Source organism: Epinephelus fuscoguttatus, linkage group LG2, assembly GCF_011397635.1.
Source record: "Epinephelus fuscoguttatus linkage group LG2, E.fuscoguttatus.final_Chr_v1".
Taxonomy (NCBI): Eukaryota; Metazoa; Chordata; class Actinopteri; order Perciformes; family Serranidae; genus Epinephelus; species Epinephelus fuscoguttatus.
In genome coordinates this window covers 3331673-3475851 of record NC_064753.1, presented here as the reverse complement: position 1 = coordinate 3475851, position 144179 = coordinate 3331673, and the positions used below count along the sequence as shown (strand labels likewise).

General features: G+C 41.7%; 2 protein-coding genes across 3 annotated transcripts in view; one reads left to right on the top strand and one right to left on the bottom strand.

Moving 5' to 3' along the window:
- Positions 1-36845: 36845 nt before the first annotated feature.
- fah (fumarylacetoacetate hydrolase (fumarylacetoacetase)) lies at positions 36846-118304 on the bottom strand. 2 transcript variants are annotated; one of them, XM_049603222.1, is made up of 14 exons: positions 118147-118304; positions 117828-117938; positions 113683-113804; positions 92592-92641; positions 91717-91807; positions 90333-90430; positions 88094-88146; positions 87781-87880; positions 78087-78217; positions 57584-57659; positions 55371-55417; positions 53096-53197; positions 50193-50310; positions 36846-37409 (listed from the first exon to the last, which is right to left on the bottom strand). In XM_049603222.1, the coding sequence occupies exons 1-14, from the start codon at positions 118225-118227 to the stop codon at positions 37333-37335; spliced, it is 1257 nt and encodes a 418-aa protein (XP_049459179.1). In that variant the 5' UTR covers positions 118228-118304; the 3' UTR covers positions 36846-37332. The 2 variants fall into 2 exon arrangements, with proteins under 2 accessions (XP_049459179.1, XP_049459188.1); XM_049603231.1 differs by having other exon boundaries at positions 117828-117865; positions 118147-118270.
- A 22322-nt stretch (positions 118305-140626) lies between these two features.
- The window catches only part of efl1 (elongation factor like GTPase 1), a 310425-nt gene continuing 306872 nt past the window's right edge, over positions 140627-144179 (top strand). Inside the window, exon 1 of the mRNA XM_049602819.1 lies at positions 140627-141265. Coding sequence (XP_049458776.1) covers positions 141175-141265 — 91 coding nt within the window. The 5' untranslated portion in view covers positions 140627-141174. The remainder of the gene's footprint in view (positions 141266-144179) is intronic.

The following is a 144179-nucleotide window of genomic DNA, read 5'->3' as shown; positions in this document are numbered from 1 at the left end:
ACACACACACACACACACACACACACACACACACACACACACACACACACACACACACACACACACACACTAGGGATTGAGTTGGGCAATACTTTAAAAGTTTACGCCCAACCCTATTAGGGATGCTTTCACTATCATTTTATCACCCCAGTGTAGTGGCCGTTTGTTCGATTGATTTGGATTACTCAAACTCGTGTCAAACAAAACAAAGGACCACTGCTGCACTATGGGCATGTAGTGTACGCAGGCAAAAGAAAGTCATTGTCCATGCAAAGTTTCTGCGTTTCCAGTGGTTTATTCAACCAAAAACAAGCAAGCAAACAAAGAACAAAGAAATCCCTGCATGCCTCTCCCGCTCTGGTAAAAAACCATATGCCCACCCAGGTGCATCTGGTCGCCTACCTGCTTTCCTACATATAAACTTTGGTGCCCACAGTATGCCCAAAACGAAATGAAATAGTGAACAAATACTAAACAAGAAACAACTAAACTAAATGAATAATTAACAAAACATAATACTAGCAAACATAATCATAATGAAATCAAATATCTAGAATAATCAAATAATATTAATTATTAGCAAAACAACTAAATACTATCAACAAATAAATAGCTCCAACACTCCGGCCCCTAATTGTGCATTAAGTCACAATTACTTTAATTTCTCAAAGAAGCTACTCCCTCAACCCAACCTATGACTAGACAAAGTTCATGCATTAGCTTCGGTTCACTTTCTTCCTTGTGATGAACCTGCAACAACAAAGAGAGAGAGAGAGAAAAAGAAAGAGAGAGAGTGAGTAAGAGAGAGAAAGAGAGTCCATGATGTCACGCTCCAGCCTCCAGCAGCAGGCAGAGCTCCGTCACAGGCCTCTCCAGAATGCTGGTCCTGGTTCGAAGGCGCACAGAGCGCACCAGGCCCTTTGCATCTGCTCTCACATCCAAGATTTTCCCCATCAGCCAAGATCCTCTTGGAGCTGCAGCATCTGCAATGAGGACGATGTCTCCAGGAATCAGACTTCTCCTTGGTCTTGTCCATTTCTGTCTCTCTTGCATCATTGGTAGGTATTCAGAAATCCATCTCTTCCAAAAGAGTTCTGCCATGTATTGTATTTGCTTCCACCTTTTCCTGATGTACAGGTCACTGTGATCAAACAGTCCTGGTGGCATGATTGGCTTGCCCTTTAACATCAGAATGTGATTAGGTGTGAGCACCTCCAGGTCATCCGGGTCATCAGAAACTTTTGTGATGGGTCTGTCATTCAATATGGCCTCAGCCTCACAGAAAACAGTTTGGAGCCCTTCATCATCCAGAATTTGCTGTTTGAGAACTGAAGTGAGAACACTTTTCACTGAGCGAATCAGGCGCTCCCAAACACCACCATGATGGGAAGCTGCTGGTGTGTTAAAGCTCCATTTTATGCCATCCTGCAATCCATGATTCAAACCAGCCAGACTTTCTTTCAGCTCCCGGTTGGCTCCAACAAAGTTTGTGCCGTTATCAGACCTGACAGTGGAGACTGGGCCTCATCTACAGATGAACCTCCGAACAGCATTTATACAGGAATCTGTATCCAGCGTGTATGCCACCTCCAAATGCACAGCACGGCTGGTCAGACAGGTGAAAAGCACTCGATACCTTTTAAGAAGACTTCTGCCTCTTAACATTGATGGGCCCGAAATAGTCGACTCCAACATCTGTAAAAGGGGCTCTATCCGGCAACACTCTTTCCTCAGGCAAGTCTGCCATCTTTTGTTCAATAAGTTTCCCTCTGTTGCGTCTGCAAACAACACAGTCAGATATGACTTTCCTTGCAGCAGAGTTTGCACTGATGATCCAGTACTTCTGCCGCAGCCTGGACAACATGTGATTTCTTCCTGCATGTCCCAGTTGATAATGAATATGGCGCAGAATCAGTACAGATACATGCAGATCTTTGGACAAAATGACTGGATGTTTGGACTCTGCTGGCAGTGCTGCTTTATCCAGCCGACCACCTACTCTGAGGATTCCATTATCCATCACCGGATCCAGTCTGTACAGCGGACTCCTCTTGGAAACATTTTTACAGCCATTCTTCAGTGAGGCAATTTCAGCTTTAAACTTGTGTTCTTGTACATACTGAATTATTGACTGTTTTGCTTTCTCAAGATCTTCAGGAGTTAAGCTCTTTCCTTTGAGTGTAGCTTTAAAGCTCTGAATTTTTCTTTCCACTGCATGTTCTTGAGTCTCCAGCTTGTCTGCAGAGGCACACAACTCCTTTCTCTTCTGTCCCAATAACACAAGAGTTCTCTTGACCCTCAGAAACCAAGCAACAGATGTTTTTAGTCTTGTCCAAGATGAAAAGTAACAGAGCAGGCGATCTGTGGCACTTTCAAAATCCATGTTGCGGCTCACTGACGATCACTATAAAACCGACACGCCGCAGGAGGCTAAGCACGGGAGATAACTTTGACGCGCCCATAAACTGATTCACACTCTCTCCTTTACTCGGTTCATTTCTCTTTAATGCCATATCACAAAGTCATGCATTTGACACATTCGCTAGTGCAAGGTAAAATAATGATACAAGTAACAGGACTCATAACGTGATGATTTATGTGTTATTGTTAGCGTTAGCGGTCAACAAAGAGTTTCCCTCCCGACTCACCCTCCTTCGTGGACAAACACAGAACTGACAACAGGTGAGCATAATCATCTGCAATCACAGAGGGCACCACACAGTGACACGCCCACCACCCAAGTGTGGCGATCAGCATACGAGTGGGAGGTTTAAGTATTAGGGAATGACCAACCAAACCAGACAACGCCACCTTGGGAATTTCACCCAAGGAAATAGTATTGGAGCTAATACCAAGGCACTCAGGTTCGTTTTACTTAAAGAGCAGGAGACGTGGTTCCAGTTATAAAAATATATATATTTTTTTTTATTACAAAATTTCATAAAACCAACATATATTAAAAGAAGCTTTGCGTGTGGCTCTTTAATAGAAAGAAATGCACAAACAGGGCTGGAGCTTACCAGTGGGGGAGACTAGGAGAACAGGGAGGTGAAGGAACCCAGGGAGAAAAGCACCCCACTCGCTTGTGTCACTCAAACACCAAAACCAAATAACTGAGGAGGGGTCGCACCGCACACACACACACCTAAAGAAAAGGGGGAACCCCACCACCAGGACACCAGGACTGCCACCGTAAGCTTCCAGCACCTGAAAAAAAAACAAGAAAAAGAAAATATTAAAGAAGGGGATAACTCCAAAACAAGCAAGCAAAGCAAACAAAACAACCCAATAAGCAAAATAACCAAATAAATAAATGAGACTTAAAGATAGGCAGCAACCAAGGTTACAAATTAACCAACTTAACAAAATAGTCACTGTAGCTGCCAAAAATAACTCAATTTAATAGTTAACAAAATAAGCTAACAAAAGTGAATAAACAAAAGAAAAACAAATGATTTACTAGGAATAACATTTATACACAAAATAAATCAAATGATGAAAGTCCAGCTACCAGAATTTACAAAACTCAGGCACCTTGACCAAACAAATCACAAAGTAATCTGAATGTAAGAGAGAAAAAAATGAGCTACAGTCAATCAAAGGTAATTAATTACTAATCTGAAAAGAAAATAAGATCTGATTAAACAAAACCAAAACAACAAAAATTAATCCAACATAAGAAAATCAAAACCAACACATGCTGCATCAGGGCTGAGGCAAAAGAAAGAGGAGCTAATAGGGGTGAAGAAGTTCTGTCGGTGGGCACAGAACATCCCATCCAGCCCAGCCATACGCATACAGCAAGCACGTGCAGAGCCCAGCAAATTAAAGCCAGCACAGGAGTGATGCGAGCAGCGCACTAAGCAAAACATGCAGGAAGCAGCAGCAGGTCTTCAGACAGCGTCACACCGCATATCAATTAACATCTACAATGAAAATATAAAATAGACTAGATTAATATTAAAAGGATTAATGCTGAGGCGGAGAGGCTGGGCAACATGGGCCCTACATACCGATCAGGCAGCGTTGATGACGCACACACACTGGAGAGGGTCGGAGCACTTCAGGTCTGCCAGCGGCAGTGGCAAACGCGGCTGACCAATAGCGCATTGAATGGCAGATTACCGGCGAGCCAGCCCCACAGGCGCAGCGTCCGCCCGTCGGACGTCTGCACACAGACAAACCATAACTGTGACAACCGCAAAATCCAATGCAGACAACAAAACCAGGCAGCTACCGCTACCTCACCTGCACAGGCGATGGCGAAGAGGAGGAAGTGAGGCGACCTGGAAGTGGGTGGGCCTCAGAGCCAAAGAGCAAGAGGAAGGCGAGATGGACACTGTCCCCCTAAATAAGGTGGTCTCAGGTGCGGATTGGCTAATAAGGTAGGGGAGAGCAACGCAGCACACTCACCCATGGGAGAGCACTTCATCCTGCTACACAAGCACCAATAGCGTGTACTCACCCACATCACATAGACATCCAGACTTACCAACACACACACACATATGGCTCCTACAATCCACAACAACAGAATTTACTGTCAGATCCCTTTTGACCTCTGGGTCATCTGCAGGAATCACATCAAGATCAGCATCCAATTTAGGCCAAAACTCCTTTGGCTCACAGAGAAGCTTTGGCCCATTTATCCATCTCCTGCCTTTCAGGAAATTTTCTGCCCTCATTCCTCTTGATGCATCATCTGCTGGATTCTCCTTCAAACCAAAGTATCTCCACTGATCAGCATCTGCTGCTTCTCTGATGATGGAGACTCTGTTTGCCACAAAAGTTTGGAATCGCCTGGTTTCATTACAGATGTATTTTAGAACAGTTGTGCTGTCAGTCCAGAAAACTGACTTCTCCAGCTTAAGTTGCAACTCCTTCTGAAGCATTTTATCAACTCTAACTGCAAGAACTGCTGCTGTGAGTTCCATTCGAGGAATTGTTGTCTGCTTCAATGGAGCAACTCTGGCCTTTCCCAACAGAAATGCAACCTGAACCCTGTCATCCTTTTCCAGCCTCAAATAAGACACTGTTCCATATCCAACTTGGCTGGCGTCAGAGAAGTGGTGAAGCTGTGCAGTGGCAGGGTCTCCAAAGTCTCTGGGTTTAACACAGCGATCCACGTTGAATTCAGCCACCTTCTGGAGATCCTCCAACCACTCAAACCACTTCTTAGAGAGGGAGTGGGGGATAACTTCATCCCACCCCAATCTTCTCCTACAAAGCTCCTGTAGCAACAGCTTGGCTGGCATGGTGAATGGGGCCAAAAATCCTAAAGGGTCATAAAGTGAGCTGACCACTGACAAAATGCCTCTTCTAGTCTGTGGCTGTTCCTGTGCTGAGGTCCTAAACTTGAATTTGTCAGTTTCAATGCACCACTGTAGCCCCAAGGCTCGCTCCACTGGAAGTTGGTCCACATCCAAATCCAGCTCCATCACTTCTTTTGCTCTGCAATCTTCAGCAATTGACAGCAGCACTGTTCGGCTGTTGCTGATCCACTTGAAAAGATTAAATCCTCCTTTGTGACAAAGTGCAGTCACATCTTTGACCATTTGCACTGCCTCCTCCTCTGAGGCCACTGATTTCAAACAATCATTGACATAAAAATTACATTTGACTGTATTAACCACTTCATGAGGGAAATGTCGGGCATTGTCATCTGCAGCTCTCCTCAATGCATAATTTGCACAGCTTGGTGACGACACAGCTCCAAACAAATGTACTTTCATGCGATGTTCCAGTGGAGACTGTGAGGTGTCTCCACCAGGCCACCAGAGAAAACGGAGAAAGTTGATGTGCTTTTCAGAAACATGAACTTGGTGATACATTACTTGGATATCGGCCATGACTGCAACAGGCTCTTGTCTAAATCGAACAAGGACTCCAATTAGAGAGGGCCCTGCAACAGCTGGCAGTTCAGTGACGTCCCTTTGTATGCTGCTCCACAGTCAAAAACAACTCGCAGCTTGCCTTTTCTGGGATGATAAACCCAGTGATGAGGGATATACCACACTTTTCCATCATTCTGCTTAAGTTGATCAGAAGGCACAAGCTCAGCATATCCTTGAGCCACCATGTTGTTTAAAAATGTGATGTATTCTTCCTTAAATTGACCATTCTTGACAAATTTTCTTTTCAGGCTCTGGAGGCGCTGTTCTGCAACATGGCGATTATTTGGCAAGTGAGGGTTTTCCTGCCTGAAAGGTAAGTCAATGCAGTAATGGCTTCCAATTAACTTCAAACTGTTCATCTGATGACCTCTCATTAAAGTCATGATTAAACTGTTTAACCAGCATTTCCTGAAGATGTTCAACAGAGATCCGGTTGGATGTCACAGCAGAGCAGTCACTCTTATTCCTGTTGCTCCCACCACGAAGTGGACCATTGATGACCCAACCGACCCTGGTTCTGACAGCATAAGGTCCCTCATCCTGGCTGTTTATCAGCTCCCAAGGCTCCATCACTTTTGGTGCATCAGTTCCAATGAGCAGATCAACACCTTCGTCAGTGTCATGAAGTTGAACATCCTTGAGATAAGACCACTGATCAACGTCCTCTTGTTGTGGGATATTGAGTGTTGAGACAGGCATGTCCTTCTGAGTCAAAACATCAGGTAACTCTATGAAGTCATTCAACTCCATACCAGACACTTCAAGGCCTGACAGCACATGAGCATTCACAATCTTCTTTTGACCCATTGTTCTCAACAGAATACTTGTTCTTTTACCCCTCAAGTTTAATTTTCTTGCTAAGTTCTCTGTACAAAATGTTCCTGAACTCCCAGGGTCCAAAAAGGCATATGTCTACACAGTTTTGTTACTCCTCTGACTCTTGACTTTGACTGCAACAATAGAAAAAATGGAGGCATCTTCATGACTGGCCCCAATATGGCCACAGGTCTGAAACACTGCAGGTGAAACATTTGAAGAGCTCACAGGCTGTTGATCAGAGGATGTTCCTTTATCCTGCCGCTCTATATGAAGGACACTTGGGTGCTTTTGGTGACACACGTTGCAATCCAAACGACTCCTGCAGTCTTTGCTTGTGTAGCCTACTTTCAGGCAACCAAAACAGATTGCTTTTTCTTTGATGAAATTAATCTTGTCCCTGTGTACTTTCATTTTAAACTGTAAACACTGATCCATTGAATGATTACTTTGTGAACAGAACAGGCAGTTGAGAGTGGAGGACTTGGTCCTGTTTCCTGTATGTTGAGTTATGACTCCTTCCTTTACTGCAGTGACATTGGTGGCAAAGCTGCTTCCCTTTTTCCTTTGTTTGAAGTGACTAACAGTGGACGCTTTGGAGTTGGTGAGCTGTGAGTCTTGAATGTTGCCAAAAACTGGATCTGAAGCAATTTTGACTTGTCTTTCAATAAAACCAACAAGATCAGTGAACATCGCTCTCTCACCCCTTCATTCTTGCAGATCACAAGCAACATTTCTCCATTTTTCCCTTAACTTGTAAGGAAGTTTCAAAATGATGCTCCTCATGTTGGATGGTAAGTCCAGTTCTTTCATGTGCATCAGTTGCTCTGTTAAATTTGAGCATCCATGAAGAAAGAAGGAGAATGATTGCAACCCTTTAATGTCCTTGCTTTTAACAGGTGTCCAGTTAAGTATTTTTTCCATATATGCAGCAGCAATTTTGTGTTCATTTCCAAAGTGCTCCGCAAGAAGACTTTTGGCTCGGTGGTATCCCTGCTCTGAAGGTAAGTGCTGACAACTGTGCACCAGGTCTTTTGGCTGCCCCCTGGTGTACTGTTCAAGAAAATGTAAACAGTCACTCCAATTGTCTGTTTTCTCCTCCACTCCATTTTCAAAAGCTCTGATGAAAGACCTGTATTGAAGTGGATCTCCATCAAACACTGGGATATTCCTAGATGGGAGGACAGAGCACAGATTTTGTTGGACAAGCAAAGCAGCGATGTCATTTTGTCTTTGCATGATGTTTACAATGTCATTTTGATAAGTGTCAGTCAGAGCTTGGGTTTGATGATGAGCATGTCCCATTTGAGTTCCATTTACATTTTGTATCACATGAACTGGAGCATCAACCTTTAATGTCATTTCATCCATTTGTTTCATCTGTCTTTGTTTAGGCTTAACCACTGGTGGTTTGGGTACAGGAGCAGACAAACCAAGAGCACAATCTTTTTTGTCCATTTTATCTGGAACAAAGATGTTGGCATTGGGATTTAATTCACTTGCACCACGAGAGTTGTTCCTTTCAAAATAAGAGTTCATGCCGTTTGAATGTTTTGAGCCACACTGTGACGAACTGTTTTCCAAGACTTGAAGCTTTGCCTTTGTTGCTGCCAGTTCCGTTTCAAGCTCAAGTTGCTCCATTCTCTCCTTAGTTTTTCCTGTTGCGCTTCTATTTGATGTTTCCTTTTTTGCGCAGTGATGCGCTCCTCAAGCGCTGCCTTATCGGCCTCAGCTTTAATGCGTGCAGATGATGTCGAGGAAATCCGTGATAGCTGAGAGTGTGCTTTTATAGAGCTTGCTTTTACACTTGAAACATTGGAGGCACTATCTTCAGGATTTATTCCATCAGCAACACATCGATCATCAGGATCATCTTTATTTGGCTCAGCAACATATGGATGACCCGCGTCAGAGAGCCAGCTTTTTATCTTTTCAGTGAAATCACAGTACATTGTCATTTTTTCCGTGAAGTATTTACTTTGCCTTTCAACTTCATCTTTAGGCAAAGGTAGGCTCATAAAGGATTTATGGGTGTCATTTGCGTCTTGGTAACACTTCATGAACACAGCAAGCTCATTCTTTATTGAATCAACATTTTCCTTTGCTGCCATCAACGCATTCATATGTTCCATGCACCTTTTGGCTTGTTTGCACTTTGCACTCCTTTTTTCCTGGTATGTTGTCACATTGTATTCCAGACCTTTAGAAGACATTTTAACTATTCTTTTCGATGACGGCTTTTCAGCGTCCTTCGCAGCAACATCAGACATTTTCCGTTTCTTTTAAACTGTTTTTGTTACACACCAATCACAGTCCACAATCGCACAAAAGAGCAGGTTGCAAACACACGATGATTATTGATCAACAGATCCTCTTCATCCAAGAAACACACACACAGGCTTTTTATGAATGAATGAAGACGCCATGGCTGTGCGTAAAAGTAGACATACAGCAACTCAAGCCATCCTCTCATTGAATTCCATGAAACTTGCATTGTGAACTACTGTCTGTCAAACTCCACTCGTTTGGCCGTTTTCCATTACAGCTCTTTACAGTTATATCACATACCAATTTTTTGAGAAGGTTGAACGTCTTGTCGATCTGGGCCAGAAGCAGCATGTGCGCCGACGATGAATCCAAAGAGGGATCAAACAATCTCAGCTGTCCATTCGTCCATAATCCAAACGATCCAACAAGTCCAGTAGTGAAGCGTATTTCCTTGGAGTCCAAGGGCAGGTTTTTTACTTGCTGTAGTGGCCATTTGTTCGATTGAGTAATCCAAATCAAACTCGTGTCAAACAAAACAAAGGACCACTGCTGCACTATGGGCATGTAGTGTACGCAGGCAAAAGAAAGTCATTGTCCATGCAAAGTTTCTGCGTTTCCAGTGGTTTATTCAACCAAAAACAAGCAGGCAAACAAAGAACAAAGAAATCCCTGCATGCCTCTCCCGCTCTGGTAAAAAAAAAAACATATGCCCACCCAGGTGCATCTGGTCGCCTACCTGCTTTCCTACATATAAACTTTGGTGCCCACAGTATGCCCAAAACGAAATGAAATAGTGAACAAATAAACAAGAAACAACTAAACTAAATGAATAATTAACAAAACATAATACTAGCAAACATAATCATAATGAAATCAAATATCTAGAACAATCAAATAATATTAATTATTAGCAAAACAACTAAATACTATCAACAAATAAATAGCTCCAACACCCCAGTGTAGTTTCTTTCCTGTGTCACTGTTTCGGCATTTACGTATTTGTTGTATTATCCTGTCATGTTTGTTTTTTAACTATATAGGTTGCTGGTTTGCTGTTTCATAAAAGCTAACGACACAATAACACAGGGCTTTCATTGTGAAGAATTTATTGGAAGTTCAGTGTTTGTTTGCTGTTTTACAGCTGCTCCACTCAAGCTAAGTTACTCGTCTTTAGTTAGACACACCTTCAAGCAAGTAGGGCTATTGTAATGGAAATGCAAATCCCTGTCGTGCTTGGTCATGCTGAGTCAAACTGAGTCAAGCCAAACTGGCTCATGGTTATAGAAAGGGGTAGAACATACATAATAAGGTAATTGTTAGTATATTGATTTATTGTTAAAGGTGATATATAATGCTCATTTTCAGGTTCATTCTTTTACTTTAGGTGTCTACTAGAATAGGTTTACATGCTTTGTAACTTTACAGACCTTGTACATGCACAAAAAAGCCACACACACTACACACACTAAAAATAAGGGGGGAAAAAACCAAAGCACATTATGTCCCATTTAAATTCATTGATGATTAAGCTAGTTCTTACTTGATGTAGAAAATCTGTTTTTCCCAGAGGAACTTCAGTTACAATTGTCAGTGTGAAATAGCATATCCACTGTGTAGCAAAATATATTATGTATACATGAACTAAAGCTAAATGTAAATTTTGGGGGTTATATGAGTCATCAGTGCTGGCCTTGTCTGGGCCCAGTGGGGACAGCCCACACTGCATTTGGGCTCATTGAGGGCCAACAGTGCAGGGCCAGTACTGAGGGGCCAATGTTTTGCCAATGAGCAAATTCTGAGGGGCCCTGTGTGGGCAGCCCACTTGGGGCCCTCAGGCCAGCCCTAAGTGGGCCTGCGCAGGACCAGTTCAGGCTTGTTTGCTGGGAGGGCTGGTTACGCAGATCATTGTACCAACTGACCGTCCAAGACACCAGTGCTCCAGTTTATCGGTAAGTGACATTCTGTTATCATTGTTTTTAAATGTTAGTGCTACTTAGCATGTTCGTTGTTTGTCTGGCTTGTTAGCTTAGCTTGTTATCTATATTAGCTATCTAGCCGCTAATCTGCAAGCACTGAAGTCCAAATGTAACACAGAAGTGTTAGAATTTAAGGTGATAACACTTTACAACAAAGGGCATCTGTTTGAGGTTGGAAAATAATTTTTACTGTCTATGAGTGTAACGCAAGCAACTCTATTTGCCCAGGATATTTGCTAAGCACTTTTTATTGTAAATGTACCACACTTCAAATGTCAGTGTTTGGTTCTGTGTGTGTGTTTGTGTGTGTGTGTGTGTGGGGTCCCCAAATAAAAGGAGATTCCATTTAGGCTACTGTAAGCTAGTAAGCCAGGCATGCTAACTTTGTTGGCAAACTTCACCTTCCAAACTCATTGTTTGTATGCTTAAAATTGTTCTTCCTCTGGTCATTTTCTGGTGCTTTCTGTGGTGCTTGTGCAACAAATTTAATTCTGCCACTTAAAACATCCTTTCAGGATATCCATAGCTCCTTTGTAGCTAGATATCTTAAATAAGATAGAATAATCCCTTATTTGTCCCACAGCACAAATTTGGATTTAAATAGAACTCGTTAAGTTCTTATAACCCCAGTTTCATGTATTTACAATTGGTAATAATAAAGCCGATGTCTAATATTAAAAGTCAAAAAATATAATTGAAATATCTTGAAATTTTAAGTAAAAATCTGACAAAACAGAATTGTTGCAGATATCTTGAATTTGAGTTTCCCATGAGTCATAATTGAGCATGCGCAAGATGGCAGCCACCACATCTGCCACATCTTTTATTCATTTTAACCCACTGTTTTAAATGGGATTTTAATTGTTCTTGTTGTTTTAAGTTTGTTTTTATCAACACAGAGACTGAATGGTAGCTTTCACCACGGCACCACCCACCTCTCCATCTGCTCCCTGCGAGAGCTGCCTTCGGCTGAACCAGAAAGTCACTGAACTGGAGGGAAAAATCTCTCTCCTTCACCAGTTTGGTGATAATAGCTAATTAACACCATGCTAGCGCAGTGTCACAGCACCAGGCAGCTGAGGGTGATGCCGCTGGGTGAGAACTGGAGGTCACAATACCGTGGCTCAATACGGCCCAGCTCCTGACTGAAGACCAGTGGGCTCGGACTGGAGCCAGACCCAAGACTCTGCTGTGCTCCACCCCGAGGCAGTCAGCACAGTAGATCCACACAGCGTAGCTCCGGACACAGACTGGCTGCTCCCAGCACCATCTGCACAGACACGACGGACTCCATGCTGGGTGCTCGCCCTCCTGCCCGCCGTAGGGCTGCGGCTCTCTCCTTCACTCCCTGCACTAATCCTCCTACTGCTGGTTCACCTGCTTGCCATGACTCAAACCCCCGGCATCTCCTCTGTCCAGCAGGATCTCCACCACCTTCACCCGTTCAGGCCCCGTGGCTGCTGTGACCGGAGATCCACAGCATTGTCAGAGCCCTCGGCGGCCCCCACGGAATCCTGGTCCAGCTTCATACTCATAAGCATTAGAATTTTTAAATTTACTTAACTGTATGAATTTTATCCAACATGTTACCCAGACACACAACAGAGGTCACACAGACATAGACATGGTAGTAACCGATGGCTTCTTTGCACATATTTTTTCAGTTGTGGATGCAGGCATTTCTGATCATTTCTGTGTCTTTTTTTACTGTATACTGTAATACTGCTTTATACAAGAGGATATTCCAGAACGCACTGTAAGGAAACGCTATCTTAAAGCTGAAGTAGCTGCAAATTTTATTAAGCTTTTAAGGGAGAATTCTGCAGAGTTTTTGCCCTTGTCTTGTGATTTTATTGTAGGTAGTTTTAACAGTAAACTCAGATCTACTGTTGAGTTGAGTGGCCCCTGTGCTGCCTTTAAAAAGTGTCAGAGTGAGCGCTCTGTTTTTTGGTTTCAGAATAGCGTCAGAGTGAGAGCTCTGTTATTTGGTTTCAGAAGTAGCGTCAGAGTGAGCGCTCTTACTTTCATTTTCAGCTCTGCTACTCTTTGTAGTAATGCCGCATTCGTTTGGCAATCCAGGCCGGTCATTCCTTGTCGGATGTTTATGACCGTATGACATGTCTGATCTGAAAGCGTTTCATTGCAACAGTCTGGAAAACATGGCGGCGCGCCGTAAGTTTGTTTTTGTTTGTATGGTTGCTGAGCACCGGAGAGGGACACTGATGACCTAATCAAATATTTGAGTGCAAGGGATGACGAAAGACGTCGCATCATGCTGTCAGGCCAAAGTTTTCCAATAACCACTCAGCTAAAAAGTGTGTAGGCTGTCAGATAGGTGTTGAGATAGCCTTATCAGTGTTTTGCATGACATGCATAAAGCACTTTGAATGACCATGTATGATATTATTATGGCAAGCCGTTTGAGCATTTAGAACAGATATTCATAGATCCTTTGTGCTAGCACATACAGTAGAGCTAAATAGAAAAGCATTGTTTAACACATTCACGGGAAAGATGTTAGAGTCCTTGCGCTGTAGGTTACAATATATGGCAAGCCGTTTGAGCATTTAGTCCATATCCTTGATATCAGGTGTCAGTGTCGTTCATTTCATTTTGTCCAACTAGTTGAACAAAGAGTCTTAATAGTGACACTTTTGTCAAACTAGTAACAACTTAAGCCTGACTAGTGAAGCCACAGAGCCATACTAGTGGCACCAAAATCCAAACTAGTCAGCTTTTTGACAGACTAGTGGCCCACTGGGCTGAACTAGTAATGCTTGAAGTCTTACTAGTGAACTAGTGAGCTGCAAAAGCTCTGACTTGTTAACTAGTAGCAGCTATTCGCCTCACTAGTTTGCTAGTAACCTCAAGTTTTTTTACACTAGTTACACATGTAAGAGCCAAAATCATCACTAGTGTGACTAGTAAGGATTTACACCTTACTAGTTAAACTAGAAAAAGTCTCATTGACCTTACTAGTTAACTAGTGGGGCTTAAAATGTTTACTAGTTGAACTAGTGGAAGCTGAAATACTCACTAGTTATACTAGTAACACCTTATTGAGCTCACTAGTTAACTAGTGAGTTCTAAAATGTTTACTAGTTGAACTAGTGACGCTGACATGCTTACTAGTTGAAGTGTATTTTGACTTTTCTAGTTAACTAGTGAGGCAAAACACGTTACTAGTTGTACTAGTGGAAGCCAAAAATGGCACTAGTCACACTAGTGACACCAAATGCTAATGAGGAGGTGGGTAAAAACATAAATTGAGGCTTCCTATTTGCTCTCCAGTTCAAAATAAAAGATACCTACGAATCAGGACACAGGATTTTGTCGTTACTCCACCCACTTCTTTTAACTAGTTAACATGTTGACCTGAGGGATGCAACTAGTTAACTAGTGGCAGCATGCTTCATCTTACATGTTAACTTGTCAAGGCAAAACTGTGACTAGTCAACTAGCTGAGGTCTCGTTAGACTCTACTAGCAAACTAGTGATGCTAAAAGTGCTCACTAGGTGACTAGTAGAATCCAAAATGTTTTCTAGTTACACAAGTAGAAGACAATTTGACCTTACTAGTCGACTAGTGAGGTTCAAAACCTGCCATTAGTCAACTAGTGAATCTTTTTTGGATCTAACATGTTAACTAGTAAGAGGACATGTGTAACTAGTTGACTAGTGAAGTCGAAAAGACACCAACTAGTGTTACTAGTGGCCAGTTTGGGTCTTACTAGTCGACTAGTGGCAGTTCTTGAACTTCACTAGTTGACAAATTAGGAAAATGACACCCACTAGCATAATTCCTCAAATAATAGCCGGTATTCAATTAATAGCCGGGTCTCATATAATGGCCGGGGGTGTTAAAGGCCGGCCCCAAATAGCCGGGTCAAAAAAAAAAACCCTCTGCCGCCTGGAACAAACTCACGACGATATGATCAGAAACTCTTTCAACTTGTGTGGACTGTGTGTGAAGACTGACGGGAGTGAAGCCGACCTCATCCTCTGCTTCAGAGAGGGACAGCCTTGCACTGTCGGAGAATGGGAGCGAAGCACTACAGCATGCGCAACAGAGACAGAGACCTGACCCAGGTCCGACAGTGCAGTGAGGAGAACAGCACGTGAGGAAGATGAAGATGAACTAATGAAGGATGAGCTTGGTCGCTAATGTGTAAAAATAAACGGAGGGATTTAGAAATAAAGGCCTCCCTCAAATAAAACCCTGCCTCCAATAAGGCCGTCGGCCGTAGCCTTTGTCACACTGAGCTGTCAGATGCAGCCTGACTCCATACTATGCCAGATGCCTAGGCCGCTGTAGGCAGGCTGCATATCACATCAAAGCATATATCTATGTATTATATGAGATAAATGTAAGTCAGACAAATTGAGTTTAAATTCAGATTTGGGGGGGGGGTGATGGGAGTTCCGATGTGGTACCATGGAAAAAATGCACCTCATGTTTATTGTGGAAATAATAAACAAATAATAAACGATATTGATCAATAATAACTTAGTATAAAAACAAATTCAACAGCATATGAAAAATCACTTATTTTCAGTGTATAGTTATAGCAATATCTGTGTATAGATAGCAATATCTGTTAAAAAATACTGCGGTCAAGTGAGCTGTCGTTCGTCTTCGTGGAGTCAAGCCAGCCGCACCAACATTTTAAGTGCGCCCATATCATCAAGCTTACGGCGAATGCTCGATGATATGGTCCACTGAGAAAGCTAGCGCTAGTTTAGAACCGAGCGAGATAACTTCCTGTTTTCAAAATACAACGATGGTAATACATAAGTGTGTTTGTTTCACACCGAAAAAGGTCTAATACTCCATTTTTACTGTACTGTAACATCACTTTGGCCCATAAGTTCTGACAATGGTTGGTACAGTTGACTTCAGGAGCATCCTGACTACTCCCTCAATCATTATCAAACATTTTTACTGTATCATTTTTGAGAAATTAAGCCTCAAAGTTGTATCTTTTCTTTTTTTTTTTTGCACCAAAAAAGGTCTAATACTCCATTTTTACTGTACAGTAACATCACTTTGGCCCATATGTTCTGACAGTGGTTGGTACAGTTGACCTCAGGAGCATCCTGACTACTCCCTCAATCATTATCAAACATTTTTACTGTATCATTTTTGAGAAATTAAGCCTCAAAGTTGTCTTTTTTGCTCAGAATAAAAGGTCTAATACTCCATTTTTACTGTACAGTAATGAGACTTTGGCCCATAAGTTCTGACAATGGCTGTTACAGTTGACCTCAGGAATACCCTGACTACTCACCCATGCAGTATCAAGCATTTTTACTGTATCATTTTAGAGAAATTTATGTTTAAAGTTCCCTTTTTTTGATTATGAAAGGGCCGTATGCTCAACATTTACTCTACTGTAAACACACTTTGATCCATAATTTCTGACAATGGTTGATACAGTTGACATAAGGACCATCCTGACTACTCACTCACTTGTATCAAGCATTTTTACTGTACTACTGTGAAGACACTTTGATCCATAATTTCTGACAGTGGTTGATAGATTTGTCCTCAGCACTGTCCCGACTTATCACTCACTCAGTATCAAGCATTTGTACTATATAATTTCCAAAAAAAAAGCTTTAAGGTTCCCCCCTTTTTTCTTCTTCTTCTTTTTTTTTTTTTTTTAAGAAAAAATGCTTATGCTTGATATTTACTCTACTGTAAAATCGCTTTGGTCCATAATTTCTGACAGTTGTTGATAGATTTGTCCTCTCCTGACTAATTATCAAGCATTTTTACCGTATCATTTTAGAGAAATTCATCTTTAAAAATACATTTGTTACATGGAAAAAAGGCTTATGCTCAATATTTACTCAACTTTCTGGCCATGGTTGATAGAATTGTTCTCAGGACGATCCTGACTACTCACTGACTCAGTATCAAGCAATTTTACCTTATTATTTTGGAGAAATGTACATTTAGAGTTCCCTTTTTTTTTTTGCCAAGCAAAAGGTCTTATGCTCAATATTTACGCTACTGTAAAAGCGCTTTGATCAATAATTTCTGACATTCACAATAGGAAACAAAGACATACGTCTGGGGTTTCACTGTTTTGATTTCATTGTCCCTGATAGTTCGCTTTACTCTGCATTTATAGTTACCAAGGAGCTGGCAATTACACTTAAAAGTTCCCCAGGCTTTAAAGGGTTAAGTTCCCCTGGGTGATATTCTTGTAGGAGAACCAATAAGATGAATCCATTTATAATCCTATTCTGCCCCCTAATTAGCATTTGGTGTCACTAGTGTGACTAGTGCACATTTTGGCTTCCACTAGTACAACTAGTAACATGTTTTGCCTCACTAGTTAACTAGAAAAGTCAAAATACACTTCAACTAGTAAGCATGTCAGCGTCACTAGTTCAACTAGTAAACATTTTAGAACTCACTAGTTAACTAGTGAGCTCAATAAGGTGTTACTAGTATAACTAGTGAGTATTTCAGCTTCCACTAGTTCAACTAGTAAACATTTTAAGCCCCACTAGTTAACTAGTAAGGTCAATGAGACTTTTTCTAGTTTAACTAGTAAGGTGTAAATCCTTACTAGTCACACTAGTGATGATTTTGGCTCTTACATGTGTAACTAGTGTAAAAAACTTGAGGTTACTAGCAAACTAGTGAGGCGAATAGCTGCTACTAGTTAACAAGTCAGAGCTTTTGCAGCTCACTAGTTCACTAGTAAGACTTCAAGCATTACTAGTTCAGCCCAGTGGGCCACTAGTCTGTCAAAAAGCTGACTAGTTTGGATTTTGGTGCCACTAGTATGGCTCTGTGGCTTCACTAGTCAGGCTTAAGTTGTTACTAGTTTGACAAAAGCGCCACTAGTTGCTGAAAAAGAGTGACTAGTAAGACTCTTTGTTCAACAAGTTGGACAAAATGTCTAACTAGTGTGACCAGATGTCCAACTAGTGCTGACAATGATCGAACTAGTGAACGACACTGACACCTGATATCAAGGATATGGAATAAATGCTCAAACGGCTTGCCATAATAATATCATACATGGTCATTCAAAGTGCTTTATGCGTGTCATGCAAAACACTGATAAGGCTATCTCAACACCTATCTGACAGCCTACACACTTTTTAGCTGAGTGGTTATTGGAAAACTTTGGCCTGACAGCATGATGCGACGTCTTTCGTCATCCCTTGCACTCAAATATTTGATTAGGTCATCAGTGTCCCTCTCCGGTGCTCAGCAACCATACAAACAAAAACAAACTTACGGCGCGCCGCCATGTTTTCCAGACTGTTGCAATGAAACGCTTTCAGATCAGACATGTCATACGGTCATAAACATCCGACAAGGAATGACCGGCCTGGATTGCCAAACGAATGCGGCATTACTACAAAGAGTAGCAGAGCTGAAAATGAAAGTAAGAGCGCTCACTCTGACGCTACTTCTGAAACCAAATAACAGAGCTCTCACTCTGACGCTATTCTGAAACCAAAAAACAGAGCGCTCACTCTGACACTTTTAAAGGCAGCACAGGGGCCACTCAACTCAACAGTAGATCTGAGTTTACTGTTAAAACTACCTACAATAAAATCACAAGACAAGGGCAAAAACTCTGCAGAATTCTCCCTTAAAAGCTTAATAAAATTTGCAGCTACTTCAGCTTTAAGATAGCGTTTCCTTACAGTGCGTTCTGGAATATCCTCTTGTATAAAGCAGTATTACAGTATACAGTAAAAAAAGACACAGAAATGATCAGAAATGCCTGCATCCACAACTGAAAAAATATGTGCAAAGAAGCCATCGGTTACTACCATGTCTATGTCTGTGTGACCTCTGTTGTGTGTCTGGGTAACATGTTGGATAAAATTCATACAGTTAAGTAAATTTAAAAATTCTAATGCTTATGAGTATGAAGCTGGACCAGGATTCCGTGGGGGCCGCCGAGGGCTCTGACAATGCTGTGGATCTCCGGTCACAGCAGCCACGGGGCCTGAACGGGTGAAGGTGGTGGAGATCCTGCTGGACAGAGGAGATGCCGGGGGTTTGAGTCATGGCAAGCAGGTGAACCAGCAGTAGGAGGATTAGTGCAGGGAGTGAAGGAGAGAGCCGCAGCCCTACGGCGGGCAGGAGGGCGAGCACCCAGCATGGAGTCCGTCGTGTCTGTGCAGATGGTGCAGGGAGCAGCCCGTCTGTGTCCGGAGCTACGCTGCGTGGATCCTGCAAGTGGAGGAAACTTGGAGAGGTTGAGATCCTGAGCTGAAAGAGGAGAAGGGGGAGATGATTTCCTCAGTTTACCACCATGTTTTGTGCAGTGGTGAACCACCGTCTACCGTGCTGACTGCCTCGGGGTGGAGCACAGCAGAGTCTAGCCCCCCTAGTTAACTAGTATGGTCAATGAGACTTTTTCTAGTTTAACTAGTAAGGTGTAAATCCTTACTAGTCACACTAGTGATGATTTTGGCTCTTACATGTGTAACTAGTGTAAAAAACTTGAGCAAACTAGAAAGGCGAATAGCTGCTACTAGTTAACAAGTCAGAGCTTTTGCAGCTCACTAGTTCACTAGTAAGACTTTAAGCATTACTAGTTCAGCCCAGTGGGCCACTAGTCTGTCACAAAGCTGACTAGTTTGGATTTTGGTTTCACTAGTATGTTGTTACTAGTTTGACAAAAGCGCCACTAGTTGCTGAAAAAGAGTGACTAGTAAGACTCTTTGTTCAACAAGTTGGACAAAATGTCTAACTAGTGTGACCAGCTGTCCAACTAGTGCTGACAATGATCGAACTAGTGAACGACACTGACACCTGATATCAAGGATATGGAATAAATGCTCAAACGGCTTGCCATATATTGTAACCTACAGCGCAAGGACTCTAACATCTTTCCCGTGAATGTGTTAAACAATGCATTCCTATTTAGCTCTACTGTATGTGCTAGCACAAAGGATCTATGAATATCTGTTCCTGTGTATTGAAACCTGTGCTTAATGAACTGACTTTGGTCTGCACTTTCCCTTTCATTACGAAAAGACCTCCAAACTGCACTTTTAATAAAGACAGTAAGTGCAAAAATATTAGCCCTATTATTATTATTATTATTATTATTATTATTATTAAAAAGTAGCCCTATTATTATTATTATTATTATTAAAAAGTAGCCCTATTATTATTATTAGTAGTAGTAGTAGTAGTAGTAGAAGTAGAAGTAGGAGAGAGAGAGAGAGCATTACTTTTCTCATGAACATCTTTGTTGCCTTGCAGGTATGTGCTGTCCCAGTTATCCATCAGGCACTCTGTGTTAAAGATGGGTAGAGAATGGGAAATCTTTCTGGAAATGCATGAACATTCATTCTGCCGGCATCTTAGGGTGATCTGGGCCCAATTTGATTTCCTACTGGACCAGCTACACCAACAACAACAACAACAACAACAACAACAACAACAGAGTCAACAACAACACCAGGCCCCTCATTTTGGAGGCCGACCTGCAGTTCCCATTCACCACAGACTTATAATGTTTTTGTGGTATATGGGGAACCAAAATTCATTCAGAGAAATCTCTGATAAGTTTAATGTGTCACAGAGAAAAGCTCATCAGTGCATTGTTGAGCTACTCAGCACACTCTGTTCCCTTCCCTTCATCTCCTGGCCCAGTGAGTGTGAGAAGAAATTGTCTGCTGCTGCATTTTCCAGGGTCTGTGGCATCCCTGGCATTATTGGTGCCATCGATGGGTGCCACATTAAAATACAGAGGCCCTTGGGGCGTCAGTGGCTTAGTGGTAGAGCAGGCGCCCCATGTACAAGGCTGTTGCCGCAGCGGCCCGGGTTCGAATCCAGCCTGTGGCCCTTTGCTGCATGTCACTCCCTCTCTCTCTCCCCCTTTCACGCTTGTCTGTCCTATCAAATAAAGGCTAAAAAGTGCCCAAAAAATATCTTTGAGGAAAAAAAAAAAAAAAAAAATACAGAGGCCCATCCTCCAGGGCAGCGACTACTTCAACAGGAAAGGGTTTTACTCGGTCCTCCTACAGGGGATTGTGAATGAAAGGGGAAGGTTTGTAGACATATTTGTCGGACCACCAGGTAGGGTGCATGATGCACGAATGCTGCGCTCTTCCACCATTTATACAACTTGGGAGGAGAAGATGGGAGAGTACCAGCTGCTGGGGGATAGTGCTTACTGCGGGAATGCCTCCTTTGTTTGTTCACCTCAAAGAGATAATGGGCCTCTGTCAGCCGTGGACATAGCAAGGAACTTTCAAATCAGCAGGGGCAGAATGATTGTGGAGCAGACCTTTGGTAGGATGAAGTGTCGGTGGAGAAGAGTCCGAGAACTCCAGAATTACCGCCTTGACATAATTATAATGATAATTATGTCAGCCTGCATCCTCCACAATCTCTGCGCAGACCCTACAGAAGTGTGTGAAGACCATCCACACGGCTGCCCAAGAGATGGCGATGATAATGAATAGCTAAATTATGATTTTCGTTATTAAATTTTTGTATTTATGAATTGTTTTGTCACAATGAGCCAGCAATATGTTGTGGTTGTGTGATTTATGTTGCCCAAAATTATGTTGCCTTTTGAAAAAACAGGAAAACAGAGTACTCCTGATAAATATATAAAAAGTCATTTATATTGTTTTGAAAAGCACCCTGTATTTTTGGATCAAAAGAATTGTTCCTTCATTTTCTTCTCACAAAAAATGGAATAAAAGATTGTCTGATGAATGTTGACTGAAGTATTTTATTAAGTAAAAAACAGCACACGTGGTTAGAAATAAGATAGTTCTTGAAAAAAGCAGAGTAAAAAGTAAAATATCTTAAATAAATTAGGATGATTAACACACTGCGTACCAGACAAATACTGTTTATAATGAGGATTCTTCCTGGGTTCAGTCTTTGTCAAGAAAACGACCCATGAGATTTTCAAATGATTCATTGGAGCACGTCAACAGGGCCATGAGCTCCAAATGTCTTTGTTGGCTTGCAGCCTCCACTTCTCGAATGACTCCAGCGAGGGGAATTTCCTCTGGCCGGCGACGTCTATAGGGGTGACGGCTGGAGGAGCCTGGCAGGCTGGTGGAAGAGCCTGGCAGAGTGGTGGAGGAGCCTGGGGGGCAGCTGAAGAAGACTGGCAGAGTGGTGGAGGCGCCTGGCAAAGTGGTGGAGGAGCCTGGCAGAGTGGTGGAGGAGCCTGGGGGACGGCTGGACGGGTCTGGGGGACGCAGATCTTCAGGTCTCCTGATTTCTGATCCTTGAGCTGTACCCACAGCAGGATAAGTAACGTCATGGTGGCCGCCCAACAGTTCCTCCATCTGCGCGTAAAACTGGAACCACATCGTCCCCTGGCCCGTTGTGCGGTTGTTGTCTTTGATCCGTTTATAGCTCTCCCCCAAGGTCCCCCATTTTCTGGCAACCTTGTCAGGCCCAAAAACAACACTGAAATGGCTGGTAAGTTTGGCAGCCATTTCTTGCCACATTTGCTTCTTGGACCCTTTTCCCAGCCTCACCCTGGCATTGAGCTCCTTCAAGGACCTCGGTAAGTCCCCCCCATCCTCTTCCATCCTGTGCCTCATCAAATCTATGAGGAACAAAGTTTGGACCCTAGTGAACACTTCATTCACGTGCATGGGTACATTTGGAACCTCTGTGGACAGGTCACTTTGCTTCTCCATTACCTCCTTATTGGACTCTTTATTGTTCTGCATTGTTTCATTTGGAGGCTCTGTGGGACTTGTCGGGTCACTTTGCGCTTCCATTGCCTCCCCCCTGGCACCGTCAGCAGCATTTTGCAGCCCTAAACATGTAACATTTGATCAGATGACAGTGATGGTACCATAGCCTTCTACAGTATACAATGACAAATATGCCTATGATTAATATGTGTGTTTACACATGATGATACATGAATGACAGCATTACATTACAAGAAGTGAAAAGGGATTGTCAATATTTCCATGGACCGCGGAACGCATCTGAACAAGGGGGGGGCGAGATTTAGATTTAATATTTAGATTTAACATTTATATTTATATTTATATTTAGCATTTAGATTTAACATTTAGATTTAGATTTAGATTTAATATTTAGATTTAGATTTAGCATTTAGATTTAGATTTAATATTTAGATTTAGATTTAGATTTAATATTTAGATTTAGATTTAGCATTTAGATTTAGATTTAACATTTAGATTTAGATTTAGATTTAGCATTTAGATTTAGATTTAATATTTAGATTTAACATTTAACATTTAGGTGCCACATTTAATATTTAGATTTAACTATTTAATATATTTCTAAGTTAACAAATATTGCTGTAAATGTGGTAAAAGGTGACGTTAAAAAAATCACAATACTTTTTTAAACATTGTTTGAAGCTAAATGTGGCAAAATGTTGATGTTATTTTCAGCGTGAGACACTTTACAAACGGCACCCCATACATATGCATTGAAACAGACGATATTACTGACGTTGCGGAGCACTTTTTTTATTCCGACGCCACACAGTCACATCAACAGTACACGCATGAACACGTCACGAACACATGCTTGCTCAGATTAACCCCTCTGATCCCACTCTAACATTCACACACAACAGGCCAAGCCTATTTATCGCTACATAAACGCACAGATGAGGCCACAGTGGAAGCTGGAGTAATTTGATCAGTTTGTTTTTTCTGTTTACTTGAAGAAAATCAGATATCGACTTCTGTCTCTTCATTTTCCCAGATGCAGCCAGCGCAGGCGCCCGCCGTTAGCTCACGACGCTCATGCATGACGTATTGATAAACAATGCACTTGATAGGCACACTAATATCAAATCAATATGCAGCAGTCAGTGGGAGTTTTTTTTTATTGGCAGCAGTTGGTGAGAGTGAGTGAAGGTGTGTGGTGACTTGGCTCATAAAAACACAGATAGGCTACAACTTAGGCTTTTATTCATATAAAATAGTTTGTCAGAATAGAGCCCTGCGCGGGACTGTTTTCTTCATCCCGCTCCTGCCCGCTCCGCTGAATTTCTGACCATTACCGCCCGCAACCGCAACGTGTGTATGTCCACTCCCGCCCGCTCCTCTGAGAATTTATGCCCGCACAATAATAGAGATGCATTGATTTTGTGTCTTCTCCCATCCCACAGGAGAAAACACGTCATTTTATAGGCTATTAATAAAGAGATTCATGGGGCTGTTTGTTTCGTTCCCCTGGCCTGCATGTCTTTTGACGCACTGGTCAAGAATAGCGCTCCTATTTCGTTGTTTTCATTTAGTTTTTAATGAAATAAAGGCTGTTTCATATTCTCTTCTCCTCCTCTGTATTTATTTAGGCTATTTTTCTACCTTTATATAATCACGCAGTGATTGAGGTTAAGGCAAGCCCGGCACCAGGATGAAGTTACTGAGGGAGCGGTTAAAAATTACGAGGGGGGCAAACCTTTATTATGCAACATAGGTTCACACAGTGAGTTATAAAGGGCGCGCAGACGTGCGTAATAGTCGCTCGTAATGAGAGCTCGTCGCCGGTGAAACACAACAAACTGCACGTCTTCTTTCATGTTTGTCTCATGACAGATGGAGCTGACAGACAGACAGAGGTGGAGCAAGCGGCAAATTGGTATGAAAGCTGGTTCAGGGCATATTCGTCCATTTATGAATAAATATGGAGTGGAAACGCTCATGCATGTGCACCAAGTTCTTGTGTTGACGTCCCGTCGCTAGGCTACATCTTCTTCTTCTTCTTATTACGATGATGATGATGATGATGATGATGATGATGTTTCTTCTTCTTCTACTGTTTAATGGCGGTTGGCAAACAGCGAATTGGCCCATTACCGCCACCAAGTGGTGGAGTGTGGATAAACATGACTATTACTATTTGCGTTGGGTCCCGCCGGGTCCCAATGCAGCCCTTTATGTCAGAGTACAAAAGTTACCCGGGCCATGGCCCCACTGGCCCCCCTGGTTCCGCGGTCTATGAATATTTCACTCACCAGGTAAATGTATTTCAAGCCGAACAGTCATTTGTTCGTCCAGAAAGAGGGTATGGGGGTCTGAAGCTGTTCGATAAAGGAGGCAGTTCAGGGGCTTGCTCAGCGCTCAATCAAGAAATAGAGTACAGTTTTCATCTGCGTATACTGTAACAACAGAGGTAAAGAAAGACACATTCCATTTTAGCCTGGTCCTTGCATGTATATCTATCCACCTCATCCATTTTACACTTGTTTCAACCTACTAGGCTGACTTTACAAGACATGTACACAAGCTCTCGAAACGAACACTGGTGATAAACACCTGAACATGCATTTTAAATGCTTAAGATGATCATAGGTGCAATGAAAAATGAAGCTATTCTACATAGGAGCAGAAAGAGAATAGCCTACAATGTAGTCTAGCCATAGACTTTGCTGGTTCAAACAACTTTAGGCTACAACGGGCTTGCACAGACTTTTTTTCCAACACAAATCAACAGTGGAAATAGAAATGCCATTGCAAAGTACTTGTATGATTTTTACAACACAAACGCTTAATTAAACAGAATATACGAGGACAAATTGAGGACAAATAACTTTGTTTACCATTCACAATGTGCGCAGCCATCTTCGTCGTGACGTCAATTCTACCGACTCGGTCTACCTGGACCTTTGCCCGAGTTTGATGATGAGACCTCCGGGTAGAACAGGTGTTCTTTTGTACCTTTCCGGACTGGAAACCGTATCAATCCCGGTTCCGGCTACCAAACGAATGCGGCATTAGTTTGGCCTGCATCTTGCTGGAGCTCACACAGGCCAGGCAGACAGCCAGATTCATGTTATGCTGAGAGTTTTCTGCGCTTCAGCCTTGGAGAATATTTATCTGCAAGTATTCTGTGAATTATTCTGTAATACTCTGTACATTAGTAGACGTTTGTGTTTTTAATTTTAAATAGCAGAGTGGAGATTAATGTGATTTGTTTTTGTAGAACATGTGCTCTGCTAGCTAGCAACAGGCTGTAGCTCTGTTCAGTTATTGATTGATGACTCATAGTGATGTGTTTATGTCATGCAAATTTATGTTCTTGTTTCTGCTATGTTCCTCAGTTTTAAAAAGCAAATAAACAAAGAAGACTGGTAAAACACAAGAAAAGTCAAGCCTTGTAGTTTTTATTGGTGGACTGGCTGTCTAGCAGGCAGGGTCAGAACACAGGTTAGTAGGAATCTTGGCAGAGGGTTACCAGGGTTAATCCTGGCAAAACAGGGTTACCGTGAGAGCAGGCAGGATCATACACAGGCTGAACAGGGAACTGCCGACAGTACCGACAGGGAACAGGCAGGTCTCAGGAAATGGGTCACAAACAGATCTCTCACAAGAAGGCAGGCAGAAAACGCTGGTAAGTATCTTTCTCTCTGGAATTGATAACAAACTGGCAATAGAGACAGGGGAACACAGGGTATATATACTACAGGGAGGCAGGTTAACGAGACACAGGTGAAACACATTAGGGAGGAGGGAGGCAATCACACAGGAGGAAGTAAAGACACCAGACATGACACAGGAGGGATAATACTAAAATAAAACCGGAAATGACGAAGACAAACACAAAACACTAACATCTGGAGGCAGTTGTGACAACTACCAAATCTTCTAAGATCAACTCACTATAAAATAAAGCAGTTAAATATGCAAGGCAGGCACATTTCTCGAAACTGATCAGAACTGGAACAACCCAAAAAATTTTTTTCAACCATTGCTTAATTAACCCAGTTTTCATGTCCAGCAGTATGTCAACCAACTTAAAATGTGAAGAATTTGCAGTTCACTTCAGTAATAAAATAGAAACTATTAGATTTAATTTATGTCAGTCTCGGCCAATGAATTTTAACACCCCTGAGCCTTTGTTTTTATGTGAGGAAACACTGGAGAAGTTTGTCCTGGTTGATGCTGAAATGCTTGGGAAAATTAACTTCTCATTTAAAACTAGCAACCTGCCTTTTAGATCCCATTCCCACAATTATTTGCTTCAGATGGATGGTTTCCCTGCTGCTTTTTAAACTGCCATGGTTAAGCCTCTTTTGAAACAAAATAATTCAGACGCCTCGGTATTTAGCAACTATAGACTAGTGTCTAAACAGCCATTTTTAAGTACAATTTTAGACAAGCTTGTTTTTAATCAGTTAAATGATTTTATGGTCTCTAACAAGAGTTTTGAAAAATACCAGTCTGACATTCAAGCCAATCAAAGCACAGAGATGGCACTGGTCAGGGTTGTTAATGACCTGAGGTCAACTATGGACATGAAAAAACCCTCTGGATTACTACTATTTGATCTTACTGCAGTCTTTGATACAGTCCACTCAGTCCTTTAAGCTAGACATCACAATCTGGTTGGTTCAATTTTAGGTCCAAAACTTTTTAATCTTTACATACTGCCACTTGGGAACATCAGGAGGCATGGCATCAGTTTCCATAGTTATACTGATGATACACAGCTGTACACTGCTGTGTCTCCTAAGGACTCAGGTCCACTGATGCCCCTTTTAACTGTATTTTAGATATCAAGTCCTGAAGCTCAGAGAGAGAGAGAAACTCAACTCGAAACTTCAAGAACTGGCATGAAAACCCTGTCAACAAGTGAAAAACCTTTTAATTATCTTTGATTTGAATATTAGTAGTGAACCACATATTAGAAGTATAATCAAAAAAAATTGGATTTTATTACCTCAAGAACAATGCCGAGTGCAACCGTTTCCCTCCCAAGCCAACACAGAGATACTAATGCATGGTTTTATCACCTATAAAATTGATTACTGTAATGCTGTACTTGCTGTTCTTTCCAAGAAAACATTGCTCAGTTACAGTTATTACAAAACTCAGCTGCACGTGTGCTGATGAGGACCAGAAAGAGAGCTCACGTTACACCAAGTCTCTGCATTGGCTTCCTGTGTACTTCAGAATTGATTTGGGGGTATTTTTTGTGTGAGGCACTTTGTGTTGCATTCTGTTTGTATGAAAAGTGCTATAAATAAAGACTGATAGACAATTTAAATGGAGATATCCAAAATAAAGTCACAAAATACTTTGGGTATCTTTAGATAAATTCTCCATGGTACTTTATAGTTTATTCATACCAGAATTTAATCATAAGTATCTCAAATTTGAATTGAAATCTAATTAGATGTACAGTACAGGCCAAAAGTTTGGACACACCTTCTCATTCAATGCGTTTTCTTTATTTTCATGACTATTTACATTGTAGATTCTCACTGAAGGCATCAAAACTATGAATGAACACATGTGGAGTTATGTACTTAACAAAAAAAGGTGAAATAACTGAAAACATGTTTTATATTCTACACTGAACAAAAATATAAACGCACCACTTTTGTTTTTGCTCTCATTTTTCATGAGCTGAACTCAAAGATCTTAAACATTTTCTATACACACAAAAGACCATTTCCTCACAAATATTGTTCACAAATCTGTCTAAATCTGTGTTAGTGAGCACTTCTCCTTTGCCGCAATAATCCATCCCACCTCACAGGTGTGGCATATCAAGATGCTGATTAGACAGCATGAATATTGCACAGGTGTGCCTTAGGCTGGCCACAATAAAAGGCCACTCTGAAATGTGCAGTTTTATCACACCGCACAATGCCACAGATGTCGCAAGTTTTGAGGGAGCGTGCAATTGGCATGTTGACTGCAGGAATGTCCACCAGAGCTGTTGCCTGTGAATTGAATGTTCATTTCTCTACCATAAGCCATCTCCAAAGGCGTTTCAGACAGTTTGGCAGTACATCCAACCGGCCTCACAACCACAGACCACGTGTAACCACACGAGCCCAGGACCTCCACATCCAGCATGTTCACCTCCAAGATCGTCTGAGACCAGCCACCCGGACAGCTGCTGCAACAATCGGTTTGCATAACCAAAGAATTTCTGCACCAACTGTCAGAAACCGTCTCAGAGAAGCTCATCTGCATGCTCGTCGTCCTCATCGGGGTCTCGACCTGACTGCAGTTCGTTGTCGTAACCAACTTGAGTGGGCAAATGCTCACATTCGATGGCGTCTGGCACGTTGGAGAGGTGTTCTCTTCATGGATGAATCCCAGTTTTCACTGTTCAGGGCAGATGGCAGATGGCGTCGTGTGGGGGGGCGGTTTGCTGATGTCAACGCTGTGGATCGAGTGGCCCATGGTGGCGGTGGGGTTATGGTATGGGCAGGCGTATGTTATGGACAACGAACACAGGTGCATTTTATTGATGGCATTTTGAATGCACAGAGGTACCGTGACGAGATCCTGAGGCCCATTGTTGTGCCATTCATCCACAACCATCACCTCATGTTGCAGCATGATAATGCACGGCCCCATGTTGCAAGGATCTGTACACAATTCCTGGAAGCTGAAAACATCCCAGTTCTTGCATGGCCAGCATACTCACTGGACATGTCACCCATTGAGCATGTTTGGGATGCTCTGGATCGGCGTATACGACAACGTTCCAGTTCCTGCCAATATCCAGCAACTTTGCACAGCCATTGAAGAGGAGTGGACCAACATTCCACAGGCCACAATCAACAACCTGATCAACTCTATGCGAAGGAGATGCGTTGCACTGCGTGAGGCAAATGGTGGTCACACCAGATACTGACTGGTTTTCTGACCCCCCCCAGTAAAGCAAAACTGCACATTTCAGAGTGACCTTTTATTGTAGCCAGCCTAAGGCACACCTGTGCAATATTCATGCTGTCTAATCAGCATCTTGATATGCCACACCTGTGAGGTGGGATGGATTATCTCGGTAAAGGAGAAGTGCTCACTAACACAGATTTAGACAGATTTGTGAACAATATTTGTGAGGAAATGGTCTTTAGTGTGGATAGAAAATGTTTTAGATCTTTGAGTTCAGCTCATGAAAAATGGGAGCAAAAACAAAAGTGGTGCGTTTATATTTTTGTTCAGTGTAGTTTCTTCAAAATAGCCACCCTTTGCTCTGATTACTGCTTTGCACACTCTTGGCATTCTCTCCATGAGCTTCAAGAGGTAGTCACCTGAAATGGTTTCCACTTCACAGGTGTGCCTTATCAGGGTTAATTAGTGGAATTTCTTGCTTTATCAATGGGGTTGGGACCATCAGTTGTGTTGTGCAGAAGTCAGGTTAATACACAGCCGACAGCCCTATTGGACAACTGTTAAAATTCATATTATGGCAAGAACCAATCAGCTAACTAAAGAAAAACGAGTGGCCATCATTACTTTAAGAAATGAAGGTCAGTCAGTCCGGAAAATTACAAAAACTTTAAATGTGTCCCCAAGTGGAGTCACAAAACCATCAAGCGCTACAACGAAACTGGCACACATGAGGACCGACCCAAGAAAGGAAGACCAAGAGTTACCTCTACTTCTGAGGATAAGTTCATCCGAGTCACCAGCCTCAGAAATCGCAAGTTAACAGCAGCTCAGATCAGAGACCAGATGAATGCCACACAGAGTTCTAGCAGCCGACCCATCTCTAGAACAACTGTTAAGAGGAGACTGCGTGAATCAGGCCTTCATGGTCAAATAGCTGCTAGCTTTGTTTGGGCCAAGAAACACAAGGAATGGACATTAGACCAGTGGAAATCTGTGCTTTGGTCTGATGAGTCCAAATTTGAGATCTTTGGTTCCAACCGCCGTGTCTTTGTGAGACGCAGAAAAGGTTTAGTTGGACGATCATTTATTTTTCAACAGGACAATGACCCCAAACACACCTCCAGGCTGTGTAAGGGCTATTTGACCAAGAAGGAGAGTGATGGAGTGCTGCGGCAGATGACCTGGCCTCCACAGTCACCGGACCTGAACCCAATCGAGATGGTTTGGGGAGTGAAGGCAAAGGGGCCAACAAGTGCTAAACACCTCTGGGAACTCCTTCAAGACTGTTGGAAAACCATTTCAGGTGACTACCTCTTGAAGCTCATGGAGAGAATGCCAAGAGTGTGCAAAGCAGTAATCAGAGCAAAGGGTGGCTATTTTGAAGAAACTAGAATATAAAACATGTTTTCAGTTATTTCACCTTTTTTTGTTAAGTACATAACTCCACATGTGTTCATTCATAGTTTTGATGCCTTCAGTGAGAATCTACAATGTAAATAGTCATGAAAATAAAGAAAACGCATTGAATAAGAAGGTGTGTCCAAACTTTTGGCCTGTACTGTATTTCAACTTAATGTGTTAACTATGCATAAATAAACTGCAGATCATATAAACCCTGTCAATCTGCTTGCCATGTGTTGTGTGGCCTAAAGTTAATTTAGGCTTTTTAAAAAAAGATTATAACAACTGCCAATTAGGAACAATTTAAAAAATAAATTTTAAAAATAATTTAAGTATTTAAAGAGAGTATAAAAACCAACAACGCCACCTAGAGATTTATAGTGCTCTGGAACTCTTAGAAGGCTTACAGGTTCTTTGTAACCAGGGGTGAGCAGAGTTTAAAAAAAAAAAAAAAAACAAGCCAAGGGTAAATACTGGCGGGTTTATTACAATAAAAGCAATGTTTTACAAAATAAAATAGATGATGCCTAAAACAAGTCCATTAAAGTCCATGCAATACCCTCTGCCCCAGAGTCACTTGCACGTGGGAACGCCAGCAGCCGCCGCTCAGACGTCAACTCGTTCCTAGCCCAGATCGACTCCCGATGCTCCTCTTCCCGCAGCGCCTCCTCTGCTGCTCCGGTCGTCCTGGGAAAGATGAACAGACTAGAACCAGTATCGGACGGACACACACACACACACACACACACACACACACACACACACACACACACACACACACACACACCAAGCCCAGATTACATCCCTTGCCTGGCCCCGCAGCCGGCCTTCCAGTACCCGCCACAACAAAGTTGAAAGGTACTCACGATCTTCCCGGGCGGCAGTTAAACTACCGACCCAGGCTGGAGTATCCTCGCCAAACGGGTACAGGTTGCTGCGCTTCAGGCTCTGGCGTCTCCGTCGGTCGCTGATGGCTGCACGTGGCTGCACGTGGCCGCTCCGTCGCTCGTGTCTCCGGCTCGTGTCCCCGTCTCCTCTGCTCTGCCGAGTGCTTCTGCTTTTATTTCCTTTTCATCCAGCGTGCTGCACCTGTTGCTTATCTGCTGATTGCTTCTCTGGTTTTGGTCAGTGTCTGTTGCGTTCAGGGGCAATCGGACAAAAAACACTCCATGTAAAAATAAGAATCACCCACTAAAAACACAAGCCAATAAATCTCTACTAAAAACCCAAACACAGCAACTTGAAACAAGTAAAACATGCAGCAAAATATATTAACACATGCATAAAAACCCCCTCTCAACACCGACCCCATCACATCATGTCCCTATACTGTCTGATAATCTGTATATAAAGCAGTAAAATAAAAACTCCCACTTCAGCCCACTTGAAAACACAGAAACATACTCAGTTTTTTTTGTTGCAGGTGCCTTTTGTGATCGCCTACACCAGGTCAACATGTTTCCTCTCTGCGTCAGCCTCAGCGTATCCAGGTTTTTCTGGAGCAACTAATGTAGGAAACAAATGGGAAATCCAGCAGCAGTAAAGTACGAAAGGGCAAGAATAATGGAGGGCAGAAGTATCTCCTTAAGTTTGCTTGGTGACATCACTGAGTCACATGTTACTGTGAAAGTAGTGCCCAGTCAAGTAAAACAGAAATCCATCCCCTTCAGCCAGCAGCCAGCAACTGTGATATATATAGTCTTCTGACCATAATATCAATAAGTGCCTGTGCCTCCTAACTACTCCATGTCTGCCCACGAGACATTTTCCAGTGTTTTCTTTTTTTACCTCTGCTTCGTCTTTTTTCTACCCAAAATGCACTGCGCTCTCTTTGGTTCACTTCCTCTCTTTGGTTCACTTCCTCTCTTTGGTTTGGTGGATTGTCCATTTGCATTTCTCACTGTAAGCCAACCGCACCAGGGTTCACTTGCAAGTGAACCGAGACCCCCAGTTTTCAGGCAGACCAGGGTTTGCTCGTTTGGTCTGCGCCAGAGTTCGAATGAGCGTTCACACCACTCCAAACGAACCGAACTATCCGTGGAAGCGGACCAGGGTTTGTTTAAAGGAGACCAAATGGCACCAGTGTGAATGCGTTCTTAGGAAAAGACAGCCGCTGTGCTTAGAGAATCCGACTGCATTTACACTAGGCTCCATAATTATGCTACGGTGAATGTTATTGGAATTCCCAAAGCAAACCTTTGGTAAACAAATGATGCCCACAATATGGACTATTAGAAGTGCAGGTTTTAAAGGTTAGATTAAGGGAAAAGATGTGATAATCAGCCTTATACATATAATAGCTCAAGAACTACCATACAACTCAGTAAATACCTTTCATGTTGACATGATTGTGGTTTGAAGATGTAATGGCTGATACAGGCTGTGGATGTGTAGTGTATCAAAATAGATTGCCCAAAGAATGGTTGATATGGCATGTCACTTTAAATGTTGCTGCCACAAGGAATTTTGGGATGGCATGATCCTCTTTCCTTTCATAAAGGATGGTCCAGGGTATCCTATGCTAAAAGAGATTATAAAGGAAGCATTGTGAAGCACCTTTTCCTAATGTTAAAAGAATTCAAACAGCTCTTATCATGGCAGCTACTTAGATACTACCTTTCACACAGTTTGGATCCTTCTCAAGCAAAAAGGACTATTTGAGCACAGCCATTATTTAATAGTACCTACCTATTCTGGTTTAACCCTATGGGCCCGAACGACGCATAGTGCGTCCAAATCCACACCTGTTCTTCTCTATTGATTTTCTCCGTGACCGTGCGTCATAGCGAGAAGCCACGCACGTCACATGAAACAGCGGAATTGTAGCTTTCCAACAAGACCACTTGTCGGTAGTCCAATGTTTTCACAGCGAAAAAAAAAATGATAAAGTTACACTAAAATTATGTATAACAGAGCTTTCATACAGCTTTGCACACACATTACTCTTGGTTGGATTACTCGCGAATGCAGGCTCGCACAGAAATGCCACACTTATCACATGAAAGTGCAGGAGCAGAGCTTTCCAGTGATACCACACACATCACTGTGCTGTCATCCTATCATGCTATAAATACAGATCAAGTGTCTACAAAATAAAAACCTGACAAATTTCTTTACAATCCATTATACAGATCTTGTTATCAGTCACTTCATATAGTGAGGAATATCGTATCTTAGGCTTGCATGTGTTTCTCCCTGTCTATCCACATTTGTAGTCCGGCTTTCAAGATGCAAATATCTCCATATTGTCCAGTTGACACTCCATCAAACTTTGTATGACAAGACAAGCCAACAAGACAACTTCACCATTGCGCACCCAGACAACTGTAGCCTAATTATGCATGCATGACAGGGCCGTAGTCACCATATACATTGAAGGGGACATGTGTCCCCCCAGGCGGCACGGTGGTGTGGTGGTTAGCACTCTCGCCTCACAGCAAGAGGGTTGCCGGTTCGATCCCGGGCGTGGGAGCCCTTCTGTGCGGAGTTTGCATGTTCTCCCTGTGTCAGCGTGGGTTCTCTCCGGGCACTCCGGCTTCCTCCGACAGTCCAAAGACATGCAGATTGGGGACTAGGTTAATTGATAACTCTAAATTGTCCGTAGGTGTGAATGTGAGCGTGAATGGTTGTCTGTCTCTATGTGCCAGCCCTGCGATAGTCTGGCGACCTGTCCAGGGTGTACCCTGCCTCCGATGTCAGGGATAGGCTCCAGCCCCCCCGCGACCCTCAAGAGGATGAAGCGGTTAGAAGAATGAATGTGTCCCCCCCAGTGCCCAAAATGCCCCCCCAATATATAACTGAAACTGAAAAACAACAACAAATTTTGTTTACTGCAAACAAAGTGGCAAATATTATCTTGGAGGACATCATTGCACTTAGTTGACTATTTTGCATGTTTCTTTCAGATAAAACACATTTTTGACTTGTGAATGAGTCAATGGAATTTCTTGCAATAATGAAAAAATACTGGCAAACATGTCCGCCTGGCACAAACCACATGTTTTGGACAACTGTGAAGTGACAGAATGTCCCAGCATCATGGTTTTTATATTGCCAGATTCCAGAGTGTTTCCCCTCTTCATATACAGCAGAATATGTCATTTTCCAACTTGCTATGGTGAGATACATGTAAAAATGTAAGAATTTAGTAACACTCACATTGTCCTTAAAAAAAACAAAACAAGATATAGCATGTGTATGTAGCCTTTATAATGACTGTGATATGACCTTAAAAGTAAAGGCAGTAAAAATACCCCAAAAACGCCTCGGGCCTTTTTGGAGTGTTGCAGAGTTGTGAAATGTGTTTTCTGAAATGTGGTGTTTTGTGAAATGTAATGTTTTGTTAAATGTTGTAGTATTTTGTGATATGTTATGTAAAATGTTGTAGTGTTATCTAAAATGTTGTCATGCTTTGTGAAATGTTGTATTTTGTGAAATACTGTAGTGTTTTCTGAAGTGTTTTTGAAAATGTTGTGTTTTGTGAAATGTCGTAGTCTTGTCTGAAAAGTTGTGATTTGACCCTCAGGGTCACCGTATAGTTCTGTCATCTTTGAAATTATCAATAGGAATATTAAAATCATCCACTATAATAACACAATCAAAGGCAATAAACACTTCAGACCACAGTTTGGAAAAGTCAAACTTCCGAATGATTTTTTTTGCACTAGAATATTATCTTACACTGGAATGGTTGCATTTTCTGAGGAAAAGGTATGAAAGCCGGAAGCTGTTAGCTTCTGCTGCTGCTTCCAGCTGCTGTTAGAACAACAATTTTTCACGTCTTTTAGCGCCACCTACAGGTAAGAGTGTATAAAGTGCTACAGACTTTTTCAGCATCCCCATCTGTACAACTTTGCTACATTTACAGTAGTTAACCATGGAAAATTACACTTAGGAGATGTGGTGGTTACTAAGTAGTATGGTGGCGTTTTATTAATGGCCACAGGGTGGGGCTATTGCTGCAATTATTAAATATGTCAAGCATATACTCATGGAGTAGTTGTTTACCAAGTTTCATTTTATTGAAGTCAATGGAATTTAGCATTTAAGAGTTTTTGCCCATTAGGTGCATGAGGCCACCCCTTTCAAAGGTTTGCTAACCAATTACAGAAAACAGGATGTGATACCCAAAGTGAACTTGTGATTGTGTTGCCGGTCATCTTAAAATGATTTGTACTAAGTTTGGTGAAGATAAGGTGAAATATGTGCCAAAAGAAGCCAAAAATGTGTATACCAAAAAATCCAAAATGTCGGAAATTTTTTTTTGCGCAAATGGCCATGGCCTATATCAGCCAAATTGCCACACACTGTTCAAATACTGTTTCGTTTTAACTCTCACGGTTCATGAGTTAGCCAACTGTGGATTAATCCACATGTTGTCCTGCAGCAGACTGAGTCAAAATAAAGTACACTGTGTGTGTGTTTGTGGTAATGGAGGAACAGGTCACCCAGTGCAACAGTGTGACTCACTGATGTGTTTTAATAGTTTTTGGAATCCAGCAGCGTTCTATGGCATAAATGAATGGGCGGCTGTGGCTCAGAGGTAGAGCGGGTCATCCACCAATTGGAAGATCAGCTGTTCAATCCCCCGCTCCTCCTGTCTACATGTAGAAGTATCCTTGAGAAAGATACTGAACCCCAAATTGCTCCCAATAATGCTTCCATCAGTGTGTGAGTGAGTTAAGAACTGAGTAGCAGGTGACACCATGTATGGAAGTCTCGGCCACCTATGTCTGAATGTGTGTGTGAATGGGTGAATGTGACTCCCAGTGTAAAAAGCGCTTTGAGTGGTCAAATGACTAGAAAGGCACTATACAAATGCAGGTTCATTTACCATTTACCATGAATAATATATATCATGCTTGATACACACACAACTGTGTGACACAACTTGTCAGTAGAATCAATTTATTGTTTGTTTGGGTCTGCACAAAATTTGCTGATAAGAAAAGACAGAAAATGACTTTAAATTAATAACAAATACTGTATGTCTGACTAAATGAGTTTGTCATTTCTGGAAGAAATTCCCAATGCAGGTGTGCAATAACACTGATCCTGGTATAGCAATAACACAGTGACATAATGTAGGAGCATCACTGTTAGATGAATATTGCAGAGGAATTCTTTAACAAGGACACAGCTCTACAGAGCTCTAAGACTGTCCACTACATCTGAAAAAACTCAACAATTATTAAATTACACTGTATACGTCATTTTAAGCTAAAGATGTGTGTCTCTGTGGAGTTTTGGTTGTGGTTGTCTCCATTCATCGTCAGTAAATGTCAAAGCCGTGTGAGACACCGTAAGTGTTTAAGTTTGTGTCTTTCAGTATTTATGTTCTACGAAAGGATGTCCACTCCAGTAACAGTAAGCGTGTTTCAATGTTGCAGGGCAGGGAGGATGACTCCTGTACAGAGTCCGAAGCCCACTCTATATCCATCTCCTTGACAGTAACCTAGAAAAAGAAAAAGATGGGTGACTACTATAAACAGAAACATGTGAATACAGTCATAATAATCAGTATGTGAGCCTGTTGAAATCACAGAGGTCATGCCCTTTTGCAGTCAAACATTTTGTCAGATGTACAGCACGGTGGTGCAGAAAAAGAGGGCTTGGGGTTTGAACCCTGCCAGCTGACCGGCTGGTTGATAGGCTCCAGCACCTCCACAGCCCTTAACAGCATAAGCAGTTGGGGATAATGAATGAATTAATAAAGTTTAAATGTATAGCTGATATGGTTATTTAGGGGTGACCCCAAATAGTCGATGATTCGGTGATTCGATTCGGAGAAGTCTGATTCGACTGCCAGTCTTGCCATCGAATTGTCGCAAAATGTGGTTATGAAACAAGACCGTACCATTCTGACTATATGGGGATGCTCACTGCTGCTGAACATCTTGATTAGACATAGAATATATTTGTTTTCTAGTAATTCATGATATATAGCTTATTTTGATACAAACATCAGCCTAATTTCTGTTAATAAAAAATTGAAAATGATGCGTGTGTGTAATCAGTAGGCATAATCATTACTATGCATGAATAAATCACCCAGTTGCTTGATCCAAATAAGACGAGGTGAGTGAGTGCGCTGCAGGACCATCAGAGCAGCATCGAGGCCTACGGTGATTTAAAGTTAAAGTTAAAGTCCCACTGATTGTCACACACCTCAGTGTGTGAAATTTGTTCTCCGCATTTGACCAATCCCCTGAGGGAGCAGTGAGCAGCAGCGGTGCCGCACTCGGGAATCATGTGGTGATGATTTACGGTGGCGAAGCGCATAAACAAACACTTAGGAGGAGGTATGTGCTCTCAGATCAAACTTTTTTGAAGGATTATTCGTTTACCTGAAGTGTCTTGAAACAAATTTCACCACTGATTGTTTTCTTGATAGACTCTGATTTTTTATTTGGCTACTTTTTGTCCGACGATTGAGAGCGGTGACGCACGATCCGTGTAATCTCTCAAGACAGATTCTGCAATTTACATTGTATAATCTGTCGGCAGCCCTGTGTGAAAGACGACTAGAGAGGGAGGGAGGGCAGGATTTGAGTTTGAACGGCGCTGCGCTTTAGCCAATCACAATGGAGGGGGCGTGGCCAAGACGTGCAGGTGTCCCCAGGAAATGTGTACCTACAGAAACAGCAAGCTCCGCATCCATAGCGACCGCTCCACCCAAAATGACATCTCATCAACGTGAATTTTTTTTTTTTTTCCAGCGGATGAGTTACAACATGATTGAGCTAACTGGAGTACTTTCATGTCATATCCAACAACAGGAGGCTTTTAACAGATGACGTCTGTAATTGTAATTTCATTATTCTTTGTGTATTCTTTGTGTTTTCAAATACACAGTCTAGACCTCTTAACCTCCCACCTAGATACAAAATCCTGCAGGATATGCCAGGTGTAAAACACACCCCAGGGGGTCAGAGTCAATACTTGCAGCAGACGAAAGAGTGTTAAAACAATGGGTAGGGGCGCCGCTCCCTGACGCAGACAGAAGGGTGTGAAATACACCTTAAGAGGTGGTCCTCAGGTATAAATGTTTAAGCTTCCCCATGCTTGGGGTCTTTCTTCATTCTGACCGCTTGTGTGCTGATTGACCTTTTCTTTGCAAAGAAAATAAAAAAACCTTGTCGGCCAGCAGAAGTCTCTATTTCATTATTCACCAGCAGCAGAGAATTTCCACAACAATTTGGTGTCAGAAGTGGGAACCCTCGAGCGATCGTCTGGGACGGAGTGCGGACAGTGACATCCTGGAAGGAAAAAGATTTCCAGCCTTCAACCTCAAATTCTCTTCTGAGCAGGGAGGACTGACCGCAGACGTCCCAGATCGTTGCCACTGGGATTCCACGAACGCAATTCAGCAAAGTTCATCTGGTGAGCACTGAAGTATTTACATTTAAACTATTATTATTATTATTTAATTTGTTTTGTTTTTTTTTAAATTTGGCATAACATTTCCATTTCCACATTATCTACAATTGGCCGGCTTTTGTCGCTTGTAGCCTAAACGAAGCGACCTGCTTTTGTCTATTGTAGCATAAACGAAGTGACCTGTTTTTTTTATATCACTTGTGGCCATAACAAAGTGATCCTTACAGAGACGTCTGTATTGTAATAGTCGTGCACGACCTCCACATTTGGAATGGGGAGATTTCCGTCGAGGTTGGCCCTCCGGAGGGGCCTGTTGTGGATGTTATGAGAATGAGAAGGAAATATGGGGATAAAAGTCTAAAATATTTAAATGTCTGGACAGCTGAGTTTTGGATTCCCAATAGGGGGATCCCTCAGTTTAAAAAAACATATCAATATTAGAAGAAAACCTGAAGGGAAAAGAACAAGAAATGAGAAGGAAAACGAGAGTTTCTGTTAAAAAAAAAAATAATTGAAATTATAGAATGTCAAAAAGAATGTTTACAGATGTGGAAAGGAGACACAAAATGGGAAAACAATGCAGAAACAACTACCCTTTTCTTGTGAAAAGTTGAAACCAATGAAAAGCAAAATTCACACACGCAAAGAACACCAGACTCGCAGATCGCCTCTTCTTTGTTTCCACAGTTGGTGGCTTTGAAGCTGGATCCATTCAACACCTACAGTGGCCTTCAACTACCTGATGAGTCAAGCAATTCTCCAGATGTGTGGGAAATTCATCTCTGCAATTGTTTCTTAAACGGACTGAAACTGGACATTGCCTCAGCTGTTAAAAGTTCCTGCATTGGTTGGAATGATGCATGCCCGTCCGAACTTCGCAGACACGCCATACATGCCCATGACCAAATACTCTCTAAGATTAAAAAAAAAAAAAAAAAAAAAAAAGAAGAGACAACACAGAAGGAGCTTCACATGGCAGCAATAACCATGTTTAACACAGTCCGAGAACATGGACAACCAGGTCATGAACATAGAGGAAAAGAACACGACCGACACAGGAACTGGGAAAGAAAACCTCCAAGTGATGTCTGTTTCCTCTGTGGCCAATGTGGACATTGGAGACGTGATTGTCACAGAAATACCTCATCAAACCTCAGTAGACAAGTCAGGCTGAAAATGCCTGGGGGTTGTCAGAGAGAGATGGACTCCGCCTGACAAGCCAAACCAACCTGTGAGACCAGAAGAAGGTACTGCACCACACTCACCCACACACACACACACACACACACACACACACACACACACACACACACACACACACACACTAAGCAGATTAATACACAAGCTATTGAGAGTTCAGACAAAAAATATGCAATTGCTCAAACATATGTTCACTACACATCTGATCATTTCAAAAAGTTTCCACAACACTGACCATCGCAGAACAAAATGTTATATTCTTAGTTGACTCAGGAGCCACATATTCTGTGATAAAAGCTTTAGAATTCACTAAGAAACCAAAATTAAATGGAGATTATGTGTACTCTGTTGGTTCATCGGGTCAAACAATTAGGGAGAACATAACTGTCCCACTCAAATGTGCGGATGAGTCAAATACAAGCTTCAAACATGCATTCTTGCTCTCTGAAGTCTGTCCCATTAACCTGATGGGCAGGGACATGATGTGCAAATTAGGCCTTTGTCTGATCTCAACCCCAGAAGGTGTCAAAGTTCACAGACTATCTGATCTGGAACCAAATTTTTCACACTCTTTTGTCCACCACACCCCAAACCTGAGGTATGCATATCAGTGGAAATTGCAACCATCAACAACCTCTTCTGAGCTTGTTACAGAAGCTAGGAAAACAGTTTTAACAGCTTCAACAGATTTCATGACACCAGAGGACCTACATTGCACCTCTCATGTGTCACCAGGACCTGATGATCCATATGAGGAAGGTTGGTTGAGGGAGAGATTTGACAAACTCACATTGACACACATTTATTGGACACAACACAAATGTGCTATATCAGTCTCTCTCACACCAGCTCAATGTAATGTAGAAACATCTGATCGATCTATTTTATTTTCACCAACACTGCAGTGCTACTCTAAAACTTTAACATCTGTTGTGCACACTCAAAGAAAAAATCCAGCTGGTATCTAAAAGCACTTCTAAATCTTTTTCTTTTTTGTCTGAAGAACAAGCTACAGCTATTACAGCCCTACAGGAGGTCCCTAAGACACTGTGGACTGTCCATAAGTATGATGTTGGCCTCATCAAAGACTGTGAACCTGTTGTCATCACTCCAAAATCAGACTTTAGACCTTGCAAGGCTCAATATCAACTTAAACAAGAAGCCATCGATGGCATAACACCAGTCTTTGAGTCTCTTAAAGCAGCAGGAGTAATTGTTCCCTGTGATGACTCTCCAGTGTGCATACCTTTGTTCCATTTTGCTCCCAAACTCAATTGCTGTTTGTAAATGCCTTGCTCATACTAACAACTCAGATTCTGTCTCTCTAGGAAAAGCAAGAGGTGATGCCGCTGCAAAAAGAGCTGCACTCCAACCCACTATCCTTGATCCTTTGTTTGTTTCAACTCCAGTCTCTAGTCCCAGCTCCCTTACAGCAATACAGTCCTTTGCCACACCACAAGAAAAGACAATGTGGCAACACTGCGGTGCCACACAGGAAGAAGCAGTGTGGCGGGACCCGATAACAAACCTTGCCTGCCCAAACATTTCTTTCCTCACTTTGCAAAACTGACACATGGATTGGACCATGTGTCAAAAGGGGGGATGTTGGATGCCATAACTCAACACAGGTTCACCAAAGGGTTTTCAGTTCATGCGCAGAAGTTTTGTCAATCATGTATGGTTTGTGCAACAGATAACGCAGGTAAAACCAAAACAATCACACACGCTGCTCACCCACCACCAGACAGGCCATTTGAACATTTGAATACCAACTAAACTGAGCAGCGATAATGGCTCACACTTTGTCAATTCTGCAATAACCCAAATCAGTGAATTTCTTGCCATTGACCTCAGACAACATTGTGCATACCACCCTGCCAGTGGAGGTGCTGTTGCACAAGAAAATGGCACTCTGAAATCAAAACTGGCTAAGTGTTGTGAGGAAATGGGACTGCCATGGACAAAAGCTCTGCCTATTGTTCTAATGCATATGAGAATGAGAAAAAGGTCCAGAGTGAACATGAGTCCCTTTGAAATTCTTTTTGGCAGACATCCATCCCTAGGAGTGGAACCTGTAACCAGGCCGCTCCCCTCCACTGGCCTATGTAAGGATGACATGTTACAATATTGCAAAAACTTATCTTCCACTATCTCTCAAATCTCTCAGCAGGTGAAATCAGCCCTTCCACCACCAGCTTCCACATCACTCCATGATTTCCAACCTGGCGACTGGGTGGTGATAAAGGACCTAAGAAGGAAACACTGGCACTCCAAACGCTGGCGAGGTCCATTCCAGGTGCTCCTGACAACGCATACTGCTGTGAAGATCGCTGAGAGAGCAACGTGGGTTCACGCCAACCACTGCAGGAAGGTCCCTGAGCCAATGGAGGAACTCAGTTGTCGACGCAAGGACAGACATCGCGAGGACGAACAACACAAGGACGAACAATGCGAGGACGAATGAGCTCAACAGAGGACGACACGGAAAATAAACCCGTGAATTCAACAGACACCAACTAGATGTGCAGGACTAACAACGCAAACCTTTTCCCACCAGACTACACCATGTACCACCTGATCCTGACCCTATCATGTTCAGCTATGCTGATAGAGGCCTACACCTACGAACCTGCCGAGACTGTCACTCTGACAGAAGGACAAAGTGCAACATTCACCTGTACTGTTTGGTAATCAGGTCAAATTCACGCATATTATGCCAAATATGAGAAGTACCTATGCAGAGACCCCTGCGGCCCACACGATTGGCACTTGATCGTGGCTGCTACTGACAAAACCCTTGCTCCAAACAGAGATCCCCGCTTCATAATAACAAAAATTCCAAATTCCAACGGAGCCCAGATCACCATCTCTGATGTCAAATCCACTGATGCAGGCACATATTGGTGTGGAATTGAATATCCAAGCTCTGATATGTACAGACAACTCAGAGTCATAGTGAATGGGCCAGCAGACCCATATGACGCCCCACTTAACATGCTGTCAGATGTTAAGACTGCCTCGCCGACCTCTGAGATAGGAGACAACCACCTCGACAACTTAAACATCACTGATCAGTGCATGTGCTCTAGGTCTTTTACACAAAAAAGAGTTGAAGATTCCTGGTGACTGTTGGGTGTGTCATGCTTTAGCAGCTAGATGGCAAGCAAAACCTCTCACAGCAAATGCTGTGTTACAAGGGCACATGAAAGAATCTTAGGGCAGAAAAGATCATGGTAAATGCACTGTCGTCCTGGGAATGATGATGTTACTGATTGCTGGCCAACAAATCAGGAGTAATGTCTCAGTTGCTCCACATCCCAATATTACCTGCATTGATTCCCATTCAACCCCTACTAACATGGCATTTGAAGTTCCTCTACAGCATGCAGAGACTTGTGTTTGTTCAACATCATCATCAGGTCCTTACCTAGGCCGGTCAAGTTGTCACACTAGAGTATTTGTGAATACTACAACATCAACCAACTGTTCTCACAGATGGCCTAATAACACCCTGACAAGATTTGCCTGCCCACTTAGACAACTTTCATCCCAACCAGGAATAATGTGGTCTTGCAGTAGAAAGGCCTATCATGATTTGCCACCTCTATTTCAGTGGTCCAGTTGTTGCCATCCATCGATTGTCACAACTGATACTAAAGTCTTCCATAAGAAGGCTCCTACCACCAACATCCAATCTACCATGCATTTTCGAGTTCACAGAAATATTACTGGTGTTCCCTCCAAATATGATGGTTATGTACTAGCTGACCCCTGGACTTCTCCCAACGCCAATGTTGGTTGGTCCCTATTTCTAAGAGGTGGAACGGCTGCAGCCCTGAACAAGATTAATGGACTGGTTTGGTCTGTTCTTTCCTTAGCAAACCAAACTGAAGTGGCTCTTACCTTAATCAACACTGAAATGTTTGCAATTAGAACAGCAGTTATCCAACACAGACTTGCTCTCGACATTATTTTAGCTGAAAAAGGGGGTATTTGCAAAATACTTAATGTTTCTTGTTGTTTTTATATCCCTGATGAATACGAGAACATCACCGACATCATCAAACATATACAAGATGCCATTCGACCCCCACCAGTAGCAAATGACTCATGGCCCTCTTGGCTAAAGTTTTGGGGCCAACAATGGTCATCGTGGTTTGTAACAATGATAATCCCAATTGTAATTATTTTCTTTTTGCTCAGCACCTTAATTCCATGTGTGTTGAAATGGCTGTCCAAAGTGCTCACAAAGAAGATAATCCAATCCTCCACATATGTTCATGTGAATGTTAACAATGCCGATAAAAATTCAGCCTCATTTCACATTCCTGATCCCCATCATTACCCCAGCGCAGACTCTGACTCTGATGATGACATTTTGTAAATATTGTTGTTTTTTTGCTTTTTTTGTCTTTTCTCTCTCTCTCTCTCTCTCTCTCTCTCCCTTTCCTTCAATTTTTACATACATATTTTTTTTGTTTTTGTTTTTTTTGTTTTGTTTTGTTTTAGTGATTAATCAACAATCACAAGGGAGAATTGTAATTGTAATTTCATTATTCTTTGTGTAATCTTTGTGTTTTCAAATACACAGATGTCTAGACCTCTTAACCTCCCACCTAGATACAAAATCTTGCAGGATACGGCAGGTGTAAAACACACCCTAGGGGGTCGGAGCCAATACCTGCAGCAGACGAAAGAGTGTGAAAACAATGGGTAGGGGCGCCGCTCCCTGACGCAGACAGAAGGGTGTGAAACACACCGTAAGAGGTGGTCCTAAGGTATAAATCTTTAAGCTTTCCCCATGCTCGGGGTCTTTCTTCATTCTGACCGCTTGTGTGCTGATTGACCTTTTCTTTGCAAAGAAAATAAAAAAACCTTGTCGGCCGGCAGAAGTCTCTATTTCATTATTCACCAGCAGCAGAGAATTTCCACAACACGTCCTGATGTTAGCTTTGCTAACTGTCCCGTCAGCTGCAGCCACTGATGCTTTCTAGACATCGTGATTTCCCATAACTGAATAAATACCACACATAGCAACACAAAACTGCTTTGCTAGCTCAATCATGTTGTAACTAAGCTATCCGCTGGAAAAAATATTTTATTCATGGACTGTTTATTGAGTTATTACCTTATTTTTATACAGTCTGTGGTTATTACAGACACCGCTAACGGCTAACATTAACAGCTAACGGTTAGCCCAGCTAATCTACGATAACAATGTTATTAATTACAAAACGTGCACACACAAATAGTAACGTTTGTTCAATCATTGTGTTTATAGACTTAACAAACATCAGATTATCTACACGGTGATATAGTGACGTGAAAAATGTGACATGTAGCTAAACTCTGCTGGGTTTCCACCAGAAGCATTTGTAAACAACACGCCGATTCCCTGGGGGCACCACCGGAAGTGAAGGGTTTGAGTGATTGCCGAGGCCCCTGTACTTCCGTTAGTCGAAAAACTCTGGGCTGAGCCTCCAGAGGTAAAGGAAGAAAAAAAAAAAAGTTTTTTTTGTTTTTTGTTTTTTTTTACCAGTGGATTTCCAGATTGCGGTCCGTGTGGATGAACTTGTATGAACCTGAGTTGATTAATGAAGTAACTTGAAGTCAAAAAGAAGGAAAACTGTTTTATGGTTACTTTTACTTTTATTATTATTATTATCTTATTATGCCAACTGAAGAATTAAATTTGTTTATTTGGGTGTTTTAGTGCTTTTCTCTGGAGCGGAAACTGATGCAAATGAGCTTATTAATCAATGAGGGGGAAAACAACATGATTCGACGATTAGTCGGCTAAAGGAAAAATCTGTCAAATCAGATTTGACTATGAAAATTCTTAGTCAGGGACACCCCTATTGTTATTATTAAAAGACAGAAAAAATCCTTTAAAAGGTTGTAAGAAATGTTACTTCACTCCAAGCCTCTGAGTGGGTGGGCCAGTGTTTGATTGACAACTAACAAACAATATCAGTTATTTGTAGCTTACAGTCAAAAACGTGTTTAGTTAGTTGTGGTATTGAAGAATATCCACACCATAAAATTTAGAGAAAAAAAATTAAATGAAACCTAAGCCATCATTATATCATAAGTATATTTGGACATTATATGATTTTATTCTTGAGTCCACAGAACAGAGATAACAGAAGATGACAAACATTTCTGTTGTCGTCTTCAATTTGGCGTGTGTTTTCATTTTTGGGGAGCGTTCAGCTTCTTGTCTGTGTTGTGAGCATTTGCATCGCGTTATCTCGTTTGCTTGTGTTGTTGGGATTTACAGCGTTTTCTTATTTGCTTGTGTTGTGAGGATTTGCAGCCTATGTGTTGTGAAATCGATGAATGTGTTTTCTGAATTTGAGGGTGTTTTCTTAATGTGTGTTGTGTGGATTTGCGGGTGTTGTGGAGTTTGCGTGTGTTGTGACTTCTCTCGGCCACCGTACTTTCTTCATATTGTCTGTAGGTGGCACAATGACTATGATACCTAATTGGCATGCCGGTGTCTTCAGGCCTGGAATCTGATTGAACATTAAATTTTGTTCAGATTGGACAATGTACACTTAAGGTATTACAACTTTCTGTTTCATTGCAAATAATGCATCATAATCGCAATTGCATTCAAAACAAAAACTCTCGAATTTTCATATGAAAGCATCATCGTGGTCTTTGGCTTTGTCTGACAACATCTGAGGTGGATCTGGTCATCCCGCGAGACAGAGTACATTAAAATATAAAACATATCATTTCCTGTTGCCAGTAAGGGCCGCTATAACCACAACTCAATATTGGCATGTATATGTCCTGAGACTGGGACTGTTATAAAGTATGAGAAATCTGGGGCAGACTGGACAATGTCAGCTGTAGTTACAACAACTTCCTGTTTTATGGTGAAACTTTCAAAACAGCATACACACCACGGCAAGGCCATTCAGCAAACTCATCAGCATCATTAAGGTCTTACAGCTTTTTGAAACAAGCTTTGGGTGGATCTTGTCATCTTGCTAGGAGTAGTACATCAAAGTGTAAAATGTGTCATTTCCGGTTGTCAGTAGGTGCTATAACTAAATATTGGCATGTAGTTGTATTCAGGCAGGGACTCCTACCTTAGGCCTAGTCCACACGGACCCGTGTACTTCTGAAACCGAAGTTTTTCGGGCTCCGGTTCCAAAAAAATTCGTCCACACGAGTGGTGTGATAAAAAATATGATATCCACATGAAACTGCAAAACCCATTACCAAGTGATGTAATACACATGCCAAAGCAGTAGGTGGCGATGTAACTGCTAACGGAAAGGCCATTTTAACCAATCAGAAGTCAGAGTCAATACCGGAATAGGCAAGTACGGAAAATAAAAACAACCCGATCCACAAAAATAGTGCGACCTAATTCAACAGCAGAGGTGCCTGAATGACCAACTACACTACCACAAAAGCAGCGATGGGCCTGCCAACAGAGAACAGCCAAATTGCACAGAATAATACACGGTTTCAGAAGTACACAGGTCAGTGTGGACTAGGCTTTATTGGACCATGTACAGTGGAGTTACAAACTAGGGCTGGGCGGTATGACAAAATTTTCATATCACGGTTTTAAGAAAAACTCATATCGGTTTCACGGTATTTCATGGTATTTTGCTCAGGTTCGGCCAACTTGACATGCTGCTGTGTTGTGCTATGGCCTATTCAAGTGCCGCAATTTGTTATTTACCTGACAATGTCTGAACACAACACACGCTCCGCTCCATTCATCTGGGCTCCACTGATTGCGTACTGAAACACGTAGAGAAGCCAGCGGGGTTGTTTACCGTTTGCCGAGCCGAGAGGCTGCATGTAGGCTTCATGAAATGTTAAAGCATTTTCCACCTAAGTTATTACATATATTTGAGTCATCTACAAGTTTACTGTACTGTTTGTCATCTACTTGCTTTCAAATGTCCGCCACGGACATTTACACAATGTCACGGATAAACATGGGTAAATGCATGAAAAAAAATCATCACATATCACCTCTGATAATGGTTTATTCATTTAAAAACACATTGTGCTCATTTAGCACACTATTTCATGTAGTTTTTATCTGCTGGAGGGTCGCGTATAGGGAGCGTAGCCCGACAAAAATAGAAGAGCATCCTAAAATAGAGAGTTGTCGCGCCGCTCCCGTTGCCGGTGGAGCCGCTGTAATTGATTAACAGGGGGGCGAGCTGCTACGAGACTCGCGCTGCAGACGTGTCGCGCCGCTGACGTGCCCGGTGGATCTCGGCCGTAACTGTCTCATACTCGGGACGGGTCGTCTTCGGTCAGGAAAATGCGGTCCGAGTTGTGCTCTAGTGTGCTTACCTGTGTGTGTGTGCTTTGTCTCTGTGTGTGCGCTTTGTGTGTGTGTGTGTGTGTGTCTGTGTCTGTGTGTGTGTGTGTGTGTGTGTGTGTGTGTGCGCATCGGGGCGAAACTCCGCCGTGCGTGATACCGAGGGCAGAGGAGAATTGTAAACAGCGGTGCGCCGCTGCTAGTTGCATATAGGGGAAACACTGCTCTTTTTGGTATGAGTTCTTCTGGGTCATTGTGTACAGTTGCTTTGCTTTCAGGACACTCTCCGGCAGCCATTCTCGCCTCTAAAATTTTCTATGCTCCCATGCTCACCCGCTCAAGCGTGCCTGTGGTGTGCAGTGGTGAAATGGTTCCCCGCTGAAACACTTTCCTGCCGCACATGTTTCGGACATTGTTTGGGCTATTCACTGGTATTGTGGTATATGAAAAATTCATATGATAACGAAAATAAATACCGGTTTTCGGTACAAACCGGTATACCGCCTAGCCCTATTACAAACCACTTCCTGTCTTGTGACAAAACACAGACTTTTAAGACCTTGCCACAACCACATGGTTTCGACCAAACTCAAGCGTTTAACAACTTTTCATCTCTAAGGTCTTTAGATAGAACATACAAACTTTGAAGTTGATTGGATTACACTTACAGGAGGAGTTTGTTTAAATACAGCACCTGGAAATGGCCAAAAATACACTGCATATATCACCTCAACTGTGATACCTTGATAATGGGAGCACACCCTCCAGTTCCCTTTTTTAAAAATGGGAATCACTACCCCAGTCTGACATTCCACATGCACTGTACCTGACTTCCATGCAACACTGAACAGGCGTGTCAGCCAAGATAGCCCAACAATGTCGAGAGCCTTCAGCATCTCAGGGCCAGTCTCATCAACACCTGACACCTTGCGTGGAGGAGCTTTTTTAACTACCTCAGCAACCTCTGCAAGGGATATGGAATCGGCTTCCCCTGAGTCTTCAAACTCTGCCTCCTCCACAGAAGACATGTTGGCCAGACTCAAGAGATCCTTAAAGTGTTCTTTCCATGGGTTAATGATATTCATGCTAGCACAGAGGTCCAATAACAAAATACCATTTCAGTTCAGATAAGGCAGTCAGTTCCTCCCAGTCAACCCATTACATGTTTTTCCATTGTTGCTCATATGAGTGTTGAAGTCCTCCAGAAGAACCACAGAGTCTCAGGTCAATAACCTTTCCAGGACACCCCCCCAGAAACTCCAGGCATGGGCTCTAATTCCAAAAATAAAATAAAAACTACATGTTTCCAGTGAACTATCCAGTTATCTAGCTGCTGTGTCAAGGGTTTGGTCTAACCTGTGATGGTGACTTCATCTCCATCTTTGAGGAAAGTTCTGGTTTCTCCTCCTCCCAGGTCAATGCTCTTAGATCCCCTCCATGACAGCTCTAGCATGGAGCCAAAACTTCCTGGATCCTGTTGGGATACAGCACACACAGTACAGTAGAGTACAGATTTTAATCACTGTACAATCTAAATGTACTGCACATGTAAAAAACAAGACAGAGAGGTAAATTTGTGGAGTTCTCTCTCCTGATAGAATTGAGTGGGAATGGCAAGAAATGTAGAAAACACATGTATTAAGTCAATTTTAATGAGCCATTCATATTTCTAAGAAACCTAATCTGAAGCTTCACTCTGCTAAATGCCAAATAATTCAAATAAATGTGTTGTATTTCTAATCTTTTGTCATGTTTAGCTTACATGTTTCAAAAGCAACTTCATACTGTGAACATAACATAGCACAATACAATTTTATATCATTAAAACTGTAATTTATAATAATGACAAGAAATATGTACAGTACAGGCCAAAAGTTTGGACACACCTTCTCATTCAATGCGTTTTCTTTATTTTCATGACTATTTACATTGTAGATTCTCACTGAAGGCATCAAAACTATGAATGAACACATGTGGAGTTATGTACTTAACAAAAAAAGGTGAAATAACTGAAAACATGTTTTATATTCTAGTTTCTTCAAAATAGCCACCCTTTGCTCTGATTACTGCTTTGCACACTCTTGGCATTCTCTCCATGAGCTTCAAGAGGTAGTCACCTGAAATGGTTTTCCAACAGTCTTGAAGGAGTTCCCAGAGGTGTTTAGCACTTGTTGGCCCCTTTGCCTTCACTCTGCAGTCCAGCTCACCCCAAACCATCTCGACTGGGTTCAGGTCCGGTGACTGTGGAGGCCAGGTCATCTGCCGCAGCACTCCATCACTCTCCTTCTTGGTCAAATAGCCCTTACACAGCCTGGAGGTGTGTTTGGGGTCATTGTCCTGTTGAAAAATAAATGATCGTCCAACTAAACGCAAACCGGATGGGATGGCATGTCGCTGCAGGATGCTGTGGTAGCCATGCTGGTTCAGTGTGCCTTCAATTTTGAATAAATCCCCAACAGTGTCACCAGCAAAACACCCCCACACCATCACACCTCCTCCTCCATGCTTCACAGTGGGAACCAGGCATGTGGAATCCATCCGTTCACCTTTTCTGCGTCTCACAAAGACACGGCGGTTGGAACCAAAGATCTCAAATTTGGACTCATCAGACCAAAGCACAGATTTCCACTGGTCTGATGTCCATTCCTTGTGTTTCTTGGCCCAAACAAATCTCTTCTGCTTGTTGCCTCTCCTTAGCAGTGGTTTCCTAGCAGCTATTTGACCATGAAGGCCTGATTCACGCAGTCTCCTCTTAACAGTTGTTCTAGAGATGGGTCTGCTGCTAGAACTCTGTGTGGCATTCATCTGGTCTCTGATCTGAGCTGCTGTTAACTTGCCATTTCTGAGGCTGGTGACTTGGATGAACTTATCCTCAGAAGCAGAGGTGACTCTTGGTCTTCCTTTCCTGGGTCGGTCCTCATGTGTGCCAGTTTCGTTGTAGCGCTTGATGGTTTTTGCGACTCCACTTGGGGACACATTTAAAGTTTTTGCAATTTTCTGGACTGACTGACCTTCATTTCTTAAAGTAATGATGGCCACTCGTTTTTCTTTAGTTAGCTGATTGGTTCTTGCCATAATATGAATTTTAACAGTTGTCCAATAGGGCTGTCGGCTGTGTATTAACCTGACTTCTGCACAACACAAGTGATGGTCCCAACCCCATTGATAAAGCAAGAAATTCCACTAATTAACCCTGATAAGGCACACCTGTGAAGTGGAAACCATTTCAGGTGACTACCTCTTGAAGCTCATGGAGAGAATGCCAAGAGTGTGCAAAGCAGTAATCAGAGCAAAGGGTGGCTATTTTGAAGAAACTAGAATATAAAACATGTTTTCAGTTATTTCACCTTCTTTTGTTAAGTACATAACTCCACATGTGTTCATTCATAGTTTTGATGCCTTCAGTGAGAATCTACAATGTAAATAGTCATGAAAATAAAGAAAACGCATTGAATGAGAAGGTGTGTCCAAACTTTTGGCCTGTGCTGTATGTGCATTCCTAATTTATACAAGCACTATGAGCAGGTGTAGATTTTGTTAGTAACTACAGAAAAGCTACTAACATACTGATCAATGCCAAAATACATGTACATTTCTTCTGCGAACAGTTCTTCCGGTTTCATGAATGAGAACCAATGAATTCACTTACAAATCAGGACTTGACCACTAAAAATTGGCCACGGCTAAACATGTGGACACCAGTGGATGCCAAAATTGGACAGAGAGATGTGAATGTCTGGCTGTTCTTTTTTCTTTTTAATAAAAGAGTTACAAAAGTTTCCTTCTGCTGTACTTTTGTTGTTTAAAGTGTATCAGAACATTTTAAGGAAGAAAACATGTTTTTCCCATATTTGATTGAATACACATCTATATTTTACACATCTGGATACTTGTCTCTATGTGTCTTTACTAACTGTATGAAAAAACTTAATTACAAACTGCTGTTCCCTGCACACAAAAGAAGCAACAGCTACAAGTGTTTCTCACTTACTGTATACTAACTAATTTGAATGATGGTATGTGTACTGGACTGACACAAAACACATTTTTAAAATTGTTTGCTTTTGCAAAACATGTATAATGTCTTGCTTGTTTGGTGTAAGCTTTTGTGTGTGTGTGTGTGTGTGTGTGTGTGTGTGTGTGTGTGTGTGTGTGTGTGTGTGTGTTGAGTTTTGCAAAACTTTGGAAATGGGAACTTCAGCATCCATTTTAAGTAGTATTTATCAGGTATTGAGCATACTGTACATGCAGGCACTCACAGGTCCACTAATGGTACCAGAAGCCAGCAGGTCTCCCGGTCTGACATTACAACCGTTGACTGTGTGATGGGTGAGCTGCTGCTTCATGGTCCAGTACATGTACTAGAGAGGGAGAGAGAGAGAGAGAGAGAGAGAGAGAGAGAGAGAGAGAGAGAGGGGGACATAGTTAAAAACTGTAGAACCTAACAAGTGAGGGGAGGCAGACTGTCAGACTTCATACTGGCTCACCATTTGCATAAAGGACACATATCTGTCTCTGTAGGCTGGTGATGGTTTCGTGTTATAACTGCACAAAGTATGTTTTTACAGTTAACTGCAAACTGAATGAAGGTGGTGAGTGTCAAACAGAGATTGTGCATTTAGTTTGACACACTTGGTGTGTGTTAATGGTTTCAGAGATTAGTACTTCAAGAATCACTGATAGTGTGTAGGCATTCAGAAAAAATATTATATTGAGAGCATGTGTTTTCTGAATGAACACAGAGTTATGCCACTTTTTTGTAAGGTTTTGCAAAAAGAGTTTTGAATATTGAAATGTGTGGAAACAGGTGGATAGTGTTTATAGTTTTGGGAAATGTGTCTGTCTTTTGGTAGATGGCGCCATTGTTTAGGATGTTTAGTTTAAAGGTCAAGGTATAGTGTGTAAGTGATCAAGAAAAACTGTATTTGGAAAAGTGATCAACTGGGCCCAGTATTTCAAAGTGATCTGATAGAATTATTCTGGCCGGATTGGATTAAATCCTGATCTGATCTGAAAACTGGGTATTTCAACACAGATCAAGAGGATCCTGATCCAGAGGATCAGGATTCAGATCTGGTAATCCAATCCTCCCTTTAATCCAGATAAAGGTTGCATTTGGGTATTTCAAAAGTTAAGGCAGAGATCTGGAACAATTTGATACCAAATTTCAGGATTATTTGGATCCCACCTCAGAGGTGGATTTGACAAAGCCTCAGCTCCACTTCTCCTAGATATTGTTACACAAGATGTTCATTACACTTAATCTATTAGTGTTTTAGTTGTAAGTAATTTCAAGCATAGAAAAATATTGTTTGGCCATATTTCCTGAAACTGCTGTTAATAAGAGTAACAAATACAGACCTATTTCTCAACATCTAGTTTCACCCAATCTGGAAATCCATCGGTTAAAAAAAAAAAAAAAAAAGGATTTTTTTTCTCTCTTTTTTTCTTCCTTTATTCTACAGTGTAAATTATACAACAGTTCCGGCCCTGCAATCTGATTGGTCGAGAGACAGTAAAACCGTGATGATATTGGAGTACAACATCACGGTTATTTCACTGTGTATGTATCACTCCACCTCACAGCTGATTGCAATCAACAATCAAATCAAAACTGACGGTTAGTGTCAGTTAGGTCAGCAGTTGCGTTGTAGGCTAATTAATTCATCCACTGTCAAACAGCCAAAAATATGGATTTATTTCCTAAAATAAGTTTTGAATTGAACTATGAATGGTCATCAGAGGAAGATGAGGGAGAGGAGAAGCTGAATCCATCTGAGCACACATCCAGGTTTGTCAGTGTTTCATCAGCGGAGCTCAATGACTTGGAGAAAAGCAACATACTGTCAGATCAGAAGGCAGAGTCGGCTGTGCCTGTGAAGCGACAGTCCACCATACAGTCACCAGAGACTTATTGCACAATTAATGTGCAGCCGGTGAACAATTAATGGAAACGTGCAGATAAATGTGTGTCTGGCGCAACATGTCTGCGTTACATAGCAACGGTGACAGCGGAGTCCTGAGGGAACTATTTTTGTTGGCGGAAGACAAATAAAATGCTTAAATTATCTATTTTGTCCTCATTTTCAACATTTCTTAATCAGCCTTGCTTATTTAACTGTTGAACTGCTGTATAAAAGCAGTATCACACTCGAGCTCGTGATGTTGTACTGTGATATCGTCACGGCTGTGATTCAGTCGTAGGCACGAGGCCGCAGGCCACTAACCTAATTGCTTGGCAACCTTAGATGTAACATGCAGCCGCGGTCTTGAAAGCTGGCACAGAAAAGACACAAGAATAGCACTCAGCGCCTGACCTTGTGTTTTACAGGCAGTTAAAAGCGCAGCACGTGTACGACCCCCAGAGACTTGAAGACCATTATCACAAAGTCCAAGTCAGATGATGACACGATACTAAACACTATGTGACTGACCTATAGAATACCAGAAACAGCCTATATGCTGGAATATTTACTATAAACATAATGCAGCAGAGTGTTACAGTGGATCTGGTTCAGCAAACTAGGTTGTTACCTTAAAGTTTGACTTGCAGATGGTTGCTGCCTCTGCCATGTCCTGTCCTTAAAGGGCAAAGAGCAAAACGTTGTATTGAAAACAGACATTCACTCCATGACATATTACAGTAGTCCTGACTCACAGCTGTGGGTTAGAGCAAAAGTTGAGATAAGGCTTTGAAAACAATGACAATGGTATGTATCCTTCAGCCATGGTAAAATCAAGCCCCCTGCTCTGACATCTCTCCATACATTACTGTCTGTGTAGATCCTGTTTGTGCATGGTGTGGATTTCAGTGAGGGGAAACAACTCCTTACCAAGTTCTTTGAGAAGAAAGGTGAGCAACAGTTTTGTTCTGGAGTTAGATGCAGCTATTAAATTTAGTGGGAACTGACAGTGGCATAAGCCAGACGTGGATAACCGCTGACAGTTATCCACGTCTGAGAGAGTAAAACAAAGAAAAGGACACCCAAGCAAAGGGAAATACTTGATTCGATTTCATAGATGAGTCGTCAGCATTAAGCCTTAACATAACTCATTGATAAATCAGCTAAAAGTAGAAAAATATGAACTTCAGTTTCAGCATAAAACAGAGGAACAAAATCAAAATTTAAAAAAAAAAAAAAAAAAAAAAAAGGATTTAGCTCAACCCGTGACTGTAGACTCTGCGTGAGAACCAGGAAGTTTTTTTTTCCTTTGAGTAAGTCAAATGCTAAGGGTAGGCCTAATTCTTTCATTTTATTCAAGTAAATATAGGCAAGCAGGATTCGGACTAAAGGAAAGAGGTATGATGGTGGTGCTACAATCTGCTTTTCAAAACTGAAGAACACTTTAGTACATAAATCATGTTAACAAATTAATCATGGTATTGTAATGCTATGTGCAGAAAATAAGTCATTGCAAATAATAATGCAATGATGGAAGGAGCTGCTGTAATTAATAGGCTAACACAATGATCAATAAGACAAAATGAGTATAGGAATAGTCTATAAGGTTGTTAGGGCTGATGCCTCAGATACCCCTTTTTGACAGTCATGGGCTGGCTTGGTTTGGCTTGGTTTGGGCTATCAGCCCAACACAGCAGGGATTTGCATTCCCATTACAACAGGGCTACCTGCTTGAAGATGTGTTTTAAACTGATGACGGCTTGTCTTTAGTGATGACGTTTAAAAGCACTGGGCTGATTCAAGGCTTAAGTCCCCTGTTATTTTTGCTGCCTGTGTTTCTCCATCACACAGCAGGGCAGGTAAAAGAAGTTTAACCTGTTGGAGGTGAGCTGTTTACAGAGGTGCAATTAGAGCCTGTTGTCTGCAGCTCTCCATCAACATCTCACTGTGGCTGTTTCTGCTTTAACTTTCCTCTCTGCGGTATTATTACACTTGCCCTTATTGAAGAAAAGCCGTTAACAAAGTTCCACTAATTTAGTGATAAACATATTTAATTTCCTAGAGATTCTTCACAGTAAAAAAACTTTAATTGTGACACAGCAAAATAAGGAAATGCAACTTCGAGCAGCAACGTCACACAACTTCTAATATAGCTGATAGTGAACATGAAGCAGCAAAATACAGCAGAGTAAAACAGGACAAACTAAACTCCAAACCGCAGAGATTCAGTAATAAGCTACAAAGGTACTGAGAGCTGAACACACAGAGACTTTAAAAATGCCTTTCTCTCTGGTCTCCTGCAGACAGAGGTGAGTTGACTCTGAGCAACACACACAGCTTGTTTGAGGAGGAGAAGCGGGGTCATTGAGGGTTGGCTACGGTCAGCGAGGCGTCAATGCTACCTGCTTGGAGGCAAACGGCCCGGCTGTTGGACCTACTCTGGAGAAAGTCCATCTCTGGTGCAGCTATTAACCAATAGGGGAAACACACCATGTGAGTCATTAGGGTCAGGTGGGGCCAGGGGTGAATGGGTGTGAAGTCGTTTGGGGAGAGATCCCAAGACTGCTGGGGTAGCCACAGGTTTGAAGTGCTTCCCAACTGGGCCTTTGCAAAAACCTCAGTACCAGTCATTTAGAACTGAAGAAGCTTCTTGGATGAGAAGCAAAACGTCTTCAAGAAACACAAGCAAGTCCAGTTGCATAAGATATAGCACTTACGATCAACAGCTACTTATTACAATTGATCACCTCAGGGCTTTATCTGCTGAGCAGTGTGTGTGGGAATGCACAAATACACAGAGAACCCTTACAGTTGATTGGCTGATAGTGACTTTGGGTACAATACCTTTAAGGGACACAAACAGATTAATGTTGAAAGTGTAAGCATCATGGTGTTGCAGGTAGGGGAGGGGATCTGGATCCTGCAGAAAGGGGAGAAACAGAAACAACATTAAGTAGAAAAAATGGGAAGGAGGCTCTAATGTCTTCTACATACACCAAAACTAGAGTGGAGAGAGACCAGACACCTTTTCTATCCTTAACTCCTTATCACTGTTGAGATAACAATGTAATATTGGTTCCTCGGGTGGCACCAGAGTTGGATGGTTTTGTGACTTGCATGTAATAGCCAATTGTTATGGCACATAATTAGGAGGCCTAGGTGTACTGTTAGGGGTGGAGTTAGGAAGCAGGGAGAGGCTGATGTTCCACTTGGGGTATTAGGTAATTCCCCTTCCTAGGAGCTCACACACCTGAGAGACGCCAACAGACTGCCATGCCACATTTCTGCAGAAGATTCCGACAGACATTCAGAAATCCGGAGACAAAATCCACCGATCTGGGAACACCACTACACACCTCACCTGATCTGGGTTTGCGATCAACCCCCCCATGAACAAAAATCACAACAACGCTGCTTTTGCTGCTCAAATGTAAAAGTCTGTCAACCCATTCTAAGAATACGAAGTAAGGCCTGCAAGAAGTTTGGATCAACAGTTATCTTAAAGTGGTTCTACATCATGGTCCGGTGACTCCATATAGAATTTAATCCACTATTCACTATTGCATGCTTCTCTTCTCTCCTGATCTTACAGTTTCCTAGTGGGCCGAAATGCCTTTTGGGCTGACACAACTGTCTTTTTTTCCTTTTTAGGATCCGGACAGCTGAGCTGCCAGGACACTATTGTAATCCTAGGTATTCTTCTTCTTTCTTCTTCCGAGGAAATCATACTTCCCATGGGTGAAAACTCACCAAACTTTGCACAAAGGTCCAGTCTCATGCCAGATATCCTCAGCTGTAAACTCAAGCCAATAGTCCTGATGGTGGCGCTACAGGAAGCATCTAAATTTCAAAACTTTGAAAATTCATAACAAATCAAATCAACCATACATGCTACAACTTCACAACTTTCATCAAACTGTAGCCCCAATACTGAAGAAACTTTTGTACATTTAAACCTGTTAAAAATTATGAAGTTCATCACTCTGTTTTTTTTCAAAAACTGTAAATCTTCTTAAACCTATCTCCTCCCACAATTTTTGCTCAATTGACACCAAACTTGCTACAGAGCATCTTCAGACTGTCCGACAAAAACTACATTTCTCAGATTTTTGATTTATCAAAAATTGAGCCTACAGTGCATCAAAATGTTTGACTGTAAATGGTACTGTAAACATATACATGCAAATTCTTGCTAAATAAATCTTCAGTGTTCATGAAAAAATGACAAAATTCTAGAGTCATGGTAGATGATGTGTGGCAAATTTCAGAATTTTATCTCAAAAACTGAATTTTTTACAGCATTTTGAATTTTGCTCTAATGTGAACAATTGGAGTCAATATAAAAATGGCAATTTTAAACATCAGTTTTTCCACTTATGGAGCAAATCAATCATTGTTACAAACAAATTACCAACATCTCCTTGCTGTCTAGATGCAATATGTGTATTTTCAGATTTTTGTCTTAATAACTGAATTTTTTTTTACAGTGGTTTGAAATCTGCTTTTCCATGCATGGATTGTTGCTAAACCTGCACATCTGGCTTAGTCAGTTTGTGAAGCTACACATGAATTGTCACTAACTAATTAGCTCAGTGAGATAGAAATTGATCCTTAGTCTGAGAGGTTGAGAGTTCAAGCCTCAGCTGATGCAAAAGGCAGATTGTGTTGCTAAATTCCTAAATGTCTTCCAATTCTTCTGCTTGTTGCTCAGAATTGCCTAAAAATGCCTGGACCCGACCCATCGCTGCGCAGCAGCTCTAATTTCCTTTTTTTTCTTTTGTCTGACCGGTCATTATCACAAGTAGTCTGGCCCAAACACATTTTTAAGTCCCTCGACCTATGAGCTTGGTGCCCTCATTAAAAAAAGCATCTGCTCAGAGTAACTCAGTCGCTCCCTCTCCTCTCTTGACGTCAGCAGGCAAGCAGGAGAGAGTAACTATGGTTATGTGAATCAGATTCAGCAAGCCTTTGTCAAGTCTGAAAATAACATGATCATCTTTGTAACATGGATGCTGTCATGCCTGTTAAAATAAATGCAGGTCTGTGTGTGCATGTGTGTTTGGGGGGCTGAGTGACACAAGTTACAGCAGGAAGAATATAGTGCAGTAATATACATATGTACTGTAGGTATGCAGAAGACCATCTCTGATTGAACAACAAGCTGAACCTTGAAGCAGATGGTCTACACAGGTGCCACTCCGGACAGCTAAGAACAGGAAACTGAGGCTATAATTCAAATGGACTCACCAAAATTGGACAATAGTAAATTAGTTGAATAAGGGTGCCAGGCGACAGGAGGTGCCTGGCGAGACGAGAGTTTGAGAACATCACAAGACAACAGGTGAGATTCAACATGGCAGCGCACTGCTGCTAGACCAACCAACCAAACAATCAATCTACTGCTAAAACTCCTGGAAACAGTTATCAAACAAACAAACAAACCATCACCAGTGCATATCAAGTCATGCATATGGACTTGTTGTAGTTGTTGATAGTGTTGTACTGTTGTTGTTGTTTTTTTTGTTGTGTGGGGTTTTTTGGATTTCAGGTGTGTCACGTTTGGGGGGTTTGGCTACAGGGCTATTGTTTTCCGCAATATGCTCTGTGGATATCTGTATGCACTTTATCATGTATGTCTTTATGCACTTGTTGATGTTGTGACCATGAAGCAGTGTCAGACTGCGCATCATGAGCCCCCCACAGAAGCACCTGAGATGAGACTGGTCCGCTGGAACAGATTATGGAGTCACCACCAACGAGGTCAGTGTACACGAATCAATAAACAACAAACTGTCAATTCTGGAACAATTTCACACTGACATAAAAGTATACGCTGACTTCACTGCCCAGGTCCACACCATTTCCTCTGAAAACAAAAACCTGAAAGAAACCATCCTAGACATCCAGTGCCACAGCATGCGTGACAATCTGATATTCACAGGAATAACTGAACAAACCCAAGAAAACCCAGAAAATGCAGTAAAGGAATTCATGCACTCAGCACTGAAACTAACACAAGACGCCATATACAGCAACGCCTTCCATCGAGTATACCGCATCGGCACGAAAAACCACACCAGCAGACGCACCCATTATTGCAAAAATTGAACATTCAACACAAAAAGAGTTTGTAAAAAGCAAAGGACGGGAGCTGAAAGGAACCACATAAAGCATGAACGATCAATATCCCCAGGACAGGAGAAAGAAACTGCTACCAATCATGAAACATTACTGTAAAATGGGAAATTGACTGTTGACAAACTGTATGTGGATGGTCAGCTGTAACACAACAGCAACATCACCACTTGGCTATGACTATATGCACTGGATTTCACCTCCTCAACCTCTGATCAAAAATGACTGAAATGGAACAATTTCAATCCTTAATCCTTAACTCGGTCGACTTGGCTGATTATTTACCTACCTACCTACCCACCCACCTACCTACCCACCTATCTGTCTGCATACCTGTCTGTATATCGACATTGATGTCTATCTGTTCATATGTCTGTCTGTCTATACATACACATATCAATCAATCAATCAATTTTATTTATAAAGCCCAATATCACAAATCACAATTTGCCTCACAGGGCTTTACAGCATACGACATCCCTCTGTCCTTAAGACCCTCGCAGCGGATAAGGAAAAACTCCCCAAAAAAACCCTTTAACGGGGAAAAAAAACCGGTAGATCCTGATCTACTTTTGGAGACTTTAGGGACCACGAGTAACCCTGCGTTCTCAGAGCGCAGTGTTCTGGTGGGATAATATGGCACTATGAGCTCTCTAAGATATGACAGAGCTTGACCATTTAGAGCTTTATAAGTTAACAGTAGGATTTTAAATTCAATTCTGGATTTTACAGGGAGCCAGTGCAGAGAAGCTAAAACAGGAGAGATATGATCGCGTTTCTTAGTTCCTGTTAGTACACGTGCTGCTGCATTCTGAATTAGCTGGAGAGTTTTTAAGGACTTACTAGAGCTACCTGATAATAGAGAGTTACAATAATCCAGCCTTGAGGTAACAAAAGCGTGGACCAATTTTTCTGCATCTTTTCGGGTCAGGATAGGCCTAATTTTCGCAATATTACGCAGATGAAAAAATACAGTCCGTGAGGTTTGTTTTAAATGAGAATTAAAAGACAAATCTTGATCAAATGTTACTCCAAGGTTTCTTACGGTAGTGGCAGGGGCCAGAGCAATGCCATCTAGAGAAACTATGTCATCAGATAAAGAGTCTCTGGGTTGTTTGGGGCCAAGAACAATAACTTCAGTTTTGTCTGAATTTAACATCAGGAAATTGGTGCTCATCCAAGTTTTTATGTCTTTAAGGCAATTATGGAGTTTAGTTAATTGATTGCTTTCTTCTGGCTTCATTGATAAATACAACTGAGTATCATCCGCATAACAATGGAAATTTATAGAGTGATTTCTAATGATGTTACCTAAAGGAAGCATATATAGAGTAAACAGGATTGGTCCGAGCACAGAACCTTGCAGAACTCCAAAACAAACTTTAGTACGTAAGGATGGTTCATTGCGAACGTCAACAAATTGAAAACGATCAGATAAATAAGATTTAAACCAGCTTAGTGCTGAACCTTTTAAGCCAATTAAGTGATCCAGTCTCTGCAGTAGAATTTGATGGTCAATTGTGTCAAACGCCGCACTAAGATCTAATAAAACAAGTACAGAGACGAGTCCTTTGTCTGAAGCAATCAGAAGGTCATTTGTAACTTTAACTAGAGCTGTCTCAGTGCTATGATGCACTCTAAATCCTGACTGAAATTCCTCAAATAAATTATTATCCTGGAGAAAATCACACAGCTGGTCTGCGACTACTACTACTTTACTACTTTCTACTACTACTTTCTCAAAGGGACATAAAGGGAAGATTAGATATTGGTCTATAATTGGCTAACACCTCTGGATCCAGGGTGGGCTTTTTTAGTAGAGGTTTAATTACAGCTATCTTAAAAGACTGTGGTACATAGCCTGTTAATAAGGATATATTGATCATATCTAATATATGAGTGTTAACTAAAGGAAAGATCTCCTTAAGTAGCCTAGTTGGGATGGGGTCTAAGAGACACGTTGATGATTTGGATGAAGAAATCACTGCAGTCAGTTCTTGAAGAGAAATTGGGGAGAAGCAATCTAAATATATATTAGATTTTACAGCTGTGTTTGAGGTTAGATAGGTACTATCTGAGGGCAGGAGGTCATGAATTTTGCCTCTAATAGTTAGAATTTTGTCATTAAAAAGCTCATAAAATCATTACTGCTAAGGGCTAAAGGAATACAAGGCTCAATAGAGCTTTGACTCTCAGTCAGCCTGGCTACAGTGCTGAAAAGAAACCTGGGGTTGTTCTTATTGTCTTCTATTAGAGCTGAGTAATAGTTTGCTCTGGCATTGCGGAGGCCCCTCTTATAAGTTTGGAGACTGTCTGTCCAGATTAAACGAGATTCTTCCAGTTTGGTTAATCGCCAATTCCTTTCAAATTTTCGCGATATTTGTTTTAACTTACGGGTTTGACAGTTATACCAAGGAGAACTATCTTTGCTTTTTTAACTTCTTTTTAAGAGGAGCTACAGAGTCAAGTGTTGCTCGTAGCGAGCCTACTGTGCTATCAACAAAATGATCAATTCGGGAGAGGTTAAAGTCGGCACGGGAAACCTCTGTTACTGAAGGTATTGGTATTGAATTTTAAGTAATCTTTTCCTTAAGTTTTACGACAGCACTATCTGATAAACATCTAGTATAGTAACTGTTGCTGAGTGTGTAATCGAGTAAAAGAAATCAAAAGTAATCAGATAATGATCCGATAGCGAGGATTCTGTGGAAAGACTTTTAGGTTATCAATTTCAATTCCATACGTCAGAACTAGATCGAGGGTATGGTTAAAACAATGAGTAGGTTCATGTACACCCTGACTGAAGCCAATGGAGTCTAATAATGAGATAAACGCGGTAGCCAGGGAGTCATTATCAACGTCGACATGAATGTTAAAATCGCCTACAATAATAACTTTATCTGATTTAAGAACTAAACTGGATAAAAACTCTGAGAATTCAGATAAAAATTCAGAATACGGGCCAGGAGCACGGTACACTATAACGAATAAAAGTGGCTGCGAGGTTTTCCAGGTCGGATGTAAAAGACTAAGAACGAGGCTTTCAAATGAATTATAATCTAGTTTAGGTTTAGGGCTGATTAACAGGCTAGAGTTAAAAATGGCTACAACTCCCCCTCCTCGGCCGCTGCCTCGAGGAATGTGGGTATTATTATGACTGGGAGGCGTGGACTCATTTAGACTGACATATTCATCTTGACACAGCCAGGTTTCAGTGAGACTGAGTAAATCAATATGATTATCTGATATTAATTCGTTTACTAACACTGCTTTAGACGATAGAGACCTGATATTTAACAGTCCGCATTTAATTCTCCTGTTTTGTCTTTCTGTCACAGAAGAGGTTTTAATTTTTATGAGGTTGTTATGCACAACTCCTCTTAGATTTAGATAATTTAGGCGGTCGGGGGACAGACACCGTTTGTATAAAACTATTAAAACTATGGCTGGGTAACTGAACTAGAAGCTCAGAGAGGCGTTTAGGACTGCGTCTCCGAGTCCTGGTCTCAACTCTGGGTTGTCAGGGGTTTAAATTACTAATAAAGTTTGCCAGGTTCCTAGAAATGAGAACAGCTCCATCCAAAGTGGGATGAATGCCGTCTCTCCTAATAAGACCAGGTTTTCCCCAGAAAGTTTGCCAATTATTAACAAAACCCACATCGTTTGCTGGACACCACCTGGACAGCCAGCGGTTAAATGATGACATGCGGCTAAACATGTCATCACTGGTCAGATTTGGGAGGGGTCCAGAGAAAACTACGGAGTCCGACATCGTTTTTGCGTATTCACACACCGAAGCAATATTAATTTTAGTGACCTCTGATTGGCGTAACCGGGTGTCATTGCCGCCGTCGTGAATAACAATCTTACTGAATCTACGTTTAGCTTTAGCCAGCAGCTTTAAATTTGATTCAATGTCGCCCGCTCTGGCCCCAGGGATACATTTGACTATGGCCGCTGGTGTTGCTAACTTCACGTTTCTCAGAATAGAGCTGCCAATAACCAGAGTTTTATCCTCAGCGGGTGTGTCGCTGAGTGGGGAAAAGCGGTTGGATATATATGTGTGTATATATATATATATATATATATATATATATACTTACATACATATCTAGAAAATAGTCTACCATTGGCCAACTATGAAGATGATCATTAGTTACAGCCTTAATATGTATACTTATGAATATGTATATGTAGTGTGTACATGTGTAGATGTATGTCAGGGTGTACGTCTGTGTGTATGTATGTATGTATGTATGTATGTATGTCTGTATATATGTATGTAAATGTAAGTAGAGATACAGGTGTGTGTACAGTTGCATGTATACGCATATGTGTAAAATTGTACATGTTTAGTGCAAGAGTGTTAGAGTGAGAGTGGTTGGTGTGTGTGCATGTGCCTATGTAGGCATCACTTAAATAGGTGTGTATATTCTTACTTCCATATTCATATTCATTTCACTCTAAAAAATGATATGCTGGCTCAACTTTGAGGTAACAATTTGCATGGATCTTTTTAAGTTATTTCAACTCAGCCATTATTCAGTAAATGCCACAAGACATCTCTAGTTAGGCAAACTCAATTACTTTAGTACAAACAACATGATTTTTTGTTGTCATCTACATGCTTAATTAAGTTAAACCAACTTAATTTAAGTACAATGTACTCCATTTAAGTTATTCTAACTTACTAAGTTACTATCATTCTACTCAGAAATGTCGATGCAAATTGTTACCTTAATTTATTTGAATAGTAGTAACTTATTTATCTTAAGTCAGAATAAATTACACATAGACGTTCCAGTTTTACGATCACTGTTTATTAGAACATCAGTCAATGTCTCATTTGACTGACAACATTTGAATGGCATATATTGTGCCTGTAGCCTCCATGACATACATAATGTTAAACACCCCTGTATAACTGTCTCAAAAAGACTGAACATTTTGACAGCCACCCTGGTCAGATTGACTGTGCACAAGTGCACTCAAGTGTACTTTAACAAGTGTACTCAATGAACTGTCAACAGTACACCTGCTGTACAGTATGTTACACAACAAAACATTGTAAACAACAGAATAACAACAGTGTAACATTTCCTATCAATTTGGATAGCCAAACTCTTCACTTTTTTTTAGTACAGCAGTTTACTTTTTAGAGACATTACCTTCAGACTGGCTTTCAGATCATCCAGCTGGAGGAATATCTTTTGATTTACTTCAAAAGTGTTTTTCAGTTCTTTTGGGTAGCTGAGGTTGAATGCATATATCAGCCCCATTAGCATGGCACAGGCTCTGGGGGGCTTCATTAGTAACATCGCCGGCATCATCCCGGTAGATCAGAATCAATATTAATGTTTAAGTAATCATAATTAATTATGAGAGTAATACAAAGGTGGTGTCTGCTCTTTGAAGAGGTCCTCATCCTTTTCCCTCAGATACACGACTAAGCCACGGATAGCAACCTCTCGCCTTCTCTCCACACAATCGTCCTGTGAATAAGAAAAAGAATGTTGAACTGCTCTTCCAGGAGGATGGGTTTTTAATAATTACATCCAAAAAAAGAAAAGGCCTGAACTCTACCAATTATAGATTTTACAGTGATAATCAAAATAATGAATTGATCATTTTAAAGAAAGCTAATATAACTAAAGTAGTGTTAGAATTTTCAATTTCAAATATGCATCATAAAAATCCAGATAAAAAATAAAAATAAAAGTAAATAAAAAGAAAAAATGCAAAATCTTACAATTACTCTGCCTATCATGTTCCATCTTACCTGTAATTTGTTTTCTTATTTAGTATTCATAGTTCTTATTGATATTTTTGTCTTAGACTAAGCCCTAAACAATAATCTGACATATTATTACCTTATAAGAATTAGGGTTGTAAACAGCTGCTTTTTAATACATCCTAGAGATAATGGACAATATTATAGTTGATTTTAAATTACATTTCTGGCCACCTGTAAAATGTAGGTCCGTTATTCACTGTCCAGTTACACTGAACAGCACAGCACTACCAATAGCTTGAGATGTATAATGCCCGTTTCACACAGGCGGCATGAGCAGCGCATGACGGCAGTGTGGTGTGACTGCTGTGTCTCTCACGCTTGTGTCTTTCAGAATTTTCATTGATATTGAGCTCAAGAAAAGCAGCGCCACTCACGCAGCCGGTCTGAAAGCTCTTAAGGCCCATTTATGCTCAACGTTAAATACAGATCTGGATACAGATGGAGCCTTCTGTCCGTGCTCCGCGTTCATTTCGTCCGTATTTCTGCACGTTTCCATACAGCTTACGGATACGGGCCAAACAGAGTAGTACCACTGGGAACCGTGGGGGCAGTGTTGCTGTCACTACCTGATACGTAGCTCTAGTGAGACTCGAAGAAGAAATAACAACCTCACCGACCACCGCCTCCTACAATGCTGCCTCTGTTTTTGTCTTTTATGCAAGAGGTACATTATCAATATCTCCTCCACAGTCGCCATGTTTGTTTTTGAGTTTGTTGTTGTCATAAACTTTTGACGCTGGGCTGCCTCCTGGTGGACAGATTGATTAACATCCATGCCAACGTAAAGGGCGCATGGAAGTATGTGGGCAGTGACAGTAACATCGTTTGAAACAAACGTATACATTTTCGTACATAAAGGGAGCATAAATGGGCCTTAACCTCTTAACATGGATGCCTAATTGAAAACCAACACGTTCCGCAACACACATGCACTGCTCATGCCACCAGTGTGAAACAGGGGTAAATCATGATCAAAAACCTAACATCATCTATTGGAAAAAAGTGGATTGTCCTATTAAAATTAACTATATTTAATTTATTCATACCTCAAGCAGCATATTCTGTATGCGATGAATATTCATTTTTGCAGACCCTCCCCATGAGGACAGCAAGGGCATTATTTTTGGGGAGAACTGGTCCAGCTTTGCCAGGAATGTAGTCTCCAGACTAACAGTGGTGATCCTTCTGAATTCTTGGTTTACCTGTATAGCATAAAAAAAACAAATAGGCACAACATGTTATTGTGTACAGTCTATTCCAAAATAACACATACTGCAAATTATCTTATGCAAAAATATTTACCTGGGCTACGTCAAAAAGAGCAGGCCATCTTTCTTTCAGGTCATTGACTGATGGTACTTGATTGACTACTTCCTGCCTGCGAATTGAGAATGTCTTCGCCATTTTTGCACTGATGATCTGACAGTTGTCCCTTTTCCTGACTTCATTAAGGAGCTCCACTCTTTCAGACTCCAAACTTTCTTCTGTTTCTCCTTGTGGGTGAGCGGGTAAATAGTTCACTTCTGACTTTTTTGGCTTTTTGACATTCTTTGCAGGTGCTTTCTCATGTGGTCACTTCTTTCTGGGAGAGTTCATATCAAGTTCAGGGCATCCAAGTCCTCTAAACTTGTATCTATAGTTGCCCATTTTATATTTTAGTCTCTGTTGCCATCCATAGTATCCATTATATGATCCCGGTTCTTTGAGGCAAGGACGCTTCTGAATCAGGGCCTCAGCAACATTCGAAAACTGTGCACTTGTTGGGTAGGCAACATACTGAAAGATGCTTTCAGCCAGTCTCTCAAGGATGTCTGGTAGGATTGAGGTAAAGTTGAGTGGAATTCCATCCTTCTTGAAAGCTTCATTTCCTGAGGCAAGCATAAGCTCTGTGTCATAGGCAAAGCGAGGTACAGGAAATTCAGTCGGCCAGTGCTGTGATTGCTGAATCCAATGTTCAGGTGATGAAAGCATCAGTGTATCCTGGGATCCGGAAGAGCAACTGCTTTTGGGAGGATGGATGGGAGTCACTGAAGTACTGACTGAGGTTTCTGTGGTATCGATGGAGGTTTCTGATTCACTTTCAAAGGTCTGAAGGTCTACTTCAGTTAAGTTCAGAGTAAATGTGGGAGGTTCAACAATGTTAACCACTTTTATTGTGTCCTTGTCCTTGATGTCACTTGTTGAGGTAAGACTGAAATATTCGTCTCCAAAATCAGCATCCTTGTAATGCAAAGTAAAGTTCCCTTGAAGCCCAAATGTCTCTCTAACAAGGGACTCAAGTTTACCCACAGTCCCAGGGAGGCCATGAGGTAAGTCAAGTATGCGAATGTCATGGTCCTGAAGAATGATCCTAAGTTTGGCTTGATGAGACATTGCAGCATCTGTAAGAGAAACCACATCACTTCAGTTTGATTTATAGAACACATCCAGTTTCATTCTCTAAACATTAAGTATCAGAGAATATTGGCACTGATAATCACCTGTGATAAGCTAAGGACTTTTCATCACCTTTGCAATATTAACTTGCATGGAGAGAGGAACTATGCTGGTGATTATGTCTGTAATTATTAGCTTTCACATTACACTGTGGCATTTTATTTCTTCTTTTTGTCAAATTTGGAAAACTGAAAAACTGAGTGTCCATTTATATATCCTCTTTTAGTTTGACTAAAAGTGTGAAACATTTTTTTCTTTTTTCATCTGTTTAATGTTTCCCATTGAAGCCTAATGTACTAAAAGTAAAACTACAAAGGGAAAGTGGAGAAATTCTCCACCATGGCCATGTCTAAGTCTGTAATGCTTTAAGAGATCAGTTTTTCTTGGTGTTTCAAATTTGCAAATTTTACAGATCTACTTTGAATACTAACAAAGGACCTGTTTAAATTACTTGAACTTGGGTGATTCTGAAGGATGTAGTGTCTACAACTTGTGCCACATCAGCATTGTAATAAATTTTATTTTACTGTTTCTGAATATTCAGGATGAAAAACAAGAACAAAAATGCTTGCAACAACTACAAAGATATGGGCAAACTACACTGCAATCAATGTCCAAACCTTTTTAACAGTCTTATCATTATCTGATAGAACATCCTCATGAAATTAAAAATTAAAACTATGTATAGATTTTATCAATATAGTTGTCTTAATGTGCAGCTGACCAATTTATCTTTTCAAATATCTTGCAAATTGTGTGACCAAAAATGTAAAATTCAGGAGAAAAACATCAACAAAAATGTAAACATAAGTTTTGGTGACTAAAGACTTATTTTACTGATTGCCTGTTGCTTGATGATGCCAAATTTATTAATTATTTTCTCTAAAATGATACAACTGTGCTAATGTATCTGCAGTTACCAACACCCAAAATAACAAAATTATATTTTATGTGGTAGTACACCCTCTCTGTAATGCCAACAACTAGCTTTGACAGACTGTTCTTCAGCTATGGGTCAATTAAAAAACTTTAACCTCACATAGAAATAACTCTAGAACTTAAACATCAAAATGCATCAGTGTCAAACTGAATGTATTTTCAGTAACCTACATTTGTTATGTGTTTAGTCACGGATATAAAACGCCCCAGCCATGCAGCTTTTGCTGGTCAAATCGACATCAACACTGCAACAGCTTTAAATTAGGAAGAACCCAAACGTGTTATTTTACCTTTGCAGAGTTAAAACTAATGCTACTAAGGCAGCCATTTGGCTTCCACCATAAAACAAAACTTAACAAAGTCTAATGTTAAAGCCGAATTACTACACCAATTAGCTAAAAGTCTCCTAGCTGAAACATTACTACTGCTAGCTGAGGAAAAGCCTTTAGTGTTGTGTAAAAACAATTTCTTGCATGTATGCTGATGGAGTTATTAACTGTTGTGAATAAAACTAGGCAAAAATTGTACTCACCACATCTTATAGTTAAGAAAAGTTGCTGCAAAATCGTGTGTTTCTTGCTCCTTCTCCTTTCTGTTTCCCTCAGTTTCTTGTCACTGGTGGTCTGGCAGCAAAATGTCTCCGGGCAAGTCAGCCTTGTAGTACTCAGCTTTTAAAGGATGCTTAGGGGATTTTTAAGTTGTACTTACTGAAAACACTTCTATGTTAAGATAAGGCAGAAATGTCTGTTCAAAATTGATATAGTACTGAGTTAAGACTGTTCTCTTTATTTTCATTTAGACCAAATTATTAAAATAAGTTATAAACTGATTTTACCATGGATGAAGTGTGGGCAGTAGTGGTGAAAGCGCAGGCGAGATCAGCCCCAGGACCATCAGGCACCACCTACAAGATCTACAAAAACTGCCCGCAGCTGCTGAAAAGGCTATCAAAGCTCTCACGGACCCTGTGGAAGAAGAAGGTGGAACCCGGGCTCTGGACACTCAACGAGTGCTGCTTTGTGCTGAAAGAGCTGAATTCCATGGGACTCGACCAGTTCCAGCAGATCTCCCTGCTGGACGTAGAGAGTTAAATATTTTGGTCCATCATCGCCAAAAGGTTGACAACATATCTGCTTGCCAATGAGTTCACTGACCCAAGCGTCCAAAAAGGAGGAGTCCCTGGATATTCTGGCTGCCTGGAGCACACAGCAGTGATCAGCCAGCTCATCAAGGAAGCCAAGAGCAACAACAACACACTCTCTGTCGTATGGCTGGATTTCACCAAAGCCTACCCAAGTGTCCCACACCAGCTAATTCAAAAGGCACTGGACCACTACCAAGTACCACCAGAGGTAGTTGGGCTCGTGATGTCTCACATGGACGCGCTGCGGATGAGGTTCACCATGGGAAGTTTTACCACCAAATGGCAAAGGCTTGAAAAGGGCATTATGGCAGGATGTACAATCTCTGTGGCCCTGTTCATAGCGGCTATGAACCTGCTTTTGAAGGCAGGAGGAATGCAATGCAGAGGCCCGAAAGCAGATGATGGCATGAGACATCCTGCCTGTCGAGTTTTCATGGATGATGTGACGGTGATGACTCCATCAGTCCAGGGAACACGATGGATCCTGACTGCACTGGAGAATATGGCAACATGGTCACGGTTACAATTCAAATCAGAGAAATCAAGAAGCCTCAGTATCCTGAAGGGGAAGCTATCAAGAAACATCTTCAGCATTCAAGGCTCAGAGATCCCAATAATTCAAGACCTAGCAATCTGATGCCTTGGAAAGAACTATGACAGCTCCCTTAAGGACAGCACCAATCTCACCAATACCAAAGCCCAGCTGAACATCTGGCTCAAGGCAATTGAGAACAGTCAACTGCTTGGGAGGTTTAAGGTCTGGTGCTTTCAGTATGGCATCATACCCCAGCTGCAATGGCCCTTCCTGCTGTATGACTTTCCCATGTCCCAGGTGGAAGCAGTCGAGAGACAGTGCAGCAACTTCTTGCGGAAATGGCTGGGAGTTCCCCCATCTTGTAGCCCAGTCAATCTCTACAGCAAGACCTCCAAGCTTTCCCTGCCGGTTTCATCAGTGGTTGAAGAGTTTAAAGCCACCAAGGCAAGAGCAGTCAGCACACTCCTTTTGTCTGAAGATGGGAAGGTGAGACATGCAAGTAAGACCATCAAATGCGGCAGAAAGTGGAAGCCCCAGCAAGCAGTGGCGGAGGCTGAAGCTCACTGGAGGCATCGGGAAACAGTAGGCGTGGTATGCCAGGGTCGCTTAGGCCTTGGACACTACAATAACAAGAGGTGGAGCGAGGCCAATGCCAGAGCCAAGAGAGGACTTGTGGTGCAAGGGGTCCGTGAGGCAGCAGAAGAAGGCCGCCAGGTAAAAGCAATTGGGCTTGCCTCCCAGGGCCGGTGGACACAGTGGGACCAGGCACTGGAGCGACCACTGTCCTGGAAGGAAATGCGGGAAACTGATCAAGGGAAGTTGACCTTCCTCCTGTGCGCTGTGGCTGACCTGCTACCATCCCCAAGCAACCTAAAAGTTTGGGGTGGAGAGGAAGATCCATCTTGCAAGCAATGCGGAGTGGCCTCTTGCACACTGAATCACATCTTGACCGGTTGTCCAAAGGCGCTGGCAGAAGGGCGGTACAGGTGGAGACATGATAAGGTCCTCACGGTAATCGCCAAATGGGTGGAACAGCAGAGAGCCAAAGCCAATAAGAACCAGGTCCGACCGCCCAATAAACTTTGTAAGGGAAGGCAAAGAGGCTCCAAGGACCAGAGCGACGGTTGGGAACTCACCTTGCATCCTGCAGCGCGCCTCTGACTGGGAGCTGAGTGTGGACCTAAAGAGGAAGCTTGTCTTCCCACAGGACGTTGCAGTGACCCCCCTCAGGCAAGACATGTTCCTGCTATCCAGGAACACCAAAACCCTCATAGTCACCGAACTAACAGTGCCCTGGGAGGAGAGGCTAGCCACATCCCACGAGCAGAAAAAAAGCCAAGTACCAGGACTTGATCGACGAGGCGGTCATTAAAGGGTGGCATGCAACCATTTTCCCCATCGAAGTTGGCTGCCGCGGGTTCCTGACAAAATCGGTGGGCTACTTTCTTCAGAGGGTTGGTCTGGAGCCCAAACAGCTGAAGGAAGCCACAAGGGACATAGCCTTGGCAGCCGAGACCAGCTCAAGATGGCTATGATTGAAAAGAGCCCACAGTTGGAACCACTCTGCAGGTGAAGGCTAACCAGTCTTTGCTGCCCCACTCAGGCGAGGTGTACAGGTTAAGGGGCGAAACACCTGTGGACCTGAGCAACCTGCTGACGATGTAGAGGGGCTCCCAACATTGTGGATGCTCCAAGGGACACCATCATGGAAGAAACCTGCATTTAAGTTTGTGTAGTTCCTGCAGTTGCAGCTTGTAGCAAAGCATCTTTGATGTTTACTTCACATTATAATGTGTATAAGTAACAAACTTAATTTTTAATGCAGAAAAAGCTCTTGATTTTAAGCTTTACTTACTAACCCCATGAATCCACATCACTCATGTACTGTATCAATGTCTTGCTGTGTTCTGTTTTGTTTTGCTTCTTCATCATTTTCCAGTCCACCATAATTGGACAGTTTAGGGTTAAAATAGAACATCAATCTCACACCTAGTTGTCCCCACAATAAGACACACCACCCCCTGTATGGGTTGCTGCTGGGTTTTTTTGTTTGTTTGTTTCTGGCCTCCTCTTTCACTATTATTCTTCAAATTAATCTTCAAAATCCTCCATAATTTTAAAATTCCCCACCATATTAAGATGGCCTTGATCACACTCATCCCAAAACCAAACAAAGAACCCACACAATGCTCCAACTACTGCTCCATATCATTAATAAACACCAATGTTAAAATTAGAAGCAAAACTTTGGCATTAAGACTGGAATCTGGAATCTCATCACTAGTGTACCCGAATCAAACTGGTTTCATCAAAGGGCGACATTCCTCAGAAAACATGCGAACATGCAGGAAGGACCTGCGATAGCATTCCTTCACACACTTTGGGTGAATCAGTCTATCGCTGAAGGAGCTCTCCAGAGCTTTTATCTCCTCCTGCAGAGGATGGGAGTCATTAGTCCTCAGAGATGACAGCTTGGCTGTCATCCCCCTTTCTCCCACCACCTGCACAGAGTCCAGACAGCATCCCACGACAGAGCTGGCCTTCTCGATCAGCTTGTCCAGTCTCTTCCTATCTGCAGCCGAGACGCTGCTGCCCCAGCAGACTACTCCGTAAAAGATGGCTGATGCCACCACAGTGTCAAAGAAGGTCTTCAGGAGCACCCCCTGCACTCCAAAAGACCTGAGCCGCCTCAGCAGGTAGAGTCTGCTTTGGCCTTTCTTGTATAGTGCTGTTATGTGATTAGTCCAGTCCAGTTTATTGTTAAGATGAACACCCAGGTACTTGACAGATGGGGGTGTGGTATGAAAAGTCTGCAGTGTAGAGGGTGAAGAGGAACGGTGCCAGCACCGTCCCCTGTGGGGCCCCGTACTGCAGACAACCAAGTCCGATACACAATCCTGGGTCCTGACATACTGTGGCCGGTCCATGAGGTAGTCCAGGATCCAGGATGGGAGGTGATTAGCCACCCCTATGTGCTCCGGTTTGTCCCTCAGAAGTGCAGGCTGTATGGTGTTGAAAGCGCTGGAGAAATCAAAGAACATGATTCTCACAGAGCTTCCGGGCTTCTCCAGGTGGGAAAGAGCTCTATGCAGGAGGATGATGACGGCGTCATCCACCCCAATGCCAGGCTGGTAGGCAAACTGCAGCGGGTCCATTGAAGGGCCTACTGCGGGGCAGAGACGAGACAGGACCAGGTGCACCTCCATGAGGTGCGATGTTAATGCCACCGGTCTGAAGCTGCTGAAGTCCTTGGGGTGCGGAGTCTTGGGCACCCGTACCACACAGGATGTCTTCCACAGCTGTACTCTCCCCAGCCTCAGGCTCAGGTTGAAGATGGTTGAAAATGGCTCTTCAATGGAGACGGTACAAACCGTCTCCTCCGTTGTCGGCGCTGCACTCCAGTGCGACATCCCTGTCTCCTTCTCCGCAGCTCACCAGGAATGTCGAGCCTCTCCTCAGGCCGCACAGCAGTGTGACGCAGCGCTAACAGCTGGTCCCGGGTGTAAACAATGGAGGCACGGCTGGGCGCCGGATTGCCAACGATTGTATCTATAGCAATAAAGAGAGCGGTCTTCATCTCCATAACAAAACAGAACATAAGTGCTAGCTAGCTAACTGAAAAAAACTCCAAATAAGAAAGTTAAATGAAAAGAAATTGAAAAAAAGCTCAGCGGTGAGCAGGAGCTGCTGTAACAGGCGTCTGCACTGGGGGCGCAATCTTGTTATTACTCAAACTCTGATTATGGTAAGTATATGTGCCCAAATATAGGCTATATATATACATAAATATATATGTGTGTGTTCAAATAAACACAAGAAGTTTGTGCTCTAGAGAAAGGATTAACAGTCAGTGAAAAGCCCTAAGCCCTATGATAAGCTAATATGGCAAGGCTTAACTATACAGACCAGTGAGCAGTGATAACTAGCATGTCTTTGGGGTCATCGGGTGGGAACCTCCTTTCACCAGTGTTTCGTCTAGTTGGTCCCACGACACCTCCAGGAGGCTAGACAGTGATCTCTAGCGTCCCAGAGACACTCCCCTAATGCCAGGTCTCACTGCTCCCCTCCCCGCACCAACCCAATAACCTCCTTTACTTTACTTACACATGGCTGTCTAAGCCCAAACAGCACTGCCACCTTCAACCAAACCCAGGCTCCGTACATGCGAGCTCTAGGTAGAAGCAGGGCTGATACTACCTTTCCTAGCACATTCACCATACTCTATTTCATACGCTACATAGCATAACTACAATATAAGCTAAAGTTAAAGGATCTAAATAAACTTACAGGATCAGCAAACACAATCACCTTGCTGCATGACCTCAGACAAAATGGATTCAAATAGGTCACTCCCACACTTAAATAACCTTCCTCTTCCTGGACTTCCTCCTTACTTACACATGGCTTTCTCAGCCCAAACAGCACTGCCATCTTCAACCAAACCCAGGCTCCGTACATGCGCGCTCCAGGTAGAAACAGTGCTGATACTACCTTCCCTAGCACATTCACCATACTCTATTTCACATGCTACATAGCATAACTACAATATAAGCTAAAGTTAAAAGGAGCTAAATGAACTTACAGGATCAGCAAGCACACTCACCTTGCCGCATGGCCTCAAACAAAATGGATCCAAATAGGCCACTCCCACACTTAAATACTTCCTCTTCCTGGATTTCCTCCTGAGAGGAACTGGATCTCTCCATCTGATCTCAAGGAGTTATGTGCCCTGTTTAGTAGCTCCCCCTGCTGGCTCGCAACTGACATTATTTCTTCTCTTATAGATAAACTGGCTACATTTAATTGCTTCATCTGACATTTCCCTCACTGTCTTCCTCAAACTCTGTCCCCGCACTCCGAGTTCCCCCAGGAGCGAGACACATGATCTTGCTATGAATCCCCTACACCCCACTTCCACTGGACAAATCCTAGTCTTCCATCCTCGCTGCTCAGCTTCTGCTCCTAAGTCTGCATAACTAAGCTTTTTTCTTTCATAGGCCTCTTCCACTGAGTCTTCCCAAGGAACTGTCAGCTCAATGAAATAAACTACCCGTTGACTCACTGACCACAACACTAAGTCAGGCCTCTGCCTGGGACAAACTAATCTACTTGCATTTCCCAATCACAAGCACCTTCTAGGCGGCCACACCCTTGCCTCCTCACTAACTTATCCCTTCTGTGTTTCTCTCCCTCACGGACAAACTGAATTACTAAACTCCTATCCTTAACACCTTCTGAATTCACTTGTCTTCATTACCCTTCGATGCCTGCAGCTATATATATATATATATATATATATATATATATATATATATATATATATATATATATATCTCCATTCATACAATATACTTTACATTGTTTTAACATTTGAAAAAAAAAAAAAAAAATCAGCATTCTGAAGGCGTGGTGGCTTTTATTTTGCCGTGGCAGTGCGCCACAATCAATTACATGTAGCAGAAACCCTGCACCAGTCGTTGTTATTCTGTAATGGCGCCTGGTAACATCTGCGGGAAATGCAGCCAGGCAACAATGTAAGTTAAGGGGGCAAAAGTCCAGGTAGCACGGGAGGGAGGGGTAGTGGATGGGTCAAACAACCATCTACTTTCACCAGAGAGGCCAGTGTTTGCTTCTCGTATGAATGTAGTGGTCAGAGTAAGAATGTGTTACGGCCTGTTTCCACCAGATGCGTGTTGGTTGCGTCTGGGCTCCGGCACGGCAGCGGAGCTGATAGGATTCAATTCTAGTCAAGGTGTGTGTTTCCACCGGCTGTGGCTGTGCTGCGTTCCGGCTCCGTCTCAGCTCTGGCACTCCGGAGCCCTGCGCAACAGATACGCAGGACTTCTATTTTTGTCGGATGCCGGGGCACAACGCAGCAATTCAGCACAGAGCAGATCGTGCGGGGCAGGAAGTCATGCACAGAAACAAAATAAAACATCCGGTTAATGTTCAAAATAAAATACACAGTGTTCACAGTGGATCATATTTCCCTGCACTACACCTTGAAAACTACATAATGGGCAGAGGCAGGCCTCTGAAGTCAAGAGTTCAGAGGTTTTCAGACGTCATTTTTCCCCGTTGCCACCATGGACGAGGATGTGTTAATCATGGCAGTGCACCGAGATGTCTTCCGGTGGAGCTGCACTGCTCCGCGCAGCAAACGCGGCCGGTGGGTATTGACGGATGGCGGAGCATGCAGCGGATAACCAGCGCTGCCGTTCCGCAACGGACACGCATCCAGTGGAAATCCGGCATTATAATATGAATTATATTTGTGTGATTGATTGTGGTGGGGCAATCCAGGCCAAATTCCAGGGAAAACTTTTTGTCCCAGTCCACCCCTGGTCGTGATCCGTGTACTAACCTGGATGGGGTTGGGCTCTGCAAAGGGTAACAGTGCCTCCACTGGGATGACCCAGGGTGAGATGGTTGTCCCGAAGTTCTTCCCCAGGAAAGGACCAAGAGGAACATACTCCCATGCCTGAATGTCCCTGGCTGTAAATAAACACAAATATTACTGCATAAGCAGGCAGGTTGTGGTTCCATAATAGTAAGTAACTACTGCCAGGCATGAACAAGGAACCCAAAGGGTCTACAAAAGCTATCCGGAACTGTGGTCTTTAACTCATGTTTTGCATTACCTTGCAGATACATAGGATTAATGATGCTAGAACAAGGAAATGTATTTAAATAGAGTATCACTTTTTGTGTCTGAATAATGTATTTGGTTGCAGCCCTAGTTCGTACTGTATACAGTTAGTATGGCATTGTGACACACCTCACAGCAATGCCTTCCAACTTACACACAGTTACACCAGTATCCGTCCTCACCTGTATTCCCATACATGTCCTTCACTGTGAAGCTTACAAAGCAACAGTGAGATAATGGTCCACTGTAAGAACTGTAAAACCAGTCTTCTCTCAGTATCTGTCATCACACACAGACACAGCTCATTGGCTAACCTCTGTGAGCCTTTAAGAAATAACTTGTCAATTAAACCACTGTGCACCACTGAGAACAGAGGGGCAGAGGAAGAAATTAAAGCATTTGACTTTGCGTGCAGTTGTAAGGAAGAAACTTTGAATGGCAAAAATTCACAGAGAGCCAGTGGTAAACTCTGCACGTGCTGTTCTCCTGGGGACTTCAGCAAGTACAAAATGAAAGTAACATCAGTTCTCTTTCAAGCTGCAAATTCAGCAGAAATGTCACAGACTGAAAAATCTCTCACGCTGTGCTGTGGTGAGAAAAATAAAACCCGGTGCCGACTGAACAGAAGTATCCATGCACAAGTGATGGACTGTCCCTGAAATATTCAGTCTGGAGAATGCTTCACTTAGTGTGCAGGAAAACATTTCAAATATAAAACACTTATATACTAACTCTCATTCACACATTTAGATTAAATTCATAGGGTTTGTACCTCCTGTTGCCAAAATTGTTCTACTATATGTTAATTTATGTCTGATGAATATCTTTGTAATATGTATGCAATTGTGTAATTAAAACAGTTCACATAACATGATACTTCAAAATCATTTGTCTTTACAGACAGATCATGAAACTTTTGAAAAGCAAAAAAAACACAACTTTACAACACAACAGAACAAACTCTTGATAAATGCAATACATTCAGGGGGTTTCTACTACAGTCTTACTTGGCCTGCTATGACCAATAAGTGTATGGTGACTAATGTTAGCTAATGTTGGCAAACCTGAGATATGTAGCTATGGCTGTGTAACTGACATTACTGAGTCAGTTCACTGCCTTTTCACTATTCTCTACCTGTTAAAAGTCTTAGAATTAACAAGTATCCTAAAACGATAAAAGTAAAACTCCATTTATCTTTCATCATTTATCACTTATCTCCACTATATAAGTTGGGTTCAAACCCAGTTTGCGCTGGTTTATTGGGGGTTCAATATGGGTTGAAATATGTGCCACCAGAAACTGAATTTGAATCATTTATATTTGAATTTGAATTTCTAAACTTGAATAATTGCATTGAAAAACTGAATTTGAATCACATAATTTGAAATTGAATCATCTATATTTGAATTTGAATTTCTGAATTTGAATAATTGCATTGAAAAATTGAATTTGAATCACATAATTTGAAATTGTATTGTTAATTTGAATCATTGCATTGAAAAACTGAATCTGAATAGTATAATTTGGAATTGAATTTATTTCTATATATCTTCACATTCAGTTCTCACAATTCAAATTCAGTTCTCAAAATTCAATTTCAATTTACTGTGACAGTCATCCGGGTAGTTTAAGGATGAAGGAAGAGCAATCGAGCGCAGATACACAGGAGTCCTCTTCAGCCAATCAGCACTTACGTTTTTGAGCATGTAGGAAGAAGCGCTCGCCTTGATCCATAGACCATAGACAATAGGCTTGTTCGAGATAAACTGCGCCTCGCCTGGAAAGTAGACGAGAGCAGGCGGCCGCAACGGGGGGTGGTGACAAAAAGCTGCGATGAAGTCGGACAGTTTCCCGACAGTTTCCAGCAGCCTTCAGTCCGTACAGGAAGTCACAGACACACTAACATCCTGTCTGGAATGATGTCAGTTCATTAAAAAAAGTGATCAGACCCATATATCAGTTTGTTTTCAGTCTCCAGTTGTTTTAGCTAATTATGATAGATTCATTTATTAAAATGCCTTACAGGTGATCTGTAGTTTATGTTCATGGTTTCTCCTCCATTTGATATGAATTCTCCTGTAAATCAGCATCATATCAGTTTGACCTGTCCCCTCAACTACACAGGCTCAGAATAAATTGTGTTTGACTGTAAGGTTCATATTTTCAGGAAAATAAATACAAGACAACAGCTTTCATTAAGGCTCAGTCAGATACAGTCAGGGCTTCACATCTGATGTTATTTTAAGAATCCTCACATCCCACTGACCACAAGTCTCTGTGTTGCTGAATACTTCAATAATTAAAAAAGTCCAGTGTTAATATACAGTAGACTCTGTATAGTTTATGATGAATGTATTTAGTCTCTGACAACTAAACTTCACCATCAGTCACACGTTTTCTGTTCACAGAATAAACCTTCAAATCAGACAAATACAATCTTAATCTCTAAAATTCAACAAAAATGAGTAGTTTATCTAAAACGTCATATTGTTGCGTCGACATCTAAACCAATCAGCTGTTAGATCAGGTGAGAGTCAGTCGGTGGAGAGCAACTGCAGCGCCTGGCTCTAAAAACTGCGGCTGCTTCGCTCTCGCGGTTTTATCACGGTTTTAACCACTTTTGTAATACGTCACAGCAAGTCGGGATGAAGTCGGACACAAAACTACGCGGCATGCATTGTGCACCAATCGCCGGTGATCACACACATTTCAGCCCATAGTTCAAGCCCAAAGGGCTGAAACCCTATTGGTTGTATGTGACCTTTTTTTCCCTCAGAAATATTTTTGCAAACTCCCATGAGATGGCACTTTGTAGACACATTATGCTGTTTGCTTTCAGATTTAGGCCTGAAAAGTTTAGTTAAGGCCACACACCTCACACATACATCAGATTCACTTAAAATCTGAAACTTAAATACAGCTCAATTTGCTCTATAGAAAAGCCTCAAGAACCGCTACAGTCCAACTGACCTGATTGTCCACCATTTTTAATTTTTTGAAAACACAATCTTGATATCTGACTGACCAGATTTTCCACCAGTTTTAATTTTTGAAGACAATATTTTTGACATCTCCTCCTAAACCATAGACCTGATTTGTACCATATTTAGTGTGGATCAACAAGTGCACTGACTCAACGAAAATCTGGCTAACAGTTAAGCTTGTGGTTACTTTCTATCTGTTCAATCTCACATCAGTTTCTCAAGTCCAAGTTATGTAAATGAGGGTGAGCTGCAAGTCAATTTGGAAATGTATTTATGTGCAGCTCCAGTGCAACTTGAGTATGAGCTGCCAACTGCAGAACCAGAAGCCTTGCTTTAATCAAGCAATATTTCATGAGAGGGTGTGCTTTAATGTCATTTGTGGCATGACAGTGATGCCGAGGTCGGTAAGCATCACTGAAGTGACGTTAGAGCACACCCTCTCATGTAATATTGTGATTTTATTACTGTTACCAACAAAATAAAATATAGAATCAACATGTATTTGTGTTGAGAGGGAATGAGCTCTAAAATTAAAAACTTTTTGCAACTGTTGTCTCTGTTTCCATGGAAATACATGGCATCTGACTAATAACTGGAAAGGAATCAGTCACATCAGCAGACTCCTACATGCAATGAAACCTAGTTTACTACTAGTAGGCTGATCCAAGGCAATGTCCAGCAACAGACAAATTCTCTGGTCCCTCTTGAGGCTGCCAATCAACATGACCTTAATACCTTCTAGAGATAAGATAAGACAAGATAAGATAAATCTTTATTGTCATTGTAAAGTCATACTTGTGTATCACAGCACAACGAAGCTGGGATAGTTGGGGTTTCCCTCAAACTCAATAAATACCCCATACATAAAAACAAAACTGCTTAGCTTGCTCAGTCTTTTTATGACATATCTGCTGAAAACAATATTTTTTTAATATACAGATTTAGCTACTACAAACATCACATGTATTTTTAAGATAGTAGCACTGTGTCACTGGATGCCAGAGGATGCCAGACATTTCCGATCACTCAGGAGCATTGTAAAGTCCATATTCAATGGCATTCCACCATTAAAAACAATTAAAAACCAGACCACATTTGGAGAAAGTAACAAGCTGTTTGACAGCAGCAAATCTGCATATTTTGCAGAAGGCTCGCTTAGTGGTTTTGCACAGGACTAACCACGCTCTGTTTTTGTACCAGTCTGCATTAAAGTACCTCTCTCTTTGGCCAAACGATCTAGCGGTCTCCTTTTTGTCTATGATTAGCTGTGCAGCTTTACCCGTCTCCATGTCCCGGGAACAATCCTCCACGCAGTCGGAACCAGCCTGGCTGGGTTCATTGCTGACTTCGGTGGTAGTCTCAGCGGGAACAGAGCTGCTGCTTTGGGGTTCTTCTGCTGGTTGAGTTGAAGATCCAGGCTCCGACAAAGTTGTGGAAATTGATGTAGCATTTTTCGTGCTCAAGTTCAATTTTGTTTGGAAGTGTTTTGTTTTCTTATTCACCGGTTCTTTTGACATGTTTGCAGAAGTAGGTTACGCAGTCTATTGCAGCTACAGCAGTTCAAACAGGCAACATAACGTCACACAGTGTAGTGATTAAATGATTTTATTGTTTTTTGAATTGTGTGATGTGCTCATATTGGATTAAAAATGTAAGTACTCTCTTCTTCTCTTGTTTTATGTTTGTGTACTACAGAGCCGCAGAGGGGTCATTGAGGAAAAAATAAAACACACCAGCGCTAGAAATGTTTGATTGCGAACCAGAGAGGCCTACAATTTGGCTCGCTTTTTGATTTATTTCTATTTTTTATAACTGGGGAGTTCTTACAATACGGTGCCAGGGTTAGTCGGGACTACTGCTAGGTGCTGTTGGATAGAGCCAGACGGCTGAGAGTCTACCCGGAGCCTGCCGAGGATGCTCGAGGCTTTACCGGGCTGGTGAGGCAATAACAGGCAGGAAGGAGTCCGTGCGCACAATTGAGTGCCTGCTGGTGGCTGTATCTTTTTCTCTATGGCCCCTCTCTGTATTTTACCTAACATATGAATGGAAGTGAAGTGTGAAAGTCTTTTTTACCGTAAGTAATGTAATATAGGGACCTTTGATTCGGCTTAAAAATAATGTGGCAGGAGGGTAAAGGTGGGGGGGCCAATGGCCCCCTGGTCCCCCCCTTCCAGCGCCGTTGGCACTGGTTCTGAAACCAAACTCCCGGGGAGGGGCTAGACTCCAGAGTTGCCCAGGGTGAGAGGCACTGGGTGGGTGTGGGGATTCTCACAAGTCCCTGGCTGAGCGCCGCTGTGTAGGAGATCTCTGCGGAGAGCAAGAGGATTGCCTTGATGCGATTGCAGGTCACTAAAAGAAGGTCTCTAACTGTTTGTGTGTATGCACCGCACAGTGGTACGGAGTAACTGGCCTTCATGGAATCTCTGAGTGGTGTCCTGGAATGGGTGCCAGCTGGGGCTCCATCTTTTTTCTGAAGAAAATCAACACTCACGTGAGCAATGATAGAGAAACCTGGAGGGGGGTAATTGGGAGGAATGGCCTGCCTGACCTGAACCCGAGTGGTGTTCTGTTATTAGACTTCTGTGCTAGTCATGGATTGGCCATAACGAACACCATGTTCGAGCACAGGGAGGTTCATAAATGTACCTGGTACCAGAACACCCTAGGCCAAAGTTCGACTTTGTGTCATGGACACTATGGTGAAGAAAGGAGCAGAGCTGCCAACTGATCACCACCTGGTGATGAGCTGGATAAAGGGTGCCAGACAGACCTGGTGAACCTAAACGTATAGTGAGGGTGAACTGGGAATATCTGGTAAGGGAACTTCTAAGGAAGGGAAAGCAGGGCTTGTCTTAGGCTGTGCTCAACAGAGAAGGAGAAGTGCTGACCTGAACTGGAGATTTCATCAAGCCCTGGAAGGAGCACTTGAGGAACTCCTAAACTCGGCTGTCACAATCTCCGTGGAGGAGGCAGAGCCTGAGGACTCGGGGGAACTCTTGCCCATATCCCTGGCAGAGGTTGCTGAGGTACTCAAAAAGCTCCTTAGTGGCAAGGTGCCAGGCGTGATTGAGATTCACTCTGAGATGCTAAAGGCTCTGGACATTGTTGGGCTATCTTTGGCTGACACACCTTTTCAGTGTCACGTGGCAGTCAGGTATGGTGCCTGTGGAGTGGCAGACTGGGTGGTGGTCCCCATTTTCAAAAAAGGGGACCGGAGGGTGTGTTGTATCAGGGTATCACACTGTTCAGCCTTCAGCCAAAGTTTACTCCGTGGTGCTGGAAAGGAGGCTCCTACCAATTATCGAAACTCAGAAGGAGTAATGCAGACTCCATCCTGGCTGTGAAACAGTGGACCAGCTCTTTACCATTGGCCTCTGGAGGGGTCATGGGAGTTGGCCCATCCAGTCTATATGTGTTTTGTAGACTTGGAGAAGGCCTACAACCTTGTCCCATGGGGAGTCTTGTGGGGGGCACTGTGGGATTTTGAGGTACTGGAGTTGCTGCTATGAGCCCTGTGTAACCAAAGTGAGCACTGCATCTGCATACTCAGCGTAAAGTCAAACACGTTCTCAGTGGGTGTTGGCCACCGTCAGGGTTGTCCCTTGCCACTGATCCTGTGTGTGACATTCATGGACAGGATCTCGAGGTGTAGTCGTGGGGAGGAAGAGGTCCAGTTTGGGGACCTCAGAATTGCATCTCTGCTTTTTGCAGATGATGTGGTTCTGTTGGCCTCATCACACCGTGACCTCCAGCATGCACTGGGGCGGTTAGCAGCCAAGTGTGAAGCGATCAGGATGAGAGTCAGCGCCTCACAATCTAAGGCCATGGTCCTCTGCTAGAAACTGGTGGATTGCTCCCATCTGGGTTGGGAGAGACTTACTACCTCAAGCAAGGGAGTTCAAGTATCTCGGGGTCTTGTTAATGAGTGAGGATAGAATGGAGCGTGGGATGGATCAGCAGTTTGGTGCAGCTTCTGCAGTGATGAGGGCGCTGCACCAGCCTGTTGTGGTGAAGAGGGAGTTGAGCCGGAAGGCAAAGATTTCGATATGCTTGTCCATTTATGTTCCAACCCTCACCTATGGTCATGAGCTCTGGGTAGTGACCGAAAGAATGAGATCGCAGATACAAACAGTTGAAATGAGTTTCCTCAGTGGGGTGGCTGGGCTCAGCCTTAGAGATAGGGTAAGGAGCTCGGACATCCAGAGGGTGCTTGAAGTAAAGGCACTGCTCCTTCGTGTCGGAAGGGGTCAGTTGAGGTGGTTCCAGCATCTGATCAGGATGCCTCCTGGGCACCTCCTGTTAGGTGTTCTGGGCAGATCCTACTGGTAGGAGGCCCTGAGGCAGACCCAGAACACGCTGGAGTGATCACATATCTCATCTGGCCTGGGAACGCCATGGGGTGCACCAGGAGGAGCTGGAAAGCATTGCTGGGGAGAGGGACATCTGGAGTGTTTTGCTTGGCCTGCTGCGATCGCAACCCAGCCCCGGATAAGAAGATAAAAAATGCATGGATGGAAAAAATAAGAAAGACTAAGTATGGTGAAAGTTCTGAAACTGTTGAAGTTAATTATTTTATAAATGTCACAGGTGCAGAAACAACCTATGAAGACCTTTTTGCACATCATTTGGTTATACGATCCTAATAACCTATTTTTAGGTGGCTATTTGCTAATCAGCTTTCAGGTCATTTGAAATAAAAAAGAAAAATGTTTCAGATTTATTAGTTTCATAAATGTTGACAGTGTGGTTATATTCCCAAATTAGGCTATATAATTTCAAGATTGTGACAAGTTTTTTCTATAGATTTTAGCCCAAATACATGAACACATATAGAACATGTGTGTGTCCACTATGTACCAAAGCAACAATGTTGCCATGGAAATGGCAGAGTAATATTTTTAGTGAGTAAGGCCCTGTCCAAATACCCGCACTTGCGCCCTGAGGTCTTCCCTGAAGTGCACTTGCCAAAAGTGCAGTTAGGGGCGTAAGTGCGCAAGGGATCAATGCTGTTTAAAAAGGAGAATTGGGACAGTTGCATACACGTCGCTTCCGTTTGGGTCCAGCTGGTCTGTCTCCTAGGAGACGAAACATGGCGTTAGAGGAAATAATGTTGTTCGCAGCACTGCTGCTGCAAATGATAAATAGATACAATCAGCAAATGATGAGGAGGATTAGGAGCCGCAGGAGAAGGCGGCATCTATATCAGATCCAAGTATTGATGCTGATGCCCAACCAACAGGTAAATTAAATTAAATTGTACTCTTGAATTTACCTGTTAATAATGTATATATTAGCTGTAACATCTTTTTTTACTCTACCGTTAACGTAGCCTAGATTACCATTATTACTATTAAAATGTTTTTTGCTTGGATAAATTGTGGTAAATTGTGATATAAAATAAACTATAAAGACATACGGTAATAAAATAATAATAATTAAAGACATAATCAAAACTGTAAAGTGATGTGGACTGTCATACAAACCTCCAGTCAACTGTAAACTGTATATTATTTCATTATTAACGCCCTGTCATGTATTATTAAGTCCACGCAGCGTGTTGTTAGACGTTATGTTCCTCTAACGGTTGTTGTCAGTCGGAGTTAACGGCTCGCGGACACGTCAGTTACCGTTTGAAGATGGTGAGTTGTACCGGCCAGCTGTGCAGTGTTATGGCGTCACGACACTACGGAGGATTCTGGGTAAAATCCTTCAGCGAAGTGAGGTCTGATGCGCACTTTCGGAAGGGGTGCATTAAGGGCGCAGGTTTGCACCCCTTGATAACAACAGAAGACAATTTGGACACCCTACGCAGTGCGGGTATTTGGACAAGGCCTAAGACCCTGATCACACAGAAAGTGTGCAGGTTGCAAAAGTGCAAGTGATTGAGAAAGACTCAAATATTAGCATTTGGATTAGTTATTGTAATGCTGGTTTAAATATACATCTGCTGGCAGAAATGAAGGACACTGACTGGTAGGCTAAAGTATGACTGGGGCAGGGGTACAGAGGGAATATTAAAGACAATGACATTGAGAGAGGAACAACACCGTGAATGTTCTCTCTCTGCAGAGGTTTCCAGCTGAATCAGTACCACTTACGCACTCATGTTTTGATGAGGACAGATTCTCCCAATTTAATCTAAAATAAATTCCATCTGATTTAATCTGAACATGTATACAGGGCTAAATTAAGGAACAAGTGTGCTTCTAAGTGAAGTGCCACTGTGAATTAGAGATGTTGATTTGGCAGCATACCATCAGCTTAATCACTGAATCAAAACAGTCTCACCAGCTTTACTAGTATTAACATTAGTCCTATGTGTTACATATCTGCTTTCCAGGACATTTTGGTCAGGAACCATAAAACCATCTACAACGGCACATAGGGGTGATGCTGCTGTGATGTGTTGTGCAGAGGCTCTTACCACTCCAGTCATTCATGAGTACCATGCCAAAGATGTGTTCATGGGCCTTCTCGATGGGAATGGGCTCCCCAAGCTGATTCCCTCCTCCAACAAAGAAGGCCTAATCACAGTAGAGAATAAATGTAACAGCAGTGAAACACTGATATTGTGCAATATTGAATATCTTATAGACTGAAAAAAGACAACAGAGAAGGGCATATCTGACTTTTTCCCCAGGCAACTTAGATGTTGAAATGATGTTATTTCAACATCTATTCAAACATTACAAAAATACAGGTGATTAGGTAAGTAAGTAAGTAAACACTGTAATCACCATCTCCAGCTCAATGTCCAACTGTTTAGACTGGCCAAACACTGGAGGTTTTGCTAAGAGAGAGAAAAAGACAAACAAAGTTACCACCAGCTGTAACATATATCTACATATATGGAAATATATATATATATATATATATATATATATATACATATATATATATGGAGATGCCCAGTGGCACCAAGGAGGCATCCTCAGCAGATACCCGAACCCCTCAACTGGCCTCTTTCGACGCAGTGAAGCAGTGTCTTTACTCCAAACTGCCTCCGAACGTCTGAGCTCCCCAACCTATCACTCAGGCTGAGCCCAGCCACCCTACAGAGGAAACTCATTTCCGTTGCTTATATCAGTGATCTCATTCTTTCAGTCACTACCCAAAGCTCATGACCATAGGTGAGGGTTGGGACGTAGATGGACCAATAAATCGAAAGCTTGCCTTCTGGCTCAGCTCCCTCTTCACCCTGACTTCCGGTGCAGCACCATCAACATCAACAACCACCAACACCCTGCTCCGTTATACTGTCACTCATAAGCAAGACCCCAGGATACTTGAACTCCTTCGCTTGGGGCAGTAAAGGCTGATTTATGGTAAATGGACCTGCACTTATGTAGCTCCTTTCTAGTCATCCGACCACTCAAAGCGCTTTTTACACTATGACTCACATTCACACACTGGTGGCCGAGGCTACCAAACAAGATGCCACCTGCAACTCTTTTTTTTTTTAAACACACTCACACACCAATGGAACAGCCAGAGAGCAATTTGGGTTCAGTATCTTGCTCAAGGATACATCGACATGCGGACTGGAGGAGCCAGTCGAACCACTGATCTTCAGATTAGCGGATGACCTGCTCTACCTTCTGAGTCACAGCTGTGTGGGGTGTTTGACACTTTTGAAAAGTGTTGTGGGACAGAAACTTAAGAGCAGCATGACTTTTTCAATCTACGCTTTGGCAAAAGGTTTCAGTTATCTCCACTGTAACTAGAGACCCACTTTTATTTCTACAGCCCGTAATCTGCACAGACAGCTGTTTAAAATCACACAGATATCCTCTGTGTAAGTGTTTTTAACTCATTAACCGTATACTCAACCCCCAGTCTGTCTGTGAGTGGCAGATTCCCCTCACTTGCTAACAGTGGGCTGGAAAATAAAATCAATGAATTTATTATTATGAACACTGTCGATTTCTTCCTGTTGCGCTGACATAAAAAATTTGGTTCAGTAAATGTCTGCTATCAGTCAGCCTGGTGAAGGCAGTTTGACCGGCCACTGTCCTCTCGCTGCAGACAGACGGCTGTTTCTGTGGACAGAGATGTTGAGTGCAGGTTGGAGTCTGTGTGGACTTAAAACTACTACCTCTATGGAGACAATATGTGTGTCTCCCTGATGCCAAAAGCGACACTGGACTGCTTCCCATGTGAATGGAAAGCCAAACCATGATGTTTTTTTTCTAAACCTAACCTTGCCCTTTTGTTGCCTTAACCTAACCACATGCTTTTGTTAACAAAACCTTACCATGTGCTTTTGTTGCCTAAACGTGACCATTTGCTTTTGTTGCCTAAACCTAACTGCATGCCTTTGTTGCCTTAACCTAACCATGTGCTTTTGTTGTGTTCCCGATGTTGGTAGCAGCATCCCGGAACGTCAACAGCAGATGTAAGGGGATACCTAGTGCGTAATATGTAGATGTGAAAGCCCACTGACAAAGTGGCTACATGTGACGACTTGGAAAGAGAACATGTTGGTCCCTGCCATGAACTGTGTACCTATCATCTCTACTTAAAGCTTGTACTATTACTGCTATTCTGATGTAACTGTTCCAAAGATTAGTACAGTTTTCATTCCCTTGATATAGGAAACAAATTCATCAAGATTCTTTATTTAAAGAATAAAGGGGGACTCCACCTATTTTACATATCAAAGTGTGTTTACAGACGTTGAACACAGGTACAGTATATAAAGCCTCCTGTGAATCCAGAAGGAGCTGCATGAAATCTGATAAATTGCCCAAAGTAAAGTTATGTCACCAGATGTAGCATTGGTTGGAGCTGACGACTTGTGTAAAAAAAAACACATCTTGAGGTGTGGAGTTAGAAAGAAGCTATCTTCCTGGATTTCTGTAGCATGCTCCTCAGCTTGGCATGAGGCTCGAGATGATTTTTGAAGTTCTTTTTTTTTTACTCCTACATAAGTGATATGAATAATATAGTCCAACACTGGTGAGGGTAAGATCTTACTCTGGTCAGGTCTCATCTGGCCTGAGGGGCGACGGATGGGGGTCCCAGAAACAACCACAGATGATGCTCTACCATGGTATCCCACTGGAAGCCTCAACCTGCATAACACCATGCTGAATGTTAGCACAACAGTGACCACAGTGGGAAAATAAAGTCCAGTTTGTACATTGACTGCTGTGCTTAGTTCACTGTCAGTCTATAATTGTGCATATTGAATAGGAATCGGATTTTCCCATCCAACAATGATATTTTCACTGTAGAAGTATTTATGTTGTAATTAGAGCATCTGTAAAACCATTCAGTTCAGTTACGTTATAGCAGCTGTGTCAAAAATACGGCCCAGGGGCCAGAATTGGCCCACCAAAGGGTCCAATCCGGCCCACTGGATGATTTTGTACAACTAATAGTGTTGCACTTGTGAAGGTTGCCATGTTTCAGGAGCAAGTTAAACAGTGAGTAGGTTTCTTCATGTAAAACGCTGCTTCAGAGGCTTTTCCACCCTTTTCCAGTTCTTTTCTTTAACTTTAGTTTGGTTAAAGTTTGGTCTGGTGATGTCTGTAGTACTACACAGGAATGGAAATGTATAGAAAATTGCATTTATCCTTCTGAAGACATCACAGGCTGTTTGTCATCTGTTTTATAAATGGATTAGCGTTTTTTTTACTGTACTTTAAACAAAAATGGAAAGATTTGGAGGTGTTTGTTATTTATAGGATATTATGCAATGGTTTTACTGGTCTGGCCCACCTGTGATTGAATCAGACTGTATGTGGCCCGTGAACTAAAATGAGTTTGACACCTCTGCGTTATAGTGACAATAAGCACATGAAGATTTCCCAGTACTGGCCAGGTGATCTAAATTACTAAAGCAGGCAAATAAGTACATTACTGAGTTTCTGTTTTTTAATCACTGTCTGCCATGAAACTTACTGTAGGTGAAAAATATGATTAGATAAAACCAAATAACCTGAATGAAGACAGTGTAACCCAATATATCATGGTCCTCCTATCTATAATGCACAGATTCAAACGCATTTGATCTATCATAATAGAAGTATTGCTAAACAGATTCTGATCCCTGAAATTTGACATGGGGAACAGCCTGCCATCAAAGGGAGACAGAGATGCCCCAGTCAGCTTAGCAATGACTAAGACGTGTTGCAAGGACACTCCCAGCGCTCTGCTGCTATGATTAAATGCATGCTGATGTTTTGGGGCCCAAATCAGTTAGAGAAACTTTTTAGTGTCCTTCCACGTATCACTGTTTGCAGAGAACAGAGTTTGTTTCAAGTTGTCTGTCAATATCTGCCAAATACTGGGAATGTACCAGACCTTTGATTCATTCTACCAACAGTAGTGTCTGCTGGTTTGATTGATAACATACCAGTTTGGCATCAGAGCATTCTCCTTCCCCCGGAACATGATGCCAACATTGGTGGCATGATCTCTGGAGGAGTAGAAGTCGGTGTAATCACCTGTGAAAACAGATGACTGAGAAACTGGAGGAAATATCCACATCAATTGTCTTTACCCTTCTTTTATTGCAGTAAAATCTATCAGCACAAACCTGACTGAGTGTGCCAAGTTATTAGTAATAGTGATGTAATATTTTGTAAAACAGCGCCCCCTGGTGCTGATGTGCCTCAAATCTGTTTCACTGTGTCAATGCCATTTCCTGCATTTATCTACTTTGCAAGTAAGCAAGCTGTTTAGAACACACTGTTTAGAACAAGTTTGGAGTTCAGACACTCATGCATGGAGCATGAGCAAATGTACTAGAATTAAGTTATAAAGACTGTTAACATTAAAACACTGTCCAGTTTCGAACCTAAGGTCTTCATCAGGGTGTACAAGTGTAAACAGGAGTCATGCAAACATTTTATAAACTTGATAGGGGGAGTCACCCAATCCTGACATGTGCTTACCCTTTTCTCCAAGGGCAACTGCTTTTTTTTATGAGTTTAATATGATAAAGACAGTCATCCAGCATACCACTACCTCACTTTCTGAAATTTAGAGATCAATAATGTAAAGTTATCAAAGTGAGAATGACTTAAGTGGGGCTTTGAAAAACTAGAGGGGAGTGTCAGCTGTTCCTGGTGAATTTATACCCTCTGGGACTGTTCACATTAAGAAGAGTGATGTAAAACGGCCACATTAAACAATCTCTGGATGATAGACAGAGAGGCAAGTCCTTCAAACAAAAATCAGCACTGACTTAAATAAATGCAGGAGTTTAATCCCTCCGAAGAGCCTCACCAATGTCTGCAGGAAGATGCATGGTGACTTTACTCTGATGGACGAATGCTCTGCAGAGACAAGAACCAAAAGACAAACATCTCATCAAACACAAACATCAAACATCTCTGATGATCTCGGTCCCCACTCTCCAAGGAAGTTATTTCCCGGAACATTTCAAGGACATTTCCAATGACTTTGTGTCTAAAATATTGATTATGTGTGATTCAGAGAACATTATACAATACAAAACTGCCTTTACAGAGAAATGAATGGTTATGAATAGCAAAAGACATTTTCATAGATCCGTAAAATCATTGGTTTTCCCACAATAATTATGTTAGACATGAAAGAATGTTTTTTGTGTGTTTGTCTAAAACAGTGCCTCTAAAAACCACAAAAGTTGTATCTGATTACAGTGATAACCTTGACTATCACTCTCAGCACGGGCTCCCCACTGGGCTGTGTGCCAAGCCCTCTCTTTTACTCCCTGTACGCTTATGAGGGTGCATGTGCACAGCGACCAGCAGCAGTGGGTAGCATGTCTGTTCTATTTTGTTTGTTTGAGTTTTTAAGATTTTAAGTCTGTTAATTCTGTCTGCTTTGTTTAAGTTTGCCTTTGTTAATATTAATCAAACTCTACATCAGCTTTTCAAAGCATGCAACACCTGTCCCGCATCCCCTTGCCTTCCATTATCCTGTCGAACGCCCGATCCCTCCGCGATAAGACTGAGGAACTTCCGTCTCTTGTCCGCCACCAACAAGAAGCCTGTATCCTGGCCTTTACAGAGACTTGGCTCGGGGAGCGGGAAGCTGACGGTGATCTGGACATAGACGGGTGTGGCGTCCCGTTTTGCACTGACAGAGCGTCCGTGACAACGAGGAAGTCATGCGGAGGTGGGGTATATCTCTAGCCCTTTTCACACAGAGCGCGCAAAGCGCAGGCCTCCCCCGCCGAACCCATTCATTGTGTATGTGCTACTGCGACGCAAGAGCGCACCGCTCTGCCGCCGAGGTGAGTGGCGCGCGAGACGCGCTGTGACGACACCTCGGCGCGTCCAATAGCAGAGAAGAGCCTGAAGTAGACCCGGAAGCCGTCATGGAGCTGTAGCTCCTGAACGAGCCCGTACCAAAGAGCATGGATACATAGGGTCCGTCCCAAGTCTCTTAAATTACTGCTAGTGCTACTGCTAGCTGACTTTGCTAGCTGTTTAGCCCCTCCCACCTAGGAAAAAATGTGAGGAGCTAGCGCTAGGAGCGATGAGCGAGCATTGTCAGTTTAAGAGACCTGAGACGTCCTTTCCACTGTAGCGTCACGTGAAGCGACGTCCATTTCTCATGACTGCGGCACAGCTGGATCTGGCAATTAAAGAACAGTCTGTAGCCCTGCCACTGTCACTGTGATGAGCATCATTATCATCATTATTATCACTAGCCTATTATTAAATCCACTCACCATCATTCAACAAGTCAGCTGCTGAGTGAATAAGACATATCAGACCTGTCAGTCTACCTCAATCAATCAATTTTATTTATAAGCCCAATATCACAAATCACAGTTTGCCTCACAGGACTTTACAGCATACGACATCCCTCTGTCCTTAGGACCCTCACAGCTGATAAGGAAAAACTCCCCAAAAAACCCTTTAACGGGGGAAAAACGGGAGAAACCTCAGGAAGAGCAACTGAGGAGGGATTCCTCTTCCAGGACGGACAGACGTGCAATAGATGTCGTACAGAACAGATCAGCATAATAAATTAACAGTAAAACAGTAATCCGTATGACACAATGAGACAGAAAGAGAGAGATGCAGGACAGACGGTAATGACAGTAGCTTACAACAACATGAAAGTAATAATATTAATTAATATTAATATTGTGTGTGTGTGTGTGTGTGTGTGTGTGTGTGTGTGTGTGTGTGTGTGTGCGTAGTATTATATCAGCACGTGCGGTTCTGGACATGAGCAGCTGCACATTTAACAGCCACACATCACCAACAGTCCGCTGAACAACGCAACGGATTGTGAATGAAATAAACTTAATTACAACATGACAGTCTTGCACGAAATATCATTAACGTTACTCTTTGTAGTCACGTAGGCATGTGAATTACAGCGTTTCATTGCAGAGAATGCATGTAACGGGTACACTTCCGCTATTTCTCCGCCATCTCGTTCAAATCATAGACATATTAACGTTTTTTTTGTAGAAAGGCGCTTTATGAAGTTAAGTCCATTCACTTCTATTAGTTTACAATGCAGCCTTGCCACATCCAATATGGCGGCGACGTTGACGTATCGCAGCAGCGGGCAAATCCACTCGATGCGGCGTCTACGTATATACAGTGGTGGAAAAAAGTTTTCGGATACCCTTAAAATTTTACACAGTCTCAAATATTATCATGAAATATTTGTGGAAAAATCGTTTTTGTGTTTCAAAAGGTGTGGCTGCATTAGACAGATACAAACAAATACAAATTATATTTTTTTTTGTTTATTGTTTACAAGAAAAACTAACAAAACTAAATTCTTGACAGTTTCAATATGTCAGTTCTCAACATTGTCGGTATCAAAGTCAACAAATAACAGAGAATGTGTTCAAAACTGAACAAAAAATAAATAAACCATCACATCATCAAATTAATATTTAGTAGTCCTGCCATTGGCACGTAGTAGAGCTCTAATCCTGGCTGGCATGTTCCCCACGAACCTTTCACACTGTTGAGGGGTAATCTTGTCCCATTCTTCTTGAATTACTGCTTTTAATTCTTCTAAATTCTTTGGTTTATGCTTTGAAACAGACCTTTTGATAATCCACCACAGATTTTCAATGGGGCTCATGTCCGGGATTGAGCTGGCCACTCTAAGACCTGGATACTGTGCTCCTGCAGCCAAGTTCTACTGGCCTTGGATGTGTGGCAAGGGGCATTATCTTGTTGAAACATCCACTTTTTATCTCGACGGAACAGTGTGCAGCGCAGAAGGGAGCATGTGGGTTTCGAGAATGGTACAATACTTGGTAGAGTTCAATGTGCCATCACAGACAGTGAGATGACCAACACCAGCAGCACTCATGCATCCCCAAACTATGATACTGCCTCCACCATGCTTGACAGTAGGTACTGTACATGCTGGAGATAATGCTTCGCCTGGCCTTCTGCATACCCTCACATTAGTAGGAGGAAGATAAAGCTGGAAACTGGATTCATCTGACCACAAAATCTTCTTCCAATTCCTGGCTGTCCAGTTCTTGTGTGCCTGGGCCCAACGACGCCGGGCTAACCTCTGTCTCTCATTGATCAGGGCTTCTTGATAGCCTTGTAGGACCTTAAGCCATGATCTAAAAGTCGGCCACGTACAGTGCGGGTGGAACACTGGACACCAGTTTGGTTTGACCACTGCTGCTGAAGCTCCTGTGATGTCATTTGGCGGTTTTGCCTGCACATGCGGATGAGGATGCAGTCATTTCTTGCTGAAGAAACCCTTTGACGCCCAGATCTTGGTTTGTCTTCCAAGCTGTTGGTTCGTCTGTATTTCTGCAGAGTGTATCCAACTGCTGAAGGACTGCATCTGCACTTCCTGGCTATCTGGTGGCAGCTGTACCCTTCCTGGCTGAGAATCTTTATCTTCAGGCGTGTTTCCTGCGTTAGGTTCCTTGTTTTAGCCATTTTTGTGTCTGAAGAACTTTCAAATGTGCTGGCTTTATGTAGACACGAAGCTTGGCAACAAAAATTGTGTCTTTTAATAAAAAACAACGACCTTCATCACTGGTACCAAAATGACCCAATGCTCAGAATTTCTTATGTATTTTTATGGAACCAATCAATTTTAAGTTTTTAATGGCATTTTAGGATTTATTTAGTATTTTGGCTGTGACTGTACTAAAAGAAATTGCACTTGAAGACCTAAGAGTGATTCTTAATGCAATATTTCACAAATGCATGGGGTGTCCGAAAACTTTTTTCCACCACTGTATGTCTATGGTTCAAATGAGCCAGATGTAGGGGGCGGGTATTTATACGTCAGAGCCTCAAGCTGAAAAAGACATCCTGTTAGGAACCTCTCGACCATCCTAGCTCGTAGCTGCTTAAAGCTTGCTGCTAGCTCCTAGCGCTAGCTCCTCGCTGCACAAATAAGAAACTTGGGACGGCCTAGAAGATGGCGGACTTCGAACAACTTCCGGCTCAAGCGAGGAGCTAGCAGTAGCACTATAAAAATAAGAGACTTGGGACGCACCCCAAGAGGCGAAGCTCCATTGAATTTTTGCCAACAGCCACTAGGGGCGCTGCGGTAGCGCTGCTGCCATTTTGGACTGTTGAGCTTGGACTGTTGCGCCCAGACAACATGCAGGATGTCAAGGAGAGAGGAGAAAAAAAGTAAAAGAAAACAGTGTACTGCAATTAACTGCAACAACTATCAGTGGAATACCCCGCACCTGGCCTTCCACCGAATCCCGAAGGATCCCGACAGGTAAGAGCTCCTGAGGTGTAAGTTTTAAAGTGCTTTAATATTTGGGGGAGTACAGGCAAAGAGCATAGATACCAAGAGGCAAAGCTCAATAGAACACCCCATAGCAACAGACTCGCCCATGGTTTCGTCCTACCGCCGCCTCTCTACATATTACATCCACTTATGAGAAGATTAACTTAATTACTCCTTCAAAATCACCCCATAAGCCGATCTACCAAAATATAAAAAATTAAAAAAAAAAAAAATCAATATTTTAACTAAAAACACATTCATGGCGACATCACATAGTCAGGAATAAAGATTTATTTACAGTTTGTACAGTAAGAGGACAGTAATAGTAATAATAATATATAGGCTATTTTAATATGATATATTGTAATGCTAAAGCAGTATATCATATTAAAATAGCCTATATATTATTATGATCAGCTCCATTATAACGCTGCTCTAACTCTTGCAAAGAGCCTTCTCGCCACCTAGAGGCCAATAAACAGATACCAAAACAGTGTCCCAAAACAGCATATATGCATAACGGTATTTTCTTCTTATGTTAAGCCTTACTAGCTCACTTTTTCTTTTAAACACCACAGCTCCTCCCCTGTAGCTTAGAACTTACAGCCATTTTCAGTTTTTCTTTTTTTTGAACATTTCTCAAAAATAAAAAACAGTAACAAAAAAAAAACCTCACGACACCCACACACCAGGGTTACAACTTAACTACCTTATGGTGATTACAGTAGCATGTACATAATGTGAGTTCTTGAACCATTTGTTCTTTTTTCTTCCTTTGTGTCCACTATAAGTCCAAACGTTCAGGAGGGCGCACATTTCTTTTTGGGCGCTCCAAGCGCCCTGAACTTGAAGGTTTGTCCAGAGCTCTACCAGCATCCTCTGAGCTCTGAACATTCTCCTGTGTCTGCTCACAGACATCAGTGACAGTGTCATTGTCTTTCACATCATCTCCTGGATCAGGATGGTAATCCCAGTTTCCATCAGTATTTGTTACAGTCTGTTCTGGAGCCACAGTTCCTCTTTTTGCGTCCAGCATCTGGTTCACATGTCTTTTTTACACACGTTCCATTTACATTCACTGAATACGTTACAGGACCCAAAACATCAGTAATAACACCATCCAACCACTTCCCTCCTCTCCTGTAGTTTTTCACAAGCACCGCCTGACCTGCAGAGAAAGACCTGAGTTTCTTCTTCCTACCCAACTGGCTTGGAAAACTCCCTGCTTGGAAGGATTGGGACATGTCCGGTTTGACTAGAGTCAATCTAGTATGGACCTGTCTTTTCAAAAACAGCTCTGCTGGTGTTTTCTTGGTAGTTGTGTGTGGCATATTCCTGTAACTGAACAAGAAATTAGCAATACAATGCTGCAATGACATGCCACCTACTGCTCTGTTCTTCGCTAGAGACTTTTTGAAGCTTTGGACCAATCTTTCAGCCAGTCCGTTTGAGGCTGGGTGATAAGTCGGCATTTTAACAGCATTCAGCTCAAGGAATGACTCAAATTCACCTGAAGTGAACTGAGGACCATTATCTGTCATGACCTCTGTAGTTAATCCACATGATGCAAATAGGTTTCTCAAAACTTCAGCTATTTTGTTGGCTGTGGTGGTCTGCATGTGGATTATGTCTGGCCACCGTGCATATGCATTCATAACAACTAGAAACATTTGCTTGTTTGACTCTGCAAAATCAGGGTTTATTCTCTCCCATGGACTAGAAGCCCATTTCCACATATGCACAGGTGCTGTGGCAGGCATGCTACGCTGCTGCTTACAAATGTCACACAAATTCACCTCACTTTCAATATGTTCAATATATTCAAGTGTAGGCCACCGAAATAAACTTCTTGAGTGAGCCTTCATTTTCACCATACCCCAGTGGCTGTCGTGTAACTCTGACAATAACCTGTTTTGTAGATTTTCTGGAATAACCACCTGGAACCCCCAGAGAACGCACTCATCCTCTGTTGTGAGTTTTGCATATGTTTGTAGAGCTTCCTCTTGCACATACTTTGGCCATCCTGACAATACATATTGTTTCACTTTTGCTAGTACAGGATCTCTCTGTTTCATGTACTATGTCTTTTGCTGTGATAGGCAGACTGTCTAAGTATGACAACCTGAACACTGGGTTTGGTTTTGGAAAACTGTCATCAGGTATGGGGAGTCTGGATAATGCGTCAGCATTCCCGTGTTGCTCTGCTGGTTTGTACTGAATCTCATAGGTATAAGCAGCTAAAATCAGGGACCATCAGTGCATCCTAGCTGCTGCTAAGGGGGGTACTCCTGTTTTTGGACCTAAGATCTTCAGTAACGGTTTGTGGTCTGTTATCAATGTAAACTTATGACCAAACAAATACTAAATTTCATCACACCAAAAACCAAGCCTAGCATTTCTTTTTCTACCTGAGAGTAGTTTTTCTCGGCTTTTGTCAACATCCTGGAAGCGGAAGCTATAGGTTTTTCACTGCCATCACTAATCTGGTGTGAGATCACTGCACCTACTCCTACTGGAGAAGCATCACAAGCTAGTAAGAGTGGTGAATCTGGGTTGTAGTGTACAAGGACTCTGTTGGAAATAAGCTGCTTTTTAGCTTCCTAAAATGCCTTCTGGCATGACACTGACCATTCCCACTTCCCGCTAGGTATGAACTTGCCATAGTTACTCAATAGTCAGAGAAATGACTTGAGTTCTGTGGTCGTGGTGGGAACTGCTGCTTTTGCAATAGCTTCACATTTCTCTTTCATGGGGTGAATTCCCTCTGCATCAATAACATGTCCTAAACATGTCACACTGTGTTGAAAAAATGCACATTTTGTTTTCTTAGCCCTGAGGTTGTGGCTTTTTACTCTTTTTAGCACTTCTTCCAAGTTTTTCATGTGTGTCTCAGTGTCCTGTCCAGTGACTAATATGTCACCCAGATAGCATATCACACTATCTATGCCCTAGAGAACTTGATCCATTAGCTTTTGGAATATCGCAGGTGCACTTGCTACACCATAGGGGAGCCTGTTTACTTGGTACAACCCCTTACGTGTGTTTATTGTCAAGTACTGTTTAGAGTTTTCCTCTAATTCTACCTGTAGATATGCTTGTGACAAATCAAGCTTGGTGAACCTTTTACCACCTGCTAGTTTTGTGAACAAATCTTGTGGTTTTGGTATGGGGTACTGATCTACTTCAAGCCATGGGTTGATAGATGCTTCCCTACATATCGTCACTGTCTGATCCATTTTAGGGATGTTTACGGTTGGTCCTGCCCACTCACTGTAATTTACAGGTGTAATAACCCCTTCAGCCTCCATTTTACTTAGCTGGGCTTCTACTGCCTCCCTAAGTGCACAAGGCACAGAGCGTGGTTTGCAAAACTTTGGAACTGCCCCAGGTATCACATGAAGTGTAGTCTGAGTGGGCGGAAGTTCGCTGCATAAATCAGCCTCTCATTGGGCGTTTTCAACACGTCCTTTACTAACTTTTGCAGTGTTTGATCTTGCAGGGATGTAACCATTTTTCTGCCATGGTTCGCGATATTTTTGTTGGCGTGTTACACCAAAACCTGTTTCCCCCCAGCAATATTTTTGCAAGCGCACCATTGCTGTGGCACCGCCCAGAACGATTGTGATTGGCTGAAAGAAATACAAGCAGCCAGGGCATTTTTTTCTCCAATCTTAAAGTGAGAGTCGGCCCAGGCAGACCTTTCTTTTCTTGAGAAAGGTCTGGTGAGCGAGACTACATGAAGTTTGGCTTTAATACCTGTCACCTTCCCTAGATTAGGCTGAAAAACCTCTGAGTACCTGTCACATAAATCCTCCACACTCTCAGGTGTGTCTCTGTTTACAGAAGACCAATCCAGTTTTAGCTTCTTGATCCAGTCTCTTCCCAGTACGGCTGGACCACCTGCAACCACAAGCAAGTTAAGTGTGCTGCTGTTTCCCTTACACTTCAGGTTTACTGAAATGCTTCCTCTTAGTCTACTGTTTACTGTAGGTTTTCAACACACAGTTTGCAGACATTAGTTTCACTTTCTTAAACCTGCGTTTATACAGAAAATGATATCACAGACACTGCTTCTCCTGTATCGATATCACAGACACTGCTGCTCCTGTATCTACTTCCATTTTTATCCGTTTTTCATTTACCCTTAGATACACATAGTATGGTTTCTCAATGTCTGTGTCAGTTAAAGTACAGGTGTTCTCAGTCTTTATAGAAAACAGTTCAACATCACTGACGTCACCTGCCCGGTACTCTGTGACAAAGTCCGGCGCTGGTTGAGCCTTTGCTGTCCCTGCTTTCTGTTGTTTCGACGGGGTCTGTCCTTTCCAAAAAACCCTTTTCACTCGAGGAAATATCCCATCCAGAATCTGTTGTGTATCACAGAAGGTTGTGGGGAAATACTCCCGGTGAAAAATGACAGATAGAAAAGCTTCTTACGAACTCAGCGTCAGGCTTTAATGCAGAGGCAGGTAGAACACGTCTGAGAATGATCAGCTCCATTATAACACTGGCTCTTGCAAAGAGCCTTCTCACCACCTAGAGGCCAATAACAGATACAACATGCGTCCCATAACAACATATACGCATAACAGTATTTTCTAATTATGTTAAGCCTTACTAGCTCACTTTTTCTTTTAAACACCACAAGTATGTTTCCTGTCCCACCAGGAAAGACAGGATTCTTGACAGGTGTTATGGGTCCATCAAAAATGCCTGTACATCAATAGATCAGTCCTCTTTGCTTGCGAGTTAAAGTTTTGCTTGCAAGTTCAACTGCACTTAATGGGTCGGGCCTACGCTGATGGATGAGAGAACAGTTTCTATTGGCGGGTTTGACGTGGCTACATGTAGAGCGGGCTACACCCACGATTCCTTCTCTCCCACTGGAAACGCTCGACAGTCGGCATTACTGCTACACCCCGGGGCATCGATGTCGGAGGGCCAAACGCCGTCGTTCTGGGTTCACCCTATCCTGCAGAAGCACATCCAGCTCGGCGAGTTTCACAACCTCCTCCAGGAACTCCGTCTGGATGATAGCTGCTTTCAGCAGTACTTCAGGCTGACTGGGGCCCAGTTTGAGGACCTGTTGGGGAGGGTTGGCGCCAGGATCTCCCGGCAGGACGCCAGCTACAGGCGCTCCATTTCAGCTGCGGAGCACCTGTCCATCTGTCTCCGGTGAGTACCAGTTTATTGTTGTGTTAACAGCTGGACGTCGGGGCGTCAAGACGTCACTGGCGTCATGAATCTCAACGCTGATTGGCTTTCACAGCACAGCATCACGCGAATTCGCCTCAAAAGTTCAATATTTTCAGCTCGAGTGATGAGGCGATGGACGCGAATTTCGCGTCGCACAAGACGCGTCGATCGCGCCGCCCGGCGTGAATTCGCGTCTAATCGCGTCTTTGCATTGACTTTGCATGTAATCTCGATGCGCGAATTTGCGAATTTGCGTTTGGTGGGTACACAACATTACGCCGTCGAATAGTTCTGCCCTGGCTAAACAAAAGCAATCTAAATGCACCAGTTCAAATAAAACATTCTTGCTATTATCAGGCCTAGTCCACACAGACCCGTGTACTTCTGAAACTGTGTATTATTCAATGCGATTTGGCCGCGTTTCTTTGAAACCGTAGTCCAGGGTGAAGTTTTTGGAAGACTCCGGTGATAGCGGTTGCGTGTAGATAGGATAACCGCAGTATTTTATTACCTGTCTCCATTGTTTGACGTCAGAGCGACGGTAAATAGCTCTTTTCTAAAAGTTTACTAACTACAAAATCCCACATCCTGTGTTAAATACAATGTATCTTAACTATATTTACAGTGAAGCTTGCTATGGCAACAAGTGACAGCTTAGTTTAGCTTAGCTCAATCGTCTGACAAACAGTAACCCATAAAAGTATAATTCAACATATTTAAACAAAATCAACAACAGCTACCAACTGTTCCAGTCCTTACAACCTTAGCTAATGTGTTGTCACAGGTTAGATTGTGAAAATTAAAGTAATTACACCTTAAATCCCTGAGGAACTACGCTAGCATTAGTGATGGTTGCATCCACTCGTATGCATTTACCTTACGTTACAGTTCCCTCAATCAATATCACGAAGCACAATACAAACTATAAACAAATTATCTGTTAAGGGTACACTACTAAAATCTGAAGGTGCTTAGGTGACATTTATTTTTATACAGTCTATGACATTTACCCACCTGAAAACAAGCGGTGATTTTGCTGGTCTTCAGTGGCTTTACTCTAGGTGTAACGTTAACTGCCAACTAAAGAACGCAGTGCTTACCAACCATTTATATACCCAGATTTGCTCTCGTGCCTTTACTCAAATCAGTTATGCTATAAATTGAATGGGGGATACAAAATTGATATCCTATGCATAAAATAATGTCACAATTGAGTGGGCAGATACACACTAACTTTATTTGTGAGCATGCTATCTGCTCTCTTTGGATGGCATATCCAGCTGCTCGACCTAAAGATCAACAAGGGAGACTGCTCCTGTTGCTAGCTACCCCAACTACCACGAAAGCCGGGTTAGACCTCCATTGGCAGGCCCATCGCTGCTTTCGTAGTAGTGTAGTTGTCCGTTCAGGTGCCTCTGCTGTTGAATTAGGTAGCGCTATTTTTGTGGATCAGGTTGTTTTTTATTTTCTGCACTTCCCTATTCCGGTATTGACTCTGACTTCTGATTGGTTAAAATGGCCTTTCCATTAGAAGTTACATCGCCATCTACTACTTTGGCATGTGTGTTACATTACTTGGTAGCAGGTTTTGCGGTTTCGTGTGGACATCATATTTTTTTATCACAGCACTCGTGTGGACGAATTTTTTTGGAAACCGAAGCCCGAAAAACTTCAGTTTCAGAATTGATTTTCGCCACAGCTCCCACACTGAATTCCTCGTGAACTACAGAGCTTCCATGTTGCTTTGCAAATGTACTAGGCTGATGAGTAGAATTTAAGAAACAGGCTAAATGACATGATGTTGCACACTCTTATACAGAAGGTGGCGGTATGCACCTTTAAATTGTTGAAGAAGAATAAAAAAAATGCTTTGCAAGCTGTCATTCCTATTGAGACTGGCCAATAGACGGAATCGCCTTGTTGTTTACATTTACTTTCGGGTAGAAAACCGGCGCGTCAGTTGAATGAAGATGAGCGAGACGAACAAGAGGTAAGCTATATATATCATTGTTTAGAATAATTTGATGTTTGTAAAGTTTATAAAACCGTACCGTAGGTTATCGTAGATTAGCTGAGCTAACAGTTAGCTGTCAAAGTTAGCTACACAGTAGTGACAGATATTTGTAACTAACTAACTCAAACTCATATTTATGAGGTAGTTATAAATATCCATGTATTGGACAAGAGGAAGCTTAGCAGGATCAGTAAACCACCCATCACTGATATTATAGGGGTCTGGGAGTGGCACGATGGCATCACCAACATGGAGCTGCAATTTCTCTTTATAACGATTATAATCTGCTGTGTCTAAGCCAACAGTATAGGTGGACAACTGACTCATCTTTCCTTTGCTCTTGATGGTCCTGCCTGTCTTGTGCCTCTTGTTATTTACTCCTGCTTCTTCTCACCTTCCTCATCTCTGCCTCTTCTTATTTACTCCTGCCTCTTATATTGTCTCTTTTTATAATTCTTATTTATCCCTTCCTCTTCTCATCTTCTTACTCCTGCCTCTTATTTACCCAAGCTTCTTCTCATCTTCCTCCTCTCTGCCTGTCTTACCCTGGTTCAATACTTTTTCTGAAGAGGTGAATAATGTGAAAATCATGAATGAAAAACTGTTCAACAATCGCCATTTCCAACATTTTGTTTATTAAAGCAGATCGTCAACATCAACACGCCACTTGTTACATTGCTGGCTAGAGGCTGCTTTGCGAGGCTACTGTCACTACCGTGTAGCTAACTTTTAGCTCAGCTAATCTACGATAACCATGAGTAATTACAAAAACATGCACGTAGAAGTAGTAATGTTTGTTCAATTTACAAACATCAAATTATTCTAAACGATGATATATATAGCTTACCTCTCGTTCGTCTCACCCGTCTTCATTCAACTGACGCGCCGGTTTTCTACCCGAAAGTAAATGTAAACAACAAGGCAATTTCGTCTATAGAGACGTGTCTTACAGCTTTCAGTTTAGGCCCCGCCCACTAGGTTAAACTTTTTACTTTAAAACTTTTTGACTTGCAAACAAAAAAAAAAATGACTCGCAAACAAAACATTTTTTGATTGCAATATTGATACTTTTGCTCTCAAATCTTTTTTTTTGATTGAAAAACCTACTCTGATTGATTGAATAATAAAGAAACAAATGTGGCTTCATAGTGTTCCTGGTTCCATCATATTGGACTTGCCTTCAGAGGGGGAAAGTGACAACTAGAAACATCAAAATGTGGTCAGAAGAGGCCACACTGACACTTCAGGGCTGTCTGGATAGCACAGCCTGGGAGGAGTTCATTGAATCCTCTGCTGACATTGACGAATTCACTAAATAACTACTTTAAATCAAATCAAGTGGCCACTCCTCCTTTTGATGTACATACAGGTGTTAAAACTTTTAAACACTTTAAAATAAGAACAAGTGCTGGCCCTGATAATATGGGAACTGCCCATTGGTCCGACAGCCCGTTGGTCCGACATCCCATTGTTCCGACCATATTAAACCCATTGTTCCGAAGTCCGTTCTGAAATCATTATGATGCCCTGTGGTTAAGGTCTGGTTAGGTTTAGGCACAAAAACCACTTGATTAGGGTTAGGAAAAGATCATGGTGTGGGTTAAAATGAAAAAGAAAGTGACAAACACATAAGCCGTGAGCCTGCTTCGCCTCAAGCCTTTCCCAGCTGACCCAGAGCCGGTCACGGCGCACCACCAAGGTAGAAATACGCCCGCCGGGAGCCATTCAGCACCGTGGACCGTCGGACTAATGGGATGTCGGACCAGTGACAAGGACCCGATAATATTAGTGGTCGAATTCTCTCTAATTGTGCTGAACAACTTGGTCCCATTTTTAATTATATTTTTAATTTATCATTGTCTCAGCAGAAGGTTCCTAACCCATGGAAACAGTCTACTGAAGTTCCTGCTGCCAAATCTAAACATCCTAAATCTTTCAGTGACTTCAGGCCCTGACCTCATTAGTTATGAAGTCCTTTGAAAAACTGATTAAAGCCAAACTTCTGAGAAGGACTGAACACTTGATTGACCCATTGCAGTTTGCTTATAGGACCAAGAGGGGGGTTCAGGACACCACTTTAACTCTGTTAAACTACATCTACAAGCACCTTGAGAGTTCTAACAATCATGTTAGATTGCTGTGTGTTGAGTTTTCATCCACCTTCAATACTATACAGCCACATGCTAATCCAGAGACTGATCGACAACTTTATTGTCGGCTGGATTTTGGATTTCCTGACATGCAGAACACAAAGAGTGAGAGTAAATGGACAGTTTTCTGATCTATCTGTTACATCTACTGGCTCTCCTCAAGGATGTGTCCTCTCTCCTCTGCTGTGTATATTATATACTAATGACTGCTGTAGCACATTTGAAAACCATCATATCCTGAAGTTTGCGGATGACACGGTTATAGTGACCCTGCTGAACAATACAGAAACTGGTCCTGTTGTTGATTATTTTTTAAAATGGTGTCAGGAATCGTTTTTAAAAGTAGGATCTGGAGGATTTTCAAACAAAACAAAATATAGACATATACAAATGAAATCCTGCTTTATCATCACCTATGGGCTTCTACTCATGTGTGGTGGTGACTCTGTTTGCCGAGCTCCTGTCCTTTAACTGTATTTTGATGTTTTTGTGAGCTCGGACCGCTTCTGGGCAGAGATTTCCCCAGCCAATGAGAGAGTGCAGGTGCCGTGCCCAAGCGTGTCCGAGCGTGCACCAGCGCGAGCCTTGCCTGAACCTCTTCTGTGAAGCCTTCTTCCGTACCTCCAGGCTCCGTACACCCGGGAGAGTTGAGCCTGATAGCAGGGGCCAAATTTGAATGTGTGTTTACAAACAGCAACTGGAAAATCCTCCAGACTCTACCTTTAACTCTGAATGTATCAAAGACAAAGAACGTGTACTGATTTTAGACATTGGCAGCACTCTCCTGATAACACAGTGATTGATGGACAGAATGGAGAATTTGTAGATTCCTATAAGTATTTAGGAACTATACTAGACAATAAGCTGACATTTGAGAGTAACTCTGATATGATTTACAAAAAAACCCAGCAGCATCTCTTTTGTCTTCGTAAACTTTCTAAATTCCAGCTTGACTCATCCCTGATGACCATGTTTTATCGTTCTTTTATTGAAACTGTGATTATCTTTTCTTTTATTTGCTGGTTTCAATCCCTTACGGTAAAGCAGAAAAATTAACTTAACAAGGTGGTTAATGTCTGCAGTAAAATAATTGGCACTGTTCAAGAGACTCTACAGGATCTTTACAACAAACAACTGTATGAGAAAGCAGAATCTATCTTGTTTGATTGTTCTCATCCTTTACATCAGCAGTTTCAATTTTTTCCATCTGGTTCACTGCTCAGACTTCCACTTGCTAAAACAAACAGATATAAATACTACTAAACTCCAGGAGGAAAAGGTAGTTTTATCTGTAGTGTCTTAATTCTTTCTTAACTTTTTGGGTTTTTTGGGTTTTAAATCCAGTGGCTTTTATTTGTATTTTTATTTATTTGTATTTTATTTTTACTGATTAGTATTAGTGTTTTTTTATTATGTATGCTATTGGTTGATATGTACTTTTATGTTTTGCTTCCATTGCTGCACAGCCAATTGCCCCATTGGGGACAAATAAAGGGACTGATTGATTGATTGATTGATTGATTGGATGATGACTGCTCACCAACCCACTCATCCAATACCATCATTAAATTTGCGGTCAACACAACCATCATTGATTGATTGATTGATTGATTGATTGATTGATTGATTGATTGGATGATGACTGCTCACCAACCCACTCATCCAATACCATCATTAAATCTGCGGTCAACACAACCATCGTTGAGCTCATCTCGGGGGGGATGAGTTTGCATTCAGGGACGAGGTACAGAGACTGTCAGAGTGGTGCTCACTGAATATCCTTTTCAGTGTAAGGTAATTCACTGAGCACCACTTAGACAGTGAATTACCTTACACTGCACACCATTAAATCAAAGAAGGTGATATTGGACTTCAGGAAGAAGTCCAGTATCTTCCCCCCATGCTGCAGATAAAAAGGCTTTGCAAAGAGTCTTCAAGTCTGCAGAAAAAAATCACAGACTATCCCTTGGCCCCCCTGGAAGAACTTGTCACTTCACATTACGTCAGCAGAGCAAAAAACCCTGGTCACCAACTCTTTAAATTGTTGTCATCTGGCAGACACTAAAGAGCTTCCAAAACACAAACCACCAGACTCAGAGAGTTTCTTTCCCACAACACACTAAATAAAACAAATATCAAATAATGTTTACTGCTGGCATTCTGCCATCCACTAAGCACTTGCTGCTGTTGGGATTCACAGGACCACAGATGATTTGCCATTTGTTAAAATCTAAACGGAACATGTGAAGGCTTTTTCCTCTGCATGCTATTTGGCCCAATTCCAATCCGATCCCTTACAGACTCAGTGACTTAGAGGCGCATTCATGTTAAGTGCGTGAGTGTGTGAGGGCTGTCCCATTGTCAAATCATCAAGTCAGTGAGTCAGTGAGTGAGCCCTTTATGCCCCCTTACCATAGGTCAGCATCGATGTGGACTACCCACAGTTCATAGCGTTGTGACATCAAATACAGGGGTTGCCCTCGGAATACCGGAAGTGTTAAAAAAAAAAAAAACGTAAACAAATAAACACGGTCGGCAGATCTGCAAACAGTAACGATATATATATATAAGATAGGTATCACTATATCACTTACAGCACTTTTGATGCTAGTTTAGAAAAAACATGCATATGGTAAAAATACAGTAAATTCATTATTTCAAACTTACCTCTTGCCCATTTTGCAACGCAAGTGCTAGGATAAGGATTGACTGATCAGTCTATCCCTCACACGCCTTATGCGTGCTAACAATAACCGATAAACGAATAAATGATCACGCCCAGAGTCGCCAGTGTCAACAACATTTTGTAGAGAGGGGGATAAGTGCTGTCCCATTCCTATTTATAGCATCCAGAGCCCTTTCAGACTCTCACACTCAATCACTTACAGCTGACGTCAGTTAAGTCAGTGAGAGTTCAGGGCTTGAGTCTTTAGGGGCCGGATTGGAATTGGGCCGTTGTCTTCAAACAAAGAGAGCTATGTGACACCCATCTCCACTGGAGGTCTCACCTCACACCTCAGTGAGACACAAGTCTCACAACTTGATTGGACAGGACTTTTGCAGTGACATGTGACTCTGTGACTCTGTGATGTCACAGGCATCTGTAGAAGGTCTGCTCCCTTCAGACAGTCCTGCTCTCTTACTCAGGAACTGCGGAGCAGCCCACACCTCTTTCCGGCTGGGCCTGGAGCAGCCCAGATGCTCAGACCTTTGCTCCTTGCCCTGAACCGTCAAAGGTAGGGCAATTGATCACAGACTCTCTAACCTGAACCAGAAAGTTAGAGGTGCAACCACAAGGTTTGCAAAAAGCTTTCCAGCGACAAGGAAGTGAGTTAGCACCCAGCATCTAACTCTGCAAGGACCCTGAGCGACTGACTTCCTCAGACCAGAACCTTTGGAACAAGGACACAGCAAAGACTGCATCTGGAATCACAGCTCTTCCCAGCCGCCTTCTGCCTGCTAACAAAGCAGCACACCATCAAGTGACTCTTTCTTTCATCCACTCAAGGATCGGTAATGTAACAACTGGCCATAGCTTATCACAGCTTTACAGACTAAGCAAGACTGTTTAACTTATTGTATGTGATTTAATGCTGTCATTGAGTTATTGCTGTGATTGTTGGCAGTTAGGTCATTGATTAGTTGGCTTCGCCAAAGCTAAGTGTTGCGTTTGCTAATACTGTTCACAAACAGATTCTTGCACACAACTAAACAATCTCTGCACTAATCCAGACTATTTGCAACACAAATCACATTCAGATAGACTCATTAACAAATAGGCTTTCAACAGAGCTACACCCAAACAGGCATCTCAGAGTTCCCGCTTCTTTTCCTTTGTCTTTGTCCTGACCACACGGTCAAACAAACACCTCCTCCGATCTGAAGCCAGCTTTGATTCGGCCATTTTGGTAGTTCTCTGTTGTCAGCCATTTTGTTTTGTAGGCCAAATGGCTCTTTGATCACCACACCCACCTTTGTCTTTCTCTTTCTCTCTCTCTCTCTCTCTCTCTCTCTCTCTCTCTCGCACACACGCACACACACACACACACACACATATACACACCAAGCTTGTATATAGTTAGTTAGAATTTGTGTGTTTTGGTTTGCTTTGCTAATTTGTGAATAAATATAATTCTTTGGAATCATACCTGCTGTCTGTTTAATGTTGCACAAGAGTGAATGAATAGTCAACCTCTGCTGCGTCAAGATCCTTCAGGCGTTACTGTTAATTTTGGATGTTGTCATTAATTTAATTATTAATCAAAACTCCAATTTAATAGTTTAGCGTATTTTATGAGACTGATATCTTTAACTGGCTATCATTTTTCCCTTTACGGGAATTGTGCCCCATGAGGTGATTTAATGTTAATTAAGTCACATTATTTAACATAATTATTAATAATTATTAATTATTTCCAATAGCCAATTGACCCCAACATAATTGGTGCCTCCATGTGATGCCCTAATATGTTGATCACAACATATTTGGTGCCGCTGTGTGAAGCCCGAATTTAAATCCCTACATATTTGGTGCCCCTTGGAGAGGCCTAATATGTTGATCCCAACACTGCGCTTTAAATACTTTTAGATTTATTTATTTATTGCATTTTTATCACTCACTGAATATCCTGTGTCTTGTGTTTTTATGTTCTTTGATTGGATGCATCACTTGAGTGTCACAACTAATTTAGTTGTATTCCTATACAATTACAATAATGGCTGAAGAGGAGACTGAATGTCCACTGTCAGTGTAATTGTTACCACAGTGATGTATGACCAAAGGTCAGTGACTGAGAGGGTCCATCTATTAGAAGTAGGCAGAGACTTCTCATCAGTTCGTATTCCCTTCTCCACAGTGAGAGTTAAGGCCAATTTCCACCAGATGCGTGTTGGTTGCGTCTCCGCGCCGGCACGTCAGTGGCGCCGATAGGATTCCATTCTAGTCAATGTGTGTGTTTCCACCGGCTGCGGCTGTGCTGCGTTCCGGCTCCGTCTCAGCTCCGGCACTCCGGAGCCCTCCGCAACAGATACACAGGATTTCTATTTTTGCCAGAAGCCGGAGCACAACACAGCAATTCAGCACAGAGCAGATCGTGCAGGGCAGGAAGTCGTGCACAGAAACACAATAAAACATCCGGTTAATTTTCAAAATAAAATACACAGTGTTCACGGCGGATCATATTTCCCTGCACTACACCTTAAAAACTACATAATGGGCAGAGGCAGGCCTGAAGTCAACAGGTCAGGGGTTTTCAGACGTCATTTCACCCCATGAACACCATGGACGAGGAGATATTAATCATGGCAGTGCACCGAGATGTCTTCCGGCGGAGCTGCACCGCTCCACACAGCAAACGCAGCTGGTGGGTATTGACGGACGGCGGAGCACGCAGCGGATAACCAGCGCTGCTGTTCCGCAACGGACACGCACCCAGTGGAAATCCGGCATTATACAGTTGATTACAGTGCTGTTTTGAATTTCTATCAGCAAGTTGTTCCTCAAAGTGTTAACTGGATAGTCAGTGCTGTGATTTTGCAAAGTCCCAAATGAAAACCTTTGGTTTTACATTTTGGGATGTAAAAGTTTTGGTATTACATTGAAGTTTGAAGCTTGCAGCCTGCAGTTGTGCACTTGTGTTTAGAATTTTGGGAAATGTACCTTAATTTTAAGAAATGTGTCTTATATGCATCTATAACCCTGATTCCATGAAAGTTGGGACACTGTGTAAAATGTAAATAACAACTGACTGCAATGATTTGACCTATGTTCAACTGAATATGAACAAAGACACCATATTAATGTTCATATATAAGCATAAGCATTTGGGAACTGAGGACATTCATTGTTGAAGTTCTTCCCCATTCTTGCTTCAGTTGCTTCAGTCTTTTGTATTGTTGTATTTTGTGTTTCATAATGTGCCACACATGTTCAATGGGAGACAGGTCTTGCAGGCAGGTCAGTGTAGTACCTTCACTCTTTTACTACAAAGTCACACTGTTATAATACAGTACATGCGGAATGTGTCTTATTGTCTTGCTGGAATAAGCAGGGACGTCCCTGACAAAAAAAACAAAAAAACAAACATCATCTGGATGGCAGCATATGTTGCTCCACAACCTGTATGTACCTTTCAGCATTCATGGTGCCTTCACAGATGTGAAGTTACCCATGATGCCATGAGCACTAACACACCCCCATACCATCACAGATGCTGGCTTTGAACTTTGAGTTGGTAACAACCTGGAAGGTTCTTTTCCTCTTTTTCCTGGAGGACACAACATCCATGATTTCCAAAAAGCAATTTGAAATGTGGACTTGTCACACCACAGCACACTTTTCCACTTTGTGTCAGTCCATCTCAGATGAGCACGTGCCCAGAGAAATTGGCAGTGTTAATGGATGTTGTTGATGGCTTTCACTTTGCATGGTAGAGTCTTTTTCTAGATGCCGGGATGACCTGTGTTTACTGACAATGGTTTTCCAAAGTGTTCATGAGTCCATGTAGTTATATCCTTTATACAGTCATGTTGGTTTCTAATGCAGTGCTCCCTGAGAGGTCGAAGTCACAGCCATTGAATATTGGTCGTTGGCCTTGCCCCTTATGCACAGAGATTTCTCTGGATTCTCTGAATCTTTTGATGATATTCTGGATTGTAGATGGTGAAATCCATAGATTTGCAATTGTGAATTGAGAAATATTGTTCCAAAACCGTTGGACTGTTTGCCCACACAGTTTGGCATGGCAATGGAGTCTAATCACCAAAGACTCTTCATATTTTAGCCTCTTATGCAGAATGTCAGAACATTTATTTTCACTCTTAAGTTTCTTCCTGTTTCTCTAACTTGTTGTGCATTAAAAGATTTCCCGGGATAACTCTTGTTTTTCAGAAGATGTTGCATAGCTTAGTATTTTTTCAGGGCTTTCAAATGACTGTAAAGGTGCACTATAGAGTTTTAGGATATGTGGAAATCCTGGTAGGGTTTAATGAATAGTTCATATTTTGAGTAGATATTGAGCATATCTACACCAGAAAATGATTAAATGTCTCCTTAATTATCATAGACATTTTATTCTTCTCAGGATTGAAAAGTTTCTGAAAAAACATTTAGATCACAGAACTGAAATGCTCAATTGTAGCCTTATATGGCAATTAGAATTTTAATATTTTGTATTGTATTTTTATAACATAACATAATCACACAAAGCAGTAGCCTGGTGAAGACTGTACACTATGTAGAATTCTGCATCGACAGATTACGTGGACTGACCTGCTGCGAAGGCTGACATCATCTCTCAGTGTGCTCTCACTGGCTGATAGCAACCTCTGCAAGGTCCTCCTGGCCTCCTTCCACGCCTCATAACCAAGAGCCATGAAGGCATTCAGAGTGGGCTTGGTGAGAGACACAGAAAACAATTCACTACATATAGCAGTCTTTTCTATCATTAGTTGACATATTCCTAGAATGCAAAATTACTTTAAACACACAACACAGGAGGAACAGGCTAGACCCTAGGCAATGTGTCCATAATATATCTGTTTATACAGAGATGGTACATCCGTAGTTTGGCAAACAAGCATTTATGTCTGCAGCTCCTTCTATGTGGAATCTTCTGCAGAAGGACTTAAAGTTGCAAACATTGGTTCCTCTTGCCTGTTTCAGAGCACTACTGCAGGATTTCTTTGTACGCAATCATCTATATGCCAATGGCAGGGCATATTATAGCTGGTCTTTGCAATCATGTGTAGTTGCCCTTTTTTGCATTTTATGGCTCATATATAGCATATATTAACATACTTTTAGGCTTTCCTTTGCAGTCGTGGTGTGTTTTATATTGCTTGTTTTAGAGCTGTACATTTTTTATTTTTATTTTTGTTCTATGTTGTCTGTCTAAAAGAGATTTTTAATCTCGAGGTTTTTCTGGTTAAATAAACATTAAATAGAAAACAAGGATGAAGTGTCCAAACACGGCCTGTCTCTCCCATCTCTCCCCCGAGCGGGATGGATAAACAGCCTGTGCCATAGATGAAAAACAAGCAGTTTTCTCACACTGAGCTGACATGAAACAAGACTCATAACATTGGTAAATAACATAAATAAATAGCATTTCAAGTGGTTACTTCTTTTTTTTTTTTTTTAATATCGCTGCCTTATTCAGTCTCTCTTTCAAATTCAGTGCAGACTAATTTGGAACAATGTTTGAGCTGCTTGGGTGGAGATGGACAGTATTTTGTGAAAGTGCATCATTGCATCTCACCAGCAAAACGGCTATAATAAGCATGTCCACCCGGGCCTTGTGCTTTCATCAATGCTGACTGGGGCTGGAGCTGATAAATATCCAGGAGTACTGCAGAGTCATTTGACCCGAATGTGAATGCTGATTGTAACCTTTCACAATACATTAAAAAGCCAGATGTTAGTAGGTGCTAGTGGGGGTTTTTGTGCACTGAAAAAGGGCCTTAACACATGTGCTCGGCAAGTCTGTCTGCACTCCAGGACATCATGTGACCTACAGTTCCAAATTTGGCCCGTAAAAATGCCTCCAGGACTTGTGCTGCTCCTGGACTTTCCCTCCTGCATCTACCTGACTAGTGGTGGAATATGAATGAGTACCTTACTCAAGTATTATACTATTTTAATGGTACTTGGTACTTTCACTTTATGCTACATTATATGTCTACAACACTAAATGTTGTACAAAAAAAAAAAATACAAATATTTTACATTTTACTCCATCACATTTATCTCACAGGTCAAGCTACAAGTTAGTTTGTGAAACATCTGTTTACAAATAAAACTAATTTCCAGCTTATTAACTAGGATACAAAATTATCTTTTAAACTACTATATACTACTATGTATACTATATATCTTTAACTATTTAATGTAAAAAAATGTTTAAATTATCCGTGCTTGATCAAATACATGAAAATGATTATTACACATTCATTAGTGCTAATAATCCACTGTCAGAAGCTGTTTTACCAGATTTAAAATTGGTATTCAACCCCAACACCAAAAAGCCTCTGAATCTTTTTTGTTGGATATCCAGATATCCAGAGAAACATGACTATAGTAAAAATGAACGAGTATTTATGGATCTCAGCTTGCTTTACACCAAAAATGTACTGCCCTTTTTGGAAAAACGTTCACAGTCCAAGCAGTACTCAGTGGATAAGACAGATGTTATCAAGTCTTTCAATAGAAAAGATAACTTACATATTAAAAGGTCATCAGCATACATATGACAATATATGGAATCCCTTTATAAATTTTGTGAAGGATTTAGATTTATCAGATGAGAAAACTGAGTATCATAGATGCAGATAGGAGACTTGAGAGTTTCTGGAAATGTTGTACAATCATTCATTCATTCAAAATTTTATCTAATTCTTGGGAAATCAATTGAGGGAGACCCTCGTTTTCAATGATGCAGAGCATAAATAAAAACATTAAAAAACAATCAATAAACAAAGAACCATCATGCATATCAGTTAAAACAGAAATGAAACCATGCAAAACAACAAACAATAATAACAACATATGATCGCTAAAAGTACAAATACGGGGTGAAAACATGTTATGGTGTAGATGTATAGTAAAAATATTGGGGAAAAAAATGACACTGCGATTTTTTTTGCTATATATATGTTGTGATATTAAAAAATGCAAGACTTTTGGGACCAGTATTCAAAACTTGTAATCTGGATCAGAATAATCCGGATAATGAAATCCTCCTTTTCTCAGTTAGGGATCAAGGTGATCCTGCTGACTTTATCTGGGTATTTCAAAACATTGACAAGGTGGATCACTTTGATCCCAATCTGACTGGATACAGATTTCCAAATCTTACGACTCCGCCCCCGGATCTGAAACATGGCGGACTGCTTCACGAAAGGAGCAGTTGGTAACACAGCTTTCACATCAAAATGTAGGTTTACCGTTATCTAATGTGTAGCGTTTTTACGACCATGCGAATGCCACCCACCATCTGATGTGAGCCAGCTATTTGAATTGTCACCTAATTCAAACGTGGGCGTACAGATCTCTAATTGAGCCGAGGTCATGCTAACGGTAGCTAACGCGGCTCCATTGACTTGCATGTTAAGTAGCTAGCAGGCTAGCGAGGTAGCTGGCTTTGTTGATGTATTTTGCGGTCTATGGTTTAATTTAAAAGGGAATTAATCTTAAGTACGTCATACATGAACTCTTTAAACACCAACCTGTTCAGAGTTTAACGTCATGTTATTGCCAACTCAGTGGACTTTATTTATTTATTTTTACATGTGTGCAGAGCAGACTGTATAGGGAAAATACACGACTAACTTAGTATGAATTATGCGGTTCATTCAGAAGTGTCAGAGGATAGAGTTTTGGTATGCTACAGTAATGATGGTGATATGCTTTCCGTACTTCAACAATTTCTGTGACTGTTGTGAATTCCTGACAGAGAATGGAGACTGAGAGGGCGGTGAGACAAATTGAATTGGCTGACGAGCAACTCAAGCTGACGCTGCTTCAACAGAGAGAGACAGAATTGAAGATAAAACTTATGGAAAAGAAGCTCACGTCAGACCTGAGAGCAGTCTTTAGGTTCTGTGACACTATTTAGATTTACATTTTGTTTCTAATTGCTTTTTTAATACTTTGTTAGAATTGCCATGTGCTTATTATGTTAATACCTGTGTTGTTTCTTGTACTCTGTGTAAAGAAAATAATGTGCTATACAAATAAATTTGCTTTGCATTGCATTTCCTTGCCTTTGTCTGACCACAAACATATGTTGGATGTTTTGGCACAAACAAGTTACAGTGTTAGGTGAAACTAGATGTTGAGAAATAGGTCTGTATTTGTTACTCTTATTAACAGCAGTTTCAGGAAGTATGGGCAAACAATATTTTTCTCTGCTGAAATTACTTACAACTAAAACACTAATAGATTAGGTGAGGTGGGATCCAAATAATCCTGAAATTTGGTATCAAATTGTTCCAGATCTCTGCCTTAACTTTTGAAATACCCAAATGCAGCCTTTATCTGGATTAAAGGGAGGATTGGATTACCAGAACTGAATCCTGATCCTCAGGATCACTTGCATATTAAAGGGTCATCAACATACATTTGAAAATATATGGAATCCCTTTATACATTTTGTGAAAGATTTAGATTTATCAGATGATCACAAATTAAAACCACAAATGTAGTGTAAGTGGCAGGAACAATAAGTAAATAACAAAAATGGAACTCATTGGCTTTTCATATGACCAGGCCCAGGGGCCCGTTGAGTCATTATTCACCTATGATGGAACAATACAAGTTTGCTATTATGTTGCACAGTGCATTATATTCATGTCAGATAAAAAGGTAAACTGACTTATGGTGTGCCTTTTCTGATTACTATAAGTGATTAAACTTACCTGGTCAAAGACATCCTGATGTTTGGACATCACAGGCCCTTGAAACAAAGACTTTATTACACTCAGGTCCAGTATCTGATCTCCAATGGCAACACCAATGCGACATTTGGGCTGGGGAAATAAAACACACTCTGCCATAACTAATAGCCTACTAAGTGCACATTATGAGATCATCTTTTTCCTCATAGACCCACATTTTTGTAAAAAATTTTTTTTTTTTTTTTTTCAGAAAAAAAAAACGTGGCCATACATCCTGAATGTGTCTGACTTGACAAAGCTTTTTGTCTGTTTGCAAACCCGGTAAGCAAATTGCACTTACATTATCAGGTGTGGAGAATATTCCATAAGGGAGGTTGTGGAAGGAGAAATCTGACGATGGATCCATTTTTATGAAGGACATCTTCTCTAAGGCAGTATTATTCCACTCAACCTTACTGAGTTACTGAGTGACTGAGCAGCAGCAGTGAGTGTTTCCAGATGTTTAAATTTGAACAGGCCCACCTCCCACTGCAGGGCCAATCAAATGCTGCCTATTGTATCCACCCTAAGCCAGATCTCTGGAAGTTCATGTAAACCAGCATGACAGATGACTAAGCAAAATTGTAGACAGGGTGGTTAGTTACATAATGTTGTTTGGCAAAAGTTGAAAGAAACAGGCATATTCTAATGTGCTTCATTTAGTTATGAAACAGAAAACAGAATTTAAGTTATGATACGATAAATGTATTTTTTTTTGTTACAGTGGGGGATGGGGGAGGTGATATGTGCATACATGTATTGATATACTTGTTTGTGCTTTATATGGATATGTGTAGGCACCTGTATACATATACAGCATTTGTATACTTCACAGTTCCTTGCTGTGGCCATGTCTGCTACCTAGAAATGTCTGGTTTCAGGTGTTTGTTTGCTTGTTTACTGTCTGTTTATCAAAACACATTAGTTCTACTTGGGTAGTTCCTACTTGGTGCATGTCTACAAACAGTATGATTGTCCTGCCATTGTGAGGTGGATTAGAAAAAAATAAAGCCGGTCAATGTCAAATGGTCCGATTTGATCGTCATGGAGTGCGTGTCAAGGGAACAGATGGAAGAGGCACTAAAGGTTGAAGTTTTGGGGGGTGGGATGGATACGTATCCAGTTGCATGTTTCCAGTGTGTAAATATGTTACAGTTTCAGGATGAAGACATTTGACAAAGTGACCCAAAAAAAGTTTGAGACAAAGTCTGTCATGCTGCACTTTGATTTGGATTATCTGACTGTCAGATAGGGTGTTATTGGATCATGTATTGTATCCAGTAAGGCCATGGGTGCAGATCCCGGGGAGGGGACAATTCTGAAAAACACAAATTGTCCCCCACAATTCTAAATAGCTTAAATGATTGAAATTGAACAAATGTATACAGTAGTCCTATATACTGGGAGAAAGGGAAGATGATGAGGAGAAATGGGAATCCGTGAGAGGCGAGAGATGAGAACGTGAGTGGACATGCCTGAGACCCTGAAACTAGAAGTAGCATTAACTAACAGCGAAGCTGTGAAAAGGAGGGTGATGGCTGGTTCCATGTACTACTGGCTGTTTAAGAGAAATAAACAGTAAAGGTAAGCATATGATTCTCTTTGTAGTGCTTTTTGAATGACTTGGTGATGGTGTTGAGCTTCTATGAAATCGTGAAATATGCTGGCAATCTCAAGCGCTCTGTGGGCATGATTTGCACGCGTGCAATTAAAAAAAAAATCACAACTGATTGTGTGTCGTCCCCCCCCCCCCCCCCCCCAAACTTGTCATCAGATCTGCACCCATGAGTAAGGCTGTATAGTCCCAAACCACTTCACTGTAAGACCTGTTGTAAGTTTGGTCATAATCTCTGTAAGAGTAATACTGAGACGTGGTAAATGTGGAGAAAAAGGATGTGAAGGAGACTTTAAGAAATAACCAGAGTATGTTCTTTTCAAAGGCAAGCATGCACCATGGGAGGCTACCTGTCCAAAGAGAATAAGAGGCAGAAACAATCAGAGCCAAAACAAAGAAAAGAAATAAATGAGAGGCAGTAGGTAAGACAAGATATGTAAGACAGGAAGCATGAGGAATAGTGCTTATGTAAAGATCAGATGAAGATTTTGGCCTTTGTGGCAACTGTTGTTCAACTGTATTGCTAGAACTGAGAGAAAATCTGAGAAAATTGAGATAATCATAGATGCAAATAGGAGACTTGAGAGTTTCTGGAAATGTTGTACATTCATTCATTAATTCATTTATTCAAAATTTTATCTAAGACTTGGGAAATCAACTGAGGGAGACCCTCATTTTCAGTGATTCAGAGCATAAACAAAAACATTAAAAAACAATAAACAAAGAACCATCATGCATATCAGTTAAAACAAATGAAATCATACAAAACAAAAAACAATAATAACAACATATGATCACTAAAAGTACAAATACAGGATGAAAAATATGTTATGGTGTAGATGTATAGTAAAAAGCATTTACACTCAATTAGAACAAGATCTGAAATAAGGCATTTAAACAGCCATAAGGGTGGCAGAGTGTCCAAGTTAAAGGTCTTTTGCAGATTATTCCATTTATAAGGAGCACTGTAAGACAATGACAGTTCAGTTCTGATTAAGGGGGTGTGAAGCAACAACATATTCTGTGAGTGAGTATCTAGATTATGTGAGGTCAGAGTTAAAAGGGACGAAATATATAATGGAAACACCTGTATCAAAGCTTTATAAATGAATAAATACTAATGGTGTTCCTGTCTCACAGCCAAATGTGGCCAGCACCCATCACTGCCAACTTTAGGTAAAGGTGGGAGTGATGGGTGACGTAAGGATCAGCTGTTATGAACCTGAGGGCTGAGTGGTAGACAGCATTCAGTGATTTCGGTGTAGAGGCAGCAACTTTTCCATTATTAACATCCCCATAATCCAAAACAGACAGAAATTCAGATTCTGCAATCTTTTTCAATGCATGAAAGGAAAACAGTCCTTATTTCTGTATAGAAAGCCAAGTACTGTTCTCAGTTTGGTAGTCAGAATTTCAATATTGTGCTTCAATAAGATTATTGTATAGCCAGATACCAAGGTATTTATAGTGTGGGACTCTCCATGGATGTGCTGTTTGCAGAGTGAATATTGAAAGATTCAGTATGAGATGCCTTGGTGAACAGCATACAGCAGTATTTGAGAGATGCTTTTAGGCTCTCAAACAACTGGGGAATAGGACACTTGTAACAGAGTGGGAACTGGGTGGGAGGGGCTTACTATAATTAGTATTACAATTATTTGTATAGTAAGTGGAGACCTCACGGTAACTCCAGACGGTGGCGGTAATGCAACTTTTTGGATGCCTACCGTCATTAAAAACCAAAGACGATGAAGAACAAAGAAAAGGTTCATTTTTACCATAGCTGTTTCTCAATATGCGTTCTTGTGTGGACTTGTGTTCTTGTGGACTTGTGACACGTCATCAGTCACAGCCCAAGTACTGTTCCAATTCAAAGTTCACATCCAGCCAAGTTCAGTCCAAATTCCTGGATGTGTTCTCGCCACACCCATTTCACCGGGGATGCATCGGAGCAGACTTGTGTCAAAGAGCATGGATACCAAGAGGCAAAGCTCAATAGAACGCCCCATAGCAACAGACTCGCCCATGGTTTCGTCTTACCGCTGCCATTTTGGACTGTCAGCAGACTGCAGCAGACCCGCTTGCATACAAAAACACACAGACAAACTGAAGTATATCGCTATTAATTATACTTACAATGCTACTCACCTCGTGATAGCTTGGTCACAGCTGCTTTTTCACGTTTTTGTAAAGCTAAACATAGACTTAAAAAAAACAAAACCAAGAAAAACGGCCCAGATGGATCTTTACATATTACATCCACTTATGAGAAGATTAACTTAATTACTCCTTCAAAATCACCCCATAAGCCAATCTACCAAAAAATTTAAAAAAAAAAAAAAAAAAAAAAAAAATCAATATTTTAACTAGAAACACATTAATGGCGACGTCATATAGTCAGGAATAAAGATTTACTTACAGTTTGTACAGTAAGGGGACAGTAATAATAATAAAAATAATAATAATAATAATAATAATAATAATAATAATAATATATATGCTATTTTAATATGATATATTTTAATGCTAAAGCAGTAATCAGTTCTGATATAAATGGTCCAAGAGGCCTATATATATATGGCCTCTTGGACCATTTATATCAGAACTGATTACTGCTATATATATATATATATATATATATATATATATATATATATATATATATATGTATATACACACATACATATGCGTGTGTGTGTGTGTGTGTGTGTGTGTATATATATATATATATATATATATATATGTATATATTCCCTTTGTTTTTTTGGTAGATTGGCTTATGGGGTGATTTTGAAGGAGTAATTAAGTTAATCTGTTAATCTTCTATAAGTGTTATCTTCCCTGCAAAATAGGCATATTAAATTGATATTAGGCTAAAACACTTTAAAACTTACACCTCAGGAGTTCTTACATGTCGGGATCCTTCAGGAAACAGTGGAAGGCCAGGTGCGGGGTGTTCCATTGATAGTTGTTGCAGTTAATTGCACAACACTGTTTTCTTTTACTTTTTTCTCCTCTCTCCTTAACATCTTGCATGTTGTCTGGGTGCAACAGTCCAAGCTCAACGGTCCAAAATGGCGGCAGCGCCCCTAGTGGCTGTTGGCAAAAATTTAACGGAGCTTTGCCTCTTGGTATCCATGCCAGAGATATTGGATGAAGCCATAGGGTGCGTCCCATAGACATATATACATAGACGCCGCATCGAGCGCCGAGCCGTACGTCAACGTCGCCGCCATATTGGATGTGGCAAGGCTGCGCTGTAAACTAATACAAGTGAATGGACTTAATTTCATAAAGCGCCTTTCTACAAAGAAATTTACGTTAATGCCTCTCGTTTATTCATTCACACACGCACTAATATACTCGGGAAACAGTTAGGCACCAAAAACAATGTATTTGATCTTCTCAGATGACTAAGATAAGAACTTTATTGATTATATATATAGCCAGGAAGTTTCCATGCTGAGAGAAGCGTTGGAAACACAGGCAAGCGTGATCGAAGATCAGGGAACGGCTGCAGCTCTGGATTGCCGGATGACGGACTTGGAGAGGTGCCATTGCCATGGATCGTCCGGCCGGGCCCGTGGGGCTGGGGCTGGTGTTGCTGAGTCGGGATCGCAGGAGAGGGAAGCTCTCGGGTCGGGAGCCTGCTCGGTAGTCACTGGGGGTGACGGCATGCTCCCAACTCCTCTCCCCAGCATGGAGTACCGTTCTGAAGGAAGGAAGTGCAAGCCTCACAAGCCCCAGAAAGTGTAATTGTGTAGGATATCTGAGTCACCAAACAGCTTAATTTCAGCGCTTGCAAATCCTGCCATTAGTACGGTTAGGTTCACCTCAAGGCTTTGGAACCATTGGCGTTTTAGTTTATATGCAAATATTTGCTATTTTTGTATCTGTCTGTCCTTTTACTGTGTCTTGTATTTTTACTGTAGGCCTACTGTACTATACACACACACACACACACACGTGTGTGTGTGTGTGTGTGTGTGTGTGTGTGTATATATATATATATATATATATATATATATACTGTGTATTGTTCTTATTTTAGCCATCTGAGAAGATCAAATACATTGTTTTTGGTGCCTAACTGTTTCCCAAGTATATTAGTGCATGTGTGAATGAATAAACGAGAGGCATTAACGTAAATTTCTTTGTAGAAAGGCGCTTTATGAAATTAAGTCCATTCACTTGTATTAGTTTACAGCGCAGCCTTGCCACATCCAATATGGCGGCAACGTTGACGTATCGCAGCAGCGGGAAAACCCACTCGATGCAGCGTCTACGTATATACAGTACAGGCCAAAAGTTTGGACACACCTTCTCATTCAATGCGTTTTCTTTATTTTCATGACTATTTACATTGTAGATTCTCACTGAAGGCATCAAAACTATGAATGAACACATGTTCGAGTTATGTACTTAACAAAAAAAGGTGAAATAACTGAAAACATGTTTTATATTCTAGTTTCTTCAAAATAGCCACCCTTTGCTCTGATTACTGCTTTGCACACTCTTGGCATTCTCTCCATGAGCTTCAAGAGGTAGTCACCTGAAATGGTTTCCACTTCACAGGTGTGCCTTATCAGGGTTAATTAGTAGAATTTCTTGCTTTATCAATGGGGTTGGGACCATCAGTTGTGTTGTGCAGAAGTCAGGTTAATACACAGCCGACAGTCCTATTGGACAACTGTTAAAATTCATATTATGGCAAGAACCAATCAGCTAACTAAAGAAAAACGAGTGGCCATCATTACTTTAAGAAATGAAGGTCAGTCAGTCCGGAAAATTGCAAAAACTTTAAATGTGTCCCCAAGTGGAGTCGCAAAAACCATCAAGCGCTACAACGAAACTGGCACACATGAGGACCGACCCAGGAAAGGAAGACCAAGAGTCACCTCTGCTTCTGAGGATAAGTTCATCCGAGTCACCAGCCTCAGAAATGGCAAGTTAACAGCAGCTCAGATCAGAGACCAGATGAATGCCACACAGAGTTCTAGCAGCAGACCCATCTCTAGAACAACTGTTAAGAGGAGACTGCGCGAATCAGGCCTTCATGGTCAAATAGCTGCTAGGAAACCACTGCTAAGGAGAGGCAACAAGCAGAAGAGATTTGTTTGGGCCAAGAAACACAAGGAATGGACATTAGACCAGTGGAAATCTGTGCTTTGGTCTGATGAGTCCAAATTTGAGATCTTTGGTTCCAACCGCCGTGTCTTTGTGAGACGCAGAAAAGGTGAATGGATGGATTCCACATGCCTGGTTCCCACTGTGAAGCATGGAGGAGGAGGTGTGATGGTGTGTTTTGCTGGTGACACTGTTGGGGATTTATTCAAAATTGAAGGCACACTGAACCAGCATGGCTACCACAGCATCCTGCAGCGACATGCCATCCCATCCCCTTTGCGTTTAGTTGGACGATCATTTATTTTTCAACAGGACAATGACCCCAAACACACCTCCAGGCTGTGTAAGGGCTATTTGACCAAGAAGGAGAGTGATGGAGTGCTGCGGCAGATGACCTGGCCTCCACAGTCACCGGACCTGAACCCAATCGAGATGGTTTGGGGTGAGCTGGACCGCAGAGTGAAGGCAAAGGGGCCAACAAGTGCTAAACACCTCTGGGAACTCCTTCAAGACTGTTGGAAAACCATTTCAGGTGACTACCTCTTGAAGCTCATGGAGAGAATGCCAAGAGTGTGCAAAGCAGTAATCAGAGCAAAGGGTGGCTATTTTGAAGAAACTAGAATATAAAACATGTTTTCAGTTATTTCACCTTTTTTTGTTAAGTACATAACTCCACGTGTTCATTCATAGTTTTGATGCCTTCAGTGAGAATCTACAATGTAAATAGTCATGAAAATAAAGAAAACGCATTGAATGAGAAGGTGTGTCCAAACTTTTGGCCTGTACTGTATGTCTATGGTGCGTCCCAAGTCTCCTATTTTTATAGGGTGCGTCCCAAGTCTCTTATTTTTATAGTGCTACTGCTAGCTCCTCGCTTGAACCGGAAGTCGTTCGAGGTCCGCTATCTTCTAGGCCGTCCCAAGTCAGGTTCATTCAAGGGAATCAGAGAAACAATTATGTAAAGCTAAGTTTGGTTTGTGGGGTGATCACCCTACTATTTCTGTCTGTACTAGTCATTTTCTTTTCACTGTCACTCATATCTTGTACACATTAGTGTATAAAATAACAACAGACACACACTGACACTTGAAACTAACTTTCCCTAAACGTTTAATTACATTGAAAAAAAAATAAAGAACTCATTTCTTCTCCATGAACTTCTCCAGCAATGCCATCAGCTTTTCCTCCCTCATCCGACTCTCTCTCTCTCTCGCTCCTCTCTCTCTCGACACTCCTCCCTCATCCTTGCATCCATCCATTCTCTCCACTCCCTTTCTCTCCTCTCCATGCTCCGTCTGTCCTCCTCTCTTCTTTCCCTTTCAACTCTCTCTTCTCTCTCCTGCACCTCTCTCTCTCTCCTTTCAGCCCTCTCCTCCGCACGTTCCTCCCTTTCATCAAGCTCCCGGAGGAAAGTGACCCAAACGTCACGTTTCCCCCGGGAGACACCTGATGCTGACGCTTGGGAGGGAGGGGAGGGAGGAGAGGCCACTGCTGCAGGCGGTGCCACAGATGAGGTGATGAGGACGGGGGGGTTATTGACGGCCTGTTCCCCAACACCTCATCCATGGCACCAAACCACTTCCAATTGGCGGCAGTGGCCTCTCCCCCCTCCGTGCTCACGCCCGTGCGGGGAGCCTTCAGTTCCTACAAAACACATACAACATGCACAACACACACACATGCTCATAGTTCTGATAATCATTCAAAAGCTTAACTTTTCAGCACTAGTCAAATACTCATCACCATCGTGTTTGTCTAAGTTGTTTACATTGACACTGTAGTGCTTTTATTATTCAACTCACTTTGTATTTCTGCTTCAGGTTCTCCCACTTCTTTTTAACGAAGGCAGCCTCCACCTTTCCCTCCAGTGTCTGGTCCTTGATGAAAGTTCTGCACAGGCATAATATTGAGGATACACATTTGTTGGCTTTACACAGCATCATAACAACATCCTCTGCCCTTAGACCATCGTATCCACTGAGGAAAAACTCCCCATAAAACTCTTTTAATGGGGAAGAATCCCTCACCCAGGATGGGCTATTTTAAGATATATTATGCTCATTCTAAGGAAATAAATATCTTACTCAAAACCTTTCACGGCAGCATTGCGCCTCCCGGTGAAGAGGGCCTCGTTCTCCCCCCTCCACCTGATGAGGCGCTCAGTGTCTTCATCGGTCCCTTGAAAAAACAAACACACCAATAACGTTGAGATATGTGACCTAACTTCAGATTTAGCTTCAACGTTAACCAGTTCAGTGTTTCCTCTAGGATTTTTTTCACCTGGAGCTGGACTTCTCCAGTAAGCTGTTATCATGCGCCGCCGTATTTGACAAGAATACATATTCCTGTCCGTGTCTGTGACCGCCGTTTCGTTTCTGCTGCTGGTTGAAATCTGTACTCTCACACAGCGTGCTGAATGATTTATTTTGCCCGCACACAACTATTTTTAGTTGCAAATGCGAGTGCGGTGACGGGGTAAAATATGGCCACACTGCCGACATTTTACTCCGTCACCGTACGCTGTGTGATTGCCTTATCAAACCACGCCGCTATTTTTCGGCCTTGCTTTTCACTTATTCCACCGAATACCGAATGTGTGATTTTTTGCAATATTCGGCCGAATATAAAGTTTTGTAGGAGCAGCAGCGGCGGCATGAATGTAGCGGAAACACTGCAGTTAATAGGTATTTTTTTTGTCCTCATTCCTAACAAACTGTAGCCTATTATATTAGCTGATAACGCTGATAACGCAGTTTCTACTGCAGCTGATGGACAAGTTATACGTCTTCATCTGATATGTCTAAATATTACTCAACCACATACAAGCCGTCACGTTGCTAAAATAATTCACAATTTACTCACATTTGTATGGTTGTGGCTGTGGCGTGTCCATTTTCCGACCAACTTCTTGTTCGTCCTGTTCGCGGCAAGGAAGTGACGATCGATGATGTCACGTTACGTTGCATCTTGGGTAATTTGAGTGTGAGTAGTATTGTCATGATGTATACTCAACATTTCTGGCGAATCTAGTATGCATCCGGGAACTTCTCGCATACTCAAAATCGCATGCTGCGCAGTGTAAACACACTGCATACTCAAAGAGTTAGTATGAGTAGTAGGTAAGTATGCGGTTCCGAACACAGCCTCTTATTTGTGCAGCAAGGAGCTAGCGCTAGGAGCTAGCAGCAAGCTTTAAGCAGCTATGAGTTAGGATGGTCGAGAGGTTCCTAACAGGAAGTCTTTTTCAGCTTGAGGCCATGACGTATAAATACCCTCCCCCTACACCTGGCTCATTTGAACGAGATGGTGGAGAAACAGAGCAAGTGTACCCGTTACATGCATTCTCTGCAATGAAACGCTGTAATTCACATGCCTACGTGACTACAAAGAGTAACGTTAATGATATTTCGTGCAAGACTGTCATGTTGTAATTAAGTTTATTTCATTCACAATCCGTTGCGTTGTTCAGCGGACTGTTGGTGATGTGTGGCTGTTAAATGTGCAGCTGCTCATGTCCAGAACCACACGTGCTGATATAATACTACGCACACACACACACACCAAACACATTTGCCCATCATTAATTGTCCTGCATGTCATGTGAGTGGAATAATGTTTAATAGCTTGTAGGTAATATTAATTAGCCTATTAATATTAATATTAATTAATATTATTACTTTCATGTTGTTGTAAGCTACTGTCATTTGTCCTGTACCTCTCTCTGTCACTGTCTCTCTCTCTCTCTGTCTCTCTCTCTCTCTGTCTCTCTGTCTCTCCCTCTCTCTCTCTGTCTCATTGTGTCATACAGATTACTGTTAATTTGTTATGCTGATCTGTTCTGTACGACATCTATTGCACGTCTGTCCGTCCTGGAAGAGGGATCCCTCCTCAGTTGCTCTTCCTGAGGTTTCTACCGTTTTTTTCCCCCGTTAAAGGGTTTTTTGGGGAGTTTTTCCTTATCCGCTGTGAGGATCCAAAGGACAGAGGGATGTCGTATGCTGTAAAGCCCTGTGAGGCAAATTGTGATTTGTGATATTGGGCTTTATAAATAAAATTGATTGAATTGATTGATATACACACACACACATATATATATATATATAGGCTATACTGTACTGTATAAACACAATATACACAATACAAAACATAGTATAGCATATTAATAAATTTATTAATATATTTTAATAAAGAAAAAGCTTGATTGTTGATTGAGTTTATTTCTCACACACACTCGCTTTTATACCCACAGCAATCAGACTTAATAATTCTTTCTATTATAATCATAGAATAATAAGAAGAATAATTCTTATTCTTATTACACTGACTGCTGTGATCCCTCAAAAGTAGTAAAAAACATTTTCAGTATTTACATAAACACTGAAATTAATTTTGGTATTGGTATTATAACTATGAAAATGGGACTGTGGTCAAGATAATTTGAAAAAAGATACAGAAGGATGAGCAGCAGGGGATATTTGCAGCACAGCTGGTGGAAAAGAGAATATGTGCACAAAGGTGTGCTATACATAATATGCTATACTGTGTTTTGTATTGTGTATATTGTGTTTATACAGTATGTTTATACAGTATATAAATACTGTGTATATATATATATATATATATATATATATATATATATACATATACACACACACACACATACATATATATATATATATATATATATATATATATATATACAGTACAGGCCAAAAGTTTGGACACACCTTCTCATTCAATGCGTTTTCTTTATTTTCATGACTATTTACATTGTAGATTCTCACTGAAGGCATCAAAACTATGAATGAACACATGTGGAGTTATGTACTTAACAAAAAAGGTGAAATAACTGAAAACATGTTTTATATTCTAGTTTCTTCAAAATAGCCACCCTTTGCTCTGATTACTGCTTTGCACACTCTTGGCATTCTCTCCATGAGCTTCAAGAGGTAGTCACCTGAAATGGTTTTCCAACAGTCTTGAAGGAGTTCCCAGAGGTGTTTAGCACTTGTTGGCCCCTTTGCCTTCACTCTGCGGTCCAGCTCACCCCAAACCATCTCGATTGGGTTCAGGTCCGTGACTGTGGAGGCCAGGTCATCTGCCGCAGCACTCCATCACTCTCCTTCTTGGTCAAATAGCCCTTACACAGCCTGGAGGTGTGTTTGGGGTCATTGTCCTGTTGAAAATAAATGATCGTCCCAACTAAACGCAAACCGGATGGGATGGCATGTCGCTGCAGGATGCTGTGGTAGCCATGCTGGTTCAGTGTGCCTTCAATTTTGAATAAATCCCCAACAGTGTCACCAGCAAAACACCCCCACACCATCACACCTCCTCCTCCATGCTTCACAGTGGGAACCAGGCATGTGGAATCCATCCGCTCACCTTTTCATGCCTCACAAAGACACATGTTGGAACCAAAGATCTCAAATTTGGACTACCAGACCAAAGCACAGATTTCCACTGGTCTAATGTCCATTCCTTGTGTTTCTTGGCCCAAACAAATTTCTTCTTCTGCTTGTTGCCTCTCCTTAGCAGTGGTTTCCTAGCAGCTATTTGACCATGAAGGCCTGATTCGCACAGTCTCCTCTTAACAGTTGTTCTAGAGATGGGTCTGCTGCTAGAACTCTGTGTGGCATTCATCTGGTCTCTGATCTGAGCTGCTGTTAACTTGCGATTTCTGAGGCTGGTGACTCGGATGAACTTATCCTCAGAAGCAGAGGTGACTCTTAGTCTTCCTTTCCTGGAGTCGGTCCTCATGTGTGCCAGTTTAGTTGTAAGCGCTTGATGGTTTCTGACTCCACTTTGGGGACACATTTAAAGTGTTTGCAATTTTCCGGACTGACTGACCTTCATTTCTTAAAGTAATGATGGCCACTCGTTTTTCTTTAGTTAGCTGATTGGTTCTTGCCATAATATGAATTTTAACAGTTGTCCAATAGGGCTGTCGGCTGTGTATTAACCTGACTTCTGCACAACACAACTGATGGTCCCAACCCCATTGATAAAGCAAGAAATTCCACTAATTAACCCTGATAAGGCACACCTGTGAAGTGGAAACCATTTCAGGTGACTACCTCTTGAAGCTCATGGAGAGAATGCCAAGAGTGTGCAAAGCAGTAATCAGAGCAAAGGGTGGCTATTTTGAAGAAACTAGAATATAAAACATGTTTTCAGTTATTTCACCTTTTTTGTTAAGTACATAACTCCACATGTGTTCATTCATAGTTTTGATGCCTTCAGTGAGAATCTACAATGTAAATAGTCATGAAAATAAAGAAAACGCATTGAATGAGAAGGTGTGTCCAAACTTTTGGCCTGTACTGTATATATATATATATATATATATATATATCCCACTCTGGGGTGAATAGGTGAATAAAAGAACTGTGTTGTGACCTAAATAACATGCTGTTGCTATCTGCAGAAAGTATTAGAGCATGAAATCCCGCATTTTTAATGTACGAAAGCATCCTGTATCATAACTACATGTGTGCCGGGTTGAGGGAGAACAGGCTCTGATTGGAGGGAGAGCTAACCATGCCAATTTAGGAGACAGGAAGAGTAACCGTTTTCTTAACATTGGATAAGCCTATGCTCTTTGCTTGTGTGGACTTCAGACAGCCAGGTATCCCAGCATGCATTTCGCAACAATCATCGGAAAATGACAAGTGAGGAAAAGGCGCACAATTGTAAGCCATAATTACCGATATGTTTTTGTTGTTTTGTCACAGAACATAGTGTTTTCATGCATAGTTTAAACGTCAGACCCGTGGTCGATGTTTTAATATAGGCTAGAGCCCAGATGAATGTGACTGAGGTCCGCTAGACAGCGGTGTCAGCCCTCAAGTGTTTATGAGCACTGACAGTGCTCATAGATAATAAACGTGTGTATGAGTGCTCAGCCCCAGAGAGCAGCCTCTCTCCGGTAGTCCTTTTGAAATTCGTGGCTGATATCACTGTAAATGTGAAATGTAATTCGTTTGGGGTATGTCTAATGGGCAATATTCAGTCTCAGTATAAGATATATTCTTATATTATTAAATGTTGTAACATACTATTGTTCTCTGCATTCTTTTGCTTATTTAGGCCTATGTGTTTTTACCATTCAATAATGATTTTAAGAACTTATTGTAATTTATTTATTGTATTTAAAGATTAATTGTCTTTATTGTAGTATTTATTCAACAGCATTTTAAATATTGATTATCTGATATGAATTGTATACCTGATGTCTGAAGTGTGGCTGAATAAACTTTTCCTCTTAACATTTGACCTGTTTGGTCCATTTATATTGGTGAGGACAGACTAAATGAGAAACTGCTGTCAGTATAATCCAGTACAGTTCAACAGCATCACAATCTACAACTCAACACTGCAATAAAATGTCAGACTTAATACAATATTAAACTGCTGTTGTTTTTTCTAGGTGTACCAAGTAAACTGTCAAATCTCCATAAAATAGACAGAAAGCATAATGATGAGACAAATGCAGTGATGGACAGTAACTAAGTGTATTTACTCAAGTAGCTACTGTACAAATTTGAATACTTTGGGTATTTCCAATTACTTAGAGAGAAATAGCCTACTGTACATTCTACTCAAGCTACATTTATTTAATAGCTATAGTTATTTTTCAGATAGTTTGTTTTACATGTTGTTGTTTCATATTTACAAGTTGCTGTGTGTTGTTATAGATTAGTACACCAGTGAAAGTTGTTAAAATTAGTTCTACCATGACAACATTCAAATGCTGCTCACATGTAGCCTACATTGATCAATGAATACTCAATACATATTCATGTATATGATGATCACAACACCTGAAATTGGGTCACTCTACATCATGAGTACTTTGAACTTTTAATTTTAAGTAGGCCTACATTTTGCTGACAATACCCAGATACTTTTACTCAAGTCAGATTTGGTATGCAGTAGTGATGCGCGGATGGGCTCTGACGGCAACCGGATCCGCATCTATCCATCAATCATCCATCCACCACCCATCCGAGCAAATTAATTTTCTATAATTACAGACCCGCATCCACCCGCACCCGCATGTTTATATTATCAGGAAAGATTAGATCCTGGCCGATCCCGTCAGCTGACTGACATTAAAATAATCAATAAAATGGCGCCGTTACTCCGTGCGTAAAGGCGCACACTGGCACTCTTAATGAGGAGACACTAATTTCTGCTGCTGCGGGGATCGCTGTGTTAAATAAACCCTTCCACATTTAAAGAGTATGCTTGCCCAACCAATCATACATTATTTATCAGCGGGATATAAGCATGATGATATAGAAGGCCTATTGTATTGCACACGACACAAGTAGGCTCATTTTGGACAGCCTTCGCGCCCTCCATCATGCTCGGTTGGCAAAGTTCCACATTCATAAATGTAAATTCAACAGTAAAAAACCTGATTTTATATCTTTTCTCCATGAATTTGTACATTATATTAATTTGATTTCTGGCTCCAACAACAGAAAGGCAGTTAAAACTGTCAACATATGGTCCTCTTTCTCCTTTTAATAACTTATAAGCCTCCCCTGGCAAAGCTTCATTTGTCCTTATTTGTATTTTATATGTTTGTTCTTTATTACCTTTTATACAGTCTATGTTTATTACATATGTCTATCTCTGTAAGTTACATCTGAACTGTAAACCACTTTTTGCAAGAAAGATGACTTTAAAAAAAAAAAAAAAAAGAAAAGAAATGACTGTACTCCCATCCTCCTGTTCTCCCGTTCTTGGGAAGTCCGGACTCTCGCGTGGACTTGCCAAGTCCGAACTGCTGAACTTGAGTATTGAGAAACGGCTCATGTTCACTGAATGCATCACCATGTCAGCAAGGGGTGTGGTTAATATCATAGACATATATACATAGACGCCGCATTGACTGCCTATTGGAGCCCACGTCCTAGCCGGCCGCCATCTTGGATGGGTCTCGCTTCGCCTCCACAGTACATTCACTTCTATTGAGGAAGGAGAATTTTCAACTGATTTTCACGCGGTTTGGTTTGTTACAAATGGCACACATGTAGTTATGATACAGGATGCTTTCGTACATTAAAAATGCAGGATTTCATGCTTTAATACTTTCTGCAGATAGCAACAGCATGTTATTTAGGTCACAACACAGTTCTTTTATTCACCTCATATATGCCTGTTCACGTTTCCAACCACTTTTCCCCACTCAGTGACACACCTGCTGAGGATAAAACTCTGGTTATTGGCAGCTCTATTCTGAGAAACGTGAAGTTTATTAGTAATTTAAATCCCTGACAACCCAGAGTTGAGATCAGGACTCAGAGTCACAGTCCTATACACCTCTCTGAGCTTCTAGTTCAGTTACCCAGCCATAGTTTTCATAGTTTTATACAAACAGTGTCTGTCCCCCGACCACCTAAATTATTTAAATCTAAAATTAAACAATGAGGAGTTGTGCATAACAACCTCATAAAAATTAAAACCTCTTCTGTGACAGAAAGACAAAACAGGAGAATTAAATGCGGACTGTTAAATATCAGGTCTCTATCGTCTAAAGCAGTGTTAGTAAACAAATTAATATCAGATAATCATATTGATTTACTCAGTCTCACTGAAACCTGGCTGTGTCAAGATGAATATGTTGGTCTAAATGAATCCACTCCTTCCAGTCATAATAATACCCACATTCCTCGAGGCAGCGGCCAAGGAAGGGGAGTTGCAGCCATTTTTAACTCTAGTCTGTTAATCAGCCCTAAACCTAAACTAGATTATAATTCATTTGAAAGCCTCATTCTTAGTCTTTTACATCCGACCTGGAAAACCTCGCAGCCACTTTTATTTGTTATAGTGTACCGTGCTCCTGGCCAGTATTCTGAATTTGTATCTGTATTTTTATGAGTTTTTATCCAGTTTAGTTCTTAAATCAGATAAAGTTATTATTGTAGGCGATTTTAACATTCATGTCGACGTTGATAATGACTCCCTGGCTACCGCGTTTATCTCATTATTAGACTCCATTGGCTTCAGTCAGGGTGTACATGAACCCACTGATTGTTTTAACCATACCCTCGATCTAGTTCTGACGTATGGAATTGAAATTGATAACCTAACAGTCTTTCCACAGAATCCTTCACTATCCGATCATTATCTGATTACTTTTGATTTCTTTTTACTCGATTACACGCCACTCGGCAACAGTTACTATACTAGATGTTTATCAGATAGTGCTGTCGCAAAATTTAAGGAAAAGATTACTCCGTCGTTAAAATCAATACCAAGTCCTTCAGCAACAGAGGTTTCTCGTACCGACTTTAACCTCTCCCGAATTGATCATTTTGTCGATAGCGCCGTAGGCTTGCTGCGAACAACACTCGACTCTGTAGCTCCTCTTAAATAGAAGTTAACAAAGCAAAGAAAGTTTGCTCCTTGGTATAACTCTCAAACCTGTAAGTTAAAACAAATATCACGGAAATTTGAAAGGAATTGGTGATTAACCAAACTGGAAGAATCTCGTTTAATCTGGGCGGACAGTCTCAAAACTTATAAGAGGGGCCTCTGCAATGCCAGAGCAAACTATTACTCAGCATTAATAGAAGACAATAAGAACAACCCCAGGCTTCTTTTCAGCACTGTAGCCAGGCTGACTGAGAGTCAAAGCTCTATTGAGCCTTGTATTCCTTTAGCCCTTAGCAGTAATGATTTTATGAGCTTTTTTAATGGCAAAATTCATGACCTCCTGTCCTCAGATAGTACCTATCTGCCCTCAAACACAGCTGTAAGACCTAATATATATTTAGATTGCTTCTCCCCAATTTCTCTTCAAGAATTGACCGCAGTGATTTCTTCATCTAAATCATCAACGTGTCTCTTAGACCCCATCTCAACTAGGCTACTTTAGGAGGTCTTACCTTTAGTTAACACTCATATATTAGATATGATCAATATATCCTTATTAACAGGCTATGTACCACAGTCTTTTAAGGTAGCTGTAATTAAACCTCTACTAAAAAAGCCCACCCTGGATCCAGAGGTGTTAGCCAACTATAGACCAATATCTAATCTTCCCTTTATGTCAAAGATCCTTGAGAAAGTAGTCGCAGACCAGCTGTGTGATTTTCTCCATGATAATAATTTATTTGAGGAATTTCAGTCAGGATTTAGAGTGCATTATAGCACTGAGACAGCACTAGTTAAAATTACAAATGACCTTCTGATTGCTTCAGACAAAGGACTCATCTCTGTACTTGTTTTATTAGATCTTAGTGCGGCGTTTGACACTATTGACCATCAAATACTACTGCAGAGACTGGATCACTTAATTGGCCTAAAAGGTTCTGCACTAAGCTGGTTTAAATCTTATTTATCTGATGGTTTTCAGTTTGTTGATGTTCATAATGAATCATCCTTACGTACTAAAGTTTGTTTTGGAGTTCCGCAAGGTTATGTGCTTGGACCAATCCTATTTACTCTATATATGCTTCCTTTAGGTAACATCATTAGAAATCACTCTATAAATTTCCATTGTTATGCGGATGATACACAGTTGTATTTATCGATAAAGCCAGAAGAAAGTAATCAATCAACTAAACTTCATAACTGCCTTACAGACATAAAAACCTGGATGAGCACCAATTTCCTGATGTTAAATTCAGACAAAACTGAAGTTATTGTTCTTGGCCCCAAACAACTCAGAGACTCTTTATCTGATGACACAGTTTCTCTAGATGGCACTGTTCTGGCCTCTAGCACTACCGTAAGAAACCTCGGAGTAACATTTGATCAAGATTTGTCTTTTAATTCTCATTTAAAAGAAACCTCACGGACTGCATTTTTTCATCTGCGTAATACTGCGAAAATTAGGCTTATCCTGACCCGAAAAGATGCAGAAAAATTGGTCCACGCTTTAGTTACCTCAAGGCTGGATTACTGTAACTCTTTATTATCAGGTAGCTCTAGCAAGTCCTTAAAAACTCTCCAGCTAATTCAGAATGCAGCAGCACATGTACTAACAGGAACTAAGAAACAAGATCATATTTCTCCTGTTTTAGCTTCTCTGCACTGGCTCCCTGTAAAATCCAGAATTGAATTTAAAATCCTACTGTTAACTTATAAAGCTCTAAATTGTCAAGCTCCGTCATATCTTAGAGAGCTCATAGTGCCTTATTATCCCACCAGAACACTGCCCTCTGAGAACGCAGGGTTACTCGCGGTCCCTAAAGTCTCCAAAAGTAGATCAGGAGCCAGAGTCTTCAGCTATCAGGCTCCTCTCCTGTGGAATCATCTTCCTGTTACGGTCCAGGAGGCAGACACCGTCTCCACATTTAAGACTAGACTTAAGACTTTCCTCTTTGATAAAGCTTATAGTTAGGGCTGGCTCAGGCTTGCCCTGTACCAGCCCCTAGTTAGGCTGACTTAGACCTAGTCTGCCGGAGGACCCCCCTATAATACACCGGGCACCTTCTCTCTCTCTCTCTCTTTCGTATTCTATTACTGCATCTTGCTAACTCGGCCATTCTGGATGTCACTAACTCGGCTTCTTCTCCGGAGCCTTTGTGCTCCACTGTCTCTCAGATTAACTCATATCGCAGCAGTGCCTGGACAGCGTGATGTGTGTGGTTGTGCTGCTGCCGTGGTCCTGCCAGATGCCTCCTGCTGCTGCTGCTGCCATCATTAGTCATACTTCTACTGTTATTATACAGATATGATTATTGTCACACATGTATACTGCCAGATATTAATATATACTTTCAACATATTGTACCACAGTAGCCAGAACTATAACTATAATATTATTACTTTCAATAATGTTGTTGTAAGCTACTGTCATTACCTGCATCTCTCTCTCTCTCTCTCTCTCTCTCTCTCTGTCTCTCTCTCTCTGTCTCTCTTTCTGTCCCATTGTGTCATACGGATTACTGTTAATTTATTATGCTGATCTGTTCTGTACAACATCTATTGCACGTCTGTATTTCATTCACAATCCGTTGCGTTGTTCAGCGGACTGTTGGTGATGTGTGACTGTTAAATGTGGAGCTGCTCATGTCCAGAACCACACGTGCTGATATAATACTACGCACACACACACACACCAAACACATTTGCCCATCATTAATTGTCCTGCATGTCATGTGAGTGGAATAATGTTTAATAGCTTGTAGGTAATATTAATTAGCCTATTAATATTAATATTAATTAATATTATTACTTTCATGTTGTTGTAAGCTACTGTCATTTGTCCTGTACCTCTCTCTGTCACTGTCTCTCTCTCTCTGTCTCTCTCTCTCTGTCTCACTGTGTCATACAGATTACTGTTCATTTGTTATGCTGATCTGTTCTGTACGACATCTATTGCATGTCTGTCCGTCCTGGAAGAGGGATCCCTCCTCAGTTGCTCTTCCTGAGGTTTCTACCGTTTTTTTCCCCCGTTAAAGGTTTTTTTTGGGGGAGTTTTTCCGTATCCGCTGCGAGGGTCCAAAGGACAGAGGGATGTTGTATATATATATATATACATATGTATGTGTGTATATATATATATATATATATATATATATATATACTGTATAAACACAGCCTACTGTATAAACACAATATACACAATACAAAACATAGTATAGCATATTATGTATAGCACACCTTTGTGCGCATATTCACTTTTCCACCAGCTGTGCTGCAAATATCCCCTGCTGCTCATCCTTCTGTATCTTTTTTTCAAATTATCTTGACCACAGTCCCATTTTGATAGTTATAATACAAATACCAAAATTAATTTCAGTGTTTATGTAAATATTTAAAAATGTTTTTTTTTACTACTTTTGAGGGATCACAGCAGTCAGTGTAATAAGAATAAGAAGAACTTTATTAATCCCCAAAGAAAATTTCAAAGAAGTCTGTAAGATCATCTGTTTAACAAAGAATTATGAAGTCTGATGGCTGTGGGTATAAAAGAGAGTGAGTGTGTGTGAGAAATAAACTCAATCAACAATCAAGTTTTTTTTATTAAAATATATTAATAAATTTATTAATATGCTATACTATGTTTTGTATTGTTGTGTATATTGTGTTTATACAGTACAGGCCAAAAGTTTGGACACACCTTCTCATTCAATGCGTTTTCTTTATTTTCATGACTATTTACATTGTAGATTCTCACTGAAGGCATCAAAACTATGAATGAACACATGTTCGAGTTATGTACTTAACAAAAAAAAGGTGAAATAACTGAAAACATGTTTTATATTCTAGTTTCTTCAAAATAGCCACCCTTTGCTCTGATTACTGCTTTGCACACTCTTGGCATTCTCTCCATGAGCTTCAAGAGGTAGTCACCTGAAATGGTTTTCCAACAGTCTTGAAGGAGTTCCCAGAGGTGTTTAGCACTTGTTGGCCCCTTTGCCTTCACTCTGCGGTCCAGCTCACCCCAAACCATCTCGATTGGGTTCAGGTCCGGTGACTGTGGAGGCCAGGTCATCTGCCGCAGCACTCCATCACTCTCCTTCTTGGTCAAATAGCCCTTACACAGCCTGGAGGTGTGTTTGGGGTCATTGTCCTGTTGAAAAATAAATGATCGTCCAACTAAACGCAAACCGGATGGGATGACATGTCGCTGCAGGATGCTGTGGTAGCCATGCTGGTTCAGTGTGCCTTCAATTTTGAATAAATCCCCAACAGTGTCACCAGCAAAACACCCCCACACCATCACACCTCCTCCTCCATGCTTCACAGTGGGAACCAGGCATGTGGAATCCATCCGCTCACCTTTTCTGCGTCTCACAAAGACACGGCGGTTGGAACCAAAGATCTCAAATTTGGACTCATCAGACCAAAGCACAGATTTCCACTGGTCTAATGTCCATTCCTTGTGTTTCTTGGCCCAAACAAATCTCTTCTGCTTGTTGCCTCTCCTTAGCAGTGGTTTCCTAGCAGCTATTTGACCATGAAGGCCTGATTCGCGCAGTCTCCTCTTAACAGTTGTTCTAGAGATGGGTCTGCTGCTAGAACTCTGTGCGGCATTCATCTGGTCTCTGATCTGAGCTGCTGTTAACTTGCGATTTCTGAGGCTGGTGACTCGGATGAACTTATCCTCAGAAGCAGAGGTGACTCTTGGTTTTCCTTTCCTGGGTCGGTCCTCATGTGTGCCAGTTTTGTTGTAGCGCTTGATGGTTTTTGCGACTCCACTTGGGGACACATTTAAAGTTTTTGCAATTTTCCGGACTGACTGACCTTCATTTCTTAAAGTAATGATGGCCACTCGTTTTTCTTTAGTTAGCTGATTGGTTCTTGCCATAATATGAATTTTAACAGTTGTCCAATAGGGCTGTCGGCTATGTATTAACCTGACTTCTGCACAACACAACTGATGGTCCCAACCCCATTGATAAAGCAAGAAATTCCATTAATTAACCCTGATAAGGCACACCTGTGAAGTGGAAACCATTTCAGGTGACTACTTCTTGAAGCTCATGGAGAGAATGCCAAGAGTGTGCAAAGCAGTAATCAGAGCAAAGGGTGGCTATTTTGAAGAAACTAGAATATAAAACATGTTTTCAGTTATTTCACCTTTTTTTGTTAAGTACATAACTCCACATGTGTTCATTCATAGTTTTGATGCCTTCAGTGAGAATCTACAATGTAAATAGTCATGAAAATAAAGAAAACGCATTGAATGAGAAGGTGTGTCCAAACTTTTGGCCTGTACTGTATATATATATCCCACTCTGGGGTTGAGGTGAATAAAAGAACTGTGTTGTGACCTAAATAACATGCTGTTGCTATCTGCAGAAAGTATTAAAACATGAAATCCCGCATTTTTAATGTACGAAAACATCCTGTATCATAACTACATGTGTGCCATTTGTAACAAACCGAACCGCGTGAAAATCAGTTGAAAATTCAGTGAGTTATTCTATTTTACTTGTGCATACAGCTCCTTCCTCAATAGAAGTGAATACACTGTGGAGGCGAAGCGAGACCCATCCAAGATGGCGGCGGCGCAGGACGCGCACAGGCAGTAGATGCGGCGTCTACGGGTTAATATGCGCATCAACTTCCGGGATAACAGCGTGAGTTGAGAATGTCCACATGTCTTTAAACTACCTGCATGTTCTCGCAACCTTGTTGGATTTTACTGGACACATCAGCGTTGCACGTCATAGCGGTGTCGTGTGAAGACATTGATTAAGAAACCACGTTTGGTCTTATTGTAGTTTCTATGAGAGGACTGGATTAACGGTAGGCTAGCCACAGTGTTAGCACTATCATCTGTCACAGTTCATTATTGTTAGCACGAAGTCAGTGTACTCTCACCTTTTGTGTTAAGATAGCCTACCCTTGTTAACAGAGTCCATGTTTTGAAACCACAGTTACTCAGACTCTATTTTCCAACCAACTTACACCCCGTTGCCGACGCTGACGTTTGCAATAACCTGGAAGTAAGCCAAACCTGAAATGACAAATAACTGAATGCAACGTTACTGTATGGTAGACTGTGTTACTGTACTATCACGGTGTCACTCCACCGTACCGTTAAGGTATAAAGCAGGTTACGGCAGCTACCAGCTGCACGTGAAGCGTTGTCATTAGTTTCAGGTGTTCGCCATGGGACACCCTAGCCTGGAGAAGATCATTGCACTGCAGAGAAACCCTGCCAACATTAGAAACCTGTGCATTCTGGCTCATGTCGACCACGGTGAGTAGACACGCTGACATATCAGCTTATCAGCAGGAGCGAGCCCTGATTCTGCGCTGTTCTTTACGGTAGACCTGATGGTAGTACTTATTTGCCTGTCTAAGGTAGTACTCAGTAGGGGAGACTGGGGACAGTTGCAACACGTTTTACATTTCTCTCAGTTCCTCCGAGACCATTTGGATTATGCTAACCACATTTTTATGTCTGGTAATTACCCAAACCATTTAAACTAGGGATAGGGGGAAAAATTGATACAGCATAGTATGGCAATATTCTTCTGTGACAATATTGTATGGTCACACAGTGACAAGTATCGATTTTTTTTATCATATGAATTATTAATATGACAAATACAAATTAAAATTAGGTAGTCCACTAGAATAATGAAATCAATTGCTTTTTCAGTCCACTAGATACATTTTGCTTTTGCAAAAATGACTGAAGTGAGATGAACAGACTGAAAACTCTATTATTAAATAAAAAAGATGTCAACAGAGTTTTCCTATGGGGACATAATTTACAGTTAAATAAGTAATATATAGCAACATGTTTAAAATCGCAGTACATGTTTAAAATCGCAGTAATATTGTCTTCTGACTTAAATATCACGATAATATGGAATAGTGAATCCTCTGGTGATTCTCACCCCTAATTTAAACATGATTACATATGACATTGATTGATTGATAAATATTTATTTGAATGAAAGAAGTCAGGGGTCCGTTTCACAAAGCAGGTTTAGTGAAAACTCAGAGTCTGTTAACCCTGAAATGAGGGAAACTCTGAGTTTTCCGTTTCAAAAAGGGAGGTAACTCAAACTAGAGAAAGAGGGGTAACTCTAGCCTGTTTCAGAGAGAGAGGTAACTTAAGCTCTCGGTCAGTTACCGTAGTAACAGACTCTCTGAACCTAACCTGGTCAGGACAAGGTTTTTCTCAATGAACCTCGAGTTTCTAGCTGTCTCCGCCCTCTTTCAGAACCACACACTCCATTTGATTTCCTCATTCATTCAGTCAGCAGGCGAGTTTTGGCGTAGCCTAGTTCTGCCGTCTGTCATTTAAAAAAATCATTTAAAAAATCAGAGTCAGTATATTAGAAGTCCATTAGGCACAGTAGGTGGCGACTTTTTTCACTAACATGGCATGTCCTTTTGATAACGATCCTGTGGATGAAGGTGCAGCATTACTGCGCAGAGAATTAAATATTCGTCGGGAGATGGTTATCAGACCGCGCATAGATGTTTTAGGATTTCCAGACAGTTATCTTTTTGAGCTGTACTGTTTCACGTCACAGTCCATCATCTACATACACAATCTAATCCGTCCTTACATTTGCAACATTACTAATCGTAGTCATGCTCTCACATCCCAGCAGATACTGTGTGCGCTGCGTTTCTTTGCAAATGGAAGTTTTTTTGTACAATGTTGGAGACGCTGAGCACTTGAGTAAGGCAACTGTATGCAGGGCGGTCAGAAAAGTGTGTTCGTTTTACGGGCATCTTTCTGTTGGCTGACTAGAAGTCTGTGTTAGTTTAAATACGCTTAATTATTTAACAGAACATAATATAGATGAGAAGATATTTATGTGTGTGAAAACAGCATTGTGTTGGGGATAAAACAACGGCACAGTCAAACAGCCACTTAATATTTACTTTGCAATGTAAAACATGATCAAAATGAGGTACCTCCATGAGATTATGCCGAGGTCTTACCTGTTTGAACAATGTTTTTATATTTCATCCTAAACTGCTGCCAAGTGCGCTTCTCCCCCACGGGATTGCACCTAAATGAAATAAATTAATAGGCTACCATTCAAGCAGTTTTCCCCTGTAATATTATTGTGATTGCAAAGACTACATTTAAACTTAGCCATTCTCCCACACCGTCTCCCTCTCTTTTGCAGCTGCAGCGGTGTTGCACTTCTTTTTGAAAACGTGTTCAAACTCGCCGTATGAGCGCATTCAGAGGCCGTTTACACGTTACACGGTGATTTTGATAAACGGAGACATCTTCCTTCATTTGTGCCCTTCGTTTACACGCAAACGGAGATTTCTCCTCTGAAAACGAGTCTTTCTAAAAACTCCGGCCAGAGTGGAGATTTTGGAAAACTCCGGTTGCGTGTTTGCATGTAAACTGAGATAAACGGAGATAAACGGATTTATAGGCAGCCGACGTCACAGTATGCGCCGTAATTTGCGCCTGTGTCAAAAGTGCGACCTATGTTGCTATGGTGACAATGGATACATGGAAGGCTTGAGCTTCTCGTTACACTGCCACCTACAGGTTTGGCGTGCTCTTGTGTATATATACACGGGTAAGTGTAAACGAAGATCTTTTTGAAAACGGAGACGGTGAAATGTCCGTTTATGAAAATAGCCGGCAACGTGTAAACGGCTAGTGGGGGGAAAAATGCAGCCCTCCCCGTCCCCGTTGCCATGGTGACTCGTCGAAATCGGGCTCCATTGATGCTGGCTTTTTATAGTTGTGGCGCACGCGCTTAACTCCAGGTGAAACTACTCCGAGTTGATTAAACTGATTCAAATCAGCTGTTCTGGAACCGGAAACTCAGAGTTTCCTATCTCAGAGTAGATCAACTCAGAGTTCAGAATTAGACTCAGAGTTTGTTGAACCTGCTTTGTGAAACGGACACCAGATGTTGCACCTGACCCCAACTCAAGGAACAGTTGTAACATGTCAAAAATACATTAAATCTCATTACTTAACTTTTGTCTCATTAAGCATAGAATGCTGAAAATATGCATTGTTGCAGGGATAGGCTCGTGTCGTTTGTTTATAGGGCTGGGTATCCTCACTGATTCCCTGAATCGATTCAGTTTTGATTCACAATGTCCCAATTGGATTTCTGATTTGATTGGGGATATTTCAGGTACAATACTAATTTTTTTTTAGAATGTGA

Bases quoted from the DNA above. Each gene is read 5' to 3' on its own strand.
- fah (XM_049603222.1), bottom strand. From the start codon at position 118,227: ATGTCCTTCATAAAAATGGATCCATCGTCAGATTTCTCCTTCCACAAC. The intron at 113,805-117,827 runs GTAAGTTTAATC...TCTCTCACCAAG, and splicing joins ATCAGGATGTCTTTGACCAG to CCCACTCTGAATGCCTTCAT. The intron at 50,311-53,095 runs GTGAGTGCCTGC...GTATCCCAACAG, and splicing joins CTGGTACCATTAGTGGACCT to GATCCAGGAAGTTTTGGCTC.